Source organism: Salvelinus sp. IW2-2015, linkage group LG18 (assembly GCF_002910315.2).
Source record: "Salvelinus sp. IW2-2015 linkage group LG18, ASM291031v2, whole genome shotgun sequence".
Taxonomy (NCBI): Eukaryota; Metazoa; Chordata; class Actinopteri; order Salmoniformes; family Salmonidae; genus Salvelinus; species Salvelinus sp. IW2-2015.
In genome coordinates, this window is record NC_036858.1 from 17,353,489 (window position 1) to 17,476,255 (window position 122,767).

Here is a 122,767-nt window from a genome sequence, read left to right on the forward strand (position 1 = left end):
GTGACCAACTTGCACCAAATTTCCTGAAGATGTTAATTTTTGTTTTAGATTCCGTCTCTCACAGTTGAAGTGTACCTACGATAAAAATTAGACCTCTACATGCTTTGTAAGTAGGAAAACCTGCAAAATCGGCAGTGTATCAAATACTTGTTCTCCCCACTGTATATCGATGGAATTAATCGAACAAAAGGACCATTTGTGATGTTTATGGGACATATTGGAGTGCCAACAACAGAAGCTCGTCAAAGGTAAGGCATGAATTATATTTTTATTTCTGTGTTTTGTGTCGCGCCTGCAGGGTTGAAATATGCTTCTCTCTTTCTTTACTCTGTTGCTAGCCTCAGATAATAGCATCGTTTGCTTTCGCCGAAAAGCCTGTTTGAATTCTGACATGTTGGCTGGATTCACAACCAGTGTAGCCTTAATTTGGTATCTTTCAGGTGTGATTTAATGAAAGTTAGATTTTTATAGTAATTTATTTGAATTTGGCGCTCTGCATTTTCTCTGGCTTTTGGCCAAGTGAAACAGTAGCGTCCCGCCTAAACTCAGATTTTTGATAAAAATATGAACTTTACCGAACAAAACATACATTTATTGTGTAACATGAAGTCCTATGAGTGTCATCTGATGAAGATCATCAAAGGTTAGTGAATAATTTTATCTCTATTTCTGCTTTTTGTTACTCCTCTCTTTGGCTGGAAAAATGGCTGTGTATTTCTGTGACTTGGCTCTGACCTAACATAATCGTTTGGTGTGCTTTCGTCGTAAAGCCTATTTGAATTCTGACATGTTGGCTGGATTCACAACAAGTGTAGCTTTAATTTGTTATCTTTCATGTGTGATTTCATGAAAGTTTGATTTTTATAGTAATTTATTTGAATTTGGCGCTCTGCATTTTCTCTGGCTTTTGGCCAAGTGGGAACGTTAGCGTCCCACATATCCCAGAGAAGTTAACCAAATAGGGCTATCTTCTGTATACCACTCCTATCTTGTCACAACACAACTGATTGGCTCAAACACATAATGAAGGAAAGAAATTCCACAAATTAACTTTTAACAAGCCACACCTGTTAATTGAAATGCATTCCAGGTGACTACCTCATGAAGCTGGTTGACAGAATGCCATGAGTGTGCAAAGCTGTCATCAAGGCAAAGGGTGGCTACTTTGAAGAATATAAAATATATTTAGATTTGTTTAACACTGTTTTGGTTACTACATGATTCCGTATGTGTTGTTTCATAGTTTTGACTTCTTCACTGAAATACTAGAGTTTGAATGAGTAGGTGTGTCCAAACTTTTGACTGGTACTATATATATATATATATATATATATATATATATTTTTTTTAAATGGCCTGTTTTTGGCATTAGTTTATGTCACATATCAATTTGCCAACAATGTTTAGTGAGTTAATAAAGCCACATACAAACCTTTTTCGATTAAGGCAGCTCCAAAATGTTTCAGTCTAGCTCCGTGCTTTCTGTGGTGGAGGGGCAGCTACGGAATACAGAGAGTGTTGGTAATCTTCTTTAGTTGCACCGTGATTGGCTCAGTGTTCCGTCACTCATGGGGACACTACGTCACCACAGACTCTACAGGGAGAGTTAGGCAGTTTAAACCCCCTTGGGTGTTGACATAGATTTACATTAGAAGTGCCCATCCAAGAAGGCTCAAGGTCATTGGCCACAGGTAAAATGACGTCAAATCATGTTATGTCTACCGTAGCTTTGATTGGACTGATGAATGCACTAACTGTAAGTCGCTCTGGATAAGAGCATCTGCTAAATGACTCAAATGAAAATGTAAATATAGGACAGAGTTCCTGCCTTGTGGTCCAGATACACCCCTATTCTGGAGGACTAGTGGCCTGACACTACAGTCTTTATATTGCTGTGTCTGAACCAGTAACTCTGCTTATTGCACTCTAAACTCGAGGACTTGTCATTGTWTCCCAATCCAGAGTCTATACTTGACCTGCTGATGTCTTGAGACTGATGGAAGAACACCTTTKCCACTCCACTCAACCTCCCAGTAATGTCCAGACAGAGTCACACACCACCTGCCGGGCTAAAACAAATCTCTCTGGTTGATTTTGCTGTTCTTGCTGTTCAGCAGTCACTTTGTTCAGCCCTCACTGAGAGGTTTTTTGCATGCTGTGTTTGAGTCCAAAGTGAGCTGACAGAAATCAGGAAGAAGAGAAGGTCAAAGTTCTAAAGTTGTAAAGGGCAAAGTTGCAGATACCCTGTCTTTGAATCAGTGGAGAGAAATTGCAGTTAGCTGGAAACTGTCTTTCCAAATAAAACCAAAAAGGTTTTTATAACCAAAAAGGTTTTTATATGACCTGAAAGGGTTCTGGAACATTTCAGTGGGCCTTCTAGATGATTCCAAAGAAACACATTCCAGCCCTCTTTCATTAACCAAAAGCATTTCCAGTTTAATAATAGGGTAGTATGTCACCGTGAGATAATATTCAGACAACAATGAAAAAATATGACGTATTTCTTCTTAATCCCGCGGTGAAGCACTGGGGTTTCGTTTCGTTTTACGCTACTCCCACTCATCACCGTGTCGAAAGTCAGCAGGCTACACAGTATTTCATAATCGGGGCTCTCTCTTATCATGTTATTACAACGTCAGCAAACATATTTTCGATGCAAAGTCCACGTGTAGCCTACAGTAAGACTACGAAAACATTTCATCATCAGTGATGTTGTCATGCATTTTCGATCTGCTTCAGATGATATTCATGATGTCACACAGCCTGAGGCTCAAATCAAAGTGTATTTGTCATGTGCGCCGAATTCAACASGTAAAAAAGGTATTAGGTGAACAAWAGGTAAGTAATGAAATAAAACAACAGTAAAAAGACAGTGAAAAATAAACACACAATGCAAATAGTCCGGGTAGCCATTTGATTACCTGTTTGATTACCTGTTCAGGAGTCTTATGGCTTGGGGGTAAAAACTATTGAGAAGCCTTTTTGTGGGGGTAAAAACTATTGAGAAGCCTTTTTGTCCTAGACCTGGCACTCCGGTACCGCTTGCCATGCGGTAGTAGAGAGAACACTCTGACGGGTGGCTGGATGTATTACGTTTTTTTTTTTTTTAAATAGGCCTACGTTTTTTTTAATTAATAACGTTATGGGCTTAATATAAATATATTTTTGTTCAATGGCAAACATTAAAGTAGCCCAATTTCGATGGCTACAAAATGAAATAAAACAAATAGGCTAGTTAAAATCATATTGAATAGCCTACATTAATATTTACAGAAAATGACAATTGCAATTTATAGCCTCAGCTCAAGKCATGCAAATCGGAAAAAGTGTCTCAAAAATGTTTAGATGCGTCCTAGCGTCCTATTCAACGTTGGCTTGGTATGACATTTACAGTAGCCTATTCGATGTGTGTGAATATTGCTAAAAATAATACATTGACTTTCCAAACACTGTAAAACATAAACGAATATAAATGTCGTGGTAAATATYTGCTCTTAATTGTTTTCCAACCGTCGCAGGTACGGAAAGTGAAACAGGTATTGGCTTCACCCTATTCGTTTTGAGAAACTATAAAGGTCGCATTCCTACAGGTAATATGGTATACCTAAACATTAGTAACAAGACAGTTACATTTCACATAGATAAGCCTATTTTGTATTTCAAAGATATACTTTTTTTGCTCCACGTCTCGTTTTCATTACCAACATGCATAGGCCTACGAAGTCTTTGCTTATTTGTTTGTTTCTAACCCTGTGCAATGGTTTSTCGATGGGCTGTAGATGGATGGATGATCACAAATTCATACAACACAGTGAGACCTTAATGAACTTACTCAATATTATGGTGAGTAGATTCTTATATTTTTGTTATTCTAAACCATTGCTGTAATTGTATAGTGCCAACAGAAATTGAAGTTAAATTCTATGATTTTGAATATTGTACATTAATGTAAACATTGAATTTGTATTTATCATGTMTTTTTTTTACTCTCTTAAACATAGGGTGGGGAGTTTACTACAGACAGTGTGGACGTACCTTTCCCAGAGGACCTGTACACACAAGCTKAAGATTTACCAGTAAGTTAGGCAGTCTTGTGAGAGAGTCAACTTTTAGCATAGGATGTACTGGTGCACAGAGGATGTATGCATTAGCATARATACTGACATTCCAAGAAAATGAACACCCCAACATTATTGTATGTCCATAATTAACTATTTTGATTGGCAAATATGAATTAATTTAGTATGGATCAGGTTAAAGTATTTTCCTCATGTCTTTCATTTTACAGACTGATGATACAATTTGGTTCATCCTCCAAACCCTTGACAAGATCGCTGAGCTGTTTGATGGGGAACTAGACTCCGTCTGGGATGAGAAGAAAGTGGAGATCTTCCTCAATGTTCTCACCAGTCAGTCTGATGGCCTTCAGTCATGTGTAAGTATAACATCTTCCTATTCTACAGCTGGAATAGACATTCTCTAGCCTGGTCCAAGATATGTTTGTGCTGTCTTGCCAACTCAGTTTGACATTGACYACGATCAAGTTGTCAAAACAGATCTAGGACCATGCATGTTAGACATTTTAATATGAGCACATGTTKATTTGAATGAATGGACTGAGTCTCTCAGAGAGTTGGTGGAATGCAATATCTAGCTTGAGAACGTTACTTTTATTCAACAAACAGACTGTAACTATAGTGCAATTTATTCTCTTCAAATGATTTAAACTACTCACACTTGTGTTATACTTTAATGGSCCTTTTATTTAAATTGGTAATGTATTTGTAGGGAAACACAACYCATTGAAAATAACTTATAGGAGATACAAACATTGAGTCATGCTTTTATCATCAATCCAGGTTACGGCCCAGAAAAAAAATAGCAAGAATCTGCAAATGTACTTCAAGAGGCTGAACAACCATGTCCTTAAAAGAATGGTGAGTATTTATTGAAATAATATTTCATATGTGGCCATAATGAGATGAATCATCATGGTCACAGTGAGCCATTGGATCCCGTTTTAACAATAATCTTCTACATACAGTACCAGTAAAAAGTTTGGACACACCTACTCATTCAAGGGTTTTATTTTATTTTTACTATTTTCTACATTGTAGAATAATAGTGAAGACATCAAAACTTTTAAATAACACATATGGAATCATGTAGTAACCAAAAAAGTGTTAAACAAATCTAAATATGTTTTATATTTGAGATTCTTCAAAGTAGCCACCCTTTGCCTTGACAGCTTTGCATATTCTTGGCATTCTCTCAACCAGCTTCATGAGGTAGTCACCTGGAATGCATTTCAATTAACAAGTGTATCTTGTTAATTTGTGGAATTTCTTTCCTTCTTAATGTGTTTGAGCCAATCAGMTGTGGTGTGACAAGATAGGGTTGGTATACAGATGATATCCCTATTTGGTAAAAGACCAAGTCCACATTATGTCAAGAACAGCTCAAATAAGCAATGAGAAATGACAGTCCATCATTACTTTAAGACATGAAGGTCAGTCAATCCGGAAAATTTCAAGAACTTTGAACGTTTCTTCCWGTGCAGTCGCAAAAACCATCATGCATGCATTAGGATGAAACTCGCTCTCATGAGGACCGCCACTGGAAACGAAAACCCAGAGTCACCTCTGCTGCAGAGGAAAAGTTAATTAGAGTTACCAGCTTCAGAAATCTGCAATTAACTGTACATCAGATTGCAGCCCAAATAAATTCTTCACAGAGTTCAAGTAACTGACTCATCTCAACATCAACTGTTCAGAATACACTGCGTGAATCAGGCCTTCATGGTTGAATTGCTGCAAAGAAACCACTACTAAAGGACACCAATAATAAGAAGAGACTTGCTTGGACAAAYAAATARYAGCAATGGACATTAGACCCATGGAAATCTGTCTTTTGGTCTGATGAGTCCGAATTTTAGATTTTTGGTTCCACAGCATTCTGTAGCAATACGCCATCCCATCTGGTTTGCACTTAGTGGCACTATCATTTGTTTTTTAACTGGACAATGACCCAAAACACACCTCCAGGCTGYGTAAGGGCTATTTGACCAAGAAGGAGAGTAATGGAGTGCTGCATCAGATGACCTGGCCTCCACAATCACCTGACCTCAACCAAATTGAGATGGTTTGGGATGAGCTGGACCGCAGAATGAGGGAAAAGCAGCCACACATGCTCATCATATGTGGGAACTCCTTCGAGACTGTTGGAAAAGCATTCCAGGTGACTTCTTCATGAAGCTGGTTGAGAGAATGCCAAGAGTGTGCAAAGCTGTCATCAAGGCAAAGGGTGGCTACTTTGAAGAATCTCAAATATAAAATATATTTTGATATGTTTAACACTTTTTTGGTTACTACATGATTCRATATGTGTTATTTCATGYTTTTAATGTCTTCACTATTATTCTACAATGTAGAAAATAGTACAAATAAAGAAAAACCCTTGAATGAGTAGGGGTGTCTAAACTTTTGACTGGTACTCTGTGTCCATAACAATATACTGTACATACATTAAAAATGGTAGTTACACTGGCAAGTACAGTCTAAGTACATTGTATTTGTAAATACAAAAATATAATATATACATGATTCATTTTGGCTAACCTCCGCTCATCCAATAATTGTTGTTTATTTCYCAAATACTTGAAACTGTTCATGGTGCAATCAGATTTAACAATGTGTACCTATGTACCTACTGTACCACTGCAGTAACATGTACTTGTCTAATTTAGGGCTCAATGTAATCCTTAATGATAAAGAGCTGCGCTACAGTGCGATAGAAATTTAAAGGCAATGTTCCCTTCTGTATGATGAGGGTGTTCTGATTTTCAACTGCTAATATGTTTGTGGCTTTGTCATCAATCTGCAGGCATACAGTGCTCATGCATGGGAGCTGGTCAGGAAAGAGGTTAGGGCACATCTGAGGAGGCTGGTTCTTCTGGGTTCAGCTACAGAAAACAGCATCTAAACTCAGAGCAACGCAATAATTATGTTCACAATTTATCGTCACGTATGAGTGACATGTATTTTTGCCTGTTTTTTTATTTTTTATTTATATTTATTGATTCCACATAGAAATGTGTTTTTTTWAAATCTGGTTTTAAATCTATTTATTTATGGGGGTATTTATTAACTTTTATTTATTCTGTTGGGGTGATTGCTGGATACATTTTTATACACAGAATTACTGTAGATGTATGCTTTTACGTGCTACTTCATTAAATGCATTTTTGACTACATATGGATTTGGCAATCACTGTTTAATAGTTTTATGGTATAGTAATAGTTTTAATAAAAACAGGCATTGTGACGCTTTGGCAAAAATGACAGCTCTAGACAAATGTCTAAAGACAAGAAAAAAAATGAAAGGCAAAGTCCACTTTACAATGCTGCCATATCATAGAACAGGCAAAAGTATAACATTATTAGCAATCAGCAATGGATGGCCTACATATTTATRCAGGCCACATGTCCACTTAACAAAACACCCACATTGATACAATTTGAAGGGGTGTGATCAGGTTGACTATTTACAACTGAAACAGGAGAAGCTGAAAAGAGAAAGCCTTTCTATGGACAAGCCTCGTTAGACAAGCATTACAATAACTAACTTTGTCGCATTCGCCCTATTATATAACAATCGAAATAGTAGCACCAACTCAAAACTCCTTTTATAGAAACACCAAACACAACTGAAAAGAAAACACGAACACATTTGAGATGAGAGAAAAATATGCTGTTAGAAACATGAATKATCAATCTGTTCCTCTACGTGCATCTTATATAGGAGGTATCGAAAAGAACACGCGGACATGTATTCTAAAATGACAGTAACCATATGGATGGATCTATAACATAAAGAAATAGTGGTCATCTGGACAAATCACTAAACATAAGATACGTCCTGAAACACCATGGATGAGACATTGGCCTTTGAGTGCAGGGCCGTATTCATCTTGCATCTCAGAGTAGGGGTGCAGATCTTTGATCAGGTCCCCCTTGTCTATTCATTTTCATCTATGAGGCAAAACTGATCATAGATCAGCAATCCTACTCTGAACGCTTAACGAATACGGGGCAGCTGGGCATTGAGGTGCAGTGGATGACAGGAGAGCTCAGTCCCCATCTCAGCGCCGATGCGGCTCACTCCTGCTTCCAAGCTGCAGCAGCCTCTGCTGGCCCAGGCTGAGCATACGCTGAGATGTCCTCATACAGACCACCACAATGCTCGATCTCCAAGCCCTGCATACATCAAATAAAGAAAAATGGCGCGGGGATGGGAAAAAAAGGTGGGAAATTCCCTATTTACTACATTACAACTAAATGTATTTTTGTGCACATGCAATGAATACACTCATATAAATACATACAAAAGTAGGCTACAGTTTATGTACAATGTGCTGCTTTTACATGACTTCCATTTGTTAATGACAATTTGATTGTTATGCTATTGGTATGTCTTTATGGTATATCAACAAGTTGATTGTGTATAGCGAGAGAGCAATAGTAGTACCTAAATATTTCCCTACTATTTTAATTAGAAGCAGTGCTTAAGGAAGATGATGCCCCACCATTTATAGAAAAAAAAATTGGGGGCCAGATGAATGCAGCAAATAAGAAGTGTAAGCTGGAATGACGACACACAACATTTTCAACATGCACAAAAAAAAAAAAAGGAAACGCCAACTTAGACAAATGCTAAAATGAAAACATTTTGTTATCCACATTATGACAATGATAACAAACAAGCTGTGGTTAAAGAGTCACTGAAGGAGAGAGAGAGAGAGAGAGAGAGAGAGAGAGAGAGAGAGAGAGAGAGAAACATGCAGCTGTGAGGAAAAGCACAATTTCCTGTTTGTCACTGACAGCCGATCACGCCTAAAGTTAGGCTCAGATGTATTTCTCCAGGTCCAGGTCATTTGGAACATGAATTGACATTTGAATTCATCAATTCAATTAATGAAACCTTGGATATCATTTAACTTCAGTGATGATTCTTGGTAGCGCTATTTTACGGTGTTTTCTCTGGTATTCAACTAGTATTTAATAAGAAGGCAGGTGAATTGACCTGTGTGTCCCATTGACTAAAACGATTCCAAATCATTTTCATCCAATCATTCCTAACATTTTATGTCACCAGCCGAGACTGCATTGGGCTATACTGTAGCATACTTACTGAGCACTTGTAGCTCTGTCCRTGGCTCTTAATGTGGGACTTTGACTGTGGAAAATCACCTCCTCCACTTAGTCTATTGCGCATATTGAACATTCATGATGCACTGTACAGRCTAACCTATGGATTGTGCACCCATGAAATGGCGTATCAACCTACTCAGTGACACCCACAGAAGACAACTTTGTCGAGTTTACACAAATATTAGCATCATAGCTCTTATAGCAGGACTTTGACTGGGGGAAATCACCTCTCCATGAATATTCAACACACATAATAGACTAAGTGGGGAGGGGACTTGCCACAGTCAAAGTCCCGCAATAAGAGCTACAGTATGACGCTAATATTTGCAAAAACTCTACAGAGTTGTGATTTTTGGGTGTTACTGAGTCGGCTGATAGCCCATTTCATGGGTGCATAATCCATAGATAAAGCTGTGTACACGTATACCCACAATGCAATTCTGAAGTTMAATACATTTAGAGTGCGATTTCAACTGGTTTAATTTTATTTAGAACTAACAGGGCTGGAATTAATCTACCGGTAGTTTATGTGCCGTGTATCTTATGCATCTTATGTTGAATCTATTTTAAGACATAACTTGAGGAAATCTTTGTTGGTTACATGCTGACTGTAATTACCTACCAATTGATGTAACCTACAGGTGTAGGATCTTAATTTGATCACCCTGTTGATGTAGGAAACTTGTAGTGTATTGAAGGCTTCTAAAGGTTTTTTTAAATGTCGAACTTGATTTTCCCTAACAGAAAATGTATCAACCCCTACAAAAATGTACATTAATTACAATCCACACAGTAACTAACAATTCCCTACGGAAATTAAATTAGCATAATAAAAACATCCCCATAAAAATCAGTCTGTTAAAACTCGAGATATCAGTTGTTTTGCATGGGCTGCATTTCAATCACAACATTTTTTCTCGTAAAGTAACATGCGCAGAATGTAAGGTTGTTGGGTCACACGAATACGTGTCCTGAACACAGGTTGCACAGCCACTCCATAATGAGAAATTGTGTGGTAACAATYYATACTTTCTGGTACTCTACGGTAGTTAATAATGGTAATGATACCAAATGGCTCTGAGTGGTATAAGTTTTAATGGATCCCAAAGAAACTCATAGTATTTACAGTGTTACCTTCGCATCGTAAAATAGGTGCAACCTGATTTTCAATAGGCCTACATTCCCTAAACAGACATGAATTAAAACGGAATTGACCCAAACCCTGAAGTCTTGTCCTTCTAATATGAACCAAATTGTTACACTGCATTACAGCATACAAGATAGTATGGAGAACATATAGAGAATTGAGGTGGTTTTAGCTCCATTTTCATCAAAAACCACAGAAGACCCTGTTATCATCATTAACATACTGTACCTCATAGATGTGATCATGTTCAGGTTCCTCATAAATTGCATCTTCCTTCTTCAACTGAAAGAAAATTAGAGATAACTGAAAACAATTCTGCATAATAAAAACCAAGTATCAAATTGTACATATTGCCCCATATATTTTTACACATACTGTATCACACACTGTACCCTCTCACCTTTGTGTCAAAAATAATGAAACTTTTGAAAAGCTCGAAGTTCAGAAGGTAAGTATTCAATGTGAATAACTTTATTTCATTTGTTTTGTTGTGTCAGGTACATTCAAACATATTGAAATCACACCAGATAATGCATTKAAATACATAATTTTGTTTTTGCTGGGGTTTTCAGTTATGTATATTTATTGTGTCATGCGACTCACCAGGGATTGGTGGCGTAGCAGTGGGACKAGAGCAAACAGCGTTAAGAGTAACGCCTGGAGAAATATCAAAGCATCCTTCAGCTTGCTCCTCCTTTCTGCATTTTCAGCGTTAGAGGGTCCTTTATACATACACACACACAGAAAGAGAGAGATATAATTAAGAGTTTGTAAATTTGCAAATTACGAGTTTTGACAATCTATGACCATCTTCAAATCCGAGGATGACAATGATGCGGATTATATATACATTTTTTTAAATCATACTAGTTGATAAAGCAATACATATCCTTAAACAGATGCCATCCCATTGACAAAAACGATTCCAAATCATTTTCATCCAATCATTCTTAACATTTTATGTCACCATCCGAGATTGCATTGGGCTATACTGTAGTCTACTTACTGAACACTTGTAGCTCTGTCCCTGGCCCCCAGGTGATGTTGTTAATCAGACAAAAGTACAATCCAGTGTCCTCCGTCTCTACACGGCTGAGTTCGATCGAGGCGTTTCGTGACATGCACTTCTGCCTCACAGTGACACGGTCCCCCTCTATCTTCTTCTTCCCCGTGGTGTTGTATTCTGGGGCCTTGTACCATTCCACCGTGGCAGACTGGTTTCGGTCCGATACCACACAGAATATGGTCACATTGCGATTGGTCTTCACCCCATAGAAACGAGGCTTCTGGGTGACGTGTGGGGTGCTGTTTAAAGCCACTGGAGAGACGTGTGGGATGAGAGACACAAGGTTTGGTCAGTGAGACAGGTGATGGAAGCGTTGAAGTATTTTATAAAACCTACTACTGTTAAATTAACATGATTAATTAGCAAATGTTGTCAGATATTTATATAATAAATATATAAATGTATATATAAATGTGTAAGCGTGTTAGACATCAGTATATGAAATAATGTATAAGCCTACCCAAGCTATTTCAAATGACCGTATGCCTGTTTTACAGTAACAGCCTAATAAATATTCTGCTTATTTTACCATGACAAAACGATGAAGTAAATGTAAAAAACAAAACATAAATGAATGGCTAATACCAATAATACAATGGATTAAACAATCTTGGATGTAACAAATTGTACATGGATCATAACTAAATGTTTATTACAGATATATTGTGAGGTTAGTTTGACTTCCTCTTTTACACAGATGGGCAGGAAACAATGCTCGAGACGTGGTCCAATGCAACAACAACAAAAAAATACTTGCAAAAAAACGGTTATAAATATCCAATGTATAAAACATTTGTAAATATCGATACAAAGATAACTTCAAGAGCAGTTTAAATGTAATGCTTGATGTAATGTGATGACTCTAGTATTGTATTTCTCATTTGTCAGCACACATGCTAGGAATCACTCTTAAAATAAGTCAGTGTACTAATCTCTTACCTGAGAGGTTCACAAAGGCGAGCCCACAACATCCAACCAGTAGCCAGCACATGGTGGTCAACATTACTACTGTAGATTGTAAAAGCACAAGTTGTACTAGCCCAAAATAATCTATGCAGAAAAATAGCACCTTGACTGTAGCGTGGAGAGAGACACCAGCATCAGTGGGTGTGCCCACTGTTTGGTTGCGCATGCCTCATTCAAGATAATCAAACAAATAAGAGACAGGATATAATTAAAGGGATAGTTCACCCACATTTCAAAATTGCAATCTTGTTTGACTTACATGTTAGTTTTGAAAATGCCAACGTTAGCGGATGGTAGCAGTGGCTACATAAACGACCCCAAAGAGTGAATTGTACTCGTGAAGTGAATTGCACTGAATTGTCCTTGTCTATAGGCTGCTTACAAGGTAAGGAAACGAAATGTGAATTTGTCATTTGGTTGAGCTATACCTTTAAGTTGCAAACTACCAACCACAAACTGAAGTGACACACTAACTCTGCAACTTGTGTCCACAGAGTGTCTATTCAAATAAAGTGTACGCGTTTGATATTTTACATAATGCACTCAACCATGCTTATCAGAGCCCCTATTTTAAAATGGATACCCCTCCCTTCCATACCTCATGTAACATCACCTTATGATAAAGCAATGTGGTGCTGTGTGTTTAGCATTATCTGCTGCAACATGTTGGGCCGGTAACATGTAGGCCAGTGGTTCTCAAACTGGGGGTCCCGACCCCCTGAGCCAGTGGTCACAAGAAGGTTTTGGGGGATCGAGAGTGTGAAACATCTGCCTTTGATTCCAAAGTTTGAATCCAGCGATAGAAGGTTGTTTTTGACAATAAGTTTTGTATGTTTGTTTGTGCCGCGGATTCCAAAGGTTGCAAGTTTGAATCCAGCAAAATAAAGTTTTTTTAGATTTTTGTTTTAAGCCTATCCAAAACCTTAACCCTTACCTTAACCCAGGTAACAACCCCATTTTGATATCTGAAATTCTTGCGACCCCCAACTGTGAGTATGTCATTATAAGCCAATGTTTAAAAAAAATATTTTGGGCAATAGCAGTCAATTGCAAAACATTCTGCCAGTATTTCTGATTGTCTTCTCAACTTACGATACCATACAGTACTTTTAATGTGGGGCTATGACAGTCAACTGCAAATTAGTCTGACATAATGTCTCTAATGCGTGTAGAAAACAATTGGGAACTCAGAAATCTCCGACTTCCGACTTCAGTGGTTCAAGACAACTGGAAACTCCGGGAAAAATAGTTTTGAACGGTCATCCAACTCGGAATTCCAAGTCGGCAACTCGGGCCTCTTTCTAAAGATCCGCCATTCCGACCTGAAGATCACTGAAGACATGATTTGACCTAGTTTTTTTCAGAGTTCCCAGTTGTCTTGAAAGCACCATTGTCTCAACATCACAAATTAAATGGGAGTGCTTGATATATGTCGTGTAGGGACATTTTCTTGAATCATTCCGATTCAAGCGCCACGATCTAAGGGCACTCTCTGGTTTAATTTTATCTTTTAGATTTCAATCATTTTCATTTTGATTTTTAAGGTTAACTACATTACAATGATTTTGAGATAGAAAGACAATATATTTATTTTAAAATATGTTTTAATTTTGTAGGGGGAATTGTGGAAATTCTCCAGCAACCATAATTCCCTATCAGGCGACCCCTAGTTTGGGAACCACTGCCGTAACCATTCAGAGTTAATTCCTAACCTTAAGATTTAGAAGTTAATGCCTCTGATTCCAAAGGTTGCAAGTATTGCTGGATTTTAACTTGCAACCTGGCAGGGGCTTATGGTGGTTAAGGTAAGGGTTAACGTTTGGGATAGGTTTAAAAGAAAAATGTCAAAAACATCTTTCTAATGCTGGATTCAAACTTTTGATTCTTATTTATTATTTGATTCTTCCAGGCAACTTAGAAATTTGATGTTTGAGAAACATGGATGAATGTCTAATACGTTTTCTCCGGTTTTGCTTGGAAAAGCAGAGTACATTTATATTATCCACATAAAATACAGTTTAGCAATCTGTTACGGAGCACCTTTGCCAGAACAACCTGGCGATTTCATCAATAATTTTCATATTTCATATTTTCAGGCTTAGTTTGGGTGGCTACTGGCTAGGCGGGTTGGGCTGGTTTTAACCTGGTCTCAGAGCATTTTGTATTATTCTGTAGGTAAACGTGAGATATTGTGCATTGACATGATTGGTTGACGGTAGGTGGGGGCGGAAGGTCCTGTATAAACACAAACGTACTTCCTTGACAACTTCCTTCGCAACAGCTCTGCGCTGTTGAGGCTATCACCGTAAATGCTGCACAGCCAATGCAGACGTCGGATTGACCATGCAGGCCTTTAAAGATAGCCTTGAATTTTGGGATAGGGGGCAGCATTTTCACGTTCGGATGAAAGCGTGCCTAGAGTAAACTTCCTGCTACTCAGGCCCGAAGCTAATATATGCATATTATTAGTAATACTGGATAGAAAACACTCTGAAGTTTCTAAAACTGTTTGAATGATGTCTGTGAGTATAACAGAACTCATATGGCAGGTGGAAACCGGAGAAAAATCCAACCAGGAAGTGTGAAATCTGAGGTTTGAAGTTTTTCAACTCATTGCCTATCGAATATACAGTGTCTAAGGGTCATATTGCACTTCCTAAGGCTTCCACTAGATGTCAACAGTCTTTAGAACCTTGTTTGAGGCTTCTACTGTGAAGTGGGGGCGAATGAGAGCTGAATCAACCAGAGGCCTGCCAGAGTGCCATGAGCTGATCACGCGCGACACAAGTGAGAGCGACTTGCGTTCCATTGCATTTCTAAAGACAAAGGAATTCTCCGGTTGGAACATTATTGAAGATTCATGTTAAAAACATCCTAAAGATTGATTCTATACATTGTTTGACATGTGTTTACGAACTGTAATATAACTTTTTGAACTTTTCGTCTGAACTTTCGCCTGGACTTGCCCGCGCCTCCTGAGTTTGGATTTGTGTACTAAACGCGCTAACAAAAGGAGGTATTTGGACATGAATGATTGTGCAGCGATTGTGCGCGCATGCATGAACCACTGATGTAGACCAAGCTGAGTGATGCTGGAGATAGATTGCTGTAAAATGTGTTGTAAATGAATGAGTAATTATCCAGACCGTGATTTATATTTGAAAGTTGCATTAAATATTTTCACATCACATAATTTGTTTGTGAATCATTACTCATGTATCTACGATACAATATCTCCATAACGATTCCTTTACTCGTGTTAGTCACTAGCACAATTCTCAGGGGAAATACAGGATCATTTTTGCTTTTTTGGGGAAAGTGTATTGAGGCTTTTATGAAATCCACTTTAAATAAAAGTGCTTCTATGCACCAATAGTCATGTGGGGCGGGGTGATGCAGTCACTGAAGTGTCTTACATGGTTCCCTGTTTTTTACTTTAAAAAATGTATGTCAGTGCTCAGATAAGAACCAGGCTGATGCCTGCAAAATGCTACGTCAATGAATCATGCTCCATGTATGTACCAGATTTATGCTTAGTAAGAATGCACAAAGCACCAGAAACATAGTGACGAAACATAACCAGACACAGATTTTTTTTTTAAGTATGTAAATGTGTCGTGGCCTAGGTCTATGCCTCCGAAACACAAATACTGCTGCATCATGGGTATGAATACAGCCCACTTCTATTTCAGCACACTTTTTCTATCTACAAAAGTATGTGGATTGGCTATTTCAGCCACACCCGTTGCTAACAGGTGTATAAAATTGAGCACACAGCCATGAAATCTCCATAGACACACATTGCCTTACTGAAGAGATCAGTGACTTTCAACGTGGCACGGTCATAGGATGCCACCTTTCAAACAAGTCAGTTTGTAAAATGTCTGCCCTGCTAGAGCTTTCCCGGTTAACTGTAAGTGCTGTTATTGTGAAGTGGAAACTTTTAGGAGCAACAACGGCTCAGCTGGGAAGTGGTATGTCACACAAGCTTACAGAACGGGACCGCCGAAGGCTGAATCGAGTAGTGAGTAAAAATCGTCTGTCCTCGGTTGCAACACTCACTACCTAGTTCCAAACAGCCTCTGGAAGCAACATCAACACAAAAACTGTTCGTCGGGAGCTTCGTGAAATGGGTTTCCATGGCCGAGCAGCCACATACAAGCCTAAGATCACCATGTGCAATGCCAAGCATCGGCTGGAGCGGTGTAAAACTCGCTGCAATTGGACTCGGGAGCAGTGGAAATCCGTTCTCTGGAGTGATGAATCACGCTTCACCATCTGGCAGTCTGACGGACAAATCTGGGTTTGGCGGATGCCAGGAGAATGCTACCTGCCCGAATGCATAGTGCCACCAACTGTAAAGTTTGGTGGAGGAGGAATAATTGTCTGGGGATGTTTTTCATGGTTCGGGATATGCCCCTTAGTTCCAGTGAAGGGAAATCGTATTGCTACAATCTAGATGATTCTGTGCTTCCAACTTTGTGGCAACAGTTTGGGGAAGGCACTTTCCTGTTTCAGCATGACAATGCCCCCATGCACAAAGCAAGGTCCATACAGAAATGGTTTGTCGAGATCGGTGTGGAAGAACTTAACTGGCCTGCAAAGAGCCCTAACCTCAACCTTATCGAACACCTTTAGTATAAATTTGAACGCAGACTGCGAGCCAGGCCTAATCACCCAACATCAGTGCCCGACCTCACTAATACTCTTTTGGCTGAATGGAAGCAAGTCCCCGTAGGAATGTTCCAGCATCTAGTCGAATGCCTTCCAAGGATAGTGGAGGCTGTTATAGCAGCAAAGGGGGGACCAACTCCATATGAAATGTTCGATGAGCAGGTGTCCACACACTTTGGTCATGTAGTGTGTATATCGTGCATTTAGAAAGTATTCAGACCTTCACTTTTTCCAAAATGTTTACATTACAGGGGGAAAAACGATTTTATAAATTCTAGGATAAGGCTGTAATGTAACAAAATGTGGAAAAAGTCAAGGGGTCTGAATACTTTACGAATGCACCGTTTATATATTCAGTACCAGTGAAAGTTTGGACACACCTACTCATTCAAGGGTTTTTCTATATTTTTACTATTTTCTACATTGTAGAATAACTATGAAATAACACACATGGAATCATGTAGTAACCAAAAAAGTGTTAAACAAATCAAAATATATTTTATATTTGAGATTCTTCCAAGTAGCCACCCTTTGCCTTGATGACAGCATTGCACACTCTTGGCATTCTCTCAGCCAGCTTCATGAGGTATTCCTCTGGAATGCATTTCAATTAACAGGTGTGCCTTGTTAAAAGTTTGGTGTTTTGCGGGAATTCCACAAATAGTCTCAATATCAACAGTGAAGAGGCAACTCTGGGATGCTGGCCTTCTAGGCAGAGTTGAAAAGAAAAAGCCATATCTCAGACTGCCCAATAAAAAGAAAAGATTAAGATGGGAAAAAGAACACAGACACTGGACAGAGGAACTCTGCCTGGAAGGCCAGGATCCCTGAGTCGTCTCTTCACTGTTGACGTTGAGACTGGTGTTTTGCGGGTACGGTTTAAGGAAGCTGCCAGTTGAGGACTTGTGAGGCGTCTGTTTCTCAAACTAGACACTCTAATGTACTTGTCCTCTAGCTCAGTTGTGCACCAGGAACTCCCACTCCTCTTTCAATTCTGGTTAGAGCCAGTTTGCACTGTTCTGTGAAGGGAGTAGTACACAGCGTTGTACGAGATCTTCAGTTTCTTGGCAATCACAAAACCCTTGAATAAGTAGTTGTGTCCAAACTTTTGACTGGTACTATATATACACACAGTGCATTCGGAAAGTATTCAGACCCCTTGACTTTTTCCACATTTTGTTACATTACAGCCTTATTCTAAAATGTATTAAATAAAACAATTTCCTAAGCAATCTACACACAATACCCCATAATAACAAAGTGAAAACAGGTTTTTAGAAATGTTTGCAAATTTAAAAAATAAAAAACAGAAATACCTTATATACAGAAATATTCAGACCCTTTGCTATGAGAATAGACATTGAGCTCAGGTGCATCCTGTTTCCATTGATCATCCTTGAGATGTTTCTACATCTTGATTGGAGTCCACCTGTGGTAAATTCAATTGATTGGACATGATTTGAAAAGGCGCACATCTGTCTATATAAGGTCCCACAGTAGACAGTGCAAGTCAGGGCAAAAACATAGCCATGAGGTCAGAGTCCCTCTGTGGAGATGGAAGAACCTTCCAGAAGGACAACCATCTCTGCAGCACTCTACCAATTAGGCCTTTGTTGTAGAGTGGCCAGACTGAAGCSACTTATCAGTAAAAGGCACAGGACAGCCCACTTGGATTTTGCCAAAAGGCACCTAAAGACTCTCAGATGCTGAGAAACAAGATTCTCTGGTCTGATGAAACCTAGATTGAACTCTTTGGCCTGAATACCAAGCGTCACATCTGGAGGAAACCTGGTGAAGCATGGTGGTGGCAGCAACATGCTGTGGGGCTATTTTTCAGTGGCAGGGACTGAGACTAGTCAGGATCGAGGCAAATATGAACGGAGCAAAGTGCAGAGAGATCCTTGATGAAAACCTGCTCCAGACCTCAGATTAGGGCGAATGTTCATCTTCCAACAGGACAACGACCCTAAGCACACAGCCATGGCAACGCAGGAGTCTCTAAATGTCCTTGAGTGGCCCAGCTAGAGCCCGGACTTGAGCCCGATCAAGAGAGACCTGAAAATAGCTGTACAGCAACACTCCCCGTCCAACCTGACAGAGCTTGAGAGGATCTGCAGAGAAGAATGGGAGAAACTCCCCAAATACAGGTGTGCCAAGCTTGTAGCATCATACCCAAGAACACTTGAGGCTGTAATCGCGGTCAAAGATGATTCAACAAAGTACCGAGTAAAGCGTCTGAATACTTTTGTAAATGTGATATTTTTTTATTTTTAATAAACTAGCAAACTTTTTTTTTTTTAAACAGTTTTGCTTTGTCATTATGGGATATTGTGTGTAGATTGATTATATATATTTTTTAAATACATTTTAGAACAAGGCTGTAACCTAGCAAAAAGGCTAGGGGTCTGAATACTTTCCCAAGGCACTGTGTATTTATGTATGTATGTATGTGTATATACAGTGGGGAGAACAAGTATTTGATACACTGCCGATTTTGCAGGTTTTCCTACTTACAAAGCATGTAGAGGTCTGTAATTTGTATCATAGGTACACTTCAACTGTGAGAGACGGAATCAAAAATCCAGAAAATCACATTGTATGATATTTAAGTAATTCATTTGCATTTTATTGCATGACATAAGTATTTGATACATCAGAAAAGCAGAACTTAATATTTGGTACAGAAACCGTGGTTTGCGCAATTACAGAGATCATACGTTTCCTGTAGTTCTTGACCAGGTTTGCACACACGCAGCAGGGATTTTGGCCACTCCTCCATACAGACCTTCTCCAGATCCTTCAGGTTTCGGGCTGTCGCTGGGCAATAAGGACTTTCAGCTCCCTCCAAAGATTTTCTATTGGTCAGGTCTGGAGACTGGCTAGGCCACTCCAGGACCTTGAGATGCTTCTTACGGAGCCACTCCTTAGTTGCCCTGGCTGTGTGTTTTGGGTCGTTGTCATGCTGGAAGACCCAGCCACGACCCATCTTCAATGCTCTTACTGAGGGAAGGAGGTTGTTGGCCAAGATCTCGCGATACATGGCCCCATCCATCCTCCCCTCAATACGGTGCAGTCGTCCTGTCCCCTTTGCAGGAAAAGCATCCCCAAAGAATGATGTTTCCACCTCCATGCTTCACGGTTGGGATGGTGTTCTTGGGGTTGTACTCATCCTTCTTCCTCCAAACACGGTGAGTGGAGTTTAGACCAAAAAGCTCTATTTTGTCTCATCAGACCACATGCCCTTCTCCCATTCCTCCTCTGGATCATCCAGATGGTCATCTGCAAACTTCAGACGGCCTGGACATGCGCTGGCTTGAGCAGGGGGACCTTGCGTGCGCTGCAGGATTTTAATCCATGACGGCGTAGTGTGTTACTAATGGTTTTCTTTGAGACTGTGGTCCAGCTCTCTTCAGGTCATTGACCAGGTCCTGCCGTGTAGTTCCGGGCTGATCCCTCACCTTCCTCATGATCATTGATGCCCACGAGGTGAGATCTTGCATGGAGCCCAGACCGAGGTGATTGACCGTCATCTTAACTTCTTCCATTTTCTAATAATTGCGCCAACAGTTGTTGCCTTCTCACCAAGCTGCTTGCCTGTTGTCCTGTAGCCATCCAGCCTTGTGCAGGTCTACAATTTATCCCTGATGTCCTTACACAGCTCTCTGGTCTTGGCCATTGTGGAGAGGTTGAGTCTGTTTGATTGAGTGTGTGGACAGGTGTCTTTTATACAGGTAACGAGTTCAAACAGGTGCAGTTAATACAGGTAATGAGTGGAGAACAGGAGGGCGGCTTAAAGAAAAACTAACAGGCCTGTGAGAGCCGGAATTGTTTACTGGTTGGTAGTGATCAAATACTTATGTCATGCAATAAAATGCAAATTAATTACTTAAAAATCATACAATGTGATTTTCTGGATTTTTGTTTTAGTTTCCGTCTCCACAGTTGAAGTGTACCTATGATAAAAATTACAGACCTTCTACTGCTTGTAAGTAGGAAAACCTGCAAAATCGGCAGTGTATCAAATACTTGTTCTCCCCACTGTATATATCCACTATAGGCACATAGTAAAACAACAACCTACTACATCTAATGATAGGTCAGTAACTGACTGTCTTCCACCCCCTTACTAAGCCATCTTCCTCTCCAGAAAGAAGACAAAACGAGAGAACAACATAAGGTCAATTTCCAGACACAGATTAAGCCTAGTTCTGTACTAAAAAGCACATATCCTTCTTTGGAATAGATTTTTTTTTTGCCCATCACTAGGCTCAATCTGACTCCAGGAAACCAGCTTCAACAGTATATCTTTTATAGTCTGTCCCTTGCATCAGAAGTGTGTTAAACAGTATACAAGCATGGCAGGCATTGCCCAGTGTGACGACACTGAGCAAAGCCTGGGAGAGACATTAGCACCAACTGGCATGAAGGCTGAAGGTCACTGGCCGCCCCTGACATTTTGTCTGGGCACTCATTTCCTAAGTACATATCCAGATGAACGTTCCCCCTTTTACCCACGTAACTGTTAAGGAAGAGGGGGCTTATGTACAGTATTAAGCTGTCGATAAAGAGGCTGTACAGAATTGCAGTTGCTAAATGTTTACTTCATATTTCTGCTTGAGTATTACCTGTATGGTTCAAAAACACATATATAAAACCACACATATATAAAACCACACATATATAAAACCAAACAATCCTTAAGGCTAATAATATAATATTTTGCTCATGGGCGTGGGTAGGTGTGCCCCTTTCTGTCCAATATGGTTATTTCTGGGCAATATTTCAGCCAATTTAGGGAACCCATTTTGGCTCAAGAGCACTATCAACGGGCAAAAGTTAATTATAGCCTCTTTAAAGATGTTGGATATTCAGTCCCCTGTTGTGACTACAAATATAAGTGATGGTGTTTCGGTTTTATGAGGGGATAACAGTACACAAAACCTATTCAACTATTTCAATTGAAGTTTGTCAGATATTTTCAATGTAGAGTCAGATGTTTTCAAAGTAGAGTAATGTCAAGATGAAGCCATGTCTCACGACATCGGTTGAGCAGATCCAGCTATTTGCATCAATCACAAATGAATACAAAATATAAGCAATGTCTGATTTCCTGGTTCTATTTGGCACTTATCTTTAGCATTCAAATGCATTGGAGGCATATAGCWGGATCTACACAACCAATGTCATGGGATGTGGTTTCATCTTGACATTAGACTACTATAGAGGTTTAAAAATATCTGACAGACTTTGATTTGAATGTGTTATTTCCCTTAAAGGCTACTCACCAACAGTATTTAGTTACATGGGTATAAATGCTATATGACAAAAGTTCTCTGGAATTTCAGCAACCTCAGCATGGTACATTGTATGTAAGTACAAGACATTCAATACGTGTCTAATCCCAACAGAAAGGTGAAACTAGCCTGACAGTCTAATGTGACAATTGGTCTTCCGGTATTCACAGTTTTCCATTTCCAATCTCAACCTCTGTCTTTAAATTCACTCTCCCCTAAATAAGCACTTGGAAGTTGCTGAATTAATTGATTTACTTATTCGACATTGGTGAAAAGAAATTGAAATGTAAATATGTATTATGAAAATCATTGTCATTTGGGGGAATTGTTTTGGCACAAACTACATTTCAGTAACAGCTTTTCAATTTTGAAGATCTTCTTGCTTTTTACCTGTGGCCAATACATCTTGTAACCTGGGCTTAAAATAGCTGGTGTGAAACAACAAATAATTGCATATTACATGTCATATGTGCTATGTAAGGACAACCAATAGAGGGCGTGCATTTATTACTGTGGGAAAGCCTGCATTGCAACATACAGTATTATTCACACAGTCAATTATGTAACCCTTATCCCTAAACATGACATTCCATTCCAAATACTTCAGAACAGTTTGAAACATATAAAAACAGCTCGTTTACTTTTCCCCATTTAAAATATTTTATTCAAGTAACATGGTTAAATTGTACATTAATAAAATGGCTTTAAATAGATAATACAATAATACAATACTGAGCCAAAAGTATATACAGGCAACACTGATTGTAAGCTTACTATTAACGTTTTGCATATGACTCTCCCTACATTAAAAATGTAAACAATGGTATATAGTATGTATATAATTTCGATTTTGCCATTTAAGGAGCAAGCTGTCAAACAATTTAAGTATTGCAGCGATGACATATSATCTCAGATACCACCACTGCAGGTCTCTAGTATTTGTAATAGGAATTACTGCCATAACTGCAGTTTATTCATAAGAAAAAGAGACCCCTAACAAGAAGTATTTAAGAAATATGTTAAGGTCTGGCAGCTGTTACATTCATTTCAGGGACGACGTTTAAAGCAGTTGAACACACACTAAGGTGCTCTACTTCCTTCCAAGTAGTTTAGAACYGGAGACACGGTCTACAACTTCCTACACTCTAGCACAGAAAACCTTAACACTTCAAAAGTGCTTATTTCAMTCATTTATACATTTTCCAAGTAAGATATTTGTTTCATTAAATTACGACTTACACAACAGTAAGTGCAGCTATCATTACAACATGAGTACAGACTTAAGGGACAGTTCACTCCAAAATCAAAGTTTGTGTTCAGACTTCCAGACTAATGTTGACTTAAGTCCACGTCCCATGCCATCAGTTCCAGTGCCTTCAGAAATTATTCATACCCCCTGACTTATTCCACATTTTGTTGTGCTACAGCCTGAACTCAAAATGGATTAAATAGTTTTTTTTSTACACAAAGTACCCCATAATGACAAAGTGAAAACATGTTTTTAGAAATTTTAGCAAATTTATTGAAAATGAAATACAGATATCTCATTTAGATATGTATTCACACCCCTGAGTAAATACATGTTAGACTCGCCTTTGGCAGTGATTACAGCTGTGTGTATTTCTGGGTATGTCTGTAAGAGTTTTACACACATGGATTGTACAATATTTGCCCATTATTCCTTTTTAAATTCTTCAAGCTCTGTCAAGGTGGTTGTTGATCATTGCTAGACAGCCATTTTCCAGTCTTGGCAGAGATTGTCAAGCCAATTTAAGTGAACATTCAGTGTTGTCTTGGTAAGCAACTCCAGTGTATATTTGGCCTTGTGTTTTAGGTTATTGTCCTGCTGACTTTTTCCACATTTTGTTGTGTTACACCCTGAATTTAGATTTGATTAAATGTAGATTTTTTGTCACTGGCCTACAAACAATATACCATAATGTCAAAATGGAATACTTTTTTTTTGTATTATATTTTTATATTTTTTATAAATTATGAAGAAAATTGAAAGCTGAAATGTATTCAGTCAATAAATATTCATCCCATATGTTATGGCAAGCCTAAATAAGTTCAGAGGTAAAAATGTGCTTAATAACAAGCCACTCGGTGTGCAATAATACTGTAGTGTTTAACATAATTTTTTTATTGACTACCTCATCTCTGTACACAACACATACAGATAATTGTAAGGTCCCTCAGTCGAGCAGTGAATTTCAAACGCAGATTCAACCACAAAGACCAAGGAGTTTTTCCAATGTGTCGCAAATTATTGCACCTATTGGTAGACGGGTAATACAAATTAAAAATCAGACATTGAATATCATTTTGAGCATGGTGAAGTTAATAATTAACCCTTTGGATGGTGTCACTACAAAGATACAGGCATCATTAGGGTTGCCAACTGTCCCGTATTYGCCGGGATGTCCCTTATATTGAGATAAATTGGTTTGTCCCATACGGGACCTCCCTTGTCTCGTATATTCATCCAATCACAGTTTAGTGTAAACGCGCCAATTCCTGCAAAGTAATTTCTGTTATTGTTTGGTCGGTTTGGCAGATCAAGGAAATATGGATAAACATGCAAAAAAGAAAAGACTGCAGCTACAACAAACAATGTGAAGCAAAAGACGTGGGTTAATGCTGTCAGTGGTGACTCGACGAAAGCTTCCTGTACTTTATGCCGTCGGGAATTCTCAATTGGCCATTAAGGGGAGAATGACCTAACTCAGCATGCACCCACAGAAATGCACAAGGCCACGCTAGCTAAAGGTGCTAGCAATATCGGTGCATTCTTCGTGACGTCTACTGAGGAAACTGACAATTGGAAAACACCTCTCCGTTTACCAGTTATTGAGCAGTGCCAACAATCGCATTCTGAAAGCTAATTGCCCAGCTCACATTGCTCATAATGCAAGATCTACAGCCACTTTTCAGTATCTGCTTCCCGAAGAGAGGAACTGCGCGCATTTTTTTTTTTGTTGCCTTTGTTGACGTTGAGTGGCGTGAAATTCTGCGACATGTTTGCACACGATGGCTCTCTTCATCCAGCTGTCGATCGTCTCCAGCAAAGCTGGCCAGCCCTTACATCATACTTCAGGTCCCTTAGGGAGACCTGTCCTGTGGCACTGAATAGTATTTTTGAGTATGAAGAAAAAACAGAAGCTGCTGAGATTTCTGTGCCTTTTCCACAACGTGGGTGTGTTTTTGACCAACTCGTAAAAAAGCTGGAGGAAACAACGCTCTGCATCACAGATGTTTTACGAGGAAGTCCAAAAGTTCAACATTTAACGATGCTTCAGCTGAAACAGAACAGTTTTTTTCTGATACCAGACCAAGCAGCTGATGGACAAACAATTGTCAGCACAAAGGTCCAAGCAGCAACAGGACTTTGAAGTTCTATGACACCATCATTACATACATTGACAAGTGGTTTGATTTCTCACCAGAAAATGTAATGGTGAAACTGATTGGCCTCTATGAGGAGCTCTCCTTCACTGACCTGGAGCAGGTGGTGGTTGCCCTCAAAATGACAGACAGTCAGTATGGAGTTTTGTGCTAGCCGGGAGGAAATGCAGAAAGCCAGACAGGATACCACAAAATCCACCAGTGAGAAGTAGGTAGCAGTTTTCCAAAACCTAGGGAAAGCCAACTTGATCAACATGTTCAGGATTGTCTCATTTGTCCTCAGTGTGCCAGACTCAAATGCCTTTGTAGAGAGGATTTTCTGTCTGATGACCATTAAATGGTCAGACTCAAGAAACCGATGTAGCACAGGGCTGATCAAAAATGAACTTCAAATATCTGGGAACTGTGACTTGTCATGTAATGACTTCTCTCTGGCTATGCAAGAGGAGAAGGGACTGCTTGAATCAGTCAAGAGCAGCAAAAAATATGTAGACTTGGTGAGTGACCCATGCCCCTTTTTTGCATTTGAAAAGTTGTTTTTTTGTTGCTGTAAAGGTCCAAATTGTGATTTCTTTGATCATTTATTTTGAAGTTTATTCACATAAGTTTACATAACGATACAGTTTTAGTAAAGCTATAGGCTAAATGGAGTATACAAATGTTTTGCCTTTCCAATTGAATAAGAATATGAATATACACGGTACACAACCTTTTGTCCCTTATTTGGTAGTGAGAAAGTTGGCAACCCTAGGCATCGTTCCTAACTCAGATACCGGTGAGGAAGGACAACACTCAGGGATTTCACCATAAGGCGACTTTAAAACAGTTAGAGTTTATGGCTGTGATAGGAGAAAACTGAGGGTGGATCAACAACATTGTAGTTACTCCACAATACTAACCTAATTGACAGAGTGAAGAGAAGGAAGCCGGTACAGAATACAAATATTGCAAAACATGAATCCTGTTTGCAACAAGGCACTGAAGTAATACTGCAAAACATGTAAAGTAATTCACTTTTTGTCCTGAKTACAAAGTGTTATGTTCTGGACAAATCCAATACAACACATTACTGTGTACTACTCTCCATATTTTCAAGCATAGTGGTGGCTGCATCATGTTATGGGTATCCTTGTAATCGTTAGGGACCGGGCAGTGTTTCAGGATATAAAAGAAATGGAATGGAGCTAAGCATAGGCAAAATCCTAGAGGAAAACCTGGTTCAGTCTGCTTTCCACCAGACACTGGGAGATGAATTCACCTTTCAGCAGGACAATAACCTAAAACATAAGGGCAAATCTACACTGGAGTTGCTTACCAAGAAGACAGTGAATGTTCCTGAGTGGCCGAGTTACAGTTTTGACTTAAATCTACTGGAAATTCTATGGCAAGACCTGAAAATGGTTGTTTAGCAATGATCAACAACCAATTTGACAGAGCTTGAAGAATTTTCCAAATTCTTCAAGCCCAGGTGTGGGAAGCACTTAGAGGCTTACCCAGAAAGACWCACAGCTGTAATCGCTGCCAAAGGTGCTTCTACAGATACTGACTATGGGGTGTGAATACTTATGTAAATTATATATTTCTGTATTTAATTTTCAATAAATTTGCTAATATTCTAAAAACATGTTTTCCCACTAAGGGGGCGAGTCAGCTTTGATATAAGTTGTGCAAAATGGAATTGGAAGTACAAAATGACACACATCACCAGGGTGTTGGTATTCAGACGAATTCTGCAGGTAGGTAGGTGTTTGATACGCAGTCTTGCTCATGAGAATATGTGTGATAAGTCTTGTGGCATCTAGCAGTATGTGGAGAGGAGCCGGTAACAGTTTATTTGGATAATCCCATATTGATGACAAATGGACGTTTAACTAAGCCAGTGGACAGAATTTGTCGAAATTACGTCATTTCAACCAACTTTGCCTGCTGTGAACTATCAACAAATTGTTCAAACAATATCCATTAACCCTAACCTAGCCCTTAACCTAAACTTAACCCTATCTTCAATCCTAAACCTAGCCCTAAACCTAACCCAAACCTCAGCGAATTGTTACATGTCAACAGACTTGAAGTTTTTTATTTTTATTTTTTTTATCCCCTTTTCTCCCCAATTTTCGTGGTATCCAATCGCTAGTAATTACTATCTTGTCCCATCGCTACAACTCCCGTACGGGCTCGGGAGAGACGAAGGTCGAAAGCCATGCGTCCTCCGAAGCACAACCCAACCAAGCCGCACTGCTTCTTAACACAGCGCGCCTCCAACCCGGAAGCCAGCCGCACCAATGTGTCGGAGGAAACACCGTGCACCTGGCCCCCTTGGTTAGCGCGCACTGCGCCCGGCCCGCCACAGGAGTCGCTGGAGCGCGATGAGACAAGGATATCCCTACCGGRCAAACCCTCCCTAACCCGGACGACGCTAGCCCAATTGTGCGTCGCCCCACGGACCTCCCGGTCGCGGCCGGTTGCGACAGAGCCTGGGCGCGAACCCAGAGACTCTGGTGGCGCAGCTAGCACTGCGATGCAGTGCCCTAGACCACTGCGCCACCCGGGAGGCCCTAAGTTGAAACTTTTGCTGATAGTTGGAACATATAGACCATCTATAGAGGACTAACTAAATAAAGTGGGACCGAAGAGCAAAGCAATTATACCATTCAATAGTCCCTTGGCCGTAGTAATAAAACAAAGAATATACAGTCATCAGGCAGGCATAGTAATAGACGAAGGACTTACGCAGGTGCTCAATTGAGCCAACTTTGAATCAGGCGCTAAGTGAATAGTTCTACGACTCGATTGTGCCGGTAAGATTACAAGGCTGGTCCTAGTCAATGGTCTAGTCAACAAAATGTACATTTTGATTAACTCAATAAAACAAACTGCACATGATCTCACTCATATTATGAACTACATCCATACCACTGTAACATATAATTATATTGGCTCACTAATCAGAGACATTTCAGACAGACATCCAGTAACAGTACACTGTTGTATCACATAAGGCTCATGTAAACATTACAGATTCAGTTGACAATTATTCCCTTGTAAACCAACCGATACCCACCCCAGTACGTAAAAATATTTTGGAGGTGACACTAACAGCTGAAGAGACAAAATGAAGAAACATATTATCTTGGATAATTTGTGTTACATCCCGGTTGAAACTGGTACTTACCATTTCAATTAATTTTTACTTACTTTAATTAAGACATTTCTAAGTAACTAAATGGTCAATAACGTACTGTAAAATAAATGATTACCAGTAGACCTGTTAGACACAAAGTGATGCAGCCAGCTCTGAGGGGCCTTGAGACGGGGGTGCCTCTGGCAGTTACACGGTAAACTGCTTGAACATGAACTGGAGGATATACAGTGCCTTCAGAAAGTATTCACACCCCTTGACTTTTTCCACATTTTGTTACGTTACAAAGGGGGATTAAAATGGATTTAATTGTCATTTTTTGTCAATGATCTACACAAAATACTCTAATGTCAAAGTGAAAGAAAAATGCTAACATTTGTAAAAAAATATATATATATAAGAAATAAAACTTCTTGGTAAGATAAGTATTCAACCCCCTGAGTCAATGCATGTTAGAATCACCTTTGGCAGCGATTACAGCTGTGAGTCTTTCTGGGTAAGGCTCTAAGAGCTTTGCACACATGAATTGTGCAACATTTTCCCATTATTCTTTTCAAAATTCTTCAGGTTCTGTCAAATTGGTTGTTGATGACTGCTGGAAAACAATTTTCAGGTCTTGCCATAGACTTTGAAGCAGATTTAAGTCAAAACTGTAATTCGGCCACTCAGAAACATTCAGTGTCTTCTTGGTAAGCAACTCCAGTGTAGATTTGGACTTGTGTTTTAGGTTATTGTCCTGCTGAAACGTGAATTAATCCCCCAATGCCTGGTGGAAAGCAGACTGAACCAGGTTTTCCTCTAGGATTTGGCTGGTGCTTAGCTCCATTACGTTCCTTTTTCATCCTGAAAAACTTTCCAGTCCTTAATGATTACAAGGATACCCATAACATGATGCAGCCACCACTATGCTTGAAAATATGGAGTGGTACTCAGTAATGTGTTGTATTGGATTTGCCCTAAACATAACACTTTGTATTCATGACAAGTGAATTGCTTTGACACATTTTTTTCAGTATTACTTTTGTGCCTTGTTGCAAAAAGGATGCATGTCTTGGAATATTTGTATTCTGTAAAGGCTTTCTTCTCTTCACTCTGTCAATTAAGTTAGTATTGTGGAGTAACTACAATGTTGTTGATCCATCCTCAGTTTTCTCCTATCACAGCCATAAACTCTAACTGTTTTAAAGTCAACATTGGCCTTATGGTGAAATCCCGGAGTGGTTAGAAAGGACACCTGTATCTTTGTAGTGACTGGGGCTATTGATACACCATCCAAAGTGGAATTAAAATCTTCATCATGCTCAAAAGGATATTCAATGTCTGCTTTTTTTCCCCAATTACCCATCTACCAATAGGTGCCCTTTTTTGCAAGGTATTGGGAAAAACTCCCTGGTCTTCGTGGTTGAATCTGTGTTTGAAATTCACTGCTCGACTGAGGGACCTTACAGATAATTGTATGTGTGGGGTACAGAGATGGGGTAGTCATCCAAAAAATCCTGTTAAAAACTATTATTGCACACAGTCCATGCAACATATTTTATGACTTTTGACACATTTTTACTCTTGAACATATTTAGGCTTGCCATAATGAAAAAGTTGAATACTTATTGACTGAAGACATTTCAGCTTTTCATTTTTAATTCATTTGTAAAAAATAAAAGAATTGAAAAACATAATTCCACTTTGACATACTGGAGTAGGCACAGGTGAATCTGGGTGATTTCCCCCAAAAAATAAGGTGATTCCAAAATGTCAAAATAAGGCATGATCTGAGTATGAAATGTTGCTCACTGCTTTTATGGCAATAAAGGCATTTAGGCATTCCTTCAAAAACAATTCATGTGGGTAATGTTCACTGTCAAAAACATGCCCAATTCCTATGGGAAATGTATGGACAGTGATTATCAAACATTTTATATTTTGTGAGATTGTGAATTGTTTGTAGGTATAAAATAGAATACAGAGTTATCTAACAGTCCAGTGGTCAAATATAGATCAATTCTAGAAATGGCCTTACAAAAATAGAAAACGAGACCCCCTATTACGATCAATAAACTTGACTTTAATTATTATACCTAAACCATCAGCTACTTGTAATCACTTCATAGTAGTGCTATGTGGAAGCGTCAACTATATTGGCGACACTCCCAACACATAAAATTACTCGCCAAATCGGTGAAAAATACAATAGGAAGACCATGGTGAATTCCCTCAAGTGCTTTTTGTTATACAATCGACTCTCGCAGGTTGTCTATTGACTCATGGCTACACGAATAGGGGGTGACCTCTACGGGGAACACCAAGAGGTTTGGCCCAGCAGGCTCCGGCCAGGTAGGTTCCAGCCCTGTGGGCTCCGACCCTGATGGTTGTGTTTGCTCTGGGAGGTCCAATGGCGGATCAGACGTCACAGGGGCTGAGTGTAACACCACCTCACTGGTGACCTCAACGGGGACCACCAAGAGGAGTGGTCTGCCAGGCTCCGGCCTGGTGGTCTGTGTTTGCTTGGGGAGGTCCGATGACCGATTGGACACCAGAGGGACCGATATGGGTTGTGCTCGCAACCCAGCCAATTCCATCTCTGCGGCAAGGTCCAGGTCGCTCCCATAGAGCACGTTCATCTTTCGCACCAGAAGTCCCTCCGTCTCCGGGGGCTCCTCGTTCTCCTCCCGCTTTATCTGCCTCTTGGAGCGGCGCATGAAGGAGGCATGCAGGATTGAGCGCTTGAGCAGGTGCTTGCGGTAAGCCCGCTGGATGATCACGGCTGCTGCCTCCTCCTCCTTGCGCCGCAGCGTGGTGGTGATGGGCTCGTAGGAGTCTGTCGTGGGGTTGTTCATGTTGAACTTGGCCTCGATGCTCACCTTCATGGCCGTCATCTCCACCCCTACGCCCAGCACCTCCTGGGTGACGGCCAGCAGGATGTCCAGGCAGTGAATCTTATCGCCTGTGACCAGGGGCAGGTCCATCGAGATCAGCTTGATCCGGTTGGGCTTGGCGATACGCAGGGGTTCCTGCAGGGTGTCACAAAACTCTGACAGCTTGGCGTATTCGATGAACTGRGTGCCCTCAAGGTCGAACTTCTCCCAGGTCTCGTCGAACATCACAAAGTCATCCTCGCACAGCAGGTCCCCGCTCTCCTCTTGGGCCGTGTTGAAGTTCTCCAGGATGATGGCGATGTACATGTTGACCACCACCAGGAAGGACATGATGATGTAACTGCAGAAGAACATGATACCCATGCCTGGGTTGCCGCAGTTGCCCCGAACGTCCGAGCCCGGGTTCTCAATGTCTGGGTCGCAGTCTGGAGGACCGCTGTTTAGAATTGGCAGCAAAAGACCATCCCAACCCGCAGAGGTGGTGATCTCAAACAGGCAGATAATACTGCTGCCGAACGTCTGGAAATTGAAGATGTCGTCGATGCCCGCCTGTTTTTTGACATAGGCAAAGTTGGACATGCCGAATATGGAGAAGATGAACATGATGAGGAAGAGCAGGAGGCCGATGTTGAACAGGGCAGGGAGTGACATCATCAACGCAAATAACAGCGTCCGAATGCCCTTGGCACCTTTGATGAGACGCAGGACCCTGCCTATCCTAGCCAGCCTGATGACCCTGAACAAGGTGGGTGACACAAAGTACTTCTCTATGATGTCCGACAGCATTATACCTGAAGGGAAATTAGATAAACAATGGTTAATGACCAATCACACCTCTCCATCTACTGTCGAAATAACTAATCTTCAATGCTTTTCAGTGTGACATTTTTCAATTGGAATTTGGTTTACTTTCTGAATTAACTTGATTTTAAATGGAATTGACCCCAACCCTGTTATAACTTGTCTATGACTTATCCTATGTACAGTATACAATAAGGTATACAGTGTAAAGAATCTTGAGGTACATACCCGCGACGGACAGGATGACCACGACAAAATCAAAAATATTCCATCCGATGGTGAAGAAGTAATGGCGAAGGGCAAACATCTTGAGCAGACACTCGCAGGTGAAAACTACGATGAAGGCCAGGTTGATCTTGTAAAGGACGTTTTCCTTCTCCTCGCTTTGGTCGTCCGTCTCCACCATCATGGTGACCATGTTGAGGCAGATGAGGACCATGATGAAGATGTCAAAGAACTGCTGAGTGATGAAGTCAAACACAGCGCCTTGAATCATGTTCTGTAAGGGGCCCGAGGGTCACATGAAAGAGAGAGCGAGGGAGAACACAAACACAAATMTCATTAGGTGTGTTAAAGCCAATGTTGTGGAGAACAGGTTAAGATGGGTCAACGATGATGTCATGGCAAAGTCACTCATTTGAATGTCACTGTGTATGTGGTATACTCAGAGCAGGACTTGCAGACTCTAGCCCCATAGCATAATTTAATTATTACTTGTACATGAAATGTATCACACAATCACTGGTCAAAAGATTGACATTGAACTTCTATACATAAAAAATGCACTTTCAACACAAAAGATCATTGATCAAATTATGTAATCCCTATAATCAGCCATTTTATTTATTGAAGGTTCTTATGTAGAGTAAATTTAGTCTTGGATTAGAAAGATGTAATGAATCTTAATACTAGAGAGTAGCATAAGAGTGTGGCTATAACCGAATGCCATTTATGTGTTGCATACCGTAGGCCTTGGGATAGGCTTCACTGGCTTCTTCGAGCCAAGTTTCTTCATGGCTTCATGATATTTCTTCTGCTCCTCTGTCATAAAGATGTCGTCACCAAAGTGCAGGATCAAAATCAAATCAACAATTATTCTGGGCATTCACAGGTATACATAAAAATGAATTAAAACTGTACATATTCAATCTCAATTTCTGATTTGTAGTCAATCTGCGATTGGTACATACATTTTTGGACGTTTAAAATAGTTATAAATACAGTTTGATTCTTGAAGAGTATCTGTACAGTATACAGTGCATTTAGAAAGTATTCAGACCCCTTGACTTTTTCCAAATTTTGTTACGTTACAGCCTTATTCTAAAATCCTCATCAACTAATACCCCATAATGACGAAGCGAAAACAGTTAGACATTTTAGCACATTTATTAAAAATAAGAAACAGATACCTTATTTACATAAGTATTCAGACCCTTTACAATGATACTTGAAATTGAGCTCAGGTGCATCCTGTTGCCATTGATCATCCTTGATGTTTCTACAACTTGATTGGAGTCCACCTGTGGTAAATTCAATTGATTGGACATGATTTGGAAAGGCACACATCTGTCTATATAAGGTCCCACAGTTGACAGTGCACKTCAGAGCAAAAACTCAGCCATGAGGTCGAAGGAATTTTCCGTAGAGCTCCGAGACAGGATTGTGTCGAGGCACAGATCTGGGTAAGGGTACCAAAACATTTCTGCAGCATTTGAAGGTCGCCAAGAACACAGAAGCCCCCATCATTTTTAAATGGAAGKAGTTTGGAACCACCAAGACTCTTCCTAGAGCTGGCTGCCTGGCCAAACTGAGCAATCGGGGGAGAAGGGTGTTGGTCAGGGAGGTGACCAAGAACCCGATGGTCACTCTGACAGAGCTCCAGAATTCTCTGTGGAGATGGGAGAACCTTCCAGACGGACACAATCATGCCTTTATGGTAGAGTGGACAGACGGAAGCCACTCTTCAGTAAAAGGCACATGACAGCCCGCTTGGAGCTTACCAAAAGGCACCGACAGACTCTCAGACCATGAGAAACAAGATTCCCCTGTCTGATGAAACCAATATTGAACTCCTTGGCTTGAATGCCAAGGGTCACGTCTGGAGGAACCCTGGCATCATCCCTACGGTGAAGCATGGTGGTGGCAGCATCATGCTGTGCCGATGTTTTTCAGCGGCAAGGACTGGGCGACTAGTCAGGATTGAGGGAAAGATGAACGGAGCAAAGAGATCCTTGATGAAAACCTACTCCAGAGCGCTCAGAACCTCCGACTGGGGSGGAAGGTTCACCTTCCAACAGGACAACGACCCTAAGCACACAGCCAAGACAACGCAGGAGTGGCTTCGGGACAAGTGTCTGAATGTCCATGAGTGGCCCAGCAAGAGCCCGAACAAACATCTCTGGAGAGAAAATAGCTGTGCAGCGACGCTCCCCATCCAACCTGACAGAGCTTGAGAAAATCTGCAGAGGAGAATGGGAGAAACTCCCCAAATACAGATGTGTCAAGCTTGTAGCGTKATACCCAAGAAGACTTGAGGCTGCAATCACTGCCAAAGGTGCTTCAATAAAGTAGTGAGTAAAGGGTCTGAATACTTATGTACAGTAAATGTTTATTTRTAATACATTTGCAAAAATGTCAAACTTTTTTGCTTTGTCATTGTGGGTTATTGTGTGTAGATTGATGAAGAGAAAAACTATTTAATACATTTTAGAATAAGTCTCTAAAGTAACAACGTGGAAAAAGTCAAGGGGAATGCACTGTATCATTTTATGAATGTACACTAATTGAGTGTTAATTCTTTCGTGACTAATAAATTATATTAGTTGAATTGAGTAAATGCATTCCTCGTTTTACAGAGTAATTATTTGATTAACTACACGCATACAATTTTGTAGGTCTATTGGTAGTTGTTATTTACACTATACACATAGCATATGCTTGGGTGCCACATTGACATCTCTGATGTGCTTGCCTCAATAAATGAATGCTAGAACAAGCTATTTGTATCTAGTCTCTTAATAATTGCATAARGGTGCAAGTTAGACATGTTCATTATTGTCCTACTGAGAGGTGATGTAAGGCTCGCTACCTTGACTAGATTCCTCCAGAGACGTACACGGCCTGTTGCATTTATTCACATATAATGAACGTAGTTTACTATTATATTCAACAAAATTTCTACACAATGGTTGGATCATTTCCAAACCTTTACAAAATGGCGACTCATCCAGTTGTTGGGGATTTCTATATCCAACTACATATCCATCTATTAATCACTTTATTTACTAGTTTAAAAAAAGAAAAAAGGATGGCGCTTATCTTTTTCTTTTGCTGGTTGAAATTGTCAATAATAACACCAATGAAAAGATTAAGGGTGAAGAAGGAGCCGAAGATGATGAAGATGACAAAGTAGATGTACATGTAGAGGTTGATCTCATACGAGGGCTGCTCCTCCACCTAGGGGACCATAAATAGTTTCGCTCGTCAAACAAAAACCCTCATTACTTACAACAATGACTACCACCAATGTGTCCGGTAACACTTTAAAATGACTTTCCTGAATAAGCATGAATAATATCTGACTAACTGTGTATAACTATACACCTTTTAATAAAAGCATTTTGAAACATTACAATTCACAAGCATTATACACATTTTTCAATGGCTTACTCATTAAAGCTATGACTTTGTATTCTGTGGTAATAACTGCTCCCCAAACAATGTTTATATTACAGTATCTTATATTTCTATAAGTACCTACTTCTCGAGAGTCCACTGCAGCATACATGATGTCCATCCAGCCTTTAAATGTGGCCTGTAGGGAGACAGGGAACTTTTTTTCAGATACTTTTGAGTACACCAACAACCTCAGAGAAGGAAACAATGTGAAATACTTTCGTAGACCAGGGGGTGACCAAGTCTCTTCCTTCAGAGCTACTGGGTATGRAGGCATTTGCTCCAAACCTGTTGTTACACACTTGATTCAGTTAATCGAGTTCCTGGTGAGCAGCTAATTAGTCGAATCAGGTGTGCTAGAGTAGGGTTGGAGCAAAAGCCTGAAGGAGGAAGGGTAGCTCTCCAGGAGGAGGATTGGGCCACAGCTTGAGAGCCAGCGCACAGCACCCATGCATCTCAGAAACCCCGGCCCTCACCACTTGCAGCAGAGAGAGGTAGCCCAAGCCCACGTTGTCGTAGTTGACTTTGACGTTGACCCAGCGGGCTTCCTGGGTGGCGTGCTGCAGGGCAAGGCAGTCGCTCCTGTTGTTGACCTCGGTGATGGGGAACAGCTCCTCCGTGGTGGTGTTGATGCAGCGGTAGAACTTTCCGGCAAACAGGTTGACCCCCATGATGCTGAAGATGAGCCAGAAGATGAGGCACACCAGCAGCACGTTGAAGATGGAGGGGATGGCGCCGATAAGAGCGTTTACCACCACCTTTCTCCCATAGACAGGACACAGTGCAGTCAAAACCATTAAAGTCACCTCCGTTACAATAGTCAGCCGTGACCACTGCAGTCACCACCGCCCAATAGTAAGTCATGCTCCCTGCAGTCAAAATAGTCAGTGATGACCACTAACACCACCTACATCCTAATAGTCAGTCATGACCACTTACATCACCTCCATCACAATAGTCATAGCTAACCACAGTCAACTCTGTCACAAGACGTCACTGTCAGAGATGTGTCAGTGTGTGTATGCGTTTAGGATTGTCTGTGTCAGCATTTCTGTCGGTGTGTCTGTCGATCTGTGTCTGCGTGGATATTTAAGTGTGTATGTACTGATAGGTTTGAAACAGTTACTCACCCTCATTCCCTCAAATCTTGACAGGGCTCGAAGTGGTCTTAGAGCCCTGAGTGTTCGAAGAGACTTGATTGGTCCAAGTTCAGAGTAGCCCATCCAGTTAGCTCCTAAAGTGACTAAGGAAACCTGAGGCAGGATTGTAACGTCATTGTAGTCACCCAACATCTCGTTATATGCTTGTACGAATGAAGAAAACTTTACAAATTGAATGTCTTGTATTTTCTGCCAAGCAGGATAACACATATCAATTACTTGTGGAGAATACAAGGTAACACAAATGTCAACGTCTTCCTTGATTTTCACGTTCATGTATTATTGAGCTCACCCACAACAGTCATAATAGTTGTAACATTGCTTTACCCACTATTCATTCTGTGTAAATATCACAAAACAATTCAACAGAAACTTACATCCACAATTAGGAAGTCCAGCCAACACCAGGCGTTGGTGAAGTAGGTCTTGAAGCCGTACGCCACCCATTTTAAGAGCATCTCAATGATAAAGACATAGGTGAAGACTTTGTCTGCATACTCCAGGATGATTTTGATAGTTCTTCGCCTCTCAATGTAAATATCCTCAAAAGCCTATCAGAAGTGAGCCAAAGAAAATGGATCTCAATATAACTAGTGGCCTTCCCAGAGAACGTTAAAAACAGAAGAAAAAATAAATATATATATGAAGTAACACTTTCTGAATACATTTATTTATCAGGTGAGCCAAGGTCAAAAGTCGAATAGCTCGGTAATGGAGTATCAACTGTAAATGGGTCAACGACCAGGGACTCACTCACCAGAGCTCCACTGCTTAGGAGGATCATGAAGACTATGAAGGTCTCAAAGTAGTCGTGTTCCACGATGGTGAAACAGGTCCTGCGGAGGTTCCACCACTTCTTGCCTCTGCCCTGAGAGACGTCAAATGTCAGACACGGCCATCGCGCGATACAGCCTGAAGAGAGAGAAATGCCAACATGGTGTTTTTGTATGCTTCATTTGGACTGTTTCACTTGCCCCTGAGGTGCTGTCTGTGTAGCATAGCCTACAGTCTAGCCAAGTCCTGAGCGAGTTGGACAATCCCGCAAATAAAAGATGTGACGAATCATGGCAATCACTTTACTGACATTATTAAGACGTGACTCCAAACTCTTTGGTCCCACCTTCCATGAAATAGAATATAGTAACTCTCTCTGAATTCTGATGTGCCAATGTGTGTGATATGGGACAAAGTTTACAGATATTTCCACAAGTAAATTAGACATCAAACACTTGATATTAGCGTTGCATTTTTGTAATTTAGTAACAATACACTGTAAAGACCATGACAATCAGGAAACCCAACCCAGATCTATTTAAGCAGGGGACAGTATTTCCTGTGTACCATCAGTGAAGCAAGCTTCTGGTTCCTCTGGCTCTGGCTCCTCCTCTTCCTCCTCTTCCACAGGCTCTGGTTCAGGTACATAGTCCAGCGTGCTGCACACCGAGGACTCGTCACCCACTGCACCCAACAACTATGGATGGAGAGGAGAGAGACTGAGTGGCTGAGACAAAATCTCAGCCACAACTTCAGGATAGGAGAGAGAGGAGAAATCTAACTCATGTAGGATTGTGAACTCAGATTGAAGGGAACCACCAAGTGAGATTTGTCCTCATTCTTGTCTTGTTTGCMTAAATATCCAGGTAACACTTTACATGGTAATCTTTATAGGATTTATGAAGGGTTTATAAGTAGTTTATTAACTGATAATTATTAGTTCATAGATAAAGCAGAGTACAATTATCGTCTTCAGTTTGCCATCATACTGTACCTTTACGTGATCACCATGTCCATTTTCTTCATCTGATGTAAAAGACCCACTGTCATCATCATCGTTCTCAAAGTCCGGCTCCCCCTGGGCAATGGGCACATTGAGGCTCATCTCGCCGTCTGCCTGAAGCCCGTCCACACAGTTGGTCATCCCGTCGGCCATCTTGGAATCCTGGCACGTGTCTAAGTGGTTTAGTGCAAAGGTCTCCTTTTCGGGGTTTCCTTCGATCCCCTCACCCCCTTCCTTGTCCCCGGTGGCTTTTTTGCCCAGTAGCTGCAGGACCATGTGGCGGACAAAGGCTTTCACCCAGTCGATGCCCCAGTTGATCCTGCCGATGGCGATCTGGAGGTTGTTCATCTCACCGTCGTCATCACTGGACAGGTTGTCTCCACTGAATGAGCTGAGCAGCAAGGCCAGGAAGAGGTTCAGCACCTACAGGGAGATAGAGGTGGCAGTTATCTTTGAAGGTTAGAGAGAAGGTGTCTGACAGGGCAGTGTGGGGAATCTGATCTTACTTTACTCCCAGCTACTCCCAGCCTTATGCGTTTGTATGAGGGAGGTGTCCTGGGAGAATTAAAAGACAGCCAAAAGACACATATATTATATTCTGCTCCTTGGCTTAGTGACTTACTGCGAGCTTACAGGCAGCTGAGCGAAAAATGGAGGAAAACTAAACTTCCCGGAGGACCTATCATCCTTCCACTCTCTCCTCTCTACCTTCTCTTCCTCTGTATGCACTGCTAAAGACACTTTATACCARTCTAAATTMCAGGCTTCTGCCTCTAACCCTAGGAAACTATTTTCTACCTTCTCCTCCCTCCTTAATCTTCCACCCCCTCCCTGCTCCCTCTCAGCGGACGACTTTGTCAACCACTTTGAAAAGAAGGTTGACAACATCCACTCATTAAATCAGCCTACTGAGTCCACTGGTCCCACTCACATAGAACTACCCTACGCCTTGACCTCTTTCTGCCCTCTCTCTCCAGATAAAATCCTGCGTCTAGTGAGGTCTGGCCCCCCAACAACCTGCCCGCTCAACCTCATTCCCTCCTCCCTTCTCAAGACCATCTATGGATACCTTCTCCCATTCCTCATCAACTTATCCCTGACCATTGACTGCTTCCCCTCGCACTTCAAAATTGCCCGAGTCGATCCTCTCCTCAAGAAATCACTCGACTCCTCTGAGATCAAAAACTACAGACCAGTATCCCTTCTATCTTTTCTTTCCAAAACACTTGAGCGTTCTGTCTCTGACTAACTCTCTCGCTATTTCTCTCAGAACAATCTTGACCATAACCTGTCAGGCTTCAAGACGGGTCACTCAACCGAGACTGCTCTTCTCTGTGTCATGGAGGCTCTCCGCCWGTGTTGTGTTCGAGACCACCTAAAGCGGGACCGAGTCAAGACCAAGACCTGAGGGGGTGAGAACGAGTCAAGACCGAGACCAGGAGGGAGACAAAGGGTCCGAGACCAAGCCAAGGCTGAGACCAGAAAAATGTGAGTCCAATTCAAGACCAAGATTGTAATTTTGTCAAATCATCACCATAATAAGAGTTTGAAATGTCCAGTATTTCTGTGTTCATATTTCCGAACAACATATGGATTCTTTAGACATTAAGAATGGTGAAATGCTGAATGCTGGGGGAAAATAGAGCCACTCTACAAATTATTACTAACCCAAACACAGTGGGGAACATTGAGTGCCTCCTATAATAATACCTCCAATTACATCATACTTTTCAATGATGTTCTGATTTAATCTATTCAGTTTTTGTTGAAAAGGGTTAACACCGAAGAGAAAAAGAGATCCAATCAGGATTTTTCTTTAGTGGTCTCTGGGGAGATAAATGTAGCTAGCTAAGTCAGCCATTGGCTACCAAAAAATGTATGGAAACTTTTGCCTTCTCAAAGGCCAACAGGTCATTGCGCAACAGCGAGCAGTAGTTTTCCAGTTTATCCACGGTCTAGTAGGCTAGGTTTGCAGTGGCTGCAGCAGGTGTTATTGAAGAGGAAGTTGTTGCTAATTTGTTAGCTTCTCCCTTTTCAAGAATAACTTTCAACAACAAGCTGAGTTTCAAATGATCATCATCTYGTGAGTGGAACTGTGTTTTTTATTGCAGGGCGCTTGCTGTTATCCATCTCTTTGAAAATAACTTGTTGCATTTAAACTTTAGGTCAGCGGTTACTTTGTGTGCTAAATGTGAAATGTTTCTGCAATGGGAAGTAGTAGTTGTACATTTCCATTAGGAAATGCTTAGCCTCATGGTTGTGTTTTTGTATTCTTTTGAATAGGCAACTACCATGGTCTTGTAGTGGATGCAAGCTTCAACTGGAAGCCAGTGGAGTGTGAGATGTAGCTGGGTGATATGGTAGAACTTCAGAAGGTTGAAGACCAGGTGGGCTGCATCGTTCTGGATAAGTTGCAGGGGTTTGCTGCCCGCTCAGTCCAGTCCAAGCTCTTCTCTGTCCTGGCACCCCAATGGTGGAACCAGCTTCCCCTTGAAGCTAGAACAACAGAGTCCCTGCCCATCTTCTGAAAACATCTGAAACCCTTCCTCTTCAAAGAGCATCTTAAAAGATTGCCTTTCATGTACTAACACTCGCACTTAATAGCTACTTTATTAAGGAAAATGTGCTTACAATGACTGTGATATATGGTTGTCCCACCTAGCTATCTTAAGATGAATGCATTAACTGTAAGTCTCTCTGGATAAGAGCATCCGCTAAATGATTAAAATGTTAATGAGAGAGAGAGAGAGAAAATTAAGAGAAGCAAACCTACGCTATTTTCACGTGCCTCCTAAACAGGAACGTTTGGGACGCACGTGTCACCAAGCCTCGTGCTGTAAAATAAAGTTAATCCGTTTAATCATAAACCTGGGCGTCTCGTATACATAACACATATAAAGTTGATGTCGTTCTGTGGTGACAATATAATGTTGTCTGCGATTCTTTTGGAGGTGGCTATCTTTAGTGTCTAAAACCCGTTAGACCATATCTGGGTTCTTATTTCTCAGATTAAGATGTAGATCATGGTTACATGGTGGACTGGGCAAGGCTGATCTCTCTCATTCCTCTGTAAGGAGCTGTGAATCAGCCAGAGGCCCTGGGAAAGGGCTGAGAGGGGCAGAAACACAAGGCCTAGGGGGTTAGCAGCACAGGGGCCTCAAAGGGCTAGAAATTAAGTGCTATGGTAGGGGTGGATAGGGCTGTGGAGGGAATCACAAAGTGTGTTGAGACATAGGGCTGACAAAGGGCTAACTTGGCGCTAACATAATAACACAACAAAGAAAAAAAGGACTTGGGGGGGACAAACTGGACTGAGAATGGTAGAAGTAGTCTCTTGGAGCAAATACAGGGCTTGTAGGAGAGACATCGGGGGAGAAACAGGCTGGAGGGGAGCAGACGATAAAGAGTTCAAATCGAGATGATGACCAACCAAAAAAAAGACATTGTAGGCTGCCACTCAGAGCAGCCTATTGTTACTGTGCTCGTAAGTCGCAACTGTCCTCAAAGGAACATCCCCCATATTCCATACAGCGCGTGTTCATGTGATGGGGACATTTGATTACCTTCCCTGACAATTAGTGATGCATTCTGCAGACGTCTCTCTCTTGGATCTGATCCCCGAGCCCCTCTCGCCGTGCGCCGCTCAGCTGTCCGTGTTTGTTCCGTCCGTGCCAGGGGGCTCACTTAAGCTGGGTCTTAGCAGATACCCAAGGTCAGAACCACTGTTTGCTGCCTCAAGTCATTTGACTTAAATAGATAGAAGCCCCCCCCCCTCCCTCCCTCCCTCCCTCCCCCAATGAATAAATAGACTGTTAAAATAGAATGACAAAACACCATCATTGTGTAGTAAAACCACAAAATGTAATGCAACTAAACTGAGATCTGGTGTTTGGTGGTTGTTTGAATGTAAACTCAATGTGTATTATGATACACTGAATGAATTTCAAAACAGAATGAAATTACTCTGAAACATCCAAAGTGGTTCTCCAATCTGAATAATTGTGTTTTTAAGAGAGGGTTGTGAAAATATTTTTTGGGGGGGTTTAGTGCATGTACAATACAGCATCAAAACACAAACAATATGTTTTGGCCGACTGTGTCTCTCATACAAGGCTTATGTAAGTTAAAGTAGAGGTAATGTGTAAAGTGGGCCTTCATTACTGGTTTTCATGTGAGAGAACTGTTCAGAATTCTAAAATTGTGAGGTATGGAGGTGGAGAGAGGGCATTAGTGGAAGGTGTGCCCTCTAGCAAACTCTATAAAACAGGCAAGTTTTTGGGCCCCTCTGTATTCGGACACATATTTAACCCCTTATTTTTCTTGGCACCAAACTACCTTCATACTTCCATTAATTTGAATGGGTAACAAATGAACAAAAGCGGAGAACACCATTGTGTTCATGAGTCTCCCCTTTCCATAGTGGTCATAATAGTTTCTCTAGGCCAAACCGTTTGGACGCTACAGATGTTTTTGTGAGAAGACCGTGGTCTCATGGTCTGAAAAACACCGCTGTAGCTCGGCAACCTTCCACCGCAGATGCGGAAGGCCGACGCGGTGGATTGAGACGCAGCGCAGTCAAAAAAAACTGATATCTCTACCTTAAACTGACGGAGTTTGATGGGGATTTTTTTATCATGTTAACTTAGATTCTTAAGGATTTTAACTAAACTTTTTGTAATTTAAGTGCATAAATATTTTTTTTATCATGATTAATCGCATTGTCTGAAAGCGTTACAAATACATTGAAAACATCCAAAATACATAATCTATACAGATAAAATCTACAATGCAATGTAAAAACAAGTTGACATCGAGCAGGGTGTCTACCAAAATTTCATTTTCTTATGTTATAAAATACATTTTAACAAGGCAAATGTGATTATTCATGTTCTCAATCGTTCAGTGGGGTCTTTCTCTAACATTATATCCAAAAAGTCCGATTTCGTAACCTAATCTATCCCATAATAAGCACCAAGCACTGTTGACATGGAGGTGAAGGTTACTAGCAACAACTTTTGAGGATTTTTCATTTTGTGGTGGTCGTCTTCAAAGTTGTTTACCCGGTTAACAAAAAGCTAAATTACCATGATACAAGTTTAAATAAATGTAAAAGGCTTTGAAAATAAAACGCTTGTATTACACTTAGTGCTCCGTTGKCATTTCACAGAGATACACTTGTTTTTGTAAGAAATCTTCAAAAGAGAACAGGAATTTCTAATTAATATGAGAAATGTACACTAAAATACGACATGTCATGTCTCAAAATCGATATCCGTCTTACCTCTATATATTGTTTTATGTCCTGTGAATTCAACAAGAAAGATGAGTTCATCGGGAAAGTGAGTATGTCAGGTAGCCAGTAGCCTTAATTCTTTCAGAATCCAGCCTAGCTGACATGACTAAATTTTCCATATTTTTGACCACTTTTTTCCTCTGGCCTCCATTGATTTAATCACCATAATTCTGACTGTCCTACAAGGGTAAACAATCCAATAACTTTTAAACAGATCCCCTATCTCCACTGGGATTCTCTGCCTCTAACCCTATTACGTGGGCTGAGTCACTGGCTTACTGGTGCTCTTTTATGCTGTCCCTAGGAGGGGTGCGTCACTTGAGTGGGTTGAGTCACTGACGTGATCTTCCTGTCCGGGTTGGCGCCCCCCTCGGGTTCGTGCCGTGGGGGAGATTTTCGTGGGATATACTCGGTCTTGTCTCAGGGTAGTAAGTTGGGTGGTTGAAGATATCCCTCTAGTGGTGTGGGGGCTGTGCTTTGGCAAAGTGGGTGGGGTTATATCCTGCCTGTTTCGCACTGTCCGGAGGTATCGTCGGACGGGGKCACAGTGTCTCCTGACACCTCCTGTCTCAGCCTCCAGTATTTATGCTGCAATAGTTTGTGTCGGGGGGCTAGGYTCAGTCTGTTATATCTGGAGTATTTCTCCTGTCTTATCCGGTGTCCTGTGTGAATTTAAGTATGCTCCCTCTAATTCTCTCTCCTTCTCTCTCTCTGAGGACCTAAGGACTACCTAGCCTTATGACTCCTTGCTGTCCACAGTCCACCTGGTTGTGCTGCTGTTCCAGTTTCAACTGTTCTGCCTGCGGCTATGGAACCGTGACCTGTTCACCGGACGTGCAACCTTGTCCCGGACCTGCTGTTTTCGACTCCCTCTCTACCGCACCTGCTGTCTCTAACTCTGAATGATCGGCRATGAAAAGCCAACTGACATTTACTCCTGAGGTGCTGACCTGTTGCACCCTCTACAACCACTGTGATTATTATTATCTGACGCTGCTGGTCATCTATGAACGTCTGTACATCTTGGCCATGTACTGTTATAATCCCCAACCGGCACAGCCAGAAGAGGACTGGCCACCCCTCAGAGCCTGGTTCCTCTCTAGGTTTCTTCCTAGGTTCTGGCCTTTCTCMGGAGTTTTTCCTAGTCACCGTGCTTCTACATTGCATTGCTTGCTGTTTGGGGTTATAGGCTGGGTTTCTGTAGAGCACTTTGTGACATCGGCTGATGTAAAAGCTTTAGAAATCAATTTGATTGATTATGATCAAGACATGAGTTTTGGACCATTGGTTTTCTTAGAGGATTACATACACAATTAACATATTATTTGACCGATTGGTCAAAAGATTAGCTTTTAATTGGACACCCTACATTGAGGTAAAAAAATTGTTCTTTATGAATTTACCTACTTACTTTAGAAAAAAAATCAAGGCGGCAATATTCTTGTAAATTCGTTTTTTGTTTGTTTAGCTTTTTGCACTGAGATTTTTTWAATATATTTTTTTACCCCTTTTTCGTGGTATCCAATTGGTAGTCTTGTTCCATCACTGCAACTCCCGTACAGACTCGGGACGCCCGCTTAACCCAGAAGCCAGCCGCACCAATGTGTCGGAGGAAACACCGTACACCTGACGACCGTTTCAGTGTGCATTGCGCCCGGCCCACCACAGGAGTCGCTAGTGCGCAATGGGACAAGAACATCCCTGCCGGCCAAACCCTCCCCTAACCCGGACGACGCTGTGCCAATTGTGCACCACCCCTTGAGTCTCCCGGTCGCGGCCGGCTGCGACAGAGCCTGGACTTGAACCAAGATCTCTAGTGGCACAGCTAGCACTGTGATGCAGTGCCTTAGACCAGTGCGCCACTCAGGAGGCCTGCACTTTGAGCATTTTTTGTAATGAAAAATGAATTTAAATAAATCATTATTAATCTACAGCTCACTTTGAGCAAATTCAGATTTTTTTGACAGCCCTAATAAAAATGATCTGGTATATTGTGATGTTGTGTAATATGATTACGGGATTCGTAGAGGGACACTACTGATAGTGGTTGGCCTTGGTATTGCATTGAACCACAAGTGGTGGCTAAGACAATCCACTCCATCTATGATGGCATGCAGGATGGGAGGCACTGTCCCTGTCATTACTCCTCATCTTCCAGAACAAGGACATGGAGATGAGCTGTTAACAGCTGATCACACAAGCACAATATTTGCMGCGTGAGGCCAAATGCATTTCCTCTCTCTGGTGGTTATTAATAGACTCAAGCGGAAATGGCTATTCTCATCCCGACGAGCTAACAAAAGCACTGGGGACTCGCGCCAACACTAACATGGCTTTTTTTGTGTCTCACACCCCCTCAACCCCCATCCAAGTCCCCTGCTGCCACTGTGTCTTCCAGGCAAACAGCACATAAACCGAGACACTACACTGTTAAAATGAAGTGCATTTTAACACTAAATCTAGTGGCAACTGAGCTGCCACCACCTTAAAGGAGATGAGACCTTAACTTTACTGAAGTATTGAAACACTTGGTTGTGAAGGTATTGGGACAGATTTAAGGTGTACTGACACATTCATCCTGAGGTGTTCTGAAACATGACAAGGTATGTTGTAACATCACATAATCAAGAGTTGTGCAACACCTTGCCAAAGACTGGAGAACTAACCCAGAAAAGGTTGAAAACACCATTATGGCGTTTCAACTCCTGTCTAGCGCAGAATTAGATCCCTCCTTCTGGAGTTTCCAAATACTGTAAATGGGAGTGCCTCTTATTGTACAGTGGTTCTTCCTTTAAAAGTTGCAGCGTACTGCAGCACAGCATGCGGGGCGCCGCAGAATTCTATGGCACGTTATTTAAGTGGCAGCCATTGTTGCCAGAATGACGCAATTTACCACAATCTGCCACCATCTACCACAAACGGTCGCGGCATAAGCTCAAAACTTTTAAAGGAAGAACCACTGTATATTCCCTACTCTGATATGGTTTGTTGATTAACTCCTCATTGGTAATTCCAAAAGGTCAAATGTATTTTTACTCGTTACGCGCTTCAGCACTCGGCGGTCCCGTTCTGTGAGCTTGTGTTGCCTACCACTTCACGGCTGAGTCGTTGTTGCTCCTAGACGTTTCCACTTCCCAATAACAGCAATAACAGTTGACCAGAGCAGCTCTAGGCAGGGCAGAAATTTGACAAACTGACTTGTTGGAAAGGTGGCATCCMATGACGGTGKCACGTTGAAAGTCACAGCTCTTCAGTAAGTCCATTCTACTGGTTGTCTATGGAGATTACATGGCTGTGTGCTCTATTTCATACACCTGTCAGCAACGGGTGTGGCTGAATATAGCCGAATCCACTAATTTGAAGGGGTGTCCACATACTTTTGGCCATGTAGTGTGTCTGTTCTTGGTGTCTCTAGAGTGCCAAAAATAGACTCGCCATCAGCTGTGTGCACAATATCTCCTGGATTGACTGAGCATTACAATACTATAATCGTTAGGTCTGCAGAGATTTCGAACAACTGTTACTGAGATTTACAAGTTGACAGTAGTGACAGATGTTCACAGTTGGGGACTGCGTGTGTTGTTGAGAGGCATTATCTAGGATCTCTAGAATGTTCACTATACTTAAAAGATTTATTGTGCCCTCGCATTGAATATCTATTTATACTTCCATACAACCCTAATTAAAGGGATAGTCTTTACGTAACCAGATAAGACAGTGTCTGTCCTATATTTGAGAGATATAAGTAAGCTCAGGAAGAAAAAAAAAGTTATTACCCGTATACATGTGTAAATTCCCTATTCACTTCCATAKATTTTTTCAGCCTGGTACTAGGTTACCTTCAGACGAGTCCTCTGAGGCTTGAGCGTCGTAGAGCAAAACAACTGATATGTACGTATTTGAGAGTATCTCAGCTTTCCATAGTGGGTCATAATATAGTTTCTTGCCCAAACCGTTTGGACTCTGGACGTTTTCGTGAAAACCAATTTTCGGGACGTTTCCTGGTCTGACAAACACAACTGTAGCTCCGCCACCTTCCACCGCAGATGCGGAAGGCCGACATCGGCGGATACGGTGGATTGAGACGCTGATATCTCTAGCATAAACAGACTGATTTTGAAGGTGATTTCATTTATTATGCGAATCAGATCCACACGGGAGTGGGCATCGACTCTATGGTGAAACAGCTACGGCCGTTTGCGAAATTACAACAACAAAGAAGTTAATGAAAACAACAAACACAGTTTTTTTCCCCCTCTGACATTTCACATGCAATAGAAGAGCACAATATGCACCGCAATTTTTTTTACCATGTTCCGCGACCCTCCTGAGCTCGGTAACAAAAACAATAAGAATGTTGGAGGGGCGTCCGTGGTGCTATTTCCCACTACTGCGGATCTCAGCTTTAAGGATGATGGGTTAGGTTTAGGGATTAGGGTTACAGTTGGGTGTCTGCTGCACTCACCACCAGGTTTCCGATGACCATGACCATCATGAAGACCACCAGGCACATCCCGGCTCCGGCCACCTCCATACAGTCCCACATGGTCTCGATCCACTCCCCGCACAGGATGCGAAACACGATGAGGAATGAGTGGAAGAAGTCGTGCATGTGCCAACGCGGCAACTCACAGTCGGTGGCAATCTTACACACGCATTCCTTGTAGCTCTTGCCGAAGAGCTGCATGCCCACCACGGCGAAGATGAAGACGATGATGGCCAGCACCAAGGTCAGGTTGCCCAGAGCGCCCACAGAGTTGCCAATAATCTTGATCAGCATGTTGAGCGTGGGCCACGACTTGGCTAGTTTGAAGACACGCAGCTGCCTCCAACACATAGTACATTAACAGACAGACAACACACAAATTGCATTTTTCATGGCTTGATGTGCTCTTGATGCAAGTTCCTTGTTGTACATTGTCCCTGTAAACTAAATGAGTACAATAAAGTTAATCTATGAATACTATTTCACAGACATGAATTGACTGGAAATCAGTGTGTCTTACCAAACGGAAAGACCTGAGAACGGACAGGCCTTGGACATTGGCTAGACCTAACTCCACCAGACTGAACGTGACAATGATACTGTCGAAAATGTTCCAGCCGACCTGGAAGTAGTAGTAGGGATCCATGGCGCAAAGCTTGAAGACCATCTCTGCTGTGAAGATCCCAGTGAAAACCTAGAGGGGGATTCATATATCAGAAATATAAACAAGTTGTCATTTGGATACATCATGTCAAAAACCATAACTCGGATGTTAAGAAATTGTTCTCATCAACACAAGAAAAGACTAAGTAATATCCGATTCAAGCGAACGACATGACACCCGAAATGATATGTCACGCAGTTATAATAAGGAAGCTACAGTAGCATTGCAAGTTTGAGCTAGCAATACAGCTAGCTTTACACACCTAACATCTACCTCTAAACTACCCCTTTAAAAGTTGTTACCAGGTTCCCCACGGAGAGCATGTGGTCAAACTCTGGGCTCATGGGGTAGTGCTCCATGGCCATGAAGAGGGTGTTGAGCACGATGCAGATGGTGATGCCTAGGTCCACGAAGGGGTCCATCACAATAAAGAGCAACCACTTCTTCAACCATACCCAGGGCACGCAACAGTCCCACTTCAGGAACGTGTCGGCAAACTTGTACCAGCCGGGCGGACAAGGCTTCTGGGCGTCTTCCAGCTCTATTAGAAAGAGAGGGGAGGTTTAGATGACCAGTTCAATAATAATGTTTTAATAGAAACATAATAACAAACAAACATTTTTTATATGATTTGGTATTATGGCCATTATGGATGGATTATGGTATTATGGCTGTTATGAAGTAAGAAAAGACAACGAAACAAAGTTATCCAAGACTATTTCATTCCAGCAAAATGTCCTGCGCTAAAAAGTAACAGGAGGGTGTGAGTGGATGATTGACAGAATTAGGGACATTTGCCATTAATTGCCCTAGTTCAACGTTCTTTGATTTTAAGAACATGCATTGGTGACATTCATGTGTGGTTAAATGTGTACAAATACGGGCAATCTTTCTGTTCTATACTAAAAAACAAAAACAACAAGTAAATGAAATGCAACGGTGGGTAACACCAGAATTCATGCCTGTGGTGCCAGCACGCCCTGGAAGTTTGAAATAGCTCAAGCTTAGCACCAAGAGGGCATGCAACTGTACATTAACAGGGCTCTCTCCCCCCTCACTCACACACACACACACACAATGTGATTGGCTGCTCTGTGTGTGACAGACTTCAGACAATGCTACTGTAATGAGCGGTGGGTGGGAGGGGTGGGTCAGAAGGCCATGTCTACAACCACATGATAAGCTAGGCAATTACACTTCACATTAGAGCGAAGACTGCATCCACTCCCAACTAAGCCTAGTGTATTTCTAAACTTGCCTGAGGGACTTGACATATCTCCTACTGTGGACGGTTATGTTTGTCTCACAGGCGAGAAACAGACCAATGACATACAGTACATTTCATATGTATGATAGTAGCTGAAGTAGACATAAACACAAATATTTGTATGCATTATGAATGGATCTACAAGGGACATTTTTTCTGAAAATACACTGAACAAAAATGTAAACGCAACACGTAAAGTGTTGATCCCATGTTCCATGAGCTGAAAGAAGATCCCAGAAATTCTCCATACACACAAAACGATTATTTCTCTCAAATTTTGTGCACAAATTTGTTCACATTCCTGTTAGTGAGCATTCGATCCTTTGTCAAGATCATCCATCCACCTGACAGGTGTGGCATATCAAGAAGCTGATTAAACAGCACCTTGTGCCGGGGACAATAAAAGGCTGCACTAAAATGTGCAGTTTTGTCACACAACACAGTGTCACAGATCTCTCAAGTTGAGGGAATGTGCAATTGTCATGATGACTGCAGAATGTTCACCAGAGCTGTTGCTAGAGAATTCCATTTTAATGTGTCAACCATAAGCCACCTCCAACGTGGTTTTAGAGAATTTGGCAGGACATCCAACCGGCCTCACAACCGCAGACCACGTGTAACCATGCCAGCACAGGACCTCCACATCTTCACCTGCGGGATCCCCTTTAATGGGGAAAAACGAATTCTGATTGGCTTCCCTCCCAGGCCCATCCATGGCGGCGCCCCTGCCTAGTCATGTGAAATCCATAGATTAGGGCCTAATGAATTCATTTCAATTGACTAATTTCCTTTTATGAACTGTAACTCAGCAAAATCTTTTAAATTGGTACATGTTGCGTTTATATTTTTGTTCAGAATACAGTTATCAATGCAGGGCTGCATTTCACTCTCTTCCCGAAAAAAAATCCTGAATTAAAATGATATCATTGTCCTTGTTGATGATATCACAATGGTAATACTATCATTCAAGAATCATCGTCATCATTATCAGCATTTTCACCATTGTTGTCGTCATAATCATGACCATCACTATGTGTCGCTCTCTTACCCTCCATGACGGTGGTGAGAACACTAACAGCACTCGCCGATCTGTTCTTCAGGCCTGGCTGCTCCAGATGGAACATGCTGTCCTCTTTGAGCTCGTCCTCTGGAACCGACTGGGGGGGTGGGGTTAAGTCTCATCATCACTGGCCACTAAACATCTTACATGCTGTCTACACCGCATGCGGGAGCTTTACAAAATAAATGTACACATACATGTTATTTAATCATTGCACACGCACTACTAGCGCGCGCTAGCGAGCATCTGCGTAGCTGGGCGCTAAAATAGAACTTGGTTCTATTTGTGACGCTCAACGTGCTGCAAGTCCTGCCTCCCAAATCTCCTCATTGGTTTTTAGGAGCATATACCCATGTGGGTGATTGAAAGATGAACTGAGGTCCACACTCCAGTCGGTTGTAGTAATGCAGGAAGGAGGAGAGATGACGAGAAAGGAATTCGGTTGACCGTTTTATGTGTGGATTAATTGTCGAAGTAGAGGACCTTGTGCATTTCAGGTAAAATAACAACCCAATGTTTATARCCCAGGACAAATTAGCTAGCAACAGCAAGCTAGCTAGCTAACTTCGCCATAAATGTTTAATGCTTTTCGACCTGGCCCCAAATTAATATAATTGGATCAGAGTTTGTTTTGATATTTCAAAATATCATTTGTTTGACCAGACCGCATGACCACACGTGTACATACGGTCTGGTAAGCATGTTAGGTGTCATTGAACTCTTACGATAGAAGGGTTGTGTATACAAGACAACAAAGACCAATAGCCAAAACAACCTGCGTTTACAAATTCACATCAAAAGAATGAGACAAAACAAAACTGCATTCCCACCACTGTGGACCCATTCTGACCTATGAACGTTGACCTGATAAGATAAACATTAGCAAGGAGAGATCACACTGACCTCCGACTCAGAGGACACTGGTACGATGGCCAGACGGGGCACGATTCTCCCATTACAGTCCTTGATAACATCATCTCCGAGGCTCTGCTCGTCATCCGCAGAGCCCCCGTATGACCCAGAGTGATGACTAAGCTCTTTCCGACTGGTCAGGGTCACCTGACTTCCAGCAGCAGCATCAGCTTGCTCCTGTGAAACACCAATGATAAATCGTTCAGAGTTAATTGTGTAAAGTAGGCCTGCCACTGGACAGGCCGTGGTGAAAACATTTGCACACAAAAATGCAGTCAAAAGTTTAATTGAATATGATTTAATTTACCTTYGATWATGCAGCCCATTTGTGTAGGCTATTAGCCAGACAAAACAATACATAGTGGCTGAATTTATCCTCAAGCAAAAAAACATTTCCTAATTGTTAGGCTATTTGAAGTGTAATTTTTATAAAACATTTGTAGTAGCTAAATGGTATATAGTTAAAGGTAGGAGGCTAGACTGCATGATGAAACAATCCCTAGTAAGCTAGTGTTTTGAGGGTGGACCGTATTTCTATCCAAGCTGGTAGAGTGAGTTGGGCTCATGTCATGCAGGTTCAGGTAGGCTATACAGGACAGTTGTATATTCACAAAAATCTATTGGTAGTTGATTAGGGGTGAACTCCGACCTTGCGGGGTCCATAGAAACCTTGTTACGCCAGTGAGGGCTGCATGATATGGACAAAAATTTGAATTGCTACCAAATATTGCGATTTGACTTGGATAAGTAAACTATACATAGAGTGTACAAAACATTCGAAACACCTTCCAAATATTGAGTTGCACCCCCTTTTGCCCTCAGAACAGCCTCAATTTGTTGAGGCATGGCCTCTACAAGGTGTCAAGCGTTCTGCAGGGATGCTGGCCCATGTTGACTCCAATGCTTCCCACAGTTGTCAAGTTGTCTGGATGTCCTTTGGGTGGTAAACCATTCTTGATACACACAGGAAACTGTTGACCATGAAAAACCCAACAGTGTTGCAGTTCGTGACACACTCAAACCGATGCACCTGGCACCTACTACCATACCCTGTTTAAAGGGACATAAATCTGTTGTCTTGCCCATTCACCTTCTGAATGGCACACATACACAATCCATGTCTCAATTGTCTCGAGGCTTAAAAATCCTTATTTAACCTGTCTTCTCCCCTTCATCTACACTGGTTGAAGTGGATTCAATAAGTGACATCAATAAGGGATCCTAGCTTTCAACTGGATTTACCTGCTCAGTCTTTGTCATGGAAAGAGCAGGTGTTCTAAATGTTTTGTATACTCAGTGTAGCTCAGAACATAGAAATATAATGATTTATATTAAAAAGCAAAGTGGAAAGCAGTATTGTTCTTGTTTGGAACAATCTCTTGACTGCATTTGACCTAACAGAAAAGCATGCAAACGCATAGTGAATATCAGTGAATCTAACAGCGAGGAGGAGGAACTGTGCTTCTTAAGTGACGGGGGCGTGACTTGGTGTGTGTGGGAACCAGCCGCAAGAGGAGAGAGGAAGAGAGAGACATTACACGCTGCTGAGTGGTGTTTCAAAACATTCCGATATGGATATCTCTTGCGATATGAATATTGGGTAAACCGATTTGAATTCAGTCACTTTTCGACAGCATCCCTTTGATTGGAACGAAAACTTCCATACTGTATTTGCCTATTGTAGAAGTGCTCAAGAGACAAAAGTGCTCAAAGTTGACCTATTTTGCATGCCTCACCATACCACGAGACATCCATGTCTTCATCACTGGAAAAGATAAACGGTTGAGATTGATACCATTTAAAAGTTTACAAACAGGTTTGTCAAAATATTTAATTTCTTGYAAAAACTTTTTTTTTTGTACAAATTGTCATTTTACCTTAAACATCAATAAACTCATTTTTTTCATATTCACATATGTTGTAGCTTAGACCCTATTTTACCTAATCTGAGGTTTTTGTGTTGTGCCCGCCATCGTTAGATGCACAACATGCTCTTCAATACAGGGTGGGTGTCATGTTTTGGCTGACTAAAATGGGAATAAAATTGACATTTCAACTTTCAAATTTTACCACAAAGATGGTTGGAGGTCCACGCACAACATCAATGGGAATATCTGTTTAAAATTATACTGTCAATCCTCCATAGGAAACCTATTGAAATTATAGATATAGAAATAATAGAATACGGGTGGACCGGCGGCCGTCTTTGTGGTAGTAATTAAAGTTCAAATTTAAATTAAATGGTGTACCAGCTAAATTGCAGTGGTCTGACGGGATAGGTCCATTTTTATGAATTCTTGTTCTATGACTGAAACGACACAGTGTTGTGTTTCAACCAATGGTGGGCACAGCACAACACAAAAACCCCAGCGTGAGTTTACAGGTTTTTTGATAATTGACGTTAAAGGTTAAAATCTGTAATATTTTTATTAAAACACTTTAATTTTTTATATTTTTATACAATAGTCTGACAAGTCAGTAAGCTTTTAAATGATATCAAACTACTTAAGTAAAAACACTGTAAAGTACTACTTAAGTAGTTTTTTGGGGTATCTGTACTTTAGTATTTATATTTTTGACTAGTTTTACTTCACTACATTCCTTAAGAAAATATTGTACTTTTTACTCCATACACCAAAAGTACTCGTTACATTTTGAATGATTTGCAGGACAGGAAATTAGTCCAATTCACGCACGTATCAACCGAACATCCCTGGTCATCCCTACTGCCTCTGATCTGGCAGACTCACTAAACACACATGCTTCGTTTGTAAATGATGTCTGAATGTTGGGGTGTCCCCGTGGCTTTCCGTAAATAAATAAAAAACAAGAAAATGGTTCCATCTGGTTTGCTTAATATAAGGAATTTGAAATGAAAGATACTTTTACTTTTGATACTTAAGTATATTTTAAACCAAACACTTTTAGACTTTTACTCAAGTACTATTGTACTGGGTGACTTTAACTTGAGTCATTTTCTATTAAGGTATCTTTACTTTTACTCAAGTATGACAGTTGGGTACTTTTTCCACCACTGGTCTTTTCCCATGCTGAATACATGCATGTCTCATGGTATGGTGGTGTATGCAAAATGGGTCAACTTTGAGCACCTCTATCCCCGAAATGTTTTGGCATTCAGGTACAAAAATCACTTTCTGTCTACTTCTTCCCTTGGTAAACACGTATGGAATGTTTTGTTTAAATCAAAAGGGATTCTGTCAAAAAGTTATTGAATTCAAATTGATTTACGCTATTGCACATGTCAATATTGTGATTTTGATGTGAATTTGATTAAATGTGCAACCCAAGTCTTGTAAAGGATAATACTTTGGGTTTAGTGGGCCCGCATCCCTGACGCAAAGAGAAAGTAAGGCCAAGCTGTCCTATTTGGTTGCCATTCAGTACACCATTAGTCAATTGCCCCAACCTAATGATATGTACATTATTCCATATATACTGAGAGGCTTCAAAAATTGTATTTACATAGTGTTCAGTTTGATGTCATAATTTCTCATATCTGTTAAAATTAATATTACACTTTTACTTTGACAGGGAAGTCATACTGAGACGAGGGTCTCTTTTTCAGATGAGCCCTGCATAAATACATAAAACATATATACAATGCACAAAATTACAACAACAAAAAACAAAAAAAAGACACATTTATCAACATAGAGGTCTCTGATCATTTCTCTGAACTGACCAAGGGGGACCAGAACATCTAATTTCAGAGATCTCTGTCAGTTGTTCCCCATAAAGGGCGCAAAAAACTAAAAGCGGCTTTACCCAACTCTGTGGAGACTGAAAGGACCTCCAGTGTTATCTAAGCCTGTGATCGGGTTTGTTAATTTGTAAGTCCACATTTAATTAATAATGATAGATACATAGGACGTTTCTGCATGAGTGCTTTGTAAATAAACAGAAGAGAATTCTGCTCTCTCCTTACATAGAAAGAGGCCCAACACACTTTTTGATACAAAACACAATGGTGAGATCTATAACCATCACCAGTAATAAACCTAAGGGCACAATGAAAAACAGCCTCTAGTGGTTTAAGTGTAGATGCTGCTGCATGCAAATAGATAATATCCCTATAATCTAAAATTTACAAAAGTGGCCTGGACGATTTCCTTCCTATTAAAAAAAGTCAGGCATGCTTTCTTTCTGTAAAAGAAATGAGCCTTGAGCTTTAAATTKGTTTTTCATCAAGCCAGATACCAAGATATTTGTAGGAATGAATTCGCTCAATTTGTGTACCGTTCAAACTAGTCATTACAAATTAATTTAAATCTGGGTTATGGGGGCTCCAATAGTGACCTCTGCAGTGCTAGAAAATCTGATTTCAAATTTTAAAAGGCTTGGCCAACCGATGGAACAATGGAATACAACACTATCATATACAAACACATTTTTTTTAAACTGCTTTTTTACAGCATTACCAATGTTATTTATTTAGATTGTAAACAGTAGTGAGCCGAGTATCAAACCCTGAGGAACCCCTTTATGCAACTCAAGGAACTCAGATTTGACCCAATCTACCTTGATGGTCTGAGTTCTGTCATTGAAATAATTAAGAAACCATTTGCTAGCATTATTATCCAACCCTTTCGAGGGCAACTTATTCAACAGAATAGCATTGTCTACGGTATCAAAAGCTTTTGACAAGTCTACAAAACATTGCAGCACAATTCTTTCTATCATCTTTGGCATTTGCAATATAATTTACAACAAGCATGGTAGATGTAGTGGTAGTATGTTTAGGTCTGAATTCGGATTCATTAACCTTAAGAATACCATTTACAAACAGAAAATACGATAGATTTTTCTTGACCAATGATTCTAGGATTTTAGCAAGACAAGGGAGCCTGGAAATAGGTTGATAATTATCAAGATCACTACTATCACCACCCTTATGGAGTGGCACCACAAAAGCTGCTTTCCACACTTTTGGAATACTTCCTGATACTAAATGTCAATAAAAAATGCGTGTTACTGAGCCAGCAATGAGGGGCGCTGTATACTAAGCAAAGACGGGTCCAAATTATCAGCCTCTAATGACTTCTTAGTGTCCATAACTAATAAGGCAGCAATAACTTTTGTGTCTGTGAATTGCCAAAAAGAAAAACCCTGACTACCATTTCCCAAGTCATGTGAGGTTGACTGATCATCCATCGAGGCAACTGGAGGCTGTATGTGGGAAGACCGCCATTTCTTTCAAATAAGAAACAAGCTGAGATAAAATGCTGATTAAAAGCATCACAAATCTGAACTTTTTCGGTAAAGATGCAGGAGTCTAAAACTACTTTCTTTCACAGAATTTAGAGGGATCACTAACAGAGTCTGCCATAGCGCTAAGGAAGTAGTTTGATTTGGCCTGTTTTGTCATGAGGATATGCAGTAGCTGTCACCTGACCTGGGCTTGGATCCTGTATTGCTCCAGAAGCCTCTGAAACTCCTCCTCCATATCCTGCGCCTCTTTCAAAGTGGCCTCGTTCTGCTCATCGTAGGCCATGGCAACCACGGCCAGGATGAGGTTGATGAGGTAGAAGGAACCCAGGAAGATGACCAGCACAAAGAAGATCATGTACGTCTTCCCCGCTGCTCGAAGTGTCTGCATACGAAGAGGCATGCAAAGACAAGTTTCGGAGGATGACACAAAATGGTAAGCCAACATGCAGTTTGTAGTAAGCCTCATGAAATTCCTTTTAGGCACACTCCCTGCAGTCACTTTCGAGGAATGGAGAGCACTCACATTTTTACAGGGAAAAGTCCAACTTAAGTCTTAAATTTGTACCTATAAAACAATTTATCATTATATACTATATTATYTAATATAAGTACCAACCAGTTGGAACAGGTTCTCCCAGTAGTCCTGCGTCATGAGTCTGAAGAGGGACAAGAAGGCCCAGCCGAAGGAGTCGTAGCTGGTGTAGCCGTAGTTGGGGTTTCTCCCAGCCTTTATGCACGTGAATCCTTCTGGGCACCTCCTATCAACAGTGGTGGGTAGCGGTGAAGAATCAGTTTGCACACAGCCGGCCACTCTCCCTGACCCCACAAGCCTCAACATCTAGAATGCTGTCAGAGACAGCGGCATAACTAATACACATGCACACAACTTATGCACACAATAGTTGTATTGTGTGCATAGCTTACATAACATTTGACTACTTTTCCAATAGTGTTCTGTTTGCTACAGTGGTGTGCATCCTTCCATCAAAACCCTGATATTGCTTTACTAAATGTAAGAAATACATTCATGACTTATCTTTGTATKATTGTGCCATGTGTGTTATCACAAAGTAACATACCCAGCATCAGAGCTGTTTCCGCAGAGAAGAGCATCCAGACTACCTTCCAAATAGTAGTGATTCTCTATAGCCGAAAGACGGAGCAAATCAAACACAAACTAAAAGTACTGTTCATAACGTCACATCAGCCTGAAGTAGAGGAACAGATGACTTGTCTCAGTGGTTCAAACGCACCTATATTGCTGATGTACTCCTTGAAATCGAAAGGGACAGTGAAATTTGATGTTTCGCCGAAACCCATGGTGCCGTCAAGCGACGAGGTGGAGTTGTAATCGTCGAACACCGTTGAGTTGAGGATGGGCCATCGGACACACTTGTTGCGCAAATTTCCCATGAAGAGTTGCAGGCCGATGAGTGCAAACACGGCCAGGGCGAACACAGTGAGGATCATCACGTCTACCATTTTCTTTACAGACTGGACCAGGGCGCCCACGATGGTTTTTAATCCTGGTCAAATGGATGCATGTCAGTGATACATCTGCAGCCCGAGATAAACCAGATAGTGCCCATAGTGCATAGTGGCTCTGATGGCTTACTGGTTTCAGCATGATGCTGTCAACACCAAGGTTATGGGTTTGTTTCCTGAATTGGCCAGACATACTATATATTTGACTGTGTAAACTGTAAGTTACTTTGGATACTATTACTATTATTATCTGACATCATAGTGTCAATAGTTCAATAAGTCTGAACGTGTGCATACAAACCAGGTCAATTAATTGAAGACATATCAAGAAAACATTTTGATATTGACATCAGTTTGGCGAGTCTCAACAAGAGCTGCAGATGAAACATCCTGGACTCGGGAAGAGGTAACATAGTAAATACAAATCTGGGACACTAATTAGTATGATATGTTACGTTTCGTATGGTATGTATGAATTTGTGGATATCCATCATCAATTTCGTATTAATATGTTCCGAATTACAATTTGCATGACATGTTACGAATTGCAATTTGTACAATATGTTACAAATTTGCTAAACGTATGATATATTACGAATTCCAATTTGCTGTGGCTCATGTTAGCTAGGTGGGAAACGGTTAGGAGTTAGGTTAAAGGTCAGGATTAGCTAACGTGCTAAGTAGTTGCAAAGTAGCAAATCATTTGTGTAGTTCCAAGTTACTACTTAGCTAAAATGCTACATTTGAAACGTGATGAGATTCGAACACGCAACCTTTGGGGTTGCTAGACGTTCGTGTTATATGCCTACCCATCCACCTCGACCAACCACCCTACTTTAGTTTTTTCCGTAAGTAACCATCTGTTTTATGTAACCATTCCGAAAGTAACATATCATACTAATTAAGATAGTACATGTAAATCTGGGACAATGAGACCAGGCTGGATGAAAACATACCAGGAATCACAGTGATTGTTTTAAGGGCTCGGAGTACACGGAACGTCCTAAGGGCTGACACGTTGCCTAGATCAACAAACTCTGTGACGTACCTGTGGAGAGACACACAGTACAAGCAATATATTAACATGATTTAATTGAGGATTGACTGACAGTGGACAACAGTGGACCTGTCACTGAAGAACGTCTTGTGTGTTAAAAAAACATGACAAAATAGTACACAAAACATCAGACATGGTGTTCGCTGTGGTATATGATATCTTTTATATATAGAGTCTATTTTTATATTGGTCCACATCTTGGGCCAAATGGACGCACTGCTTGAGAGGGTGGCCAAAACCATTTATCCATCTCGCAACCAGACGTGTTGTATATCACAAACTATCGGATAATTATTTTGTTTTTGTTAGCATTATTATTGGGTATGTTTTAAAATGTTTTACATTTGTTTTTCTAAGATTAAGTCATTAATTTATTTAAATGTTTTTGGCAAAAATGCACAGAATGTATTTCTTAAATATAATGTGGCCAGGGGGTCATTGCAAAAATAAGAATTTCTTAAATTTACTTACTTGGATAAATAAAGGCTGGATTAAAAAATGTGTTATAATACATTACTAACCATTCCAGTTTGCTAACAATTATATCATTTGTGAAAGAGGATTGAGAGCCAGTCAGGTGTTTAGGTACTCACGCCATGCTGATCACCATGAAATCCAGCCAATTCCATGGATCTCGAAGGAATGTAAAAGGTCCGACAACAAAGCCTCTTGACAACACTTTGCATGAGGCCTCAAAGGTATAAATACCAGTAAAAACATACCTGCAAGGAGAAAACAGTATATTTCCAATGCACTACTCCCTGCACTCTTCTGCAATTCGCTCTCTGTGAGCTCCATTGTAATTCAGAGATAATTCATTGTTTACATGACTTTAAGACACTGCACCTTTAGATATCGTGGTAAAACAGTGACACGTACAATAGCCCTTTCAGGAATCAATCCTGAAATTCAGCACAGGTTGGTATACTTACTCCACAGTTTTACTCCATGACGGTGGGTCGCTCATCGTCATAAAAAAGCAGTTCGACAGAATGGTAATCATGATGAACATACTAAATAACTTAATATAGAGTCAAGGCAAACTGGCGGGCACACTGATTGTACTGCAAAAGACAATAGTAACATCAAAGGTCGCTAAACCCTGATGGCGTACAGCTTTATATACAGTACACAACAATATAAGACCATCCTTCTTACAATCACCCCTTCCCTACATAGGGCAGCTAGAGTCCTTACATTAAAAAGGATATGAATGTATGAGAATTTTAATGGCTCCTCTTCTAAGATGATTGAAGGGGCTTAGAATGTAGCAAGCTGATTCGGCATTGAACCTGAAGATTGTGTTTCCTTTGGTGATGACGATAAAGGTCTGGAAAAACACAACATGAAAAGACATTACCGCACTGCTAAGTGAGAAGACTAAAATAACAACTTGTAAAATAATAAAGATTCAACTCTGAACACAAAGCTTACATGGTGGTAATGCAGTCTTATGCATGACATAAAGGATATTACATGCACTCCGGACAACTTATGGAATCATATTTGTCAAGTCATCCACCCTGTCATATTGCAGTGACATTCCAGCAAGCTAATCCAGGCTAGCAGCCTAGTTCGCTAACCCGTCTTAGCCCCCAATTCATTCTATTACAGATCAAGGAAAACCACACTGTAGGTTCACTCAGAATGTTAAAGGACAGGCTTGGTTCAGTGGCAATATCCAATGGCAATGTCTCTGAAAGGAAAAGTGTGTGTGGGGTGTGTCTCTTTGAATGCATGCAGTTAACACCTCTGAAACAACATTAACGATTGAGAACCTTGTGAATCTCGTGAACCCGTAGTGTGGCTTTCCTTTTATTGGCAAGTGATAAAAATTGGGGCCTTAGCGTGCAACACATGTATGTTAAGTCAGCTGTCATGACATGTCTAAATATAGTGTCTTCGGGATAAGTCTACTTTGCTTGAGTCATGACTATGTAAAAAAAAAAAAGAAGGTACTAAAACAAAAAGCAAAGATGTTTATGTATTACAGTCCAGTGAAATTGCTAGGTGAGCTTTAGGTGTCCTGGACTGACCTTCTTTGCTTTGTAGAAGGGGTCTATGTCCTCCAGAGGTGTGTTGAGCATCTCCGTTGGGGCGTCTCCAAAGATCATGGGCAGACCCTTGCCGGCTTCCAGGTCTTTGCTGGGCTCCGACGGCCCATCATCTACGTACCCTTCTACTTCCGCGGCTATTCGCTTTTCCTCCATGAGCCTCTCGATCTCTGCCAGGGATTCCGGGGTGAAGCGGCGGAACGCATCAGCGCCTGTGGGAGGGAGCAGGGGTGCCATCTTCGCATTGCGAAGAGATACCACCACACCAGAATCGCTCTAGTCTAGAGTGAGCTATAGAAAGAGAAAGAGCGAGGGAGAGAGTCATCCACAGAATTAAATAGAACACATCTCTATGGAGTCATAGCCATAGCTGGTTCTCTCTAGAGCAGTGTTCTTCAATCATGGTCCTGAGGACCCACAAGGTATGTAGGCTTTTGTTCCTGCCCAGTACTAACAAACCTGATTTTAGCTAATTAAGGGTCTTAAATTAGGTGATTAGTTGAATCAGGTGTGTAATTACTGGGCTGGAACAAAACACTGTGGGTCGCCAGGAGTTGAACACTGCCCTGGAGTGAGCAGAGAAACGGAGGGAGGACTTTTACAAGAAGAAACCATGCAATAAGGGTATTTTTAGAGGAGACAGTGAAAAGAGATACTTTCACACAAGGGTCTCTATATAGTGAGCCAGGATAAGAGAGGGAGAGACAAGATTGCAACACTCTGGTGTTTCTAGTCAAACCTGGGTTCATACACTATTTGAAATCATTTAAATAATTTGAGCGTTTGCTTCAGCCAGCCAGGAGTGCCAGGTGGGCGGGGAAGGGGTTGGAACTTTTGGAACTTTTCCACAGGCTCTATTAGTTCCATTCCAACAGGCAAGCTCAATCGAGCACAGTGAAAGTATTTGAAATGATTTCAAGTTGTATTCTGAACCCAGTTCAGTTTCTGGTGCACACTAGATAGATACCCAGTCATTCACACTAGCAAACAGTGGTGTATCGAACATTGGTTGTCTGCATGCCATAAAACGACAAAGGCTACTGAGCTAAATCCTAGGTATTAGCTCAAAAATGTAACACAAATTGTAGTCTCAGGCACGATTCCTCATCACACGATCGTGGTTCACCAACCCTGCTACACTTCACCACCTTTGACCTCCTCTACGGAACAACCCCAGCAGCTGACAGGCATTATTAAGTGACAAAATCCAGGTCACCCCAACAATGCCACTGACCAGTTCTTGAACCTGTGTCTGCATGCCACACCACTGCATTAGCCCACTGAGCTAAAGCCTAGGAATTAGCTCGGGGAGTAAACGGTAGACTTCAGGCAAGGACAGACCATCTCATTAGATTATGCTAGGGTAGACAAACAATGTGAGTATCAGCATGCCAGTCTTCTGTGAGAAAAAACACTTCCGGCTCCATTACACTTCACCCCCCCKTTTGACCTCCTCCTTTTCTCCGTAACAACCAATGCCACTGTTCAGATATTGAACCTGGGTTGTCTATGTGACACATGACTGTATTAGCCTYCAGGGCTTAAACCTATAGGCATAAGCTCAGGGAGTTAATGCAAGCTTTTGAATCTTAGGCAAGTTTACTCATAACATGAGCTTGTTTCACTGAACCACTTCCGTTACACTAGTATCGAACACATTAACTTCTCTTTGCTACCTTAAAACATGACATTGATGCCATTGCTATATTTGTGTAGATGTCACACAGTCTGGACATATAGCTTATGCATACTCTCACCGTAGCAATTATTTTCAGTCTACCTTTGATTAACAGCACACAACCAGAACATCAGATCTGAAATGTTGCCTAATAGGTAGGCCCATCCACATTTGGGATGAAATCGTTGCTTGGGATACATGGTGCCAAGTCTTTTACCATTGGCGTCGATACTTTTTGCAGTTGAGAAACAAAATACAAAGATTAATTACACACTTACTTGTAAGTATCATGCTTATGTGTGTATATGTGCACAGACATATGTGTGTATAAGTGTGTGAAAGAGTGTATGCAGTGCTTGACTTGGACTGAAATAGGTTCTGGTACTCATTTTGTGTGCTGATACTGTTTATATTTAGGTGCAGGAACCCCACAGTACTTTTGAGCTAATATTCTATAAGAGGTGCAGGAACTCAAGCAGTAAAAAAATGTGAGGTGCCAGTACTCAGCTCCGGTGAGCTCCTGCCCACATCAAGCACTGAGCGTATGTGGTATGTTTGTCTGCGACTTGGTAACGGTCCCAGGCTTGAATGCCTTGATCTAGATCCAGTCCCCATAAAAATGGTTTACTCATCACAAGAGCATGTTTCACTCAACCACCTCTGTTAAACTAGTACCTGTTTTATTCAACACATTAACTTCTCTTTGGTACCTTAAAACATGACACTGAAGCTATTGCTGTACTTATGTAGATGTCCCACAGTCTGGACATATATTTTATGTATACTCTTACAGTAGCAATTTTTTTCAGTATACCTTTTATTAACAGCACACAATCAGAACATCAGATCTGAAATGTTGCCTAATGGGTAGGCCCATCCACATTTGGGATGAGATCGTTGCTTGGGATACATGATGCCAAGTCCTTACCATTGGCGTCAATACTTTTTGCAGTTGAGAAACAAAATACAAAGATTAGTTACATACTTACACACTTGTAAGTGTCCTGATTGTGTGTATATGTGTATATGTGCAGGGAGGTATGTGTGTATAAGTGTGAGCCCGTGTGGGAAAGAGTATTCTATTTAGGTGCAGGAACTCCACAATACTTTAGAGTTAATATTCTATAAGAGGTGAAGGAACTTAAGCAGTAAAAAGTGTGAGGTGCTGGTACTCGGCTCCTGCCCAAGTCAAGCACTGATTGTATGTACAGTATGTGGTACACTCTTAGAAACATGGGTTCCAAAAGGGTTCTTTGGCTGTCCCCATAGGAGAACCTTTTTTGGTTCCAGGTAGAAGTATTTTGGGTTCCATGTAGAACCCTCTGTGGTAAGGATTTTACATGGAAACCAGAAGAGTTCTACCTGGAATCAAAAAGGGTTCTTCAAAGGGTTCTCCTGTGCAGACAGCCCAAGAACCCTTTTAGGTTCTATATAGCACCTTTTTTTCTAAGAGTGTATGCGTGTCTGCGAGTTGGTAATGATCCCAGGCTTCATTGCCTTGATCTAGATCCAGTCTCAATTTAACCCCACCCAATCATATTACTTATTAGCTTAGCAGACGGCCAGTATCCAGGCCAATTGGCATTGCTTACATGCTAGCACAACATCGTGTTCAGCGACCAGTCGAGACGGTTTGCTTTTCTCTGGAGAAGCTAAGAACTAAAGAGCTACTGCACTTCCTGATTTGGCCTTGTTTTCCATCAATGGTTATTAAGAAATGCAAGCAGCCATGGCTGAGAGCAAATGAGAGTTCTCTAGGGGTGTGGTTTGACGTGCTTGTTTCTTTGCCATTCAATCACAAAAAAACATGGGCAGTAGTGAGTACAGAAAGGTAAGCTAAGATAGCTTTGCTATGGAGAACGTTTTGAAGTCGAAGGACTTCTCCCCTCCTGATTGACTCGCCATCTCAAGAGTCAGCGCTGACCCTGTATTTAGCCAAGCTGACAGCAGCTAGCTAGCATAGATTTGGTGATAGCTGCAGCTGGCCATCCTATCTAGCTGATATTTCTCTGTCAAATCAGTTATGGCAAGATAGCAAGAGCCAGTGTCTGGCATGTGTTTCATGAGACAATCCTTCTATAACCTCTTATGGCTGCATCCCGCTATCGGGATCGATATGACAACAGCCAGTGAAAGTGCAGGGCGCCAAATTCAAACAACAGAAATCTCATAATTAAAATTCCTCAAACATACATGTGTCTTATATCATTTTAAAGGTAATCTTGTTGTTAATCCCACCAAAGTGTCCGATTTCAAATATGCTTTTCAGCGAAAGCACAACAAACGATTATGTTAGGTCACCACCAAACCAGAATAAGCACAGCCATTTTCCCAGCGAAATATAGCAGTCACAAAAAGCAGAAATAGAGATAAAATTAATCACTAAACTTTGATGATCTTCATCAGATGACACTCATAGGACTTCATGTTACACAATACATGCATGTTTTGTTTGATAAAGTTTATATTTATATAAAAAAATCTGAGTTTACATTGGCGCGTTACATTCACTAGTTCCAAAAACATCAAGTGATTTTGCATAGCCACATCGTTTCAACAGAAATACTCATTATAAATGTAGATGATAATACAAGTTATACACATGGAATTATAGATATACCTCTCCTTAATGCAACCGCTGTGTCAGATTTCAAAAGAAATTTACGGAAAAAGCAAACCATGCAATAATCTGAGACGGAGCTCAGAACAATAGCCAAATTAGCCGCCATGTTGGAGTCAACAGAAACCAGAAAATACATGATAAATGTTTCCTTACCTTTGATGAACTTCATCAGAATGCAGTCCTAGGAATCCCAGGTCCACAATAAATGCTTGATTTGTTCGATAATGTCCGTTATTTATGTCCAATTAGCTACTTTGGTTAGCGCGTTTGGTAAACAATTCCAAAGTCACAAAGCGCGTCCACTATAACGTGACGAAATGTCCAAAAGTTCCATAACAGTCAGTAGAAACATGTCAAACGATGTATTGAATCAATCTTAAGAATGTTGTTAACATTAATCTTGAATAACGTTCCAACCGGAGAATTACATTGACTTCAGTTGAGAGATGGAACGGAGCTGCCTATCACGTGAACGCGCATGTTCAATGCGTGGTCACCTCATGGCAGTGATTACTCATTCCTGTCTCCTTCGGCCCCCCTTCACATTAGCGTCATCAGACAAAGTTCTATTGACTGTTGACATCTAGTGGAAGCCGTAGGAAGTGAAAACTCATCCATATCTCGCTGTAATTTCATTGGGAGCTTGGTTGAAAATCTAGCAGCCRCAGAAAAAATCCTAACAGGAAGTGGAACTTCTCAGGTTTTTGCCTGCCATATGAGTTCTGTTATACTCACAGACATAATTCAAACAGTTTTAGAAACTTCAGAGTGTTTTCTATCCAATACTACTAATAATATGCATATATTAGCAACTATGACTGAGGAGCAGGCCTCTGTGCACCTTTCATCCAAGCTACTCAATACTGCCCCTGCAGCCATAAGAAGATAACACCTTGCTACGAAAGTAGCTTGCAACGCAGTTTCAATGTTTCATCACGTCATGTAAATACATGTTACCATGGAAACTATATTAACAGCGTGTTGAAGACCCGGTCTTGAGTCAGCTCAGCTGTCCTACAACACAATATTCTAACTGCCTAGTTTTGTCTCGTCTCTCCTTATGTCCGCTGTTAGATCTTTCCCAGGGGACAAATCCCAGAACTACTAATATCCCTACAACAGGTGTAGGCTACATGTGGATATTGCACAAACATTGCCCAGCTTGAGTGTACTGTACATGCATTTATCAACAAAAATCGATGTGTGTTCATGTTACAAAGACAAAACATGTTATGCTGTAAATATCATATTGATGTGCATATAAAGATAGTATGCCTACACTTACCTAGCAAATAAAAAAAGTTGTGTGTAGAGACTGACATGCACAGCTCTCTGGGTGATGAAGTCCCTTCCATCTATGTAATGTATTACAGGTTATGGATAGGTAAAGTCAGGTGGCAGGAGGGGTGGAGTGCATGATACTCCATCCTGGATATGACAGATTTTGCCTCAACCAATGGGTCTAGCAGTTCAATAACTACAGTGCAGGCAGATGTGAGATGCAGGAGGATGGCAGGAGGATGGCACTCTCATACTACTCAGTAGGTAACTGACAATTGATCAGGCAGTAGCCTACAGAGTAATATGAGAAGAGTTCAATTGCTGAACTTTTGTAGATATTCTAAACAAAGTATTTTGATAACATTCAAGTAACAGTTCCATGTAMAATAAATCTTACTTTACATAATACTGTATAAGCAGTGTTCTGCTAGTACCAATAGATTCAATAATAACAAAAGACAATAAAAAGTAATAGATGTGTCTTGTAAAATTTTAATGCTGAGTTGCAAGGTCTCTCCCAATTCAGACATCAGTATTAACCTTTCAGTCAGAGGACTCCATCTGAAAAGCAACTCTTCTTCCCATCTGTAGAAAACCAAGGAAGAGTTGATGAGTGACACATTGAAAGGGTGATATTACTAAACACTTATGATGTACTGTCTTATTAGTAAATAGTGTTTGTTTGTCCCTTCTGAGGTGTTTGCCAACGCCTGATTGGCATGGCAGCGTAGATCAGCTCCAGGTCCCTCTCATCACAGATACTGGTCATGCAGAAGCCCGACTTCGGCTCCTATATCCGACCCAGCTCCTATATCACAGAGGGAGGGAGAGAAAGACTGTCACCATACAGTCATGGAAGCCAACAGTAAATACACAGTTGAAATAACCAATCAGAGATCCTGATTCACAAGAGACATGTGGGCACAGTAGTTCATTGGTACAGTGGAAGGGGGTACCTTTCTTACAACATACAGTACAAGACACACATATACACAGAGCACTGATTACATTATCAATGGTGGTTAGGTGAATTCCAGGACAGATAGTATTTTGACCATTGACCTGATCAAATGTGACCAACCTGATTCAAGTGTCCTCCATTACTCTCAAGCAGGACTGGTGTATGGCCACTGCCTCAGCCTTCTGTAACAGCTCCTGATATGGCAGGGGGGTTCCAACAACGTTGCTGAACTACAAATCAACCAGGTTTTGTAGGTAGCCTGTGGATGAAATCAAATATCATCACTCAATAAACATATAGTGAGAGAATAAAAAGTTCTCGTTTGGAAGTAATTTATATGCTAATAGAAGGACTGCAACTACAGAACAGATTCAGGCAGGTGAATCTGACGGTGTTACTATGCAACCAGCTGTGTACGATGCTGAATGCTTGCTGAAACGTTTTGTATTCGCTGCCAGAGCCATATTTGTAGTAGACAAGTAACATAATTCATTTATTTCTGCCAAAGAAAATACACACACTTTTACGAGAACAGGCCTGTTGTTTTTGGTTAAGCAGACGAAGCCCCCGAATGCTAGCTAGTTAGCTACCTAACTTGCAAATCCGGGTTAGTTATCATATCTTTGTCTGAGTTGAAATGACTTGGCTAGTGTTAGCTAGATTTGAAACATTATTGAAAGTAAGCTGGCTACATCCCATGATTAGCTAGCAAGCTAGTATCCAAGTGCCTGCCCTGTATTGACCCTAAATGTCAATGGGCTACAGTTAGCTGTTGTTAGCAAGGTAGCTAGCTAATGTGAGCTATGCACAATTTTCCTCTGACATGCTAACGTTACATCACAATAGCTTTATATATTTAGCTAGCTACAGTACCATTCCCCTTTCATCTGTGGCATTTTAGCTAGCCTGGTTCGCTAGCATTATCAAATAATGTTGAATAACCAAAAGTAGCTACTAGCTAACTAGTACCAATTATCTAACTTAGCTAACGTACTCACCAACACCAGTGCAGTGGTTTGACGGTTGACAGGCGGCAGAAGTGACCGTGTCGAATGTAATCCACTCCTGGCAATATTGTTGAAATGTATTGGAAGTTTGCACCAACTTTATGGAAGCCCATTTTCACTCATAATTGCCGAGCGAAATGTGCGTTCCACCTATATGCAGCTTTGACAACAAATGTCCACATGGCAGCTGGATTTGACACTATAATATTGTAACGACCCTGGGTTTATAAACGCGGATATCGACTCTGCAGGTGAAGAATCATGCTTTACCGATAGCGCGCTGGACTTCGGGCTAGAAGGTCGAGGGTTTGAGGCCTGTTCCCTGCCTGTTTCATTACAATGTTGTCAGAAGTGGGATTGGACCTTGCATCCACAACAGTGCTTGCCAGTGAGCGCGTTCCTATAAGACGTGGAGAGGACGCTCTTTGAAAGGAGGGAGTAGTGTAACGACCCTGGGTTTATAAGCGCGGATGTCAATTCAGCCGCTAGAGCATGCTTTTGGGGCACAGTCGCTAGCGCGCTGGACTTCGGGCCTGAAGGTCGAGGGTTCGAGGCCTGCTCCCTGCCTGTTTCATTACGTTATGTTTCTGCAGCATATCGATGCCAGTTGACCTTTAAGCTCCTGATAGGACCAGTTCATTTGTTTCTCATCCCCCTCTTCAAAGGGGGAGACACTCTAGACTCTGAACTCCCAAAAATGATATGATATGTACTTAAACTAATTCAACCAACCGAAAACTATTCAGTCAGGTGTTACTTTTCTCCCATCAATATACAGTATATACACTGAGTATACCAAACATTAGGAACACCTTTCCAATATTGAGTTGCACTTTAATTATTTGGTCTGTTGTGCATGGGTATGAAGGCTCAGTGTTTGTCGTTTCCATTTCATAGCTAAATTTGCTAATCTTGTCTGCAAAAAAATGTATTAGGACATGTTTGCGATTATCCCACTATGCTGTTTTGGGATACCATATGAACCAATATACACAGGCAGTTTGAAAAAGCTAGCCTTTGCTTTCCTAACAGAAATTTGCATCTTGTAGCACAAACTACAAAAAGTTCTGGAACACTGTAAAGTCCATGGATAATAAGAGCACCTCCTCCCAGCTGCCCACTGCACTGAGGCTAGGAAACACTGTCACCACTGATAAATCCACGATAATTGAGAATTTCAATAAGCATTTTTCTACGGCTGGCCATGCTTTCCACCTGGCTACCCCTACACAGGTCAACAGCTCTGCACCCCCCACAGCAACTTTCCCAAGCCTCCCCCATTTCTCCTTCACCCAAATCCAGATAGCTGATGTTCTGAAAGAGCTGCAAAATCTGGACCCCTACAAATCAGCTGGGCTAGACAATCTGGAACCTCTCTTTCTAAAAAATATCCGCCACAATTCTTGAAACCCCTATTACTAGCCTGTTCAACCTCTGTTTCGTAAAATCTGAAATCCCCAAAGATTAGAAAGCTGCCGCGGTCATCCCCCTCTTCAAAGGGGGAGACACTCTAGACCCAAGCTGTTACAGACCTATATCTATCCTACCCTGCCTTTCTAAGGTCTTCGAAAGCCAAGTTAACAAACAGATCACTGACCATTTCTAATCCCACCGTACCTTCTCCGCTATGCAATTTGGTTTCCGAGCTGGTCATGGGTGCACCTCAGCCACGCTCAAGGTCRTAAACGATATCATAACCGGCATCGATAAAAGACAATACTGTGTAGCCTTCTTCATCGACCTGGCCAAGGCTTTCGACTCTGTCAATCACCAAATTCTTATTCTTATTGGTTTCTCAAATGACTGCATCGCCTGGTTCACCAACTACTTCTCAGATAGAGTTCAGTGTGTCAAATCGGAGGGCATGTTGTCCGGACCTCTGGCAGTCTCTATGGGGGTGCCGCAGGTTTCAATTCTCGGGCCGACTCTTTTCTCTGTATACATAAATGATGTCGCTCTTGCTTCTGGTGATTCTCTGATCCACCTCTACGCAGACGACACCATTCTGTATACTTCTGGCCCTTCTTTGGACACTGTGTTAACTAACCTCCAGACGAGCTTCAATACAACTCTCCTTCCGTGACCTCCAACTGCTCTTAAATGCAAGTAAAACTAAATGCATGCTCTTCAACCAATCGCTGTCTGCACCTGCCCACCCGTCTAGCATCACTACTCTGGACGGTTCTGACTTAGAATATGTGGACAACTACAAATACCTAGGTATCTGGTTAGACTGTAAACTCTCCTTCCAGACTCACATTAAGCATCTCCAATTCAAAATTAAATCTAGAATCGGCTTCCTATTTTACAACAAAGCATCCTTCACTCATGCTGCCAAACATACCCTCGTATAACTGAATATCCTACCGATCCTTGACTTCGGCGATGTCATTTACAAAATAGCCTCCAACACTCTACTCAGCAAATTGGATGCAGTCTATCACAGTGCCATCCGTTTTGTCACCAAATCATCATATACTACCCACCACTGCGACCTGTATGCTCTCGTTGGCTGGCCCTAGCTTCATATTCGTCGCCTAAACCCACTGGCTCCAGGTCATCTATAAGTCTTTGCTAGGTAAAGCCCCGCCTTATCTCAGCTCACTGGTTACCATAGCAGCACCCACCCATAGCACYCGCCAATTCCTCCTTTGGCCGCCTTTCCCTCTAGTTCTCTGCTGCCAATGACTGAACGAATTGCAAAAATCACAGAAGCTGGAGACTCATATCTCCCTCACTAACTTTAAGCATCAGCTGTCAGAGCAGCTTACAGATCATTGCACCTGTACATTGCCCATCATTAAATAGCCCACCCAACTACCTCATTCCCATATTATTTTTTTCTTCTTCTCCTTTGCACCCCAGTATCTCTACTTGCACATTCGTCTTCTGCACATCTATCACTCCAGTGTTTAATTGCTAAATTGTCATTATTTCGCCACTATGGCCTATTTATTGCCTTACCTCCCTAATCTTACCTCATTTGCACACACTGTATATAGACTTTTCTATTGTGTTATTGACTGTACGTTTGTTTATTCCATGTGTAACTCTGTGTTGTTGTTTGTGTCGCACTGCTTTGCTTTATCTTGGCCAGGTCAGTTATAAATGTGAACTTTTCTCAACTGGCCTACCTGGTTAAATAAAGATGAAATATATATATATATATGTATATATGCATATATATACACACACATACAGTGCATTCGGAAAGAATTCAGACTCCTTGACTTTTTCCACATTTTGTTACGTTATAGCCTTAAAATAAAATGTATAAAATTATTTTTTCACATCATCAATCTACACACAATACCCCATAATGACAAAGCAAAAACTGTTTTTTAGAATTTTATGCAAATGTATTAAAAATAAAAAACATACCTTATGTACATAAGTATTCAGACCCTTTGCTATGAGACTCGAAATTGAGCTCAGGTGCATCCTGTTTCCACTGATCATCCTTAAGATGTTTCTACAACTTCATTGGAGTCCACCTGTGATAAATTCCATTAATTGGACATGATTTGGAAAAATACACGCCTGTCTATATAAGGTCCCACAGTTGACAGTGCATGTCAGAGCAAACACCAAGCCATAAGGTTGAAGAAATTGCCCATAGAGCTCTGAGACAGGATCTTGTCGAGGCACAGATCTGGGGAACGGTACCAAAAAATGTCTGCAGCATTGAAGGTCCCCAAGAACACAGTAGCRTACATCATTCTTAAAATGGAAGAAGTTTGGAACCACTAAGACTCTTCCTAGAGCTGGCCGCCCTGCCAAACTGAGCAATCGGGGGAGAAGGGCCGTGGTCAGGGAGGTGACCAAGAACACGATTGTCACTGACAGAGCTCCAGAGTTCCTCTGTGGAGAAGGGAGAACCTTCCAGAAGGACAACCATCTCTGCAGCACTCCACCAATCAGGCCTTTATGGTAGAGTGGCCAGACAGAAGCCACTCTTCAGTAAAAGGCACATGACAGCCCACGTAGAGTTTGCCAAAAGGCACCCAAAGGACTCTGACCTTGAGAAACAAGATTCTCTGTTCTGATGAAATCGAGATCGAACTCTTTGGCCTGAATGCCATGGGTCACGTCTGGAGGAAACCTGGCACCATCCCTACGGTGAAGCATGGTGGTGGCACCATCATGTTGTGGGGATGTTTTTCAGCGGCAGGGACTGAGAGACTAGTCACGATCGAGAGAAAGATGAATGGAGCAAAGTACAGAGAGATCCTTGATGAAAATCTGTTCCAGAGCGCTCAGGACCACAGACTGTGGCGAAGGTTCACCTTCAAACAGGACAACGACCCAAAGAACACAGCCAAGACAACGCAGCAGTGGCTTCGGGACAAGTCTCTGAATGTCCTTCAGTGGCCAAGCCAGAGCCGGACTTGAACTCGATCGAACATATCTAGAGAGACCTGAAAATAGTTGTACAGCGACGTTCCCCATCCAACCTGACAGAGCTTGAGTGGATCTGCAGAGAAGAATGGGAGAAACTCCCCAAATACAGGTGTGCCAAGCTTGTAGTGTCATAGCCAAGAAGACTCAAGGCTGTAATCGCTGCCAAAGGTGCTTTAACAAAGTACTAAGTAAAGGGTCTGAATACTTATGTAAATGTGATATTTCATTTTTTACATTTTTTTTATACAATTATATATATATACTGTACCAGTCAAAAGTTTGGACACACCTGCTCATTCAAGGGTTTTTCTTTATTTTTACTATTTTCTACATTGTAGAATAGTGTAGACAAACTATGAAATAACACATATGGAATCATGTAGTAACCCAATAAGTGTCAAACAAATATATTTTTAAATATTAAATATTTTAATAATAAATATTATATATTTGAGATTCTTCAAAGTTGGCACCCTTTGCCTTAATGACAGCTTTGCACACTCTTGGCATTCTCTCAACCAACTTCAGGAGGTAGTCACCTGGAAAGCATTTCAATTCACAGGTGTGCCTTAAGTTAATTTGTGGAATTTCCTTAATGCGTTTGAGCCAATCAGTTATGTTGTAACAAGGCAGGGTTGGTATACAGAAGATAGCCCTATTTGGTAAAAGACCAAGTCCATATGTGACCGACTGGCTCAAAATTTTAAATTGTGTTTTTACATTGGATAAATGTAGAGACTTAGAGCTACAAAGTGGTATATCATACACTACAGTTGASTTGATAGACTTGCAAACTCACCTTTGAGCCCTTCTTTTTCTACACTCATTCAGCATCATTCACACCCTCTTAAGCTTTAAAACTCAGACGAGAGTGCTCTAAAATCGGAGTAGATGGTCAAACTGAATTTATGAACGCAATGGTTACTTGCCCCGAAATGGTTACTTGCATAGTGGAGTCTTTTGTTAAGACATGTAGCTAGCTAGCTAGCTAGGTAAACAATTAACCATAATCACAACTCATGACGTTACTACCCTGCCTGAATCMGCAGGTAGCTAACCAACCAGGTTCAAAGTTAGCTAGCTAACATTAGGCTATAGCTAGCCAAGCAAATAGCTTTGAGATACAAATAATAAGATCATACATGTAACGTTAGCTAGCGAGCCAGCCAGCCAGCCAGCTAACATTAGCTAGCTAGCTAGGTAAACAATGAACCATAATCACAACTCATGACGTTACTACCCTTCATGAATCTGCAGGTAGCTAACCAACCAGGTTCAATGTTATCTAGCTAAAATGATGCTATAGCTAGCCAAGCAAATGGCTCTTTCTGTCAAAATTAGAAACATGTAATATCTGAAAATGTAGCTAGCTAGACTATCTTACCCATATACACCATTCATGGTTGGACGCGTCTCCTGTCGGAGGCCATGGTTTCCCTTAGTTTGAAGAGGTAATCCGGAGACAGGTGTTTTCTCCATCTCCTTAGCTATCATACTCTAATTCAAACTCCCTCACGACGCCAGGTCAGCGGAGTCAATCACCACCTTCCGGAGACACCTGAAACCCCACCTCTTTAAGGAATACCTAGGATAGGCTAAAGGAATCCTTCTAACCCCCCCCCCCCCCTTAAAAGAGTTAGATGCACTATTGTAAAGTGGTTGTTCCACTGGATATCATAAGGTGAATGCACCAATTTGTAAGTCGCTCTGGATAAGAGCGTCTGCTAAATGACTTAAATGTAATGTAAATGTAATTCCACTGATTTCAAATCTCAGTCCTCCAGAAAGTGGAGAACAACACTTATGCAGTTCTAATACACAATACATCTTTTTTTTAAAGCCGCGTTAGACAGGATTACCTAGACATAATGACCAACTCAAATAGACAGAAGCCTGCTATATGGCAGAGCAATCCAAACTAATCTCTCGGCATGTCCAGCCCACTCATTGACTCAGCCAATCATGGCTAGCGGGAAGGTTGCCCCCTTTCTCTTTGGCTAAACCAACTAGGCTCGTAATTTAACATTTTTATTCATATTTACAGATGGCATACAAGTTTGTTATTAAGGCACATGAAAGTTCACATGTTCATGAAAGCACAAAAAAAGATTACGTTCAAACGGCTCTCCTGTGAAGTAGTGACCCACGACATACGCCTAGTTRCCTGAAACGGGTCACATATTATGGCAAGAACAGCTCAAATAAGCAAAGAGAAATGACAGTCCTTCATTATTTTAAGACATAAAGGTCACAGAATACAGAACATTTCAAGAATTTTGAAAGTTTCTTCAAGTGCTGTCGCAAAATTCATCAATCGCTATAATGAAACTGGCTCTCATGAGGACCGCCATAGGAAAGGAAGACCCAGAGATACCTTTGCTGCAGAGGATAAGTTCATTAGAGTTAACTGCACCTCAGATTGCAGCCCAAATAAATGCTTCAGAGTTCAAGTAACAGACACATCTCAACATCAACTGTTCAGAGGAGACTACGTGAAATCAGGCCGTCATGGTCGAATTGCTGCAAATAAAGCACTACTAAAGGACACCAATTAGAAGAAGAGACTTGCTTGGGCCAAGAAACACGAGCATTGGACATTAGACCGTGGAAATCTGTTTTTTGGTCTGATGAGTCCAAATGTAATATTTTTGGTTCCAACCGCCGTGTCTTTGTGAGACGCAGAGTAGGTGAACAGATGATCTCCGCATGTGTGATGGTGCTTTGCTGGTGACACTGATTTATTTAGAATTCAAGGCACACTTAACCAGCATGGCTACCACAGCATTCTGCAGCGATGCAGCATCCCATCTGGTTCGCGCTCAGTGGGAATATCATTTTTCCCCCAACAGGACAATGACCCAAAACACACCTCCAGGCTGTGTATAGGCTATTTGACCAAGGAGAGTGATGGAGTGCTGCATTAGATGACCTMGCCTCCACAATCACCCGACCTCAACCCAATTGAGATAGTTTGGGATGAGTTGGACTGCAAAGTGAAGGAAAAGCAGCCAAAAAGTGCTTAGTATATGTGGGAACTCCTGCAAGACTGTTGGAAAAGCATTCCTCATTAAGCTGGTTGAGAGAATGCCAAGAGTGTGCAAAGCTGTCATCAAGGCAAAGGGTGGCTACTTTGAAGAATCTAAACTATAAAATATATTTAGATTTGTTTAAAAAAAATGTAGGTTACTACATGATTCCATGTGTCATTTCATAGTCTTCACTTTTATTCTACAATGTAGAAAATAGTAAAAATAAAGAAAAACCCTTGAATGAGTAGGTGTGTCCAAACTTTTGACGTACTGTATATATACAGTATATACATGTATGTATGGATCAGCCTGTTACCGGTGCTTAACAAACTTTTGGGAAATATCATGTTCGACCAAATACAATGTTATTTTACAGAAAACAAATTAACAACAGACTTTCAGCATGCTTATAGGGAATGCTTATTTCACTCATTATGACTGAAACAAATGACTGATGATTAGCTGAAAGAAAATTATAATTAGAAGATTGTYGAAGCTGTTTTGGCTTTATTTACATCCTCTGCCTTATCGTGGATTGATAGTTACTTATCTATTAGAACACAGAGGGTTTTCTTTATTGGAAGCCTCTCTAATGCAAATTCAGTTGAGTGTGGAGTACCGCAGGGCAGCCGGCTTGGGCCATTATTGTTTTCTGTTTTTCCTAATGACCTTCTACTGATCTTGAATAAAGCCTGTGTGTCTATGTACGCTGGCGATTCAACAGTATACACGTCGGCTACAACAATACATAACTGACACCCTTAAAATAGAGCTCCGATCAGTTATAGAAGTGGTAACTAGCAATAAGCTGGTGCTAAATATTCAAAAACGAAAATCATTGTTTTTGGGACAAATCACTCGCTCAACCCTAAACCTCATCTAGATCTATTATTGAATAATGTGGCAATTGAGCAAGTTGAGGAGACTACACTGTTGGGTGTAACCCTAGATAGGAAGCTGTCATGGCCAAAACATATAGACTCAATGGTTGCTAAAATGGGAAGAGGTCTGTCCATGATAAGGCATTGCTCTGCTTCCTTGACATCTAAATCAACCACACAGGTCCTACATGCCCTAGTTTTGTCGCACCTGGTCTACTGCCCAGTTGTGTGGTCAGCTGCGGCAAAGAAGAACATAGACAAATTGCAGTTGGTCCAGAACAGCACGTATTGCACTTAGATGTACACGGAGGGCGAATGTCAATAACATGCATGTCAATCTCTCCTGGCTCAAAGTTGAGGAGAGATTGACCGCATCGCTATTGGTCGTTCTGCGAGGTGTTGAAGGTACCAAACTTTGTTCAAGCAGTTGGCACATAGTTCGGACACTCATCGGTACCACACAGACATGCAACCAGAGGTCTCTTCACAGTCCCCAGGTCCAAAACAGAGGCTGGGAAACTAACAGTATTAAATAGAGCCATGACTACATGGAACACTCTGCCACCCCAGGTAACTCAAGCTAGCAAAAAYAACAGATAAAAGAAAACAGATAAAAGTACATCTTGCGGCATGACAGGGACTGTGAAAAGACACACAGAAATGTTTATGTATTTTATATTGTATTATGTAGTGATATGCGGTTGTCTCGCCTGGCTATCTTGTGATGAATGCACTAGTTGTGGGTCGCTATGGATGGGAGCATCTGCTAAATGACTAAATTGTAATATAAATGTGCTATACAAATGCAACATGCAACAATTTCAAAGATTTTACTGAGTTACAGTTCCTATAAGAAAATCAGTCAATTGAAATTAATTAATTAGGCCCTAATCTATGGAGTTCACATGACTGGGAATACAGATATTTGTCTGTTGGTCACAGATCCCTACAAAAATAGGTAGAGGCGTTGATTTTTAAAAAGTGTTAGTATCTGGTGTGACCACCATTAGCCTCATGCAGCGCAACATATCTCCTTCGCATAGAGTTGATCAGGCTGTTGAATGTGGCCTGTGGAATGTTTTCCCACTCCTCCTCAATGGCTGTGCGAAGATGCTGGGTATTGGCGAGAACTGGAACACGCTACGCTGTCTAACACGTTGATCCAGAGCATCCCAAATACTCTCAATGGGTGAGTATGGTGAGTAAGCAGGCCATGGAAAAACTGGGACATTTTCAACTTCCAGGAATTACAAGTCTGGAGTTTACATACACCGTAGCCAAATATATTTAAACTCAGTTTTTCACAATTCCTGACATTTAATCCCAGTAAAAATTCCCTGTCTTAGGTCAGTTACGATCACCACTTTATTTTAAGAATGTGAAATGTCAGAATAATAGTAGAGATAATGATTTATTTCAGCGTTTATTACTTTCATCACATTCATTGTGGGTCAGAAGTTTACATGCACTCAATTAGTATTTGATAGCATTGCCTTTAAATTGTGTAACTTGGGTCAAACGTTTTGGGTAGCCTTCCACAAGCTTCCCACAATAAGTTGGGTGAATTTTGGCCCATTCCTACAGACAGCTGGTGTAACGGAGTCAGGTTTGTAGGCCTCCTTGCACGCACATGCTTTTTCAGTTCTGCCCACAGATTCTCTCTAGGATTGAGGTCAGGGCTTTGTGATGGCCACTCCAATACCTTGACTTTGTTGTCCTTAAGCCATTTTGCCACAACTTTGGAAGTATGCTTGGGGTCATTGTCCATTTGGAAGACTCATTTGCGACCAAGCTTTAACTTCCTGACTGATGTCTTGAGATGTTGCTTCAATATATCGACATAAATCGACAAAAGTGCACCAGTCCCTCCTGCAGCAAAGTACCCCCACAACATGAGGCTACCACCCCCGTGCTTCACGGTTGGGATGGTGTTCTTCGGCTTGCAAGCATCCCCCTTTTTCCTCCAAACATAACGATGGTCATTATGGCCAAACAGTTCTATTTTTGTTTCGTCAGGCCAGAGGACATTTCAGATGAACATGGTACCTTCAGTTGTTTGGAAATTGCTCCCAAGGATGAACCAGACTTATGGAGGTCTACATTTTTTTCTGAGTTTTTGGCTGATTTCTTTTGATTTTCCTATGATGTCAAGCAAAGAAGCACGGAGTTTGAAGGTAGGCCTTGAAATACATCCACAGGTACACCTCCAATTGACTCAAATTATGTCAATTAGCCTATCAGAAGCTTCTAAAGCCATGATATCATTTTCTGGATTTTTCAAAAGCTGTTTAAAGGCACAGTCAAATTAGTGTAGGTAAACTTCTGACCCACTGGAATTGTGATAAAGTGAATTATAAGTGAAATAATCAGTCCGTAAACAATTGTTGGAAAAATTACTTGTGTCATGCACAAAGTAGATGTCCTAACTGACTTGCCAAAACTATAGTTTGTTTTAAAAATAAATTTGTGGAGTGGTTGAGAAACTAGTTTTAATGACTCCAACCTATGTGTATGTAAACTTCCGACTTCAACTGAATGTACAAATCCTTTCGACATGGGGCTGTGCATTATCATGCTGAAACATGAGGCAATGGCGGCGGATCAATGGCACGACAATGGGCCTCAGGATATCATCACAGTATCTCTGTGCATTCAAATTGCCATKGATAAAATGCAATTGTCTTCATTGTCATGTAGCTTATGCCTGTCCATACCATAACCCCACCGCCACCATGGTACACAATGTTCACAACGTTGACATCAGTATAACGCTCGCCCACACGTCTGCCCTCTGCAACCGGGATTCATCCGTGAATAGCACTCTTCTCCAGCATGCCAGCGGCCATCGAAGGTGAGCATTTGCCCACAGAAGTTGGTTACGACGCTGAACTGCAGTCAGGTCAAGACCTTGGTGAGGATGACAAGCACCCAGATGAGCTTCCCTGAGACGGTTTCTGACAGTTTGCATTAAATTCTTTGGTTGTGCAAACCCACAGTTTCATCAGCCGTCTGGGTGGCTGGTCACAGACGATCCCGCTGGTAAAGAAGCCGGATGTGGAGGTCCTGGGCTGGCATGGTTACACGTGGTCTACGGTTGTGAGGCCGGTTGGACATACTGCCAAATTCTATACAATTAGGTGGCTTATGGTATAGAAATGAACATTTAATTATCTGTCAACAGCTCTGGTGCACATTCCTGTGCTTGAGACATCTGTAGCGTTGTGTTGCGTGACAAAACTGCACATTTTAGAGTTGTAACGATATGCGCTGAGAGTCGGGAAGCAAGTTCAGGGAGTGTTTTAATAAATAAATGGAACATAATACAAAACAGGAACAACGCACAGACATGAAACTGAAACAATGACGCATGGGGAAGGAACCAAAGGGAGTGACATATTATAGGGCAGGTAATCAAGGAGGGGATGGAGTCCAGGTGAGTGTCATAATGCGCGTAACGATGGTGACAGGTGTGCGCCATAACGAGCAGCCTGGTGACCTAGAGGCCGGAGAGGGAGCACATGTGACAAGAGTGGCCTTTTATTGTCTCCAGCACAAGGTGCACCTGCGTAATTATCATGCTGTTTAATCAGCTTATTGATATGCCACACGTGTCAGGTGGATGGACAAATGCTCACTAACAGGAATGTAAACAAATTTGAGAACATTTTTGAGAAATTAGCTTTTTGAGCTTATGGAACATTTCTGGGATCTTTTATTTKATCTCATGAAACATGGGACCAACACTTTACATGTTGCGTTTATATTTTTGCTCAGTATATATTATGTATTTTATTTGTTGTTTTGATTCTGCCTCAGCAGCAGCTAATTGGGGATCCTAATAAATACTACATTACAAATGTAAAATGTACAGCATAGTCATTAGTGGAGCCACCTGGAGTAGCTGTTACGTTTGCTAACAAAGAGTGGTGTGATAGCTAACTGTAAAGTGAATTGTTTTGCCCTTCAGTTAGCCAAGTTAGTTAGCTAGGTAGCTAAAGTTACAGTTCATAGTTAAGGTCAGCACAGATGCTATCAATGCTCTTTAAGTGGGATCTTATGATGACCTTAGTCCTATGAAAGCTTTGGGGAACTCACCCTTGATCAATMTATTCAATAGCGTGTGTGGTAGTGTTTATTACCTTGTGACATTATCACCTGTGGTGATCCACCCTGGAGTTGGAGTTCCTTTTAATCTCTGTAGACATCTGGGCCTTCTGAGTCTTTTCATCTAACAGCAGGATAAGTTACAGATTTGCTGTAGACAAGTGCACTGTGTGTCACAAGCCAAGCCAGGCAGATACAACAGCAAGCATCTGAACAGTGAACTGGGGGACCAGAGGCTGCTACGATATCCTGTATACTGACACAGAATATGTGACTGAGTCAATTCAGTGTGTTTTCAGAGGTGAGGCACAGAGCCAGGTTGGTCAGGGGAATTGGTGCCAAGATGCTCACACAGTTACACAAACAGGCATACAGCACACACGCGCACACACACACACACTGAGTGTACAAACATTCGGAACAGCTTCAAAATATTGAGTTGCACCCCCTTTCGCCCTCAGAACAGCCTCAATTCTACAGGTGTCGAGAAGGATGCTGGCTCATGTTGACTCCAATGCTTCCCACAGTTGTGTCAAGTTGGCTGGATGTCCTTTGGGTGATGGACCATTCTTGATATACATAGGAAACTGTTGAGTGTGAAAAACACAGTAGCGTTGCAGTTCTTGACACACTCAAACCGGAGCGCCTGCCACCTACTACCATACCCTGTTCAAGGCACTTCAATATTTTGTCTTGCCCATTCACGCTCTGAATGGCATACATACACAATCCATATCGCAATTGTCTCAATGCTTAAAAATCCTTCTTTAACCTGTCTCCTTCCCTTCATCTACAATGATTGAAGTGACATCAATAAGGCATCACAGTTTTCACCTGGATTCACCTGGTCAGTCTATGTCATGGAAAGAGCAGGTGTTCCTAATGTTTTGTACACTCAGTGTATATACATTGATACACATAAAAACACAATTATAGATAACCATACATTCACACACATACACATTACACACGCAAGCTCACACACAGATACGGTGGCTGCCCAGCTGCCACCGGCAATCACTGCGGAGCATCATGTTACAGCAGCCTGATGACTCTGCTCATTCCTCCCCAGTTTAACCCTCACTCTCTCCCTCACATCCCTCCGATAAACAGGCCAGCATGCCAACTTAACTTACCGGGCTAACTCCCCACTCCGCCACCTTCTATTTTACATGAGGCCCAAATCCACTGGGCTTCCGCCTCTACACACACACCCCCTTCCCTCTACTACACACACACACACACACACACACACACACACACACACACACACACACACACACACACACCGGACACCCAAGGCGCTAAATCTCCGTTCACACCACTCAAACATTGCCCCTCCAACCTCCCACCAACCCTAGCCGTCGCCACCCCCCTCCCACTACTATTCCATATTTCAACTTTCCTGCCAAAGATGGCCTTCGGACTGTCATTTTCCCACATCTATTCGGCTTCACTGTGCCATTCTGGTTTCCCATTATGCAGGCATCCTCAATAACCCCTTTGCTCTACTTGCCCCCAGTCACCCTTCACCCCCACCTCTCACCCATTTCAAGACCCGATTCTAGGAGACAAGGGGCCCCTCTCTCCTTCCCTGAGAAGGATGGCTGGCCTTAAAATATACATCCTGGGGACAGATTTGTTCCTCTGGGGCTTATTGGAGACATTTCCTGATCACATTGTCACATTATTCACTGTGGGGTCTGCCCATCAATCAAAGGCCATCCCTTGGAAAATCCAGGTTGATTTAAATTTTTGGAGAGCTAGCCAATCTTGAACTGGATGGCTTGCGTCTTCCCATAGGGAAAAGTTAGATCGGAGATGGTGGTCTCCTGCATTTCAAATAAGTAAATAATAGCTTTGGCGGCATTTGTAGGCTACATTGAGCAACACTGCAGCCAAGGGCATAGGTCTGAAGTTGGCACATTTAAAAAAATAAATGACAGGTGATCAATCAAAAAAACCAAAATGATTGACCCATTCTGGAAAAAGGAATTACAAAATGTAAAAGGATGCTTGCATGAACATTTGATCAAATCCAAAGTATTGGTTACCCTTTGTCATACGTACTATTCTACCTCAGACCTAAACTCGCCCCCAGGCTTTGAGCCTGGAACACCAATGACTCATCTGTCCTCGTGGGAGTTAATTTACTGAGTAAAGTGTTTATGATTATTTGATCTTAGCAAATCACACAACTGCAAGGCATTGCTTAGAATCAGAAACATGTGTGCGAGCAAACATTCCCCTGAGTTTGAGAGGCTACTAGAGCTAGCTAGCTAACTTAATGTAGGAGGCAGCCCTGCCGGCTATACGTTGTCCAAATCTGTGGTCAATGTGTGTTACGCTTATGGGGAAAGCAGCGAGCTATATTTTCTGAAATCTCCATGTTACAACAGATGAATGCATAAACTGAGGTACACAAGACGGGGGGAGGTGTTGTCAGAGATGATTGATAGGAGATTAAGCCAATGGCTATGCACCAAATGTATATTGCCGTCGGCATTTTCTCCTAAACTTTCTATTGGATAAACATAGGCCATTTTGAAGCTTTGGTCCACCAGATGTTGTTGATTCTTCCTGGAAGCAAATCACAGTTACAAGGCTAAAAATGTGTCGATAAAATCAAAATGTACATGACTTTCACTGTCAATAAATCCTTCATAAATCAATAAATAATGATTATATAGTGTACATGTATACATTAGATTGCACTTTGAATTTTGTCACCAATCCATTGGGGCACAAACTCTAAGAGGGAGAGAAGAGATTTTCATGGCCGTCCCAGACATCCTCATACCGTATATGTCACTGCTGTACATATCAATGAAGGACACCCATCCACTCAGACATGACATTCCCGTTGAGGATATGGAGGGGGTAATATAGGCCCTTGGCGTTACACTAGATGTTCATGGAATGCAAGCACCGATATATCTATCCGGAAACTAACTTACAAAGCTTTGGAGTTTTTTGCACAAGGACAGAGGTCCAGATATATGAGCTCATACAGTGCAAAGCCTTGATGACATATATTGAAACGTAAAATCGTCAACAGTTTGGACTGTTGAATCTCAATTTTCCTCAATGTCTCGTGTTAGGCAATTGCAACATTTCGCTGGGTGAAATTTGAGAACAACAGGGGATTGGTATCTATGTTTCCAAGGGGGTTAAGACATGATAAACATACKAGCATAGACAATGCTGTTAGAAAAATAAAACATATTATAATTGCCGTGCTTCTACACCTGCATTGCTTGCTGTTTGGGGTTTTAGGCTGGGTTTCTGTACAGCACTCTGAGATATCAGAATTGATTTCCAGCAATATATTGATTACATTTTGAACTCAAACGACAGGCTACTGTCATTGTGGTTTGAAAATGTACAGGATTTGTCAATCAAAGATCTGCAGTCTAGCAAAAAGTCCCAATAAAAAAAAGTCCCAATCATTGAAATATTTGTTTTATGTATAAATTTCAATTATATTACACGCATATCCAACAAACCAGGAACCATTGAGTGATACAGACAATACATACCTAAAAGAACAACACTCATAGTTGCCTACATTTCAATCCCCTACAGCAGGCTTACAACATTATGCCATGGATGGAATGTGGTAAGTTGTAAAAGAAAAATGTGCAGAGCAAACAAAAGGCTTTTATCCACACGGCCCCCGTTGACACTTGCCACGCCCCCTGTTCCTCCATTTTCTCATGGGGTCAAATCGTAGAGCTCTCCCTCTCTCCCTGCTATCTTCAACACCCTGTCACCCACCAGTTAACCTTGTATTCCAACTCTGACTGTCAATGACCCCCTATAATGTGGCCCCCACCTGTTCAAATTTCCTCCTGTGTCTCATTGTGGCCACCTCATGTGAGGTCTACCAGTTCACCAGCTCAAGCACATTACTGTAGCATGTTAAGCTAACTCTGAAAATAATCAAACTTGTTCAATGGGGTCATGCGTAAACCACCACATTTAATGGCAAGGTGACTGGTAACATAGACAATATTCAATAGAGCTCTACATATCCCAGTCTTTTGTCCCCACTTGCTTCAAGATGTCCACCATTGTTCCTGTTTCCAAGAAAGGGAAGGTAACTAAACAAAATGACTATCGCGCCGTATAACTCACTTCTGTCATCATGAAGTGCTTTGAGAGGCTAGTTAAGGACCATATCACCTCCACCCTACCCGACACCCTAGACCCACTACAATTCGCATATCGCCCCAACAGATCCACGGAAGCCGCAATCGCCATTGCACAGCACACTGCTCTATCCCACCTGGACAAGAGAAAAATAATGTAATGTAAGAATACTGTTCAGCGACTACAGCTCAGCCTTCAACGTCATAGTGCCCTCCAAGATCATCACTAAGTTCGGGGCCTGAACCCCTCAATGTGCAACTGGGTCCTGGACTCCCTGAAGACCTACCCCAAGTGGTGAAGGTAGGCAACAACACCTCCGCCACGCTGATACGCAACACAAGGACCCCATGGGGTGCGTACTCAGCCCCCTCCTGTACACCCTTTTCACCCATGACTGCGTGACCACGCACGTCTCCATCTCAATTATCAGGTTTGCAGATGACACAACAGTGGCCTGATTACCAACAATAAGACAACCTACAGCAATGACCATCAACTAGATTCAGCCACTGAATTTACGAATGTACAACACATGTTGAGTATGACTGGTGTCAGTAAACATTGCAAAAAAACACAATTAAATTGTTGCCAGCAGCACAGATACAGTCACCAACACTCTAGATAACATGAAAACAGCCTAACCAGCTCTGCTAGGACAAGTAAAATGGTCAGAGTGAGGTGTTCTCTCATTTGTGTCTGGAAGTAGCTAGCAAGCTAGCCTACTTTAGCCAGTTAGCTTGGGTGATTGACTACCATTGTGAGGTCAGAACGCTTGGATCAACCCTACTCCTTGGCCGGAGCGCCCAGTGTGTACTCTGAACGCTCTGAGAGTGAAACGCTGTGAATTTACGAAGGCCCAGAGAGCACTCTGTCACTCCAGAGGGAATTTACGAACACACTCATAATTACAAATCATTTGTAGACTGGAAATTGACTGCAAATTGATCACAGAAACATATTTGACTAAAACATAATAAAACCTAAGCAAGTCTTGAAATCTGTTTCAAACCTTGCTTACATTTGTATACAATCACGTCTCTCTATTATGCGTGGGAACAGATTGAACAGATTTCCAAAACTAAAATCAATTGGAGCTAATTTCTTGGTGTTTTTAGTCTTTTATGTTCAACAATGAAAATTCTAAATTCCCACAACAACAAAAAACTTATTTTTTTGCTCAGAAAACTTGGGAGGCCAGTTGGAGAACCCTGGCCTACAGGGAAGAGGTGAGAGCCCCGGCGTAGTGGTGCTAGGAAAATAACCTCTCCCTCAACGTCAACAAAATTAAGGAGCTGATTGTGAACTACAGGAGACAGCAGAGAGAGCGCGCCTCCATCCACATCGACGAGGCCGCAGTGGAGAGGTTCAAAAGCAACCTGAAATGGTCCATTCACACAGACAGCTTGGTGAAGAAGGTGCAACAGCGCCTCTTCAACCTCAGGAGGCTGAAGAAATGTGGCTTGGCAGATGCACCATTGAGAGCATCCTGTCGGGCTGTATCACTGCCTGGTACGGCAATTGCACCGTCCGCAACTGCAGGGCTCTCCACAGGGTGTGGCGAAGGGATGTTGCGGTGACCGTATTACCGCCACACCGGCAATCACGAGTCATGACCACAGTAAAATTCCACGTGACCATCACGGTAATCTCCTCTTATGCACTCTGGACATGCTTTAGTAGTACCAACTTGCTAACAGCCATCAGGTCCTAATGGCCTGGTACTCAGGACTCTATTGTCCCTCTAACCACTCTGACATCAATGGAAATGCAATCGATAATCACATCACACACTTATCATCAAAACAGTATCATGCTTTTAAAACTCACCTCAATGTAATGATCAAATTGGAGAAAGAAGTTCAACAGTAGGTTGAAACTAAGTGTAAAACATGGTTGTTCTGCATGTTGTTTCAAAGCCCGAAAAAAAAACTTTATTAAAATTATGATTGTACCGTTATACAATACATAGCTGTCACGCCCTGACCATAGAGAGCTTTTTATTCTCTATCTTGGTTAGGTCGGGGTGTGACTAGGGTGGGTCATCTAGGTGATTATGTTTCTATGTTGGCCAGGTATGGTTCCCAATCAGAGGGAGCTGTTTGTCGTTGTCTCTGATTGGGGATCATATTTAGGCAGCCATTTCTCTTTGTGCTTTGTGGGATCTTGACTATGTATAGTTGCCTGTTAGCACTATTGTTAGCTTCACGTTTAGTTTTGAGATTTATTGTTTTTGTTTTGCTGTGAGTTTCACCTAGAAATAAAAAGATGTGGAACCCAGATCACGCTGCGCTTTTGTCCAGTTATTCTCACGATCGTGACAGAAGATCCCACCAACAACAGACCAAGCAGCGTGCCCAGGAGGAAAGCCAGGAGTGGAGGACATCCTGGACGTGGGAAGAGATTATGGCAGGAGACAGAAGCCTGCCATGGAAGCAGGCGGAGGCAGCGAGGGAACAACAGCAACGACGCCAGGGTTCGCGGCCACGACGCAAGCCCAAAAGACAGCCCCCAAAAAATTTGGGGGGGGGAGGCGTGGGGGGCACACGGAGTGGTCGGCGACGCTGAGGGGTGAGTCAGAGACCAAGGAGGAATATTGGGACAGATTGAGCGAGGAGTGGGCGGCGAAAGTTGAGGGGAGTGAACCAGAGCCAACTCCCCGTACTCACCGTGGGGAGCGTGTGACCGGTCAGGCACCATGTTTTGCGGTGATACGCACTGTGTCTCCAGTGCACATTCACAGCCCGGTGCATTCTGTGCCAGCTCCTCGCACTTGTCGTGCTAAAGTGGGTATCTGTCCAGGACGGGTTGTGCCGGCTCAGCGCGCCTGTATCCCCAGTGCGCCTCCTCGGTCCAGGATATCCTGCGCCTCCTCCCCGCACTCGCACTGAGGTGCGTGTCACCAGCCCGGTGCCACCTGTACCGGTCCCGCGTATCAGGCCCCAAGTGCGCCTCCACAGTCCAGTACGTCCTGTGCCTGCCCTCCTCGCGCTCGTCCTAGGTGCGTGTCACCAGCCCGGTGCCAAGCCTGTACGCGGTCCCCGCGTATCAGGCCCCAAGTGCGCCTCCAAGTCCCAGTAGTCCTGGGCCTGCTCCTAGCGCCTCGTCCTGAGGTTGCGGTGTCACCAGCCCGGTACCACCAGTGCCGCACACACGCACCGCTTCCGGCGACGTTTCACGTCATCAAAACCTCCGACGGTCCACGTCCAGATTCTCTCACGACCCCGGTTCCACCGCGGTCCAGAGCTCCAGCGACGGTCCGCTGGTCCAGTGCCCAGGAGGTCCGTCCAGATCAGCGATCGGTCCCGCGTCCAGAGTTCCGTTCATTGTTGTGGCCTTTCTATTTTGACCGTATCGTAAATTATGTGACGGTCTTGTTCGCGGCGCGAATGTACCGTATGGCTAGTTCTATCGTCGCATTTGTCGGCCTCCGCGCGGCGCGGTCCAGAGGCCTCCAGCGACGGTCCGCGCCAGAGCTCCAGCGACGGTCCAGAGCCTCCGGCGACGGTCCGTGGTCCGGAGCCTCCGGCGACGGTCTGCAGTCCGGAGCCTCCGGCGGGGGTTCTCAGTCCGAGCCTCCGGCGGGGGTTCTCAGTCCGGAGCCTCCGGCGGGGTTCCCAGTCCGGAGCCTCGGGACGAATCTACGGTCCGGAGCCTCCGGCGACGAATCTACGGTCCGGAGCCTCCGGCGACGATCTACGGTCCGGAGTCCCCGGCGACGATCACGGTCCGGAGTCCCCGGCGACGATCCGCGGTCCGGTTCCTCCTCCGGTCGACGATCCGCGGTCCCCGGTGCTCCGGCTGACGATCCGCGTCCCGGTGCCTCCGCGACGATCCGCGGTCCGGTGCCTCCGGCGACGATCCGCGGTCCGGTGCCTCCGGCGACGATCCGCGGTCCGGTGCCTCCGGCGACGATCCGCGTGTCCGGTGCCTTCCGGCGACGATCCGCGGTCCGGTGCCTCCGGCGACGATCCGCGGTCCGGAGCCTCCGGCGACGATCCGCGGTCCGGAGCCTCCGGCGACGGTCTGCGGTCCGGAGCCTCTGGCGACGGTCCGCAGTCCAGAGCCTCCGGCGACGATCCGCGGTCCGTAGCCACCGGCGACGATCTACGGTCCGGAGCATCCGGCAACGATCCCCGCACCTGAGCCGCCATTGAGGATAACGTGTCCGCGAGCGGAGTGGGTGCTTCGCCCCGCACCGGAGCCGCTCCCGACGGTAGATGCCCACCCGGACCCTCCCCTATTGAATCAGGTTTTGCGGTCGGAGTCTGCACCTTTGGGGGATGGGGGTACTGTCACGCCCTGACCATAGAGAGCTTTTTATTCTCTATCTTGGTTAGGTCGGGGTGTGACTAGGGTGGGTCATCTAGGTGATTATGTTGGCCAGGTATAGTTCCCAATCAGAGGCAGCTGTTTGTCGTTGTCTCTGATTGGGAATCATATTTAGGCAGCCATTTCCCCTTTGTGCTTTGTGGGATCTTGACTATGTATAGTTGCCTGTTAGCACTATTGTTAGCTTCGCGTTTCGTTTTGAGATTTATTGTTTTTGTTTTGCTGTGAGTTTATTCCTGTCTCGAGCGTGCAGAGGGGCTGTCAACATTTCAGTGAAATATGTTTCATTGCAGAAACATGTTACTATTGATGTTCTCGAACCGATTTCATTTGGTTTCCCAAATTAAGCACTGGGTAGCTGCAGGAACAGGGCTGGAGAGCCCATGGCATACAGAGTTTGGGGCGGAATATCACCTGACACGCAGCGAGAGCATGCCCCTCAAACAGTGGTTGATGCGTGAAGTGAAATAAGTGTTCTTATATTTATTTCTCAGCTGCTCATATTAAGCACATGCTCCACTATAAAACCGAAGTAGCTTACCCCGTGTAACCGATGTGAAATGGCTAGCTAGGTAGCGGTAGTGCGCGCCATCAGCCTTTCAGTCGGTGACGTCACTTGCTCTGAGACTTGAAGTAGTGGTTCCCCTTGCTCTGTAAGGGCCGCGGCCTTTGTGGAGCGATGGATAACGACGCTTCGTGGGTGTCAGTTGTTGATGTGTGCAGAGAGTCCCTGGTTCGCGCCCGGGTCGGGGCGAGGGGACGGTATAAAGTTATACTGTTACACCCGCATCATTAAAAAACAGAAAGCGTGTGGCATCCATTCACTATTCGAGTGCATGCGGATTACATGTATTTTTTTTCGCTGACCCTGTTCCTGCTCATTTAATAATGGGACATTCTAAATAATTTAACATATTAGTAAAGACAAGATTGATAGGAGAACAGCTGTGCAGCCTGAGGCAAGGAACAGAGCACAAGCTTTTATTGCGACTTTCTCAACATTCTAAGGTTTTTATCATTCACAACTAAAGTTGCCAAATAATTCAACATTTTACATACAGGACATGTTTCAAGTGATCACTTTTACACTCAACATAGCCACTTCATATGCGCACTCGCTCCGGAATGGGAAAAATTTCCTTTCTATTTCATTCAGCTAAGTTAAATTATATTCTTCTTACTATAAAAAGCATATAATATAAAATAATTGCACAGGACTTGGGGTGGCAGGTAGCCTCGTGGTTTGAGCGTTGGGCCAGTAACCAAAAGGTTGCTGGCTCGAATCCCCGAGCTGACAAGGTACAACTCTGTCATTCTGCCCTTGAACAAGGCAGTTAACCCAGTGTTCCCCTGTAGACCGTCATTGTACAAATAATTTGTTCATAACTGACTTGCCTAGTTAAATAAAGGTTAAATTAAAAAGAAAAATGTATAAGCATATCTTGTCAGCTAAATGAAACATAGAGCATAGCCAGATAAATGAAGCATAGAGCATGGTCAGATAACATACATACAACTCATATTTTCTTTTTCTGAAATACATTTTCTTCATATAATTCAGACCTGACTAAAATAAATAATGGATTTATTGTGATGGTGTATATTAAATTGATTTATTATACTTTTTTAAATGTAGATATTCAAAAGGCGTGCATCAGCGTGGAGGCTTGTATGCGTGGAGGCGCTAAACGTGTGGATGTTCATTAACGGCCATTTACAGTGAGACCGGCAGCCTTTTGCATGACAATAACCGTCTCACAAAATGTTATGACCGCCACAGCCCTAGTGGTGCGGTCAGCCCAACGTATCAATCGGGGCACACTGCCTGCCCTACAGGACATCTACAGCACCCGGTGTCACAGGAAGGCCAAGAAGATCATCAAGGACCTCAGCCACCCTCGCCACAGCCTGTTTACCCCGTTACCATCTAGAAAGTGGAGACAGTACAGGTGCATCAAAGCTGGGACCGAGAGACTGAGAAACAGCTTCTATCTACAGGCCATCAGACTGTTAAACATTCACTTCTAGCCGGCCTCCGCCCAGCACCCTGCCCTGAACCTTAGTCACTGTTCTAGCCGGCTACCACCCGGTACTCTACCTTGCACCTTAGAGACTGCTGCACTATGTACACAGTCACTGGTCACTTCAATAATGTTTACATACTGTTTTACCCAATTTATATGTATATACTGTATTCTAGTCATGGCTCAACTATATAACTACTGCTATACACGCACCTTTTCTTTTCATATACTGTCCATATCATCTTTACACACCATCATATGTATATATATTTGTATACATTATATGTATATATTTATATTCCGGTCTATGACATTGCTCGTTCTGATATCTCTTCATTTCTTTGTTTTTTATTTTACTGTATTGTTTTTTGTGTTGTTTTGTGTTACTAGGTATTACTGCACTGTTAGAGCTAGAAACAAAAGCATTTCGCGGGACCAGCGATAACATCCGTAAATCTGTGTACGCAACCAATAGACTGTGATTTGATTTGTTGGTTAGGGTCACATCTTGGGTGGCTTTTCTTGGTTTAACTGCTGTGATGATTGCAGTGGCGATTTTAGCCTGTAAATCTTGGTGGGGCAAAAAAAAAAAGAAGTGGGATGCATGCCAGCAAAGCCACTACACAACACAACACAACACAATACATTAATTTCACTATAACGATGACAAACGGTGTCCACAAAATGTTAGGGCCTACATAAAGCTGTCCCAACAACAGTCCAAACACCTTACCACTGCTACACCTGGCTATCAGCGGAGCCTTGTCTGGCAGCGAAACAGTTCATTCAGCCTCATTTACTGRCTTTTAAAACAACACAGATGATTTGGCTGACTTGCTTAAACAAATGTGGTTTCTACTGACAATTGAGATGTACAAAACTATGGCATAAGGGGACGACAAACAGATAAGAGGCAATTCGTAATTTCTATTAAGACATTAATGAGCGAGCTAGGACCGACGTAGTCAATATAACTAATTTGTTCAGCACGTTTGAAATGTACAGCGACAGAATTCAGTACATGGGTCGTTCTTACAGTGTTCCCCCTGTACACCAAGTCAGAACCATAGGATAAATAAAGGGGGCATATAAGCAGACAATGAAAGCTCTTACAATATTTGATGATTACATTTCTCTAAAACAGGTTATAGGCTACATGTGCACCACCAAGTCAGAACAGTAGGCAAAATGAAGAGGGGAAAATAGACCAAATTATTAGGGTGAGACACATGGGCTACTAACAGTTTACTACACAACATAAACMTAGTATTACTTTCTTAGCTACAGTATACATATCTCCCAGGCATATTATATCATATATGCAGCAGCATTCAAGACATTTTTGGACTCACCTTGTTGTGCTGTGCTCACTTGAACAGGAAGGTGGTGTGACGGTCCTTTGTTGGTAAATTTTGTCATCAAACTTTGTCATCAAAGTCTGTCATTCCCTGGTTTTATAGTGCTTTCAAGACAACTGGGAACTCTTAAAAAAACAAGGTTGAATCATGATGACGTCAGTGATCTTCAGGTCATAGCTCTAGAAAGAGGCCAGAGTTCCTGATTTAGAATTCCAAGTTGAGTGACCGTTCAAAAATGCATTTCCCCAGTAGGAGCTTGTTTTTTTCCCTGAGTTCCCAGTTGTCTTGAACTCACTGAAGTCAGATTTCCCAGTTCCGAGTTAACAGTTGTTTTGAGCGCTGCACAAATCATGCTTCATTGACAGCATGGCCAATGTTGAATGTATATCATTTTAAGTTTGGAAAAGAGACCCTTAATCCCAGACTTGGGACCACACAGCCACTCCACTGAATAGCAGGCTAGGGATTGCTTTGCAGTGCTTGCAGTTAGCCATTGATTCCTTCCAAACCACTTATTGTTGAATTTGTGATTTCCAATTTGTTGTGTAATGTTTATGTCCAATGGCCCATGGGCACCGATACGTTTTATCTATAATTTCTCTTCATATGACAAGGATTAAAAAGGATTTGCCAGTAGATTGTTGACTTGATTCATGATGATGACTGCTACAGTAGCTAGGATTTTGAAAGTATGATGTTGACATAAGTCAAATCAAAGCTACTGTAGGTATAATGTGATTTGATGTCATTTTATCTGTGGCCAATGACCTTGAGCCTTCTTGGATGGGCAATTCTAATGTAACTCCATGGCAGCACCCAAGGGGCTTGAATTTTTTTGCTCTACCCTAGACTTGGCGGTGACGTAGTGTCCCCATGAGTGACAGAACACTGAGCCAATCACGGTGCAACTACAGAACATTACCAACCCCTACACTCCGTATTTTCAGCTGGCTGCCCCACCACCACAGAAAGCACTGCGCTTTTTTTTTTACATTGTTTGCAAACTGATATGTGAAATGCAATAACATGCAATAACATTTTATAGTTTTAGCTAAAAATGTGGGGCTCAAAACAGGTCCACCTGCGCTGAATGACAMATCGCCACTGGATGATCCACTAAAAGTAAGTGGAGCTAATGTATAGTAGGCTGTAATGATCTAGAAACATCAACCATGCATGGTGTGGAGATGGCGTTAGACGTGTGGTATGCTTCTGTCACTACATTCCTAGGAGCTGTGAGGGGCTGTAATAAGCTAGGTGTTGTCTATAAAACAATTCTGAGAATAGAATAGTCCCACATCTAACGGAAAAACTCTGAGCAACTGTAAAGAGGCCGATAAAAAAAACTTCAATTAACCTAAATAGAGAACCTGATAGCCAGTTATGATAGCTCTACACACAAATGTTGAAATGAGACTAAGATATCGGAGACAGTTTCACATTACACTACAACATGAAGATATGACTCATGTAAGATATGATCTACTCATTGGGTCAAACAACATCATGTCTGGAAGGGAGGGGGGGGGGGGGCTGAGTGATGATTGGGGAAAACTTATGGAAGGAGAAGATGACCAATGACAAAGTTGGTTTGGAAAACACCACATTTTGATTTTTCTTTCACTTTGACCTCATTTCACCCTTTGCCTACTACGGAAAAATAGGGGAGGTCTTTCCAAGCAATCACATGCCCTCCCTTGGTGAAAGAAACCCAAAACCAACACCTTCTGCGTCCAAGAGCATGTGATACTCGGTGCCGCGACACACCACACACACACACACACACACACACACACACACACACACACACACACACACACACACACACACACACACACACACACACCACACACAGAGCAGATCGGTATACAAACGGCTGAGAACACCATTACACACACACACACCCACTGCAAAACAGCATTACCTTTTATCTAAACAGCTACAACTTTGATTCTGTCCCAATAGACCCCTTCAGAATGATGCTGCAGAAATTCTTCGACAATCACGTGACAGTAAAGTAGCTGCACGCCTGACTGATGGCCTACTTTCCAAGAAAATCTTTAATTGACATCAACGGATGATTTACGCAAAGTGTCTCATTACGAGGCACAAATCCACATTGCATATTGGCCTACATATCCATGTGTATGGTTTAGAGGCAGCCTTTATGATTGGACAAATGTTATAACAAATGTAATAACCGCTTCAATAACCACAAAACTGCACCTATAACCCTCCAAGCTGCACTTGTAGCCTTGTCCCCGTCCCTAAAGGGGTCCATTGTGGCTGGGGAGCCAGCCAGGTTGCGTAATAGGTGGCGTATTGCTGACAGGTAATAATACGAACGGGCCGGTACCACCTGATCTCCAAGTCTGCCCGACTGTCCAGGGAACAGCAATGCCTGGGGGCATGGAGGGGCTCGGGGCCGTCTCCATCTCCCCACACCTCTGATTTGGGCAACATGGATTAGCGGCAGAGGAATGGTGGGGTACAACTGAGCATCCACAGCATCACAGTATCCTGCCTGCCTTCCATTAAGACACAGGCTAAATATAATATGCCCCCTGGGAAGGAGGGAGGAAGGGAAATTGTCCAAACTGGACTAAAGGACCAGGTGCCTGGCCTGAAGTGTGCTTGTGACGAGTCAGGCTGCCCTCACCTGCCAGGTTACAAAGCAAGGGGATATAGTAACTACACCACAAACAATCCCCCGAAATGTGCTACTATATTTCAACAGTGTAGTAGCGCGTTAAACATATGTAATCACACACTCACACACATCCGTACACATAGACAAGACAAGACAAATGGAGACACAGTAAAGCTGGTTTAGTCAAATAAAACGATGAAATCCAAGCAAAACATCACTCCCAAATATGCTCATAGCAATCAAAAAAATGATCTAACTGCATTTGTCAGGTGTCTTCACCTGTAATCATTATCTGACATAGAATGTCTCCAATGCATCGAGAGCAGCTTTACAGTATGAGCAAAAAACTTTGCAGGAGTTTTAGATTGTKCATTCAATGAAAATGTGTATCTTCATGCAGAACATAATTTAGGGCTAGCCTATCCTACTACTTTATTACAATTTAACCATGGCCTATTACAGTAGCTACATTGAAAAGGTTACAATGAGGAGCAGTGCTGTTCTTTTGGTTTGTGTAAAACACATGGCAATACATTTGATTTGATGAGTAGCTTATTGGGAAATTATCCTTTTTTCAGATCCAATTTAAACCAAATTAATTAATATACGCAAATATCAACTGGTGGAACAGGTGAAAGAGAAATGCTGCTGACCATCTAACAGGTAAGACATGTAAAAATAGCACCAATGGTAAACAATGAGGCAAAACTACATGATCTTCTAGAACAGTGCGACCTGGGTCTTTACATAGTTCTGAATTGTCAGTGCTATCCGGTAACCTTGGGACGTTCCTATTCTAAACCCGAACCTTAACCCCTACCCTAACCTTAACCATAACCTTTACCTATCCCTAACCCTTACCTTAACCATTTTACATGTCAACTTCAATGGGTAGGGACGTCCCAAGGATCCCGGATTGCATGGACCAGCACGCCACAAAACAGAGCAGAGAGCGGTGGAGCTTCTTTTTTTTATTTTTACCTTGCCCAGGAAAATAAATAGATTTTCACAGAATTCAAACTCCACAGAAATTCGCCTTCCTTCAAGCCTTTTACTGAAGACTTAATTCTCTCCTTTTGGAGGCTAGTGCAGGCTCCAAGACAGCTGTTGCTGACACGGTAGTGTCTTGAATGAAACCGGAGAGTTGCTTCAGGTAGGATCATCACGTCAAAACTTTTTGACACTTCGAAGTTCCCACACTCGGTCCAGTCGGTCCTCGGTGCAACTCAGTCGGCTTAAACCGTCAGCATTTATGGAAGACATAGATTTATTTAGCAATGACATGCAGTTTTCTGTGTGACAGGTACTCCTTGAAATATGTCGACCTACTTTGAATGTGGAGAGTCGTGCAAAGTTTCCTAGACCTAGCTGGTTCGTTCTGGTTCTGAACGTAGACTATAGGCTACAGTTTGTGTGCTATGTTTGAATTTCAATGTGTAGGCTGGGCTACACCCATATGTTTTACCTTACATTTTTCGGATTTGTTATTCCTTACATTGCCAGTTTCTCATTAATGACTAGTGCATATGTTTTAAAAGGTAGGCTATATTTTCCTCGTCGAATAAACGACCCGGATTAGTGGCCTGGAAGAAACAAATTGTATGTAAATGCACAAAACCAGAGTAGATGAAATATTCGTTAGTTACGCGCATGTGCCGACAGGTGGAAATGCAGTGAGTGAATTAGTCTTGTGCCTTCCGATATCCCATCCGTGAGCCCACAATTCGATTGAGTGAGAGGAATCCTATCCTTGTAAAAGCTAAATTTGTCTCTAAGGTGCGTAATATGGTTATACATGGAAAATGATATGTGATTACAAACGTTTAATTTAGTGTCGTCGTCTGCTTCTTGGAACTTGTAGTGCCTCCAACGTGATTTTCCCACGTCCCTGTCCATGGAGGCTATCTTCAGGACATGTTTGCTGTAAAACTCAAGCCTAAAGCACAGTCTTTATAGGCTAACTATCCGTACACAATATATTGGATTATTAGGAACATTACTTATTTTRTGCCATTCAACTTAATGATTGGACGTCAGAGGTAAAACCGTTTTAAGCCTGCCAACTGTTTTCAACACACGATTATAGCAGGCTATATAGCCTACTCTTAAAAAAAATAGTTTCCAAATGAATATAAATTAATATAAAAAGAAGCAAATCGGTTTTGATATGTAATCAATGATATGGTTCTTCTTATTTCACCTTGCAGACCCAGAAGTTCTGAAGAAAACGTTTTTTTGCACCCTTTCCACCCGCCCCTTTCCTCTCTCTTCTCTTCGCACTTGCTCATTCCAACCTATGTTGATCTAGATAAAACAGCTGAACAGAAACCTAATCTTGAGCTTGTTCGTTCACTCTGATGATGTTGCCATACTGTCACAGAATGACCAGGCGCTTCTTGGAAGGATGAACTTCCCAGCGGGTTAGGATGGGTAACTTGGCTACTGATTTCAATACTTTTCACAGTGAAGGCTACTACTCTATGCCAAAACAAACATGTATTACCTAAATAAAAAACTATTTAGACATAAGACACAAATTACTGTTAATGCAGAAATTATTTAATTATCAGAGAATAAGTAAGCTAGCATACACATGCAAATGTGTCTACCCCTCAATTCTGATACATACTGTAAGCACTGGCACAACACACAACCCCGCAGCCCCCACAAGGGAGGAATTGGGGTCCCCCAGGAGGTCGTCTCCCCAGATAGCATATGAACATGTCATGAGCCATGCATTATTTTCCTCCGAATTATATGAAATTAGCTTTAAAATGTTAAAATCTTCTCAGCCTCGTGGCAAAATGCAGGGGCTCAACTTTGGGTTTAGAAGTGGGGGGGACATGCACTCCAAAACACCTACCCAACCGTCCGGAGGCGTCCGCATGGTCCTAAAGCACACCGTTACCTCTTTTTGTATCACATTCCAATGATAAAACTGGGGGACAAAAATACAATTTCAGAATGTGGGGGAGACATGTCCCCCCTGTCCCCAGTGAAAGTTGCACCCCTGGCAAAATATGTAGAATAGCAGGAAATTAGCTCAGGGATTCTTGGAAGTCAGGACAATCCTTGTCTGGCAGGGAAACTTTATTTTTTAAAGTTTAAAAAAAGTATTTTATTGCATTATTTGAGCTTAAAATTTGCATTTAGTGCAATTTTATAAGGAAAATATTTTTTTTGGGGGGGGGTTTCAAAATAATACTTTCAATATTATTATGTCGTCTCTATGCCTGGAAATGCCCTTGTCTGGAGCAAACGATCCCAATTTCATACTCTACAAAAAAAACAAAAAAACAAAAAAAACAGGCAATAATGGAAATTAACTGAAAAAGGATCTTATGTTGTTTCTTGCAATAGCCCCTCTGTGACTTTAAATACTACTTCTCTCAAAACTGTGATTCCTAAAAGATGTGTCCAGAGATTTGGTCAGCTCTGTCAGATTTGTCTAAAATCCTAAATTAATCAGTAATGAGCAAGGTCATCTAAACCATAAGMACCACTTATTCATGTCCTCACTACATGTAGTGCAACAAGACCAGTCATGGTATGTAAAGTTCTCTACTTTTGATAGATTTAAACAGACAATATTGGAATCACCATGGTCACAACCATAAATTGTCAACTCCATCCGCCAGAAAATATGTTACATTTAATTATGTCCTAGAGTCATAAAGCAACTGAGGGGGAAAAAAGTGCTACTATTGTATGTATACCACTTCAATGATGAAGAAAAATGTCATGTTTGTCAACTCTGTAAAACATAAACTCTGTCAGATTTGTCAGTAGTTATCTAGTATGTTGTCTTCTATTAAATCAGAAGTTATTATCCTGGGTGACCTAAATTATGAATGAGAAATGCAATCTTCAGACAATCTAAAAGACGTGTAAAGATATCTAAACCTAACCAGCTGGTGACTACGCCTACACTGCCCAACCCTAAAGATCCTTCAAAGTTAACTCTGATTGATCTTATTTTAATGAATTCACCAGAGAAATATGTTTATTTTTATTTAAACTTTATTTAACTAGGTAAGTCAGTTAATAACAAATTCTTATTTACAATGACAGCCTACACCGGCCAAACCCTAACCAGGACGACGCTGGGCCAATTGTGCACCGCCCTATGGGACTCCCGATCACGGCCAGTTGTGATACAGCCCAGGATCAAAGCAAGGTCTGTGTGAGGCCTCTAGACCGCTGCGCCACTCGGGAGCGCATTTATTGAACATGATTGTATTTCAGCGATTCCTGAACATGATTTAGCTTTGAGCCTTTTTGCACGTCTTTAATACTATAGTGAATAATCATGCTCCCTTCAAAAAATTCAGGATTACAGGTAGATCGAATGCCTGGTACAATCTGGAATTAACAGAAGTCATTCCTGAAAGAGATTATGCTTTGCTAGCAATAGACAACAAGAAGTTGTTAATGATCTTGTCAATGCTTTAGACACTAAAATGAAATGCGCTGCTTTGTTTGTGGAAAAGCTCTGCTTTTGATACTGTTGATCATGCTATTTTATTGAACAAGTTGTCCTTGATAGGCCTGGTGAACTTGATTTTTCTTTCATATGTTTCATGATTATCTTAGTGACAGAACTCATGCCATCGTGATTGATGGGGTTAAATCTGAATTTCTGTAAGTACATAAAGGTGTACCACGGGTCAATTTTGGGACCTGTTCTCTTCACTATTTATATAAACACCATTGGTCAATCTGTTAAAAATGTTCAACTTCATCTCTATGCTGATGATACTATTATGTATGCTATTGGCCTGATTGTTGATCAAGCTGTGTCAAAACTAGAGTCAGATTTTATACTTATGCAGTAATCTCTTGCTAATTTAACTTGTGCTTAATATGTGCGAAATTAAATAAATGTTAAGAACTTTTAAGAATGTTTCAGATTAACTACATGTTCACTCATTTGACGGTTCTCCAATCGAACATGTTCCCGCATATAAATACTTAGGCATTTGGATTGATATGAATTTGACATTTAAAAAACATATAGATGAGCTGGTTAAGGAGCTAGGATTTAAAGTTAGTTTTTTCTACAGAAACAGATCGCGCCTTTCTCTAAGCAGTAGGAAGCAGATTATTCAGTCAACCTTTTTAACTGTTCTTGATAATTATGATACTATTTATCAAAGTGCAGCTACTACTACTCGTAAACCTTTGTATGTCATCTACCAAAGTGCCCTTCGCTTTGTTACAGATGACAGTTTTTATAATCACTGCATCCTGTGTCAAAAGTTTGGCTGGATTTCGCTAAAGACTCATAGATTACTCCCTCATAGATTAGGCCCTATTTCATAAACTTCCGTTTTACCTAACTTTGCTGTTGAAGTATAGACACCTGAGTTGCCTAACCTGTTCACAGGATTGATTAACTCTTGAAGTTCCTAGGGTCTCCACCATGGCTGTGGCGGTCACGAAATTTCATCAGCCGGGGATTGTCAAGCGTATAACTGTCGGTCTTAGGGTAATTGACCGTTAATTAACATAAACACACTTAGCACCTCCTGGCTTCCACACAGCCATTTTAAAAATCCATGATTTATTTTAGACCGATCTAAAGAATCATGATATGAAGAAAATGTAGTCTATTTCAGAAGAAAATAATAGCATACTCTGAGTTGTCCTTATGTTAGGTCCCGATGTGGCTACTGTATGCCAAATGGCTGTGGCTACACTAGTTCATTTAGCAGACAAGATTTGCTTATAATTCCGTTACATTATTTTATAGTATGAAAAATACAATTGAGCAAAACTGAATAAAATATAAATATTTTCTCCAAACGATTTGAGGGAGTGTGTACATGCGGCTATTCTGTGTTGAGCGGTTAACAAAGAAATAGGTACTCTTATATGCTTAATTTAGYGTTATTTATGTTACTTTAGTTGTTCTACAAATGTTGGGCTATATGTTTTGATTTTTAATACATTGTAAGGCTGCATGACTCTGAGGATTTGAAAAAAGTCACATGAAAGGCATGAGCTCTGCTTTAATTTTTGCGCTGGCTGTACACACTCCAATAGTCTCTCATTCACAATTTGACAAGCACTTGATAATGCTGAGAATTTCACAGCGGCATCCCCTTTGTGGCCTTCATGCACCCTTAAATGCCTTTTGCGGCCTGGAGTCCTGTGTTGTGCCCGCCACCCTGAGTGTGCTGCGCAATTCGAAGGGTATCTCACTTACACTGCTCTCCATGACCTGATCGGTATTTGTCACCGGCTACAAGTTAACATGCTGACCAGACCGGACACTTCACGCACGCAAGCATTGCAAAATAAATGTACACATGCATGTTATTCAATTATTGCACCCACATTGCTCGCGAGCGTCTGCGTGGCCAGGCGCTAAAATAGAATTTGGTTTTATTTGTGACGCTCAACGCGCTGTAAGTCCTGCCTCTCAAATCTCCTCATTGGTTTTTAGGAGCATATACCCACGTGGGTGATTGAAAGATGAACTGAGGTCCACACTCCAGTCGGTTGTAGTAACGCACTGTAAAGTTGGTTGCCAACCGACATAGGAAGTCCAAAGAAGAAAAAGGAGGCYGCGGGGTGACGAGAAACGAATTCGGTTAATTGTCGGAGTAGAGGACCTTGTGCATTTGAGGTAAAATAACAACCCAATGTTTATAGTTTATATCCCAGGACAAATTAGCTAGCAACAGCAAGCTAGCTAGCTAAATTGCCATAAATGTTTAATACTTTTCGATCTGTCCCCAAATTAATATAATTGGTTCAGAGTTTGTTTTGATATTTCAACCTGCATGTCCTGATCGTGTCTGGTGTGGGGATACAAAATCAACATGCGCGCGATGGCTGTTTGGCCATAATGACCATCGTTATGTTTGGAGGAAAAAGGGGGAGGCTTGCAAGCCGAAGAACACCATCCCAACCGTGCAGCACGGGGGTGGCAGCATCATGTTGTGGGGGTGCTTTGCTGCAGGAGGGACTGGTGCACTTCACAAAATAGATGGCATCATGAGGGAGGAAAATGTTGTTGATATATTGAAGCAACATCTCAAGACATCAGTCAGGAAGTTAAAGCTTGGTTGCAAATGGGTCTTCCAAATGGACAATGCATACTTCCAAAGTTGTGGCAAAATGGCTTAAGGACAACAAAGTAAAGGTATTGGAGTGGCCATCACTGACCTCAATCCTATAGAAACTTTGTGGGCAGAACTGAAAAAGCGTGTGCGAGCAAGGAGGCCTACAAACCTGACTCAGTTACACCAGCTCTGTCAGGAGGAATGGGCCAAAATTCACGAAAATTATTGTGGGAAGCTTGTGGAAGGCTACCCGAAACGTTTGAGCCAAGTTAAACAATTTAAAGGCAATGCTACCAAATACTAATTGAGTGTATGTAAACTTCTGACTCACTGGGAATGTGATGAAAGAAATAAAAGGGGAAATAAGTCAAATATTATTCTGACATTTCACATTCTTAAAATAAAGTGGTGATCGTAACTGACCTAAAACGGGATTTTTACTGGGATTAAATGTCAGGAATTGTGAAAAACTGAGTTTAAATGTATTTGGCTAAGGTGTATGTAAACTTCCAACTTCAACTGTATAGGGCAGGTAATCAAGGAAGTGATGGAGTCCAGCTTAGTGATGACGCGCAGGTGCGTGTAACGATGGTGACAGGTGTGCGCCATAACGAGCAGCCTGGTGACCTAGAGGCTGGAGAGGGAGCACACGTGACATATGCATGTAATGCTTTTATTACGAAGGTGCATTTTTATGGTGAAAATGATCTTCCCCAAACTTAAAAAACTCACACGCTGTTTACATATGCCAATTAGGCTCTACGCCCCTTGTAAAGCTGATTAAAGTGCTTAATTTTAAGAAGTTATTTGGCCACTTTAGTTGTGATTCAAATCTTATTAAAACATATAGGCCTATGTGCTAGGCTACATGAGGTGTGCGACTATAATTCGAACAAGTCTCAATAGTGTSCAAAGCTGTCATCAAGACAAATCTTAAGTCTTATTACATACAGCCGGGAAGAACTATTGAATATAAGAGCAACGTCAACTTACCAACATTACGACCAGGAATACGACTTTCCCGAAGCGGATCCTCTGTTTGGACACCGCCCAGGACAATGGATCGGATCCCAGTTGGCGACGTCGCCCAAAACAACGTCGCCGCAGAAGGGGCAGACGGAGCGGTCTTCTGGTCAGGCTCCGTAGACGGGCACATCGCTCACCGTTCCCGAGTATACTACTCGCCAATGTCCAGTCTCTTGACAACAAGGTAGATGAAATTCGAGCAAGGATTGCCTTCCAGAGAGACATCAGAGATTGTAACATTCTCTGTTTCACGGAAACATGGCTCACTCGGGATACCTTAGAGTCGGTACAGCCACCCGGTTTCTTCACGCATCGCGCCGACAGAAACAAACATCTCTCTGGTAAGAAGAAGGGCGGGGGTGTATGCCTTATGATTAACGAGTCGTGGTGTGATCATAACAACATACAGGAACTCAAGTCCTTTTGTTCACCTGACCTAGAATTCCTTACAATCAATTGCCGACCGCATTATCTACCAAGATCATTCTCTTTGATTATAATCACAGCCGTGTATATCCCCCCCAAGCAGACACCCTCGACGGCTCTGAAATAACTTTATTGGACTCTATGTAAAATGGAAACCACATATCCTGAGGCTGCATTTATTGTAGCTGGGGATTTTAACAAGGCTAATCTGAAAACAAGGCTCCCTAAATTTTATCAGCATATCGAATGCACTTTTATTGCTTTTCTGACTTTCGTGACCATGCTAATTTGGGGCTAGCTGTTGTAGCATTGATTGATACACTCACAAAAGCTTGGATTTCTTTCTCTGTAAAGCATATTTTCAAAATCTGACACGATAGGTGGATTAACAACAAGCTAAGCTGTATTTTGGTATATTTCACTTGTGATTGCATGATTATAAATATTTTTAGTCATATTTTTGAATTTGGCGCCCTGTCACGRCCTGACCAGAGTTCTTATGTGTTGTGCTTATGTGCCTATGTGTTGTGCTTGTTTTAGTGTTGGTCAGGACGTGAGCTGGGTGGGAATTCTATGTTGTGTGTCTAGTTTGTCTGTTTCTGTGTTCAGCCTAATATGGTTCTCAATCAGAGGCAGCTGTCAATCGTTGTCCCTGATTGAGAATCATATATAGGTGGCTTGTTTTGTGTTGGGGATTGTGGGTGGTTGTCTTCTGTCTTTGTGTTCTGCACCAGATAGGACTGTTTTCGGTTTTCACATTTATTGTTTTGTTGTTTGTAGTGTTCTCACATTTCTCTATTAAATTATGTTTAACACTAGCCGCGCTGCGTTTTGGTCCTCTCCTTCATCCCAGGAAGAAAGCCGTTACACGCCCTGCAATTCAGCGGTTGTTTAGGAAAATGATCCCGTAATCGGGATCTGTGCGCAGAGAAGTTAAGCTTGAGACCCTGGGTCTCGACCCCATCCTGTGCAACTGGGTCTTGGACTTTCTGAAGGGCCACCCCCAGGTGGTGAGGGTAGGAAACAACATCTCCACCCCGCTGATCCTCAACACTGGGGCCCCACAAGAGTGCGTTCTCAGCCCTCTCCTGTACTCCCTGTTCACCCATGACTGCGTGGCCATGCACGCCTCCAACTCAATCATCAAGTTTGCAGACAACACTACAGTGGTAGGCTTGATTACCAACAACGACGAGACGGCATACAGGGAGGAGGTGAGGGCCCTCGGAGTGTGGTGTCAGGAAAATAACTTCACACTCAACGTCAACAAAACAAAGGAGATGATCGTGGGCTTCAGGAAACAGCAGAGGGAGAACCCCCTTATCCGCATCGACGGGACAGTAGTGGAGAAGGTGGAAAGTTTTAAGTTCCTCGGCGTACACATCATGGACAAACTGAAATGGTCCACCCACACAGACAGCGTGGTGAAGAAGGCGCAACAGCGCCTCTTCAACCTCAGGAGGCTGAAGAAATTTGGATTGTCACCAAAAACACTCACAAACTTTTACAGATGCACATTCGAGAGCAGCAGGCTGTATCACTGCCTGGTACGGCAACTGCTCCACCCACAACCGTAAGGCTCTCCAGAGGGTAGTGAGGTCTGCACAACGCATCACCGGGGGCAAACTACCTGCCCTCCAGGACACCTACACCACCCAATGACACAGGAAGGCCAAAAAGATCATCAAGGACAACAACCACCCGAGCCACTGCCTGTTCACCCCGCTATCATCCAGAAGGCGAGGTCAGTACAGGTGCATCAAAGCTGGGACCGAGAGACTGAAAAACAGCTTCTCTCAACCCCATCAGACTGTTAAACAGCCATCACTAACATTGAGTGGCTGCTGCCAACATACTGACTCAAATCTAGCTACTTTAATAATTAAAAATTGGATGTAATAAATGTATCACTAGTCACTTTAAACAATGCCACTTTATATAATGTTTACATACCCTACATTACTCATCTCATATGTATATACTGTACTCTATATCATCTACTGCATCTTGCCTATGCCGTTTGACCATCGCTCATCCATATATTTATATGTACATATTCTTATTCATTCCTTTACACTTGTAAGGTAGTTGTTGTGAAATTGTTAGATTACTCGTTAGATATTACTGCACGGTCGGAACTAGAAGCACAAGCATTTCACTACACTCGCATTAACATCTGCTAACCATGTGTATGTGACCAATAAAATTTGATTTGACATGATTCCATGTGTGTTATTTCATAGTTTTGATGTCTTCAGTATTATTCTACAATATAGAAGTAAGAAGTAAAATATATAGAAGTAAAATAAAGAAAAACCCTTGAATGAATTGGTGTGTCCAAAATTTTGACCGGTACTCTATATATATTAGTTTGAGTGTAATGTGTATATTTATGGTGTATATACTGGGCACATTTGTAAAAGAGACCTACGTCTCTATGTCTTCCCTGTTAAAATAAAGGTTAAATAAAAAATAAACTGTCAGAGTGCTGAAAGATCTGATAGAATGGTTGTTTTTATTGGGGATTTTCAAATGAATAATTTTCATATTTTACAAATGTTTGTACTAATCTTATTTTTAGAGGCAACAATATGTCTGTTTTAAGTATCTGTTGTCAACTGATGGCTAACCCTCTTATGATCGATTTTTAGGGGGGGGGATCAATATTCTGAAAAATATATTTTAAACACTGCTCTGCAATATATGCTTAAACAATTTAAGTATTTGCAGTGCTAGACCTAAGGGATAATGTTTGCTTTATAAATGTTGCTTTATGTTCTAAATTTAGAAAAACATGCCAAAATGCTAAAGATATTAGCCCTGGAGCTTTTAATAGTGCTATAAAACAAAACAAAAATACTTTTGGAAGTTTGTATTACATATTTGAATAATATGTCAATCAAGGCCATTAAACACTTGTTGGACAATAATTGTAAAAAGGAAATGGCTTTTATAGTGTCTTACATAGTTAAATGAATCCAGTTCGTTACATTTTATGGAAAAAAAATACAAATACATGGAGGTTGTTCCTTTACACCACTTGTCAAACTCATTCCACGGATGGCTGATTATCTGCAGGTTTTTGCTCCTCCCTTGTACTTGATTGAGGAATTAATGTCACTGATTAGTAAGGAACTGCCCTCACCTGGTTGCAAAATATACTGTCTTCCCTTGCTCAGACCTTGCGGGGGGCCCTGTGAAACTGCGCTACACCACTATGTCGCTCAAGTCAGAATTTAGTGTCGCTCAAGTCAGAATTTAGCCTAAAAGGATGTTGACAATCATATAATTAGGAAAGTAGGACTTGAGATGGGAAAAAAACAAATGACCTCCAAATCCACAGCATCTTGCAGTAATGCATCTCTCATCCGATGGTTTACTGTGTATACTGTAGACTGTGCCATCCTCACATCCTCTAGTAAAGACAGAAAATGACGAGTTATGATAAAACTATCCACCTGTCGACTACTTCATGCACTACACAATATGCAGTCTATGCTTAAGCCACAGTATTATATAAATGGTCATAAATATGTGAAATGCCATTGGTATAGTGTTAAAGAAAATATTTGTGTCAATGTAATAAACATTTAAAAACGGGAAAGGTAGCCTATAACTGCAAAACTCCAGTTTTTTACTTCATGGCTCAATGATCTGACGGACAAGTGTAGGATATAACAACAAAAGTGATAAGCTAGCTAAAATGTCATCAACACAATTATCAGTCATCAACACAAATGTGGGTGAATTATTTTTGTTGTTTTACCATGTGTGTAGCCTCATACAATAATCACAAAGAAAGACAGAGGTACATTGCATTCGGAAAGTATTCAGACCCCTTCCAAATTTTCTTACGTTACATTACATTGTTTTTTCCCCTCATCAATCTACACACAATACCACATAATGACAAACCAAAAACAGGTTTTCATTAATGTTAGCAAATGTATAGAAAAAAACGGAAATATCACATTTACATAAGTATTCAAACCCTTGACTCAGTACTTTGTTGAAGCACCTTTGGCAGTGATTACAGCCTCGGGTCTTCTTTGGTATGACACTATTTGGGGAGTTTCTCCCATTATTCTATGCAGATCCTCTCAAGCTCTGTCAGGTTGGATAGGGAGCGTTGCAGCACAGCTATTTTCAGGTCTCCAGAGATGTTCGATTGGGTTCAAGTCCGGTCTCTGGCTGGCTACTCAAGGACATTCAGAGACTTGTCCCGAAGCCACTCCTGCATTGTCTTGGCTGTGTTCTTAGGGTCGTTGTCCTGTTGGAAGGTGAACCTTCGCCCCAGTCTTAGGTTCTGAGTGCTCTGGAGCAGATTTTTATCAAGGATCTCTCAGTACTTTGCTCCCGTCATCTTTCCCTCGATCCTGACTAGTCTCCCAGTCCCTGCCGCTGAAAAACATCCCCACACCATAATGCTGCCATCCCCATGCTCCACCGTAGGGATGGTGCCAGGTTTCCTCTAGACGTGACGCTTGTCATTCAGGCCAAATAGTTCAATCTTGGTTTCATTAGACCAGAGAATCTTGTTTCTCATAGTCTGAGAGTCTTTAGGTGTCTTTTGGCAAACTCCAAGCGGGCTTTCATGTGCCTTTTGTTCTGAGGAGTGGCTTCCGTCTGGCCACTCTACCATAAAGGCCTGKTTGGTGGAGTGCTGCAGAGATGGTTGTCCTTCTGGAATGTTTTCCCAACTCCACAGAGAAACTCTGGAGCTCTGTCAGAGTAACCATCGGGTTCTTGGTCACCTTGCCAGGCGGCCAGCTCTAGAAAGAGTCTTGGTGGTTGCAATCTTCTTCCATTTAAGAATGTTGGAGGCCAATGCTGCAAAAAAGGTTGGTACCCTTCCCCAGATCTGTGTCTTAATACAATCCTGTCTTGGAGCTCGATGGACAATTCCTTCGACCTCATGGATTGGTTTTTGCTCTGAAATGCACTGTCAACTGTGGAACATTATATAGACAGGTGTGCCTTTCCAATTCATGTCCAATCAATTAAATTGACTACAGGTGGAGTCCAATCAAGTTGTAGAATCATCTCAAGGATGATCAATGGAAACAGGATACAACTAAGCTCAATTTTGAGTCTCATAGCAAAGGGTCTGAATACTTATCTAAATAAGGTATTTCTGTTTTTTATTTTTAATAAATGTTCTAAAATTCCTAAAAACCTGTTTTCGCTTTGTCGTTATGGGGTATTGTGTGTAGATTGATGAGTGAAAAATGTATTTAATACATTTTTCACAAGGCTGTAACATAACAAAATGTGGAAAAAGTCAAGGGGGTCTGAATACTTTCTGAATGCACTGTATTTGTCCTTATACTTAGGTTATTCAATGATAATAAACCATCTGAGATAGTCATCACCATCCTGAGTCTAGGCTACATAGTCCTGGGTTGCCAGATTGAAGACATTGTTTTCTGTCTGAGAACGACACCCCTTCATCGCCTTTCGAATTTCATTTTGTACCTGAAAAAACAAAACAATAAAGTTATTGATTTTGTAGCCTATTATTTGTTGTGAATGTAATTATGATTAATTAAATACTTCACAGGGTTAACAAAATGGCACATCTTACCTCTCCATTCAAGAAGCAGTACAACAATGCAACTATAAACCCCTGTAATTAAATGAAGCCGACTTAATAGTTGTTCACTATTTTAATATTTTCAGCCCTTTATGAGGAAAATAAAAGTTTTATCAGAAGGATATAAGTAACAGAGACATTTTATGCCAGTTTTCATTTAAACCTTTCCTATTGAGGTAATTATGAGTTATGAATCTGTTAAATTATTAATAATATTGATATCAGATCAATTGAATATTGAAAACCTGCAAATATAGCCGTTCCAGAGCTGGGTTGGAGAACCAATCGGTCTAAAATGCTCTCGTACCTGGAAGGAGCCCAGGACCAGTTCCAGGGAGAGTCGGGCCCCTACACCCACATGTTCAGGTAAGAGGGCGAAGACCACATAGTGCACTCCAAACAGAGGGATGAGAAGAAGGGTGGATCTCGCCAGTCTCCTGCAGGGGGCACCAGAGGAGAGAAAGAGAGAGAAACATGAGAAGTGAGAGAGAGACAAACATGAGAAGTGAGACAGGAAGGGGGGAGAGATAAAGAGGAACTTCCTGGATCCACATTAATTATGCTACAATACACTGGGGAAGTTTGACCCTTTTGAAATCCTACCCAGTCACTCTATCAACATTTGGGGGGAACAGGGTGAGTCAAGCCAGTTGGTAAAATGAGCCAGCCCTTTTATTTTGTGCATGCTACCAGTTCAGCGCTCATGAACGGTCAGTCAGTCTCACCTGTAGACCTGAAGTCCCTCACTTCCATTCTGGTCAGTGGCCTTGGTCTTCTGAATGATGATCCTACTAATGTTCACAAACACCACGAAGTTGATCTGTGGTTGAGTAAAACAGTGGTTTGATACCAAGTGTCATCCCTCTTATTGACTTCTCAGATAAGTCACAAGATTCATTAATGGACAGAGTGTTTTCTTGGTCTTACAAAGACAGATAAGAGGATGGGAGTTTTGATGATCCACCACAAGGCACTGTCAAGGTTGTCCCAGCATCTGTTGGGCAGAGAAGTTATAATGCTGGAATACTGTTGATTACAGTACTACACGATCACATTCAATATGTCAGTCTTCTCTTTTCTCGCCCTTGTTTGTGCCACTTTATTTGCCCTTTTCACGTACTTCCATAAAGGAATGTTGATACCAATACTTTCAGAAGTAGTACATCTAATTATGTCTAATGTAGACAACAAAATAACTATTCTAGTTATTCGCTAGCCTCACCCTTCATTGTCAAACTGACTCTTCAGCAGGGTCCAAATTATGATGGTCACTGAGGGAGTGCCTGGAAGAAATGGAATGTACAGTCATATAAACACACACAAATGCACAGACGCTCACAAACACAAATACACACACACACACACCTTACCCCAGCCTATGCCASTGTACAACCAGAAGAGTTTTCTCTTCTGCGCAAAGGTGAATACCAGCAGAGTTTGCAGGTACAAGCCCTCTACAAGAAGCCAGAAGAAGTTGGCCAAGACACAGTACTGGAAGAAAGTCACCGCTGCTTTACACTTTACCTAATGGATGGGAAACAAATTTCAATAACAACTACTTTTCTCACATATACAGTACTTAGACATTTAGATCTAGTAATTTTGACAGTCTGTGGCCACCGGTTCAACAAGTCAATAACAAAGGTTCTTTATACTTTTTATCTTTATACAGCATCTAATTATTTGTTATGCATTGTTGAAAACACATAGTAGTACAAGCAGAAGCCACAGAATTTGGAGAATGACCTTTCAAATCTAAACAGCGAGTGGTCTCAAGCCCCCTGGAATATCAAATGTGTATGATAACCAATCAGCGTGTTTGCTCAAAATCTGAGTGCATTATTACCCCTTAACATGCATTCTGAGTACAGGAAGTTTTGCATGACTCATCCTACAGCGAGAACATAAAGAGGCTCTCCTAGCTGCACAGGGTTCAGGCAATGATTCCCATGGACCCCCCCATGTTCTGGATTGAGTTTTTCATGAGACAAAAAGATGCTATTCACCTGCGCACCTGAGTCCTACAGATTGCTTTGGTACCTCTAGCACTGTGGATGCCATGGCATTCCTTCAAGCTGTTGTTCTGCTGATTCTGGTGACTACTTTTGCTGTTCTCAGATATTTATGCTTCAGGGTGCGTTGTAGACCAAAAATAAACACGAGTAACTGAAAGTGTAATGGGCATCTTTACATTGGTATGATGGGAATTCACCTCATCCCCCACAGATCTGTCCAGCTGTATTTGTTTTCCAATTTGTCATCATTAAAATACATGTTCCAGTGATCAACCATATTCCTCAAATATATTTTTMGTTTATTTGTCGTTCAGGGTCTGGTTGCTATAGTTGAATTTAGGGGCCAGTGACGATACAGGATTAAGTGTGTGTGTTTGTATCTGTTTATAAATAAAAGAGCACTGTACTTTCCATTTACTGTCAGTTGTGTTACATCTGATAATGTAATAACGAAGAACCAATGATAGCCTTATGCGTAACAATAAAGATGGCACCGTCAGACATGGCAGCTCTGCATCTAGCTCCTAAGCAACTTTGCAGTATTTTTTTTGTGTGTGTTATTTCTTAGTATAAGCCCAGAACGTTTTTGGTGTTATTACATACAGCCGTAAATAACTTTTGGATATCAGAGCGGCGGTAACTCACCAGCATTACGACCAGGAATACGACTTTCCCAAATTGGATCCGTTATTCGTACCCCCCAGGCCAATTTAATTTATCCCAGAGGCTGCTCCAAGACACCACCGGCGGAAAAGAGGTATTCGGAGTGGACGTCTATCCCGACTCAGGAGGCGTGCAAACCATCCACCGCTTCCGAGTATATTACTTGCTAATGTTCAGTCTCTGGACAATAAAGTAGACAAGCTCAGGGCGAGGATCTCCTTCCAGAAAGACATCAGGGACTGTTACATACTCTGTTTCACGGAATCATGGCTCTCCGGATATACTGACCCCATCTATACAGCCAGCTGGGTTCTCAGTACATCGCGCAGACAGGAATAAAGAACTCTCCCGGAAGAAGAAAGGCGGTGGTGTATGTTTCATGATTAACTACTCATGTGTGATTATGATAACATACAGAAACTCAAGTCCTTTTGTTCACCCGACTAAGAATACCTCACAATCAAATGCCGACCGTATTACCTCCCAAGATAATTATCTTTGGTTATAGTCACAGGTGTGTATATTCCCCCTCAAGCCTATACCACGACAGCCCTCAAGGAACTACACTGGACTTTGTGCAAACTGGAAACCACATATCCCGAGGCCGCATTTATTGTAGCTTAACAAAGCACATTTTGAGGAAAACGCTACCGAAGTTCTATCAACACATTGACTGTAGTACTTGCGCTGGAAAAAAGCTTGATGACTGCTACTCCCCCTTCTGGGATGCCTGCAAGGCCTTCCCCCGCCCTCCCTTTGGTAAATCAGATCACGACTCCGATTTGCTCCTCCTTTCCTATAGGCAGAAATCAAGCAGGAAGTACCCGTGCTAATGTATATTGAATGATGGTCTGACCAATCGGAATCCATGCTTCAATATTGTTTTGATCACTTGGACTGGGATATGTTCCGGGTAGCCTCTGAGAATAAGTTTGACGTATACACAGACACGGTGACTGAGGTCATCAGGAAGTGAAATTCCAACTGTGACTATTAAAACCAATCCAAACCAGAAACCGGGGTTAGAAGGCAGCATTCGTGCAAAACTGAAAGTGCGAACCACAGCACTTAACCATGGCAAGGTGACTGGGAATATGTTTGAATACAAACAGTGTAGTTATTCCCTCTGTAAGGCAGTCAAACAGGCAAAACGTCAGTGGAGTCGCAATTCAACGGCTCAGACACGAGACGTATGTGGCAGGGTCTACAGACAATCACAGATGACAAAGGGAAAACCAGCCATGTTGCGGACACTGACATCTTGATCCCGGACAAGCTGAACACCTTCTCGCCCGCTTTGAGCATAACACAGTGCCATCGACGCAGCCCGCTTCCAAGGACTGTGGGCTCTCGTTCTCCGTGGCCGACATAAGACATTTAAGTGTGTTAACCCTCGCAAGGCTGCCGGCCCAGACGGCATCCCTGGCCGCGTCCTAATAGCATGCGCAGACCAGCTGGCTGGAGTGTTTATGAACATATTCAAACTCTCCCTATCCCAGTCTGCTGTCCCCACTTGCTTCAAGATATCCACCATTGTTCCTGTGCCCAAGAAAGCAAAGGTAACTGAACAAAATAACTATCGCTCCGTAGCTCTCACTTCTGTCATCATGAAGTGCTTTGAGAGGCTAGTTAAGGATCATATCACCTCTACCTTACCTGACACCCTAGACCCATTTCAATGTGCATACCGCCCGAATAGATCCACTGACGATGCAATCGCCATCGCACTGCACACTGCACTATCCCATCTGGACAAGAGGAATACCTTTGTAAGAATGCTGTTCATTGACTAAAGCTCAGCTTTCAACACCATAGTACCCTCCAAACTCTTCATTAAGCTCGGGACCCTGGGTCTGGACGTCGCCCTGTGCAACTGGGCTCTAGACTTCCTGGCGGGCCACCCCCAAGGTAGGAAACAACACCTCCACTTCGCTGATCCTCAACACAGGGGCCCCACAAGGGTGTGTGCTCAGCCCCCTCCTGTACTCCCTGTTCACCCATGACTGCGTGGCCACGCACGCCTCCAACTCAATCATCAAGTTTGCGGAAGACACAACAGTTGTAGGCCTGATTACCAACAATGACGAGACAGCCTACAGGGAGGAGGTGAGAGCTCTGGCAGAGTGGTGCCAGGAAAATAAGCTCTCCCTCAACGTCAACAAAACGAAGGAGCTGATCGTGGACTTCAGAAAACAGCAGGGATAGCATGTCTCTTTCCACATCGACGGGATCGCAGTGGAGAAGATGGAAAGCTTCAAGTTCCTCAGCGTACATATCACTGACAATCTGAAATTGTCCACCCACACAGACAGTGTAGTGAAGAATGTGCAACAGCACCTCTTCAACCTCAGGAGGCTAAAGAAATTTGGCTTGGCCCCTAAGTCCTCTCAAACTTTTACAGATGCACAATTGAGAGACAGCAACCACAGGGCTCTCCAGAGTGTGGTGCGGTCTGCCCAACGTATCACCGGGGGCACATTGCCTACCCTCCAGAACACCTACAGCATCTGATGTCACAGGAAGGTGAAGATCATAAAGAACATCAACCACCTGAGCCATGGCCTGTTCACCCCGCTACCATCCAGAAGGCGAGGTCAGTTCAGGTGCATCAAAGCTGGGACCGAGACTGAAAAACAGCTTCTATCTCAAGGCCATCAGACTGTTAGATAGCCATCACTATCCGGCTACCACCCAGTTACTCAACCCTGCACCTTAGAGGCTGCTGCCCCACATACATAGACATGGAATCACTGGTCACTTTAATAATGGAACACTAGTCACTTTAATAATGTTTACATGCTGCTTTACTTATTTCATATGTATATACTGTATTCTATTCTACTGTATTTTAGTCAATGCCACTCCGACATTGCTCGTCCTAATAGTTATATATTTCTTAATTCAATTATTTTACTTTTAGATTTGTGTGTATTGTTGTGAATTGTTAGATACTACTGCACTGTTGGAGCTAGGAACACAAGCATTTCTGTAACATCTGCTAAATAACATCTGCTAAATATGTTTTATTTTATATAAAATTGTATTTTATTTGATCAGAGTCACGTCTTTCTCATGCATTTTAAATGTTYTTTTTAGCCTAAAGCAGGGCTGCCCAACCCTCTTTCTGGAGATCTACCGTCCTGTGCGTTTTCAGTCACTCTAATTTAACACACCTGATTATACTAATTAGCTGCTCAACAAGACCTTGACCTTAACTTGCTGAATCAGATACGCTAAATTAGGGTTGGACTGAAAACCTACAGGACAGTAGATCTCCAGGAAGAGGGTTGGGCAGCCCTGGCCTAAAGCATTGCAGAGTTAAGCATTGTTGTAGATCGCTTGATATTATCAGGGTCCGTTTTATTTAATTTCACATTCTTAAGCTAACAAGGGGTTTTGTGTGTCCCGTGTGGCTCAGTTGGTAGAGCATGGTACTTGCAACTCCAGGGTTGTGGGTTGGATTCCCATAGGGGAACAGTATAAAAAATATATAAAAGTGAATGCACTCACTACTGACTGTAAGTCACTCTGGATAAGAGCATTTGCTAAATAACTAAAATGCATACTCTTACATACCCCCTCAATTGGAGATCTGACACTGGTCATTGCAGGATTTTTTGATAAAGGAGAATTTCCAACGTGAACTTGGTTCCATATGATACAGTGATAATAATGATACGGCGAAGCCTACTTTCTGTTGTTGATGTCCTTCCTTCCACAATCTACAGAGGCCACAGTGGTTCTATCTACTGTCCTACCGTTGAGACAGTGCAGTGGTTCATGCTCTCGTCTGCAAACAGTACGGCGTCCTTAACAAACACGGCCAGGCCACGGAGGATGAAGGTGGAAAACAGGTTGAGGTGGATGGAGGTCCTGATGCACAGCAGCTTCCTATGGAAGACACCAGACTCAAATGGGTAAAACTTTACTTGAACGGTACCTACATAAGGACTACATGACACATTTATAACCCATAAAGTCTACCATTCAAATAACGCGTTAACGACGTATAAAGGCTTTATAAAGGGTAAATAAATATGGTTAATTATTCATTTATAGATAGTTATTGAATTAGTAATAAAAAGTAACAACCCGTGATATAGTGGAGGGTAAGCGCAGTCCATACACCTTTTTATTTGTGAATAGCCTTTAGGCACCTATAACGCTAAATCTCCATTCAACCTGCTTTGTAGTCTACAAAGCCTTAACTTGTGTCCAAGAAACCGGCCCATATTATTTATAGTCAAATGAAGTGTTACCAGGAAAGGAGATGAGGAAAGGAAGCTTAATAAGAAGCAATTGTATAGCGTCACTTTATTTGAACTGTAGTGTTATGACATACAATTTGTTACCACACAGTGCTATTCTGAGTTCTAGTTCTGAATGATTTATATTTCCTGAAATGTCAAAGCTCACCTGAAGATACAGAAGACCAGAATGGCAATGAAGAGAGATGCCAGCGACACTCCATAGCCCACAGTATAGATGATCTTCACCGTAGCAAAGTAATTTTGCTTGAAGAAATAATCCAAAATGTATTGTCATACTCACGGAAAAACAGTCAAAGGTCCCAAGTTGACAAAATGTAAATTAAACACGCCTGCATATTTTTGTATTCACTTGCTGTAATGACTACTCATGAGTAAAGTCTAACATTTGTCACAAGTGCTCATAAATGCCAACAATCACAGACTTGTATGTCACTGTATTGTATGCCTTACACCCAAATGCAACCAACCTTCAGTGAGTAGACAACGGCAGATTTTGTGCCGTAGCTGTATCCAATCTGTTGTGTCTTTATCTACATTTGCACCCGGTGTGATGATCATATATCATTATTATTCAAACTTTGACAAAAAATATGTCAGCTGACATGCACACTTGATAGTAAATAATGATTTTGTGTGTGAAATTATCCTTTTACTAAAGTGTTACCTTAAAATGCTACCAAATCTACTCTACCTTATCCCCAGTCTCCTCCTCTTCTTCACTGCTGTCCTCAAAGTAACAGGCTTTGTAATATGGCAAGCTTGGCTTACTCCATCCTTGGGGTGTGCAGTTGCGTGTGATGAGAGCTGTAAAGAAAATATCACAGATTTCAAATATATATTGTTTAATTGGATGAGAGGGTGGATGATATTATGAGTCGGGTGATGTTGCCCCTAGACACTGATCTAGAGCATTTATTGTACCTGGGGGAGAGTCTGGCTTCAAGAGGATCAGAGGACACGATACGGAGAGGCTCTCCCCATTTAGGGCTGCGGGCCAGCAACTCACACCATCCCACTCCACCAGACAAGCTGTCATTTCCCACACAGTTATAAACAAGCAGTAAACGATGGCAGAAATCACATTATTATTATTWTTTTTTTAATCACATTATTTTTTTGTAAATGTATCTTCAAAATAAAGCGAAGGGATGTTAAAGATGCAAAGATGTCCCCCTTAGTTTTTTCTACAAATGAATGCCATTCTCATTGGAGAGAGAGCTAGCTACCTGTAGTGTTCTTAGGAGTTGACAAGGACAGTGCCTTGTTGTTCCTCATCTGGAGTTTGCACTCGCCCTCTTTCTCCAAGAGGTGGAGGACAATGGAGCATTCAGGATGAGTGGTCCTGATCTGAGTGGCAGGAAGACGGGCGGACGTACAGACCGGACGGACAGATACAAGAAGGCAGACAGACAGAAGGACGGATGGACGGACACAGACAGACAGAAATACATTGATCCATTTCACCAGCTGTCTGTCCGTCCATCTAATATATACAGTATTTATTACTATTTTCATGTTTATCACACACTATACCGTACATCGGATAATAAACACACACATTCAAACTCTTTTTAGCTAACAGTTTGAACTCTTTCAAGTTAATCGTTAATGCAGCATCATTTATGTATTCTCTAGATCAGGGTTTCATAATGATTGTCCTGGAGACCCTGCTCTAGATAAAAGACATGCAAGCGTAAACGTCAAAGTATATAATACTACAGTCATTAGCTCGAGTGCTGTAAATACAAACATTTTGAACCCAAATGCACTTACCACCCTTACACTACAAACAAGGATAAAAAATATGGCGACCAACTTGATGTCCATATTCCTTGTGTTTATATGCCTTGTAAACATACTCAAAGCAGGTAACGTTTAATTCGGTCTTTATGGTCCCTCTTGCAGTCTCAGCTTCCCATGCAAAGAAGTGTTTCCTCCTTATCTGGCAGATGGTTAAGAGTTCACGGCCACCTCCCAAATGGTATAGCCTACTTTTCAGGGTTACTTAGTCCATCGTCAACCCGCCATGTCAAACCATATTATTACTTAAAAGCCAATCAAAATCCTCGCAGTGGCTTTAACAGTTCTCAAAATGCTCCAGACATGTCTGTGGTGATCTCCAAACAGACACCAAACAGTCACGGTGAAGTAGGAAGTGTATGCAAATGCAGTCTCTTTCAGTCCCGTTTCCTTATTTCCCTGCAGAGCCGGCTACCTTTCTTGTTTACCTGTTTGTCCCCATTTTCCCACCCGAGTGAGCGCGATTGGGGCTTTCTGCAGCAGTAAAGTCAAAGGATTTAAGGGATGACTGAACTTACATCTCCGAGATAAGAGGATGACATCATCACCTGGGAGGTATGCAGATTACCTTTGGCGAACACAGGTAAAAAGGCAACGAAGTGTCTTTCATACAAAAACGTAATGCATGCTGAAAATTAAAAAAACAAGAACCCCAAAGTACCTTTGTGAATGACATACGTAAACAGTAATGACTTAGAAGTATTTTTCAGCATAGATGGACCATGGTTCTTAGCTCATCCATTATTCAAATAGGTCTCTTTCCCAGTGGACCTTCTACCATGACAAGCAAAGGACAGTGAGTAAAAAATGTCTAGCGGCCTCCTTATTTAACAAATAACCATGCAATATTCAAGAAATGAGCACCAAGAGAATGGTAAGTGAAAATGAGAGAAGGGGAAAAGGGGTGAAAGATAGACATCACGGCTGAGGTTCACAATTGCTCTTGTTTCTAACAATTATAGGACTTTTTGTCATGCTAACCATTCGAATAATCCAACCCTCTAAAAAGATTGTACTTCACCAATTTAGGTTTAGGGTGTGCATTTCTGCCCTCTCTATTTGAATGAAAGTAAGACATTACGGGAATCCTTTCTAAACAATTCCCCCACTAAGGTGGTTGCCCAGCCCAAAATTAGCCATGTATGTCCATGGAACACAGATGGAACATGGTACTGTACATAGATGGAACATATAGTAACGGCATGCAGGGGCTCATACTGTATATGGTTTCTTCCAAAGACATTCCCCGGGTGTGTGTGTGTGTGTGTTGGGGGTTATATGCTTATTGAGAGTGTGGCATTTGTCCCAACATGTGTGTCTATCAAAGAAACCACCTCACTCCTACACTGCCACACCCTCTCTATTTTGTATTCTTGATTTTGTGTTCTTTGGTCATGCCACCCAACGAGCCAAACCCCAAACAAGAGGATGCTGCTCCAGCTCCTGCGACAGCCCCTGACTCGATTTCTGCTTCAGCTGCAGACCCAGCTCTAGTTGCAGACCCCGCTCTAGTTGCAGACCCAGCTCCAACCCCTGCTCCAAGTCCAGCCCTAGCCTGTGCTGCCACTACAGCCCCTGTCCCACCTAAAGCCGCAGCCCCTACTAAAGTCCCAGCCTCTACTTAAGGCCCAGCAGCCCCTACTAAAGCACCAGGTCCTACTAAAGCCCCTGCAAAAGCCCCAGCCCCTGCTACAGATCCAGCCCCTGCTCCAGCACCTGCTACTGATCCAGCCCTTGCCCCAGAGCCCGAGCCAACAACAGAGCCTAAAGTTGAGGGTCATTGTACAGGTATGTGCTGTAATTCATTTGCGTTTAGACTATTATAAAAAATTTAAAACACTTTTTCTCCCCAATTTCGTGATATCCAATTACGATCTTGTCTAATCGCTGAAACTCCCCAATAGGCTCGGGAGAGGCGAATGTCGAGGCATGCATCCTCCGAAACATGACCCAGCAAACCGCACTTCTTAACACCCGCCCACTTAACCCGGAAGCCAGCCGCACCAATGTCCCAGAGGAAACACTGTTCAACTGACGACCGAAGTCAGCCTGCAGGCATCCGGCCCGCCACAAGGAGTCGCTAGAGCGCAATGAGCCAAGTAAAGTCCCCCCTGCCAAACCCTCCCCTAACCCGGACAACGCTGGGCCAATTGTGCGCCGCCCTATGGGACTCCCGGTCACGACCAGTTGTGACACAGCATGGAAACGAACCCGGGTCTGTAGTGACGCCTCAGGCACTGCGATGTAGTGCCTTAGACCGCTGCGCAACTCGGGAGGCCCAGAGTTTATTTTTATTTTTAAGCACATCTAAATGCACATCCATATTTTTGTTAGTCAAGAGATTGTTACCATGTCTCTATTGGCCAGCAGTGACCGGACACTTACTTGGAACCTTACTTTCTTTTCAATGTTTGGTCTTTGCAGCGATTACCAACTGTACCTATATCTCTAAATTACATTTTATTAAATAATTTGGAATCTCATTGGGAAAGAAATATGCCCTATGGAAACTTAACTGGAATATCTACATGGTGAAATGGGAACCAAAACAAAGGTGAATACTAGATGCGAAGGAAAGTTTCAATTTTTTTTTACAAAATACAGTATCTTCATGAAATTCTTTACCAGAATTAACCCACCACTACATCCCTGCTGCATCCCTTTTTACCACTACATCCCTGCTGCATCCCTTTTTACCACTACATCCCTGCTGCATCCCTTTTTACCACTAC

The 122,767-nt window shown here is 41.9% G+C and overlaps 4 protein-coding genes and 1 long non-coding RNA gene across 5 annotated transcripts; 1 reads left to right on the plus strand and 4 right to left on the minus strand.

Annotated features, from left to right (window-relative positions):
• The first annotated feature begins 1,358 nt into the window (after positions 1 to 1,358).
• On the plus strand, positions 1,359 to 7,218 carry LOC111977360 (interferon a3-like). The gene is made up of 5 exons (XM_024006747.3): positions 1,359 to 3,843; positions 4,002 to 4,076; positions 4,289 to 4,435; positions 4,860 to 4,937; positions 6,883 to 7,218. Exons 1-5 carry the CDS (start codon positions 3,706 to 3,708, stop codon positions 6,979 to 6,981), a joined length of 537 nt encoding a protein of 178 aa, XP_023862515.1. The 5' UTR covers positions 1,359 to 3,705; the 3' UTR covers positions 6,982 to 7,218.
• A 36-nt stretch (positions 7,219 to 7,254) lies between these two features.
• Positions 7,255 to 12,528, minus strand: cd79b (CD79b molecule, immunoglobulin-associated beta). The gene is made up of 5 exons (XM_024006746.2): positions 12,362 to 12,528; positions 11,363 to 11,674; positions 10,960 to 11,078; positions 10,585 to 10,638; positions 7,255 to 8,255 (listed from the first exon to the last, which is right to left on the minus strand). Exons 1-5 carry the CDS (start codon positions 12,423 to 12,425, stop codon positions 8,157 to 8,159), a joined length of 648 nt encoding a protein of 215 aa, XP_023862514.1. The 5' UTR covers positions 12,426 to 12,528; the 3' UTR covers positions 7,255 to 8,156.
• A 17,707-nt stretch (positions 12,529 to 30,235) lies between these two features.
• On the minus strand, positions 30,236 to 63,327 carry scn4aa (sodium channel, voltage-gated, type IV, alpha, a). The gene is made up of 25 exons (XM_070448357.1): positions 62,676 to 63,327; positions 61,851 to 61,969; positions 61,572 to 61,661; positions 61,233 to 61,361; positions 60,539 to 60,630; positions 59,351 to 59,623; positions 59,177 to 59,240; positions 58,714 to 58,855; positions 58,282 to 58,479; positions 52,860 to 53,045; positions 51,945 to 52,053; positions 49,932 to 50,170; positions 49,486 to 49,659; positions 48,945 to 49,301; positions 39,178 to 39,609; positions 38,751 to 38,880; positions 38,167 to 38,321; positions 37,787 to 37,960; positions 37,380 to 37,502; positions 36,726 to 37,007; positions 36,335 to 36,388; positions 35,893 to 36,030; positions 33,539 to 33,640; positions 32,803 to 33,073; positions 30,236 to 32,564 (listed from the first exon to the last, which is right to left on the minus strand). Exons 1-25 carry the CDS (start codon positions 62,928 to 62,930, stop codon positions 31,126 to 31,128), a joined length of 5,727 nt encoding a protein of 1,908 aa, XP_070304458.1. The 5' UTR covers positions 62,931 to 63,327; the 3' UTR covers positions 30,236 to 31,125.
• A 5,438-nt stretch (positions 63,328 to 68,765) lies between these two features.
• Positions 68,766 to 98,731, minus strand: LOC139029219 (uncharacterized). The gene is made up of 3 exons (XR_011481499.1): positions 98,033 to 98,731; positions 69,357 to 69,495; positions 68,766 to 69,083 (listed from the first exon to the last, which is right to left on the minus strand). It is a non-coding gene; the product is annotated as an uncharacterized lncRNA (long non-coding RNA).
• Positions 98,732 to 111,031: 12,300 nt separating this feature from the next.
• ghrhr2 (growth hormone releasing hormone receptor 2) lies at positions 111,032 to 120,577 on the minus strand. The gene is made up of 13 exons (XM_024007195.1): positions 120,554 to 120,577; positions 119,462 to 119,582; positions 119,157 to 119,264; positions 118,927 to 119,039; positions 118,381 to 118,478; positions 117,723 to 117,855; positions 112,657 to 112,810; positions 112,509 to 112,569; positions 112,214 to 112,280; positions 112,012 to 112,106; positions 111,594 to 111,723; positions 111,278 to 111,319; positions 111,032 to 111,168 (listed from the first exon to the last, which is right to left on the minus strand). Exons 1-13 carry the CDS (start codon positions 120,575 to 120,577, stop codon positions 111,076 to 111,078), a joined length of 1,239 nt encoding a protein of 412 aa, XP_023862963.1. The 3' UTR covers positions 111,032 to 111,075.
• Between the last annotated feature and the right edge of the window lie 2,190 nt (positions 120,578 to 122,767).